Source organism: Neoarius graeffei, chromosome 27, assembly GCF_027579695.1.
Source record: "Neoarius graeffei isolate fNeoGra1 chromosome 27, fNeoGra1.pri, whole genome shotgun sequence".
NCBI lineage: Eukaryota > Metazoa > Chordata > Actinopteri > Siluriformes > Ariidae > Neoarius > Neoarius graeffei.
In genome coordinates this window covers 8,978,943-9,113,256 of record NC_083595.1, presented here as the reverse complement: position 1 = coordinate 9,113,256, position 134,314 = coordinate 8,978,943, and the positions used below count along the sequence as shown (strand labels likewise).

The 134,314-nt window shown below is 44.3% G+C and overlaps 2 protein-coding genes across 2 annotated transcripts; both read left to right on the top strand.

The window, feature by feature from the left end:
• The first annotated feature begins 12,993 nt into the window (after window positions 1–12,993).
• On the top strand, window positions 12,994–59,886 carry LOC132874798 (uncharacterized). The gene is made up of 22 exons (XM_060911199.1): window positions 12,994–13,199; window positions 13,961–14,296; window positions 14,413–14,637; window positions 25,264–25,605; window positions 25,678–25,896; window positions 26,003–26,272; window positions 28,678–28,768; window positions 28,895–28,931; window positions 30,675–30,752; window positions 30,857–30,934; window positions 34,886–34,896; window positions 35,933–36,105; window positions 36,617–36,952; window positions 37,063–37,287; window positions 53,582–53,923; window positions 53,996–54,214; window positions 54,321–54,590; window positions 54,974–55,064; window positions 55,191–55,227; window positions 57,171–57,248; window positions 57,345–57,422; window positions 58,301–59,886. The coding sequence occupies exons 1-22, from the start codon at window positions 13,154–13,156 to the stop codon at window positions 58,313–58,315; spliced, it is 3,597 nt and encodes a 1,198-aa protein (XP_060767182.1). The 5' UTR covers window positions 12,994–13,153; the 3' UTR covers window positions 58,316–59,886.
• Window positions 59,887–62,352: 2,466 nt separating this feature from the next.
• On the top strand, window positions 62,353–67,783 carry LOC132874887 (B-cell receptor CD22-like). The gene is made up of 10 exons (XM_060911365.1): window positions 62,353–62,579; window positions 63,091–63,426; window positions 63,543–63,767; window positions 64,390–64,731; window positions 64,804–65,022; window positions 65,129–65,398; window positions 65,492–65,582; window positions 65,681–65,735; window positions 65,826–66,019; window positions 66,160–67,783. The coding sequence occupies exons 1-10, from the start codon at window positions 62,534–62,536 to the stop codon at window positions 66,251–66,253; spliced, it is 1,872 nt and encodes a 623-aa protein (XP_060767348.1). The 5' UTR covers window positions 62,353–62,533; the 3' UTR covers window positions 66,254–67,783.
• The last annotated feature ends 66,531 nt before the right edge of the window (window positions 67,784–134,314 follow it).

Genomic DNA, 134,314 nt, shown 5'->3' with positions numbered 1-134,314 from the left:
GTTTTCTGCCTTTTGGCACCCTTCATCATGCCGTGTTGGGGTCCTGAACTAGGAGGCGCTGTCCCCGATATGCCTGTCAAACTTGCTGTGGGTAACCATAGCAACCAAGCTCGAGCTCACAACCTGTACAGTATGCGCAGTTGCAGCTATGTATGTACTGCTGTGCACCTCAATAAACCGAATGGTAATTAGTCTTTTGATTTTTCCGTGAGGTTTGCCTTATGCAAAGAAAGACAGCATAGACATTTTTTCCTCCCTATAAGTGGGGGAGACCGAACGAGGTGAATTTAAATCTGGGTGGGACGAATCCCCCCTGTCCCCCCCTCTATCTGCGCCCATGCCCTGAGGGGTAATTTTGCTTCATATTTGATTTTGTTTGTTTTTTTTGCCGCAGAGCTCTGCAACCACTTGACTGGACAGAGATGGGCATTGAGGGGTTGACAACAGACTGTCATTGCACTTTTCGGCCAAAGCATGTAGGGAGGCGCTGTTGTGCATTAGGGGGCCCCCCTTGGAACTAGGGTATTTCAACAAGTGTCATTAGGCGCTGCGCTGCCGCACTTAAAAAGTTGTCATTGCTATTGAATACATAACCAGTCGTTCGGCAGCGGGGGCCCTTCGAGGGCTGGGGCCCTAGGCAATTGCCAAGTCTGCCTACCTTGTTGCAGCGGGTCTGGTGGTTCTCCATTGTCCTCTGTAGGGAGAAGAGAGGCAGGATTCAGAACAGTACAATGTTTCACAATGATGTTAGGCATATCAAGTATGACAGTGTTATACTTCAACCATCTCTGTGCTGACAAATGTGATGTCTTTTTCTCCAACAGAAGCAGGGAGACAGCATGTGGGACCAAAAGGGTGAGGTTAGAATACCCCACAATATTTCTGGAGGCAGTTACCGCCTTTTCAGCTGCAGCAACTGCATGCAGGCAAACAGGAAGTCCAGCCGCCACTGGATCCAGCCTGCTGGAGAAGTAAGCTACAGGTCTCAATCTATCCCCGTGTTTCTGCAAAAGAACAGAGGTCATAAAACCCTTCTTTTCATCTACAGTTTGAACAAATGGTTTATTGGGGTCAGGCAGTCCCAGCGTGGGTGTGGTCTGCAGGGTGCCTTTTCGGGCCAGGAATGCTTCTTCAGCCTCTGGTGTCCATATGACAGGTGATGAAGCGGTGAGGGACGAACCGTGCACGAGCTCTCTCATTGGACTTTCCAGGATGGAATAATTCGGAATGAATGCTCTGCAATAGGAACACGTACCCAAAAATGACAAAACTTGTTTCACAGTGATCAGTTTGGGAATTTTCTGAATAGCTGAGACTCTGTCCGCAGACAGCATTTTCCCCTCCCCTGTGATATCATGCCCCAAGAAATGCACCTTCTGTTTTGCAAACTGTAATTTTGTGAGGCTAGCCTTATGACCTTCCTTAGCAAGGTGTCGCAGTAGCGTTACGGTGTCATCTTCACATTGAGCTTTAGTTGGGGCACAAATCATTAAATCATCAACATACTGCAGCAAAGCTGATCTTGGTGACAAAGTTAACAAAGCGAGGCTGTCTCTGAGGCACTGGTTGTATATGGTTGGGGACTCACAGTAACCCTGGCACAAACGAGTGAAAGTGTATGGACGACCATCATACATAAAGGCAAACCAATACTGGCTGTCTTTATGTAGAGGAATAGAAAAGAACGCATTTGCTAGGTCCACCACTGAAAACCACTTACTGTCAGCGGGCACCTGGCCCAAAATGGTGTATGGGTTAGGGACGTCAGGTGCGCGCGGAACAACCGCAGCATTGACTGCTTGCAGATCTTGGACAAACCTCCACTCATCGGGCTGGGACGGTTTTCTTGCCTTCTTAACTGGAAAAATAGGAGTGCGCACTGGAGAGTCCTGGCAAGGGACAATTACATCTGCCTTCAGCAATGAATCAAAGAGTGGTCTTATACCTGTGATTGCTTCTGGTTTGAGTGGGTACTGGGTCTGTTTAGGCCTGAAATCTAATTTGGGGGTGATCACCACTGGTTCAGCATTCTTTATTAGGCCTACATCATGTTTACCCTTCGCCCAAACGGAATTTGGAACTCCCGCCAATTTGGGGTGCACCTCTGCTGGAGTTCTGCCTATGGAAACAGAGACAAACAGACCACTATGGCCGGGGTCCCCAGGATCCCGGTCATCAGTGGCTAATATTACGCTGCGCTTAACATACACACACATAGCATGACTTTGTTTGGAGACCCCAAGCCTTTGGCAAAACACACAAGGGTCCTGTGTTTGGGACCATTCATTGCCATCGACTGCGCACTTCTTGACCCACTTCCCCACGTCTTTCCAATGGGCGGCTCGTGGCTTTGCTAATGAGACATGGGGTATAGAATTAACGATGTCAAAGAAATCATGCTGGCAGCAGCCAACCTCAGAGTCCTCTGACACGAGGCCGCGTATAACATGTTTGAGACCACCGCGATGAACATTGATGCAGTTGTTCGGACGAGTAAAATGGACCTGCACAGCGCAATAATGTTTAGACCAATATGTAGTTTTGAGGGTCAATCTTTCACGTGTGTGGGGGTCTGCAAACCAAGTCTTTTCAAACTCCACATCTTGCCCTTGGTGAACATGTGCTGTACAATGCAAATCTTCCTCTTTCATATAATCTGTGTCAACTGATGAGGTGTTCTAGTGTGCGAGCTGTACAAGGTGTTTTGGAGTTTGTGTGAGTTGATCTGAGGAGAGCTGCCAGACATACACATACAGAGGGCTTCCAAACCCATACTGCACACTGCACATTTCACTTACTTCAATAGTTGGTCCATCTGGAGTGGACGTGAGATTTACTCCTAATTTGCACATTAAATCACATGCTAACAAATTTACTGGACATGTATGTGAGATGAGAAATGAGTGGGATGTAACTATTCCTCCCTCGCTTTTACACGGGAGGTTGACTGAGAAAGTTTCAGTTACAGGTCGTCCTGAGATGCCCACTGTCTGAATAGAATTTGAGCTGAGCGGTGGGTCTACTGGAAGTACCCCATGTTGCATCACTGAGTGTCCTGCTCCAGAATCTACTAAAAAGGTTAACACATGCCCACACACAGTGAAGGGCATACAAGGGAGTTTAGAGAAGGGAGTAGTTGTGTATTTTAACAAACTTAATGCAACTTCAGGTGTATCTATTTGGACTGGTGTATTGGGTGTTTCTGTGTAGTCTTACTGTTGCATGCAGGTGCTGCTACTAATGTGTTTAACATTATGTGAATGCTCCTGTCTATGTGTATGTGTATCATCAGGTGTGTGTGTGTTACCTCCCTTGTTCTCTGTGTGGGGCCTGTTCCCGGAGTCCGCCCATCAGTCTGCTTTGCTGTACTCCTCATGGGGCTTCTGCCTGTTACTGTGGAGACAATCTCAAACCACGTGTCCCTTCTGATTGCAGTTGTAGCAGGTTGCACCTTTTATCCAGGACAGGTCACCCTAGGTCATCCTGCCTCGGCCCCTACCTTGACTTCTGCCTCTTCCTCCTTGTCCAGGCTGAACAGTCTGGAAAAGAGTGAGAGTGGCGGCGTGTAGGTCTTGGTCTCTTTGTGTTGACTTTGTCTTCTCCTTCTCTTTCAGCAGCTTTTCTGCATGCACAGCGTACTGCTCGATCTTGGTGAGGCTCAGGAGTGCCCTCCACTGCAGCCAGGGTCACGGGCCTGGTCAGGCCACTGTGTTTCTCGTGCGTGGTGGTGAGACGGGCAAGAAACGCTGACACACCTTCTCCATCTTCATTGCCAGCCGCACTCCAGTCTGGTGTAGTCATTCGCTGGTCAGCTTCCGGCCACTCTTTGGAAACTTTGTTCCAATCTATACCCATCTTGATCATGAGTAGGCGGCGAAGTTCATGGGTGGTTGGTCAGAATTCTCTGCAAAATATCCACAGCTCATTACCAAATCTCTTTCCTCCTACCTCTCTCACATTGGGAAGAGAAGCCATGCTTTCCTTCATGTCAGCTGTCGTCCAGGGTCTGTGGACTAAAAGTACGCTGTCAGCTCCAGCCACTTCCACCATTGGAAGATGAAGGACTTCAGACTTTAGGTTACGGCCTTGTGGACCCACTGGCGAGCATGTAGTCAGGTCCAGGAGGGTGTCTTTTCCATCGCCATATGCAAGACCCAATCTCATGTGTGATGGAGAAGCGAGGGGAGGCGCTGACGCTGGAGGCAGCTGGTAGGCTGGGAGAGATTCCAGAGGCTCAGTTTTTTTCTTTGTCTCGACTTCTCCCCCTTTCTGTGGGTGAAGCGCTTGTGGGAGTGATGCTCCGCCTTGCTGAGGAGGCAGTGTGTCGGGGTGGTGGGGCAGACTCCAAGTCAGGGTCCATCTGAAATTTCAAACACTGAGAAGAGGGTAAGAGCCCTGCCTGTCGTTTCTCTCTTTTGTACTCTCTCTTAAGTGTTTCTTCTTTCCATGCAGAAAACGCCCTCCAGTCCCCTAAAAACTTAACATTATCTGCAGACTCTTCTTTTTCCTTCCGTTTCAACTTTTCTTCTAACCGTTCTATCTGCCTGGGACTAAAACTGTCCTTCTTAGGGAATCCTAAGTCCTTTACCCATATGTCAAACTGTGCCAAATAATCCTCGCCATACGAGGTTTTCATAAACTGGATGTTTGGGCTGTCATAGGAACATCCAATTCTTATTATAGCACATGTAGCCTCACACTTACTTGTTTTTTCTTTTCTTTCCCTAACTTACTGTTCCTGTTCCGCATTGTACACTGTTATATCAATAGGTTATGACAACAATGGCTGAGTTTTTATTTGGATCACAAGAAGAACACGTTGGACTATGTCCAAAAATGCGACACAATAATCCTTTAGGTATGTTCTTATTAGTAAACAATTTATCTGACATTTGCCTTAAACTAAAGAAGGTATCATTTAGCACAACAACCTCAAAGACAACTCGCACATGTGTACAAAATCTGTTTCTCTGTTTCAGAATTTGGAGGAGGACAGTACTGTTAATTAATCAATATTTTGCGTGCACACCAGTGTGTCTTTGCGTTTTCGTGATCGAACCTCTCTATCCCGTTCCTCTGATGGGCCAGTTGTTCACACAGAACAAAGGGAGCAAGATTCAATTCCTACGAATCGCTGAACGTGAATCCATCGAAACATGCACCCGTACTTCCCCTCCTCAAGTAGGCGAGCGATTACCCAGTCATCACTTAGACGGATAATTCTCTTACACAACCCAATAAACTACTCGTGGTTTATTGTCTCAAAATTGTGTTTTATTCGTTGTCTGCAAACATATTGATGGTACCACAGCTTAGCAGTCCTCCTGGGCTCGGACAAACTTCTGTCCATCTCTTATATCAGTCTTCCTTGACTGGGATAATCTCTGTCCATCTCTTATATCATTCTTTAAATACTGGGACAATCTCTGTCAATTTCTTGTATCATTCTTTAAATACTGTTTCCACTAATTTCTTTACACAAGAATGCAAAGTTATCACTTACTGGTTCGGTGAGCCCTGATGGCCCAGTCTCTTGTCCGAGTTCTCAGCTCCGCACTGTAGCCTTGGGAGTGTTCTGTCATCCGAGGATCAGACGCATAGGGCCCACCCAGGGGATGCCAAATTGTAATGGAAACTTCTAATAAACACTTCAGAACACTTAGCAGTTGTCTTTTCAGTTATTTATTATAGTAGATCATATAAAAGATATATAAAATAGGAAAGGAAAGAGAAGAATAGAAGAAGACACCACTTCTGATGATGCCGAGAGTACACGCACTCTGAGTTGTGTTTTAGTGGCTGTTATCTATTATACTCTAAAGGCATTCGCTTACTGCTTGCATCTTCATGTGATTGGCTCAAGATTTTCTATGAAGCTTTGTTAAAGCGTGCACCTGGCGTGCTCTGGTATGTGCAGGCGGATGCATAGTTATGGAGAACTCAGGCACCCTGCTTATCACCAGCCATGGCCACAGAAAGGTGATTACAACATGGGAAAAACATCTTTCTCAGTACACTAGGCAACTTGAGCTCAACACACAAACACAGAGAATAGGAATGTTCATTCACTAAATTTCCCTCACACTGTACATCAGCCACAAGCTCTCCATGTGAGAGTCAAAGTACAGCACCATGGAAAAGGAGTGTCTGGCAATCAAGTGGGTGGTCCTCACTCTCTGGTACTACCTGCTTGGATGCCCATTCACCCTCTGTTCCAACCATGCCCCACTACAGTGGCTCCACTGCATGAAGGATGCCAATGTACGGATCACTTGTGTTGGTATCTGGCCCTTCAACCCTTTAAATTCGAGGTGGTCCACAGGCTGGGGATGCAGATGGTGGTGGCGGATTACCTCTCCTGCTGGGGGGGTCAGCTGCAGGCCAGGTGGCTCCCTGGCCTGAGTCGGGCGGGGGCATGGTCAAGAGTCAGCTGTGGATAGCGAGGAGTCAGGTTGAACCAGGAGAAGCAGAAGAAGAAACCTTTATTTGTCACATGCACACTTCAAGCACAGTGAGATTCAATCAATCAAAAAGAGGAAATGTATTCAATATTTTCACTCATCTGTGAAGGAGGGGCTTTAATTCTTCATGATGTAGTTATTTTATATGTAAATCAATTTTACAAAAGCATTTGAATTGTAATAAAAAAAAATTCCACAGTGGAAGCCAGATAAAACAAGATACTATCTTTATTCTTATTAAACATGACAAAGGAAACATTGAGTGTTAGGTAAATGCAAAAAAATAGTAAAATTAGAAAATAAATTTTTTGACCATAATGTCCTAAATGAGAGACCAGTTTCTGAGACAGACCGCTGGAGGGACTATGTCTCTCGGCTGGCCTGGGAACGCCTCGGTGTTCTTCCCGAGGAGCTGGCTGAGGTGTCTGGGGAAAGGGAAGTTTGGGCTTCCATGCTTAGACTGCTGCCTCCGCGACCCGGTCCCGGATAAGCGGAAGAAGACGAGACGAGATGTGTGTGTGTGTGTGTATATATATATATATCTATATATCTATCTATCTATCTATCTATCTATCTATCTATATATATATATTATAATATAAAAAATATAGTGTGTGTGTGTGTGTGTGTATATATATATATATATATATATATATATATATATATATATACACACAGTGGTGCTTGAAAGTTTGTGAACCCTTTAGAATTTTCTATATTTCTGCATAAATATGACCTAAAACAACATCAGATTTTCACACAAGTCCTAAAAGTAGATAAAGAGAACCCAGTTAAACAAATGAGACAAAAATATTATACTTGCTCATTTATTTATTGAGGAAAATGATCCAATATTACATATCTGTGAGTGGCAAAAGTATGTGAACCTTTGCTTTCAGTATCTGGTGTGACCCCTTTGTGCAGCAATAACTGCAAGAAAACGTTTCTGGTAACTGTTGATCAGTCCTGCACACTGGCTTGGAGGAATTTTAGCCCATTCCTCCGTACAGAACAGCTTCAACTCTGGATGTTGGTGGGTTTCCTCACATGAACTGCTCGCTTCAGGTCCTTCCACAACATTTCGACTGGATTAAGGTCAGGACTTTGACTTGGCCATTCCAAAACATTAACTTTATTCTTCTTTAACCATTCTTTGGTAGAACGACTTGGGTGCTTAAAAGGGATAAGGTTCATATGCTGGAATGCAGTGTTTTCCTTTATCCAAATATTACGCTTCTCATTTAAACCAAAAAGTTCTATTTTGGTCTCTTCCATCCACAAAACATTTTTTCCAATAGCCTTCTGGCTTGTCCCCATGATCTTTAGCAAACTGCAGATGAGCAGCAATGTTCTTTTTGGAGAGCAGTGGCTTTCTCCTTACAACCCTGCCATGCACACCATTGTTGTTCAGTGTTCTCCTGATGGTGGATTCATGAACATTAACATTAGCCAATGTGACTGAGGCCTTCAGATGCTCAGAAGTTACCCTGGGGTCCTTTGTGATCATGCCGACTATTACACACCTTGGTCTTGGAGTGATCCTTGTTGGTCGACCATTCCTGGGGAGGGTAACAATGGTCTTGAATTTCCTCCGTTTGAACACAATCTGTCTGTCTGTGGATTGGTGGAGTCCAAACTCTTTAGAGATGGTTTTGTAACCTTTTCCAGCCTGATGAGCATCAACAACGCTTTTTCTGAGGTCCTCAGAAATCTCCTTTGTTCGTGCCATGATGCACTTCCACAAACATGTGTTGTGAAGATCAGACTTTGATAGATCCCTGTTCTTTAAATAAAACAGGGTGCCCACTCACACCTGATTGTCATCCCATTGATTTGAAAACAGCTGACTCTAATTTCACCTTCAAATTAACTGCTAATCCTAGAGGTTTACATACAAAATTCTAAAAGGTTCACAAACTTTCAAGCACCACTGTATACATCTGTTATTGAGTAAATACTAAAGAAGTTTTCTGTTCATTTCTCTCAGCGTATTCCATTGCCTGGAGATGACACATACACAGAACTGAACTCCAAGACTGTGTCCCCAGATTGACACACTGGAAGTACGTCTACTGTGTGTGTGTGTGTGTGTGTGTGTGTGTGAGAGCGAGAGAGAGAGAGAGAGAGACCATGCACATATCATATTTAGTTCTCTAAACTCTTTATGTCCCCCCCAGAATGTTAAAAGCTCTGCCAGTGAGACTTACACAACCCTGAACCCTGCAACCATGTCCTCTGATTATGACACACTGACGGTAAGTGTGTTCCTGCTTCACCAGACTGAAATAAATAGTCACCGTCACATCTCTTTCATCAGAACAGCACATATTTTTAAAACTTATCTTGCCTTCCAGATTTTCTTTTCAGCAATGTAGTTTCGATGGATCCAGATGTTATGGATTTGTCATAATAGATAGCTGACGTTCAAATTTGTTTTATCTGTGGTGAAGTGTTTGAAAGTGCAATGCCTCCTGAGACTGTTAATCGGTGTACTGATTCATGAAAGTTAATTTTTTTTCTTACTTCAGTGATCATTGTGGGGCGGCATGGTGGTGTAATGGTTAGGACTGTGACCTCACAGCAAGAAGGTTCTGGGTTTGAACCCAGCGGCCGATGAGGGCCTTTCTGTGTGGAGTTTGCATGTTCTCCCTGTGTCTGCGTGGGTTTCCTCCCACAGTCCAAAGATATGCAGGTTAGGTTGATTGGTGACTTTAAATTGACCGTGAATGGTTGTTTGTGTCTCTGTGTGTATCAGCCCTGCGATGAGCTGGTGACTTTTCCAGGGTGTACCCTGCCTCTTGCCCATGGTCAGCTGGGATAGGCTCCAGCTTGCCCCCCGTGACCCTGCACGGGATAAGCGGTTACAGATAAAACAAACAATGATCATTCCTATATACAAGACTGTAATAAATTTAAGAATGTTTACTTCATTTATTTTGGTGCATTTCCCAGAAGTGACACATCCAGATATTTGAAATCTGTAACTTAGTCCAGTGATAGAAATTAAATAGACAGGAATTGTGCATTTGTGCAAAAAAAGTTTATTTATTCCAGTGTATAATTTTATAATGTGTGCTTTTATTTCAGGGTATGGCTACTTGACCCAGTGAGGAGAAGTTCTCCAGAACTGGGGAACGATGACTTACAGTAGATTTTGGTTAGTGATGGGTGTGGAACAATATATCATGGGATGATAAATCACGATACAAATTTGATGATGATTTCAAATTGATGAAATAAAAAATGAATCACGATTATCATCAGCCTGTGTCATCTCTTTGTTTTTCTGAGTTGTAATTGGACTATTTAGACAGCAGTGGGTCCAAGAATGTACAGTAGTGACAATACAGGTGACTTCACCATTGGTGGAAGCAGTGTTGTAGTCAAGTCACTAAACCCCGAGTCCAGTTTCGAGTCCCCAGTGTTCAAGTCCAAGTCATTAAAAAATTTTTGAGTCCGAGTCGAGTCCGCTATTGAGCCAAGTCGAGTCCAAGAACAAGACTCCAACCGCACGATTTGATGGTGGCTGTTTTTGCGCCATTAACATTAGTTTGTTCCTGAACATGATGTATGAACAGGCAAATGTGAAACAGGTTGGGAGATGGACATAAGTGTAGAATGGTGCAAAAATGCACAAAAAAACAGATCTAAAAGGGAAAAGAGCTGTTGTGTGAATGACTGTACACATAGATATAAGAAATTGGAGCCCTCTTTTTCAGAATTTATTAAGAAAAGGAAAGTTTCAGTCAATTGGTTATTATATTTTATTCCAACCTTTACAAATATGGCAAAAGTAATTAGTGTTAGTTATTAAAAAAAGAAACAACAGTTTTTTATTTTATTTTAACAAAAGGAATATTAAAGTTGAGAAAGAATAAGAAAATAAATGTTGCAGTTAAACGCTTTTTGGGAAACATTTTTAATTGATTTTTTTTTTCAAAAATATCATGGGGAAATTGAATTGTGGGCCCAATATCATGAATTGAATCAAACTGGAAATTGGGTGAACCATGAGATGCCTAGTGAGTGACTTTTTATATTCAGCATCATAAACAGCACAGGAAGGATGCTCAGGGTACGAGCTTTAGGATTAGAGTTGAGGATTCGATTTCAAACAGCATTCCAACATCACGGGCGGCACGGTGGTGTAGTGGTTAGCGCTGTCGCCTCACAGCAAGAAGGTCCGGGTTCGAGCCCCGTGGCCGGCGAGGGCCTTTCTGTGTGGAGTTTGCATGTTCTCCCCGTGTCCGCGTGGGTTTCCTCCGGGTGCTCCGGTTTCCCCCACAGTCCAAAGACATGCAGGTTAGGTTAACTGGTGACTCTAAATTGACCGTAGGTGTGAATGGTTGTCTGTGTCTATGTGTCAGCCCTGTGATGACCTGGCGACTTGTCCAGGGTGTACCCCGCCTTTCGCCCGTAGTCAGCTGGGATAGGCTCCAGCTCGCCTGCGACTCTGTAGAACAGGATAAAGTGGCTACAGATAATGAGATGAGATGAGATTACGACATCACAACAAACTAATTTCTGTCTTCAGTGACATTCGGTTGTTATTCAAGCAGCTGCTTAAGTTTCTCGGTTGTCTTTTTGCACATTTAACACACACCCACACACACACACACATATAACAAGCGTAGTGGCCTGGGATAATCCTTTACATTTTCTCCGATATCTTGCTCTCCAGCTTTTTCTCATCATCATCTCTTCACTTGCTCGAAATCTGTTCATGACATCAGTTGATAATCGCTTTTCTAATGTTGGTGACTTGTTTTTCAAAAAATTATCACTTTATTTGCTTTTGTCTGATCTTATTTGTTATTTTCATGTATTGTAAAAAGCTGGTTGATGATGATAATGATGATGATGACTGATAATGTAGGAAGGAATACCAACCTCCATCAAGATGAATTCTGCTGTTGGGTCCGTTACTGTACAATGTTCAAAATGTTTGTGTGCAAGAATAAAATTGATCTTTTTAAATTTTCAGACCATCTTCAAACAGTCGGACAAACTTCTTTCCATAATATAGAGAACAATCCTGGTCATTTGAAAAGTGAAAATAAAATGAAGGCGAAATACAAAATAAATAATAAATGTTAAAATAATAAATGTTGCTGGGGGGTTTGGTATTGGGGTTGTCACAGTCAGTGAGGAAAAATAAGGGACATTTTATGGCTATTAATTTGGACGATTTTAACTTGCAACTATTTCTAGAATGTAAACTACAATTTTTATGAATCACAGAATAAATCTATCTAATAATCTTAAACCTTCAGTCCAACCCCAACCCTTGACCTAGTTATACAGCCTAATATAATATTTCGCCTGATGCTAGCTAGCTTGACAGTGCCCTCGTACTCATTCTCCTTTGACCCTCATTATTTTATGCGGATTTTTTTGGTTCATGATTTTGAGGAAAACCCTCATCATTCAATCAGATAATGAAAAAGAACAGCACATAACATAAAAATGTGTTAAACATCATGCCATTTCCTCATCGGGGAAGTCTGAGGTAAAAGGTACTGACTGATTCCCATGTTGTTCTTCTGCTGCTCGGACGTTATCATCACCTGCTGTGTGCTCCATGATAAACTGTACAGTTTGAGTTATTCTCTGTCCCATAACACTGATTCTGATCGTTTCCTCGATTTCTTGTGAAACTGGTTTGATTTTCTTCACCATGATGTTATTCTCACCACAATGAAGACTTGGTGGAAGTATGAAACTGTGTGGGGGAGAAATCTGGGACAATTGATGTCCTTTATCAACTCAACAATAGATGCAGGGTTTGATTTTTCAATACAGGACCATTCCATTTTATAAGGGAAGGGCAGTAGCCTTATTAGGAATGTTATTCCAGCTGGTTATGAAAGTGTTGCTAGGTGGTTGCTATGCTGTCCTGGTTGGTCGTTTGGGTGTTGCTCGGTGTTGCTATGATATTCCACTGGGTTGCTATCATGTTTCTTGTTGGCTGCCATGATATTCCAGGTGGTTGTTATGGTGTTCTCAGTGGTTGCTGAGCTCATCAAGTTGGTTGCTGAGGTGTTACTCAGTGGTTGCTAAGGTACTCCAGTGGTTATGATATTGCAGGTGCTTTCTATGGTCTTGCCCAGTGGTTGCTATGTGAACCTAGTTGGTTGCTAGGGTGTTGCTTGGTGGTTCCCGTGATATTTCAGATTTTTCAGCCTTAATTCAGATCTTTCCCAATAGTACAAGTGCATGATTCATATAGTTTAATTACTGTATAACTTTATGGCTCAACATCAAAACTTATGACCCGTGAAAATGGAAGAAATTTTGGGAGAGAATAAGAAGAAGAACAGTACGAGTTCTAGAGACGCCTTTTTTATAGCACGAAAGAAAAGAGAACAGAGTAAGAAAGGCCACACTTGTATGTGTTCTCATGAAAAGAGACGGAATGGACAAAGATAAAAATAGAGACATGTGACAACACAGTACTGTTGTAAGTGCATTACACATCTGTGTTTCCACTGCAAGTGTCATGACGAAATTCATCAGTGAATATAAGTGCAGTACGAGTGAAGGAGCAACAGGCTGATTAAAGCAGGAAATATTCACTAAAAAGTCAAATCGATTCATTTTATATTTCTCAGGATTTTTTGGGTCTAAATTCTGCACGTGGTGGATCTTCAAGTCTCAGGTGTCTGAAGGTTGATGCCACTGTGTTTGACAGAATGTGGAGAAATACTACAGTAGCAGCAATGCTCATGTTACTGACAGGTAAACTTTTCAAATATTTCAGCTCTTTCTGCTGTCTTTACACTACAAAAAATGATATCTTAGCAAGTGAAAATATCTTGAAAATAGTTGAAATGATCTAGCATTTCCTATTAGAAGAAGACAAGACACCAATTCTGAGAGTATTAAACCTAGTTCTAGATTGCAACCAACTTATTCTAAGATGTCTTATCAAGTAAAAATATCTGTCCATGCAGCAAGATAATTTCACTAGTATTAAGTAATTTTCTCCTCAAATTCAGGTTTCAATTTTTTGCAGTGTATGTGCTGCTGTGTTGTGACTGTAACAGTTCAGAAAGGCTCTCGGCATGTCTGTGTGTTTTTAATGACCTGGACAAGATTTGAGTGCAGACAGGAAAAGCAAAGCGTTCAAGCAACAAAAAATGAATTATTGTAAATTCTATCGAAATATAAAATAGAATTTTTTCCATGATCAAATCATTATATTATGTTATGAATGTATTACATAATACATTAAGGTCCTGCACCTTTCTTTTCCTGTGTGAGTTTATTTGTGCTGTTAATTCTATAAATCCGGATGAAGTTGAACAGTTTCAAATTGAATTCTATCTTTATTCGTTTTCACTCTCGTCCTTGCCTCACTCGCTGTGTGTGACTGAGAGCAGCAGGAGTTAAAACTGTTCTTACACTCTTGCTGGTTAGTGCACAAGTCATTGGTCACTACTGAGGGTTTCACTCATTTTATTTTGTTGTTCTGGTGTGTGTGTGTGTGTTCGTTCCAGGAATTCAAGCACAGCCCAGTATAACTTTCTCCTCTCAGATTCTCTGTGCTGTTACTGAATCTACAGTAAAAATCCCCTGTACATTTACAACACCTGGTTACTCCAATGTCACACAGACAGAGTGGTATCGGGTCCAGAGCTCTGAAGGAGAAACTCAAGACCTGAGGAAAGACCCACAATACTCAGGACGAGTGTCTGTAAGCTCCTGGTGGTCTTCCTCTGAGCTAACAGTGAGGAACGTGAGAGTGAGTGACTCTGGAGTTTATAACTTCAGATTTAAAACACGGAGCAGTGACTGGATATCAGCCTCATCTGGAGTTCTTCTGACTGTTACAGGTCAGGAACCCCCCCCCCCCCCCCCCCACACACACACACTTTCCTGTATAATAAGTACCGTAGTATGTATTACTTACTGAATTATTTACACAGTTTTGGTTTATAATTGTGTGTAGATCTGCAGGTGAAGGTGGATCCTGACACTGTAGGACAGAGACAAGTGAAAGTGACCTGTAGCTCCACCTGCAGCCTCAACACATACGGATTTTACTGGTACAAGAATAACAGATATCTCTTGGCTACCAGTGAGGCCTCCATTGTGCTTGACTCAAGCAATCAATATCATGAAGGCAGCTACTCCTGTAAGGTGGATGAGAGTAACCACCGCTCTCCTCCAGTGTGTAAGTGTCAGAGTCGGTCTGTACCTCAGGATCAAACTGTAACCAGTAACTCATACTGGTATCATTGAAACATCAGACTTTGCTTTTATCATTGTTTCTGAAATGATGACTGAATTTTAAAAAAAGGTTTCTAAGTCACTGATGGTGTGAGATATCATTTTAATACTTGCAATGATTATTTAGTAAATTATGTAATTATAGATCAGTTAAAAATCCAGCCACTGGGGGTGCATAAGTGTACTCTTGGTGCCGGTCCCAAGCCCAGATAAATTGGAGAGGGTTGTGTCAGGAAGGGCATCCGACGTAAAACTGTGCCAAATCTAACATGCGGAATGAAAAGAGAAATACCATACCGGATTGGTCGGGGCCCGGGTTAACAACGACCACCTCCAGTACTGTTGGTCAACAGGGTGCCGGTGGAAAGTGTGCTACTGTTGCACCCAAACGGAGAAGGAGAAAGAGAAAGAGAGGGGGGAGGCATGTTAGGAGAGAGCGTGAAAGATGGAAGGGAAGGAGCTTAGAATTCAGGGTAGGAACACTGAATGTGGGGACATTGGCAGAGCGAGAGAGTTGGACATTTTGTGTGTGCAGGAGACGAGGTGGAAAGGAAGCAAGACCAAGAACATTGGAGATGGCTGCAAGTTGTTTTATTATGGAGTCGATGGAAAAAGAAATGGTGTTGGTATTGTTTTGAGGGGAGAGTTGGTCAACAGTGTGATTGATGTGAAGAGGGTGTCAGATAGAGTGATAGGCATGAAGTTGGAGATTCGAGGAGTAGTAATCAATGTTGTGTGTACGTACGCCCCACAGGTTGGATATGAGAATGAAGAGAAAGAGTCTTTCTGGGAAAAGATGGATGAAGTGGTAGAAAGTATACCGAGGGAGGAGCGCGTGCTGATAGGAGCAGATTTCAATGGACGTGTTGGTGAGGGAAACAGAGGAGATGAGGACGTGATGGGCAGATATGGTGTAAGAGAGAGAAATGTGGAAGGGCAAATGGTGGTTGATTTTTTTTTTAAAGAGGATGAATTTGGCAATAGTCAATACATACTTCGAGAAGTAAGAGCAGCACAGGGTGACGTTTAAGAGTGGAGGCAGATCTACACAGGTGGACTACATACTCTGCAGAAGGGGTAACCTGAAGGATATTGGAGACTGTAAAGTGATGGCAGGGGAGAGTGTAGCTAGACAACATCGAGTGGTTGTGTGCAGGATGAGCTTGAAAGTGAAAAAGAGGAAGCGTGAAATAGTGGAGCCGAAGATTAAGTGGTAGAAACTAAAAGAGGTTGAACATCAGAAGGAGTTTAGGGAAGAAATGAGAGAAGCATTGAGTGGTCATGGAAGTCTGCCAGAAGATTGGAATACTACTGCTGTACTAGTAAGAGAGGCAGCAAGGAAGGTGCTAGGGTGGTCATCGGGAAGGAGGAAGGAAGACAAGGAGACATGGTGGTGGAACAAAGAAGTGCAGGAAATTATAAAAGAGAAGAGGCTAGCAAAGAAGAATTGGGACGATCAGAGAGACGAGGAAAGCAGGCGGTTATACAGAGAGACGAGACAGAAGGCAAAAAGAGCGGTAGCGAAGGTGAAAGCAGATGCATACCAGGAGTTGTACGAAAGACTGGAGACCAAAGAAGGAGAGAAAGACCTGTACAGACTAGCTAGGCAGAGAAACAGGGAAGCGAGGGATGTACAGCAGGTAACCAAAGAGACAACCAAAGAGAGTGTATTAAGAAGGTGGAAAGAGTACAACCCCGATTCCAAAAAAGTTGGGACAAAGTACAAATTGTAAATAAAAACGGAATGCAATGATGAGGAAGTTTAAAAATTCCATTTTTTATTCAGAATAGAACATAGATGACATATCAAATGTTTAAACTGAGAAAATGTATCATTTAAAGAGAAAAATGAGGTGATTTTAAATTTCATGACAACAACACATCTCAAAAAAGTTGGGACAAGGCCATGTTTAATACCACTGTGAGACATCCCCTTTTCTCTTTACAACAGTCTGTAAACCTCTGGGGACCGAGGAGACAAGTTGCTCAAGTTTAGGGATAGGAATGTTAACCCATTCTTGTCTAATGTAGGATTCTAGGTGCTCAACTGTCTTAGGTCTTTTTTGTCGTATCTTCCGTTTTATGATGCACCAAATGTTTTCTATGGGTGAAAGGTCTGGACTGCAGGCTGGCCAGTTCAGTACCCGGACCCTTCTTCTACGCAGCCATGATGCTGTATATGGTGTGGCATTGTCATGTTGGAAAATGCAAGGTCTTCCCTGAAAGAGACGTCGTCTGGATGGGAGCATATGTTGCTCTAGAACCTGGATATACCTTTCAGCATTGATGGTGTCTTTCCAGATGTGTAAGCTGCCCATGCCACATGCACTAATGCAAGCCCATACCATCAGAGATGCAGGCTTCTGAACTGAGCACTGATAACAACTTGGGTCGTCCTTCTCCTCTTTAGTCCGAATGACACGGCGTCCCTGATTTCCATAAAGAACTTCAAATTTTGATTCGTCTGACCACAGAACAGTTTTCCACTTTGCCACAGTCCATTTTAAATGAGCCTTGGCCCAGAGAAGACGTCTGCGCTTCTGGATCATTTAGATACGGCTTCTTCTTTGAACTATAGCGTTTTAGCTGGCAACGACGGATGGCACGGTGAATTGTATTCACAGATAATGTTCTCTGGAAATATTCCTGAGCCCATTTTGTGATTTCCAATACAGAAGCATGCCTGTATGTGATGCAGTGCCGTCTAAGGGCCTGAAGATCACGGGCACCCAGTATGGTTTTCCGGCCTTGACCCTTGCGCACAGAGATTCTTCCAGATTCTCTGAATCTTTTGATGATATTATGCACTGTAGATGATGATATGTTCAAACTCTTTGCAATTTTACACTGTCGAACTCCTTTCTGATATTGCTCCACTATTTGTCAGCGCAGAATTAGGGGGATTGGTGATCCTCTTCCCATCTTTACTTCTGAGAGCCGCTGCCACTCCAAGATGCTCTTTTTATACCTAGTCATGTTAATGACCTATTGCCAGTTGACCTAATGAGTTGCAATTTGGTCCTCCAGCTGTTCCTTTTTGTACCTTTAACTTTTCCAGCCTCTTATTGCCCCATCCCAACTTTTTTGAGATGTGTTGCTGTCATGAAATTTCAAATGAGCCAATATTTGGCATGAAATTTCAAAATGTCTCACTTTCGACATTTGATATTGTAGCAAGTGTTCTAGGTGGGTGGAGCACAGAAGCACGGCAGGCCAGTACTGAGTTCTCAATAACTCTTTCATTGTCAGCTTTTCAGCTTCTATACATTTACTTATATACATATACACACACGCCACACGCGTGTTCTGGTCGGGAGAGAGCCCGCTCTGCTCTTGCTCTCCTCCTTAAATAGGGCGCGGTCACTGGGGAAGACACACAAACACAGGTTAATTCACATCAGGTGTAGTGATTCTGCTACTTACCTTCCCTGACTCCGCCCTCTGGTCACAGACCGACGCTTGACCATGCCCTCACTGCCACATACCCCCACCGCCCGACTCAGGCCGGGCAGGCATTCGGCCCGCAGCCGACTCCCCCCCTCCCTTGATGGGAGAGGAAGTCCGCCACAACCATCTGCGCCCCCGGCCTGTGGACCACCTTGAAGTTAAAGGGTTGGAGTGCCAGATGCCAACGGGTGATCCGCGTGTTGGCATCCTTCATGCAGTGGAGCCACTGGAGGGGCGCGTGGTCCGAACAGAGGGTGAAAGGGCATCCCAGCAGGTAGTAACGGAGGGTGAGGACCACCCACTTGATGGCCAGGCACTCCTTCTCTATGGTGCTGTAGCGCCCCTCATGTACTGACAGCTTTTGACTTATATACAACACTGGGCGATCCTCCCCCTCCACCTCCTGGGACAAAACAGCCCCCAGCCCTCTGTCCGATGCGTCCATCTGCAATATAAAAGGGAGAGAAAAGTCAGGGGAGTGTAACAGTGGCCCCCCACACAGTGCAGCCTTTACCTCAGAAAAAGCCTGCTGGCATTGCTCCGTTCACTGGACCGGATCTGGTGCCCCCTTTTTAGTGAGATCAGTCAGCGGGCTGGTGACGTCCGAATAATTAGGTATAAACCTGCGATAATAGCCAGCCAGCCCCAGGAACTGTCTCACCCCCTTTTTGGTCTTGGGCCTCGGGCAGGCCGTAATCGCTGCAGTCTTGTTAATTTGGGGACACACCTGCCCATTGCCCAAGTAGAAGCCCAGATACCGTACTTCCACCCACCCAATCGCACACTTCTTCGGGTTGGCTGTGAGACCCGCCCACCTCAGCGACCTAAGGACGGCCCTCAGGTGTTGTAGGTGCCGTGGCCAGTCATTACTATAAATAATGTCAAGGTACGTGGCAGCATAGGTGGTGTGGGGGCGGAGGACCCTATCCATCAGCCGCTGAAACGTGGCGGGCGCCCCAAACAGCCCAAAAGGAAGTGTGACGACCTGGTGTAAGCCGAACGGTATGGAAAAGGCCATTTTTTCTCGGGAAAATGGAGTCAAGGGGATCTGCCAATAACCCTTTGTCAAATCCAGTGTCGAGTAAAAGCGAGCCATGCCTAGTTGATCGAGCAATTCATCAATACGAGGCATTGGGTATGCATCGAATTTAGACACCGCGTTGACTTTTCTATAGCCCACACAGAACCGGACCAACCCGTCAGCCTTGGGTACCAAGACCACCGGACTGCTCCAGTCACTGTGGGACTCCTCGACAATGCCCATTTCGAGCATGGTCTCGAGTTCTTCCCGAACCACCTTTTTCTTGTGTTCGGGCAGTCTGTAAGGGCGGCTACGCACTACCACCCCCAGGGGCGTCTCAATGTGGTGTTCTATGAGGTGGGTGCAGCCGGGCAGGGGCGAGAACATGTCAGAAAATTCTGTTTGCAACCGGGCGACCTCTGCGAGCTGGGTCAGTGAGAGGTGAGCTCCACAGGGTACTGGAGCGGTGGGTGATGCCAATTTTCCCTTTTGAACCTCCGGCCCCAGCTCCGCCTTCTTAGGAACCACTGACACCAGTGCCACGGGGACCTCCTCGCGCCAACGTTTTAACAGATTGAAGTGGTATACCTGTAACGCCCCACCCCTGTCCATTCGCCTCACCTCATAGTCGACGTCCCCGACTCGCCATGTGACCTCAAAGGGTCCTTGCCACCTGGCGATTAATTTGGAGCTCGATGTGGGCAACAGTACGAGTACTTTATCTCCTGGTGCAAACTCCCTGAGGCACATACCCTTCTTGTACAGGCGGGTTTGTCGTTCTTGGTCCTGCCGCAAATTCTCCTGGGTTAGGTGGGCGAGTGTGTGGAGTTTTATGCGCAGGTCAATAACGTATTGGATTTCATTTTTACTTTGTGAAGGTCCCTCCTCCCAATTTTCCTGCAGCACATCGAGAATGCCGCGCAACTTACGCCCATATAACAATTCAAATGGGGAGAACACCGTGGAGGCTTGTAGGACCTCTCGCACTGAAAACAACAAGGGTTTAAGCCACTTATCCCAATTACGTGCGTCCTCGCTTATGAATTTTTTAATTACATTTTTGAGGGTGCGATTGAACCGTTCAACTAAACCATCCGTTTGTGGGTAATAAACGCTGGTGCGGATTGGCTTAATACCCAACAACCTATACAGTTCCTTTAGGGTACATGACATAAACGCTGTGCCTTGGTCAGTCAGAATCTCTTTTGGGATTTCAACTCGGGAGATAACGCAGAACAGCGCCTCCGCAATATGGCATGCTGAGATATTATGAAGAGGCACTGCTTCCGGGTATCGCGTTGCATAGTCCACTCAAACTAATATAACGCGTTACCCTCGTGTTGACCGATCTAATGGCCCGACGAGATCCATCCCAATTCTTTCGAACGGGGTCTCGATTAATGGGAGAGGGCGCAAAGGCGCTTTTGGAATGGCCACTGGATTTACTAACTGGCATTCGCGGCACGCCGTACACCACCTACGGACATCGCCGCGAATCCCTGGCCAATAGAACCGGGCCATTATTTGGGCTAGTGTTTTATCCTTCCCTAAGTGTCCAGCCATGGGATTAAAGTGAGCCGCCTGGAATACCAATTCCCGGCGGCTCTTTGGAATCAAAAGCTGTGTAATTTGCTCTTTAGTTTGAGTGACTGCGTCACACGGTATAATCTATCCTTCATAATCGCGAAGTAGGGGAAGGACGGGGTGGCATTTGGCTGGAGCATTTGACCATCGATTACTCTCACTTGGTCAAATGCATGCCGCAGAGTCTCGTCTCGCGACTGCTCTAATGGAAAATCCGCGAGGGATTCCCCGAGAGAGAGAGGAGGAGCCGGCAGCTCCTCCCTCTGATGCGGAGCTGACGTAGACGGCTCTGTGACAGCTGCTCCCACCAAAGCCACACCAGGACCTCCCCTTATTAAACTACGGCAGGACCCACTCTTCACGAGATGACTCATTAAATCCCGAAATCCCAGCCAATCAGTCCCCAAAATTATACAGTGGGTGAGGCGAGGATTAACTGCCGCCTTTACTCTAAATTTCTCCCCTCGAAACAGAATGTGAACTGACACTAAAGGGTAGCTGTGAACATCCCCATGCACACACAACACCTTCACCAATTGTGCTCCCCCAATGCCTCGTTTTGCACCAGGCTTTGGTGGATTGAGGTCTGATTACAGCCGGAATCCACCAAAGCCTGATACGTATCCCCTTGGATACTCACCGGTATGCGATACGCTCCGGCCCGATCGAGGGCGGCTCCTGGCGCGTCGGGGATCAGGACCACCGCGCCCACCTCCATCGCTGAGCACTGATGCTGGAGGTGCCCCGGCTCCCCGCAGCGCCAGGACACCGGCCCGGGCTCCCTCTCTGCACCGGTGTTCCGGATATCACTCACCTGAGGGGGGGAAGACACAGACATGGAAGTAGGGGAAGATAGGACACTGCGGGTGCGGGGAGCCGGCCCCCGCCTCCGCGGTGGGGGAATGGGGCGAGGGAGAGGAACAGAAGGAGAGAGAGAGAGAGAGGGGAGAGGAGAAGGGGAGACACACTGTCCTGCCGTTGGAACGGCCGCCATATGGTCCTCCGCCAGCTCAATGGCCTGATCCTGCGACGCCGGGCGATGGCACTGGACCCACTCCGCGGTTCCCTCTGGAAGTCGAGCGACGAACTGCTCCAGCACCACCAGATTGATGATCTCCTCAGCGTCGCGGTTGTCGGCCCTCAGCCACCGGCGGCAGGCATCCCGGAGTTGCTGGCCAAACATGAACAGCCGGTCGGCTGCGGCCGACCTCCTCCAGGCGCAGTGCGCGGAAGCGCTGCCCCTGCTGCTCCGGAGTGCGACCCACGCGCTGGAAGACGGCCCTGCAGAGGTCCACATAGACCAGCCAGCTGTCGGCGGGGAGCTGTAGTGCGGCCAGCTGCACCTCGCCCGTGAGGAGGGGGAGGAGGCGCGCCACACGCTGTTCCACCGGCCAACCCCACGCCTCTGCTGCCTGCTCAAAGAGAACAAGGAAGGCCTCAGGGTCGTTGTGCGGGCCCATCTTTGTCAGGATGAGGTGGGAAGGGCCTGCGGCGGTGGAGGTGGTGGACCCCGCCGACACGAGTAGGTGCCGGAACACCCGGCGATCTTCCTGCTGCGCTAGCACCAGGGCCTCGAACCTTCACTCCTGTTCTTCCCGGAAGGCGACCAGCGCCTGGTGCTGGCTCTGTTGGGCCGTGGCGAGGGCATGGACCAGGTCCTTGAAGGGGGAGGACTCCATGGGGCTGTTCTCTCCTGCGGTCCTCCCAGGTTTTGGCACCACTGTAGCAAGTGTTCTAGGTGGGTGGAGCACAGAAGCACGGCAGGCCAGTACTGAGTTCTCAATAACTCTTTTATTGTCAGCTTTTCAGCTTCTATACTTTTACTTATACACACACGCCACACACACGTGTTCTGGTCGGGAGAGAGCCCGCTCTGCTCTCGCTCTGCTCTCGCTCTCCTCAAATAGGGCGCGGTCACTGGGGAAGACACACAAACACAGGTTAATTCACATCAGGTGTAGTGATTCTGCTACTTACCTTCCCTGACTCCACCCTCCGGTCACAGACCGCCACTTGACCACGCCCCCACTGCCACAGATATGTTCTCTATGTTCTATTGTCAATACAATATCAGTTTTTGAGATTTGTAAATTATTGCATTCCGTTTTTATTTACAATTTGTACTTTGTCCCAACTTTTTTGGAATCGGAGTTGTACTTTGAGGATTTATTAAATGAGGAGAATCCAAGAGAGAAAAGGTCAGATTCATTGGAGACAGCAAATCAGGAAGCAGAGTTGGTTAGTAAGGATGAGGTGAGGGCAGCCATGAAAAGAATGAAGACTGGGAAAGCAGTCGGACCAGATGGTATCCCAATTGAGGCTTGGAGATGTTTGGGTGAGACGGCTGTGGAGTTCCTAACGAGATTGTTTAATAAGATCCTAGAGAATGAGAAAATGTCAAATGAATGGAGAGTGTGCTAGTCCCAATATACAAGAATAAGGGAGATGTACAGAGCTGCAGTAATTACAGAGGAATAAAACTGATGAGCCACACCATGAAGCTATGGGAAAGGGTATTGAAGGAGAGATTGAGAAGAGAGGTAGCAATCTGTGAACAGCAGTACGGGTTTATGCCAAGGAAGAGCACGTCGGATGCAATTTTTGCTTTAAGAATGTTAATGGAGAAGTACAGAGAAGACCAGAGAAAGCTACATTGTGTGTTTGTGGACCTGGAGAAGGCATACGATAGAGTGCCGATAGTGGAGTTATGGTATTGTATGAGAAAGAGTGGAGTGAATGAGAAGTATATTAGAGTGGTGCAAGACTTGTATGAGAACAGTGAAACAGCAGTGAGGTGTGCAGTTGGAACGACTGAATGGTTCAAGGTGAAGGTGGGACTCCATCAAGGATCTGCTTTGAGTCCTTTCTTGTTTGCCATAGTGGATGGATAGCTTGATGGACGAAGTGAGGCAAGAGTCACCATGGAACATGATGTTTGCGGATGATATTGTGATATGTGGTGAAAGTAGAAAGGAGGTTGAGTTGGGTTTGGAGAGATGGAGGTATGCATTGGAACGAAGAGGAATGAAGGTGAGCAGTAGCAAAACAGAATAAATGTGCATCGATGAGAATGGGGATGAGAGTGTAGTGAAGATGCAAGGAGTAGACATAAAGAAAGTTGGTGAATTCAAGTACCTGGGGTCAACTGTGCAGGAAAATGGGGGCTGCGATAGTGAGGTGAGAAAAAGAGTGCAGGCAGGGTGGAGCAGTTGGAGAAGGATTTTGGGAGTCATTTGTGATAGGAAAGTCCCAGCAAAAGTGAAAGGTAAGATGTATAAGACAGTAGTGAGACCAGCTGTGATGTATGGATTGGAGACCGTACCCTTAAAGAAGAGACAGGAGGCAAAGTTGGAGGTGGCGGAGTTGAGGATGTTAAGGTTTGCGATGGGAGTGACAAGATTGGACAGGATAAGGAACGAGCACATCAGAGGGACAGCACATGTGGAGAGCTTGGGAATTAAGCTAAGAGAGATGAGACTGAGATGGTACGGGCACATCCTGAGAAGAGATGCAGAGCATGTTGGAAGGAGAATGTTGAGGATGGAGCTGCCAGGCAAACGAAAACGAGGAAGGCCAAAGAGGAGATGCATGGATGTGGTGCGAGAGGACATGAAAGTGGCAGGTGTGGTAGAGAAGGATGTGGAAGACAGGGAGCAATGGAGATGAAAGATCTGCTGTGGCAACCCCTAATCGGGAGCAGCCAAAAGAAGAAGAAGAAGATAGATCAGTTAAAAAAATGTTGGTGCCATTTATCTGCAGAACAAACTATACTTCACAATTCCACCTCACATTATTTGGCTTTGTTTTCATTGACACAGAGAATAAGCATTTCTGAGCTACTAAATGTTTCTGAAGACAGAAAATATGCCGTTCTGACTTGTAAATCTCTGAAAAGCTCTGCTGATAAAATTGGTCCTGTTGCTGTTTGTTTTATTTTTCCATGGGAGGGATAAATGCAAATCTGTGTTTAGATCATCTCATTATCTGTAGCCGCTTTATCCTGTTCTACAGGGTCGCAGGCAAGCTGGAGCCTATCCCAGCTGACTACAGGCGAAAGGCGGGGTACACCCTGGACAAGTCGCCAGGTCATCACAGGGCTGACACATAGACACAGACAACCATTCACACTCACATTCACACCTATGGTCAATTTAGAGTCACCAGTTAACCTAACCTGCATGTCTTTGTACTGTGGGGGAAACCGGAGCACCCGGAGGAAACCCACGCGGACATGGGGAGAACATGCAAACTCCACACAGAAAGGCCCTCGCCGGCCACGGGGCTCGAACCCAGGACCTTCTTGCTGTGAGGCGACAGTGCTAACCACTACACCACCGTGCCGCCCGTGTTTAGATCAGTTAATAGAACTGTATTAATCCAGATTTGCTTTCATTTAATTATATATTTTAGTGCTTTACAGAGCAACTCACATTTCACATGAATTTCAGCCTCAAAAGTCTAAATGGAGCTCTCCTTATTCAAGTTCTTCCTTCCTGTGTGTACCTCTGTGTGTTTCAGGTGTACTGGGTAAAGAGTGTTGGGGTGTGACTTACACTCCTGAACATGTTTGTGCTCTGAAAGGCACATCGATTGATGTCTCCTGCTCTTATAAACTCCCTGCAGGCCACAGAGTGATTAAATCAGTGTGGTTTATTAAAGAGCAGGCCGATGGTGAGGCTGTGGATGTGAGAGAGGATGAGGAGTATCGGGGCCGAGTGCAGTACACACACAGCTCCCAGAATAACTGTAGTCTGAGAATCACTAACCTGAGAGAGAGAGACGCTCAAACATTCAGATTCAGATTCTACACTGATGGGGGAAAATTCACCGGCCAACCTGGAGTTTCTCTGTCTGTCACAGGTAATGTTACACAGTTATACATTTACTGAATTAAATTTAGATGAAAATCATCAACCAGTTTATTGTTTGCAGATCTGAAGGTTGCAGTATCAGCCACGAGTGACCAGGACATAAAGCTGAGCTGTTCCACCACCTGCACTCTGTCTAACAACCTCACTTACATCTGGTACAAGAACAGACAGCGTGTGTCTGAGTGTAAATCTGCCTCCTGCTCTGTAGCTGCAGTCAGTGGTGTGGTCAGTTACAGCTGTGCTGTTGAAGGCCATGACAGTCTCCTCTCTCCTCCAGTGTGTGAGTGTGGATTTTACTCTCCTCAATAGAGTACACCGACTAGATCTTGATCAAATTCTCATCCTGAACACACACCAGCTGATTCATGCGTTTTATTTCTAATCAGATTCTCCGAAAAACACCAGAGCAATGGATCTTTCCTTTGGAGACACAGTGGATGAGGATTCAGTGACACTGAGCTGTAGCAGTGATGCAAACCCTTCTGTTCTCAACTACTCCTGGTTTAAGCAGAGAGCAGCTGGTGATACACTGTTAACAACAGGCCAGAATTACAGCATCAGCAAGATCAGCTCCCAGGACAGAGGACTGTACTACTGCACTGCTCACAATCAGCTGGGGCTCGACAACTCTACACCAATACACCTGGATGTGTTGGGTAAGTGTTGAGCTTTTAAAATAGCTATTTAATCAGGATATTTCATTCATCAAAAAGATATTTTTCTATTTTACATTAAATTACCTGCATAAGGTAATGATGGATCTTGTTTTCCACAAAGGGAACATGATGTAACTGATTATCCCACAGCACTGCTGAATTCTCTTCATTCATTTTCTCTCACAGCATCTCTGTCAGTAGTTCTGGCTGCTCAACAAATCACAGATTTATATTAATGCACTCGCATCACTCAGTCGCTACCGAGTTAGTGATACCACCCTGAAGCTGATTATTTTCATACAACAGCATGTCCCCAAGTGTTTTATACGGGGCGCCGCTAGGGGGGGAAAGTTAGGACGATTCTAAGGGCCTGGCACTGACAGGGGGGCCCTGTGAGGGATATTAATATTATTTTAATAGTATTGCCTTGTGTAAGTTTTTGAAATAAAATATTTCATTTCATCTGTTAAAATATGCAAATTATACATTGTTATGATTTGCTATAACCTTTTTTTTGAATTATTTATGATATTGTCATTTCACCCCGCCACCCTTTTTACTAATGGTACAGTGTGATTCTGGGAGCGGGATTAGCGCAGTTAAGAGCAGCTGTCAGTTTCTCTCTGCGTGCAACAGAGGTGAACATTCTAGAAGTTGCTAAGCAGGAGCAGGTGTGATAAATTATGAAGTCCGGATATCACACTGTGTGTGGAAAAAAAAAATCACCTTTTTTCATAGGTATCTTTATTGTATAATTAAGTCTAGATGTTTTGCCATTGTTCGTGTGTGGATTTGTTGATATTGTTAAGTATTTAACTTTAATATTTTGCACATTAGCTGTGGTCATAGATATCATTGCTATTGTTCATGTGTGGATTTATTGATACTATTGCTAGGTATTTAACTTGAATATTTGAACATTTGCTGTGTTTTCTAATAAATGTGTGATGCCTAAAAGAAACCAAAAACACTTAGTGGATTTCTTGCAGTGCACTCTGTAATTGTATCAAAAAACTAGTGTAGTTATTCATCAAGGCATACATTTGGGCCCAATCCCAATTCTAATTTCTACCCCTCCCCCTCTGCCTTCCCCTTGGCCCTTCCCCTTGAAACTGAGCTACAAGGGATAGGGCTTGAAATTCAACCCTTACGTATTGGGATAGCCCTTCAACGATCGCATACGTCATCGCGTACCTCCGTCAGCGTTTACGTTAGCAAAACGCGACCAAATGCGTCATTGGCTGCGACCAGCCGCTACAGTCAGAGCCAGAACCAGAAATCTCTGCTGGCAGGGTGTGATTTGTTAACTAACACCACTGAATGGGATATCTTTGGCGCTTCGTGCACCACATCCGACAGAATGAGGTGTCAGAACACTCATGTAAACAATAAAAGCGAGAATAACAGAACAAAACGTACGCAGTAAAGCAACCGAAAACAATACTCACTCCCAAAGCTTTTTAGCAGCAGCTTGGATTTCAGAAATCGCTGCTCATTCTCAGCTCGAAAGCGAATCAAGCGGTGTGTTTCCTCTGGATAACAACTTAAAACACGTAAATAATGGAGAAAATACATTTATGACAATCTTTCGCCGCGGGAACCGCCATCTTTCTGAAATCCGCATGAAATCTCGCTGAAATCCGCATGGCATTGTGGGAAATCACTCAAACCCCTTCGTTCAGAGTCAGCTCCAGGAAAATCTCCGTTTGGAGGGGTACAGAAGCCCTACCCCTCCGCGTTAACTGGGATTGGGATACCCCTACCCCTTAACGTGAACGCGCAAAATGGAGGGGAAGGGCCAAGGGGTTGGTCCAAGGGGTGAAATGGGATTCGGCCTTGATCACATACAATAAGTCAATAAATGGAGGAAACAAAGGAATACATTTTGTAATCCTAATTATTGATGATGTTTGCTGGAGGGCTCTGGAGTATCCATAATGTGCATACAGAATGTTATAAATCCATACTGATACAGTGATGCATGCAGTTTCTCTCAACACAAACATTTGGATTGAATGAACTCCATAAGCTACTGAGTGGCCTAATAATAGTTGCTCATAAAAGAAAAAAAATTTATATATATCTTCCATATATATCATGGAATGTTCATTTTCAGGCAACAGTCTATTCAGTCTAATTCTGACAGTTCTGCATTTAAAATGTTCATATACCAAATAATTGTATCACCTAAACTTGCTAGGTAGCTGATCACACGCGTAGTAAAGTAAAAGTGCCAGCCAAAAACAGACTTCAAATTCAGTTGCTTGAGCTTGAAAATTTTACTGGGGGGGGCCTAAATTGTAATCTTTCATAGGGCCCAAGATTTCTAGCGGCGCCCCTGGTTTTATAAGTAGTAAAACCTTCATGCTGGTGTTTACTGATGTGCTGCATGTTCTTTATCTCAGCTGATGTGTGGAAGTTGCATGCTGTATGGGGAGCGGCTGCACTCGTTCCTGCTCTCCTTCTTTCTCTTCTTACTGCCGTTCTGTGCATCAAGTGAGTGACTGAATTCTTTCATCGTGACCATTAATCTGTACCATGAACTTAATCCAGTCTAAAGCATTAGCTGAATGATGCAGGAACAGTTTAATAGCCATGTTTTTGTGTCATTTGTGTGAACAGGAGGAAGAGACAAGCAGAAAGAGACACAGATGTTCAGGTACTGAGAGAATTTTTCACTTGACTGCTTTATCTTCATCAAGTACAACATATAGTTCCTACAGTGGTGCTTGAAAGTTTGTGAGCCCTTTAGAATTTATGTTTCTGCATAAATATGACCTAAAACATCATCAGATTTTCATACAAATCCTAAAAGTAGATAAAGAGAACCCAGTTAAACAAATGAGACAAAAATATTATACTGGGTCATTTATTTATTGAGGAAAATGATCCAATATTACAGATCTGTGAGTGGCAAAAGTATGTGAACTTTTGCTTTCAGTATCTGGTGGGACCCCCTTGTGCAGCAATAACTGCAAATAAACGTTTGCGGTAACTGTTGATCAGTCCTGCACACCGGCTTGGAGGAATTTTAGCCCGTTCCTCCGTACAGAACAGCTTCAACTCTGGGATGTTGGTGGATTTTCTTATATGAACTGCTTGCTTCAGGTCCTTCCACAAAATTTCAATTGGATTAAGGTCAGGACTTTGACTTGGCCATTCCAAAACATTAAACTTTATTCTTTTTTTTACCATTCTTTGGTAGAACAACTTGTGTGCTTAGGGTTGTTGTCTTGCTGCATGACCCTCCTTCTCTTGAGATTCAGTTCATGGACAGATGTCCTGACATTTTCCTTTAGAATTCACTGGTGTAATTCAGAATTCATTGTCCCATCAATGATGGTAAGCCGTCCTGGCCCAGATGCAGCAAAACAGGCCCAAACCATGATACTATGACCACCACCATGTTTTACAGAAGGGATAAGGTTCATATGCTGGAATGCAGTGTTTTTCTTTCTCCAAACATAACGCTTCTCATTTAAACCAAAAAGTTCTATTTTGGTCTCATCCATCCACAAAACAATTTTCCAAAAGTCTTCTGGCTTGTCCACGTGATCTTCTGCGAACTTAAGATGAGCAGCAATGTTCTTTTTGGAGAGCAGCGGCTTTCTCCTTGCAACCCTGCCATGCACACCATTGTTGATCAGTGTTCTCCTGATGGTGAACTCATGAACATGAACATTAACCAGTGTGAGAGAGGCCTTCAGTTGCTTAGATGTTACCCTGGGGTCCTTTGTGACCTCGCCGACTATTACACGCCTTGCTCTTGGAGTGATCTTTGTTGGTCAACCACTCCTGGGGAGGGTAACAATGGTCTTGAATTTCCTCCATTTGTACACAATCTGTCTGACTGTGGATTGGTGGAGTCCAAACTCTTTATAGATGGTTTTGTAACCTTTTCCAGCCTCATGATCATCAATAACGCTTTTTCTGAGGTCCTCAGAAATCTCCTTTGTTTGTGCCATGATCCACTTCCACAAACATGTTGTGAAGATCAGACTTTGATAGATCCCTGTTCTTTAAATAAAACAGGGTGCCCACTCACACCTGATTGTCATCCCATTGATTGAAAACACCTGACTCTAATTTCATCTTCAAATTAACTGCTAATCCTAGAGGTTCACATACTTTTGCCACTCACAGATATGTAATATTGGATCATTTTTCTCAATAAATAAATGAGCAAGTATGATACTTTTGTCGAATTTGTTTAACTGGGTTCTCTTTATCTACTTTTAGGACTTGTGTGAAAATCTGATGATGTTTTGGGTCATATTTATGCAGAATTATAGAAAATTCTAAAGGGTTCATAAACTTTCAAACACCACTGTATACATCTGTTATTGAAGAAGATTTCTGTTCAAGATTTCTGTTAAAGAAGATTTCTGTTCATTTCTCTCAGCGTATTCCATTGCCTGGAGATGACATGTACATAGAAATGAACTCCAGGACTGTGTCCCCAGATTATGACACACTGGAAGTACGTATACTGTGTGTGTGTGTGTGTGTGTGTGTGTGTACGTGTGTGAGTGAGACCATGCACATCCCATATTTAGTTCTCTAAACTGTTCATTTCCCCCCCAGAATGTTAAAAGTTTTGACAGTGAGACTTACACAACCCTGAACCCTGCAACCATGTCCTCTGATTATGACACGCTGACGGTAAGTGTGTTCCTGCTTCACCAGACTGAAATAAATGGTCACTGTCACCTCTCTTTCATCAGAACAGCACATCTCATCTCATTATCTCTAACCACTTTATCCTGTTCTACAGGGTCGCAGGCAAGCTGGAGCCTATCCCAGCTGACTATGGGCGAAAGGCGGGGTACACCCTGGACAAGTCGCCAGGTCATCACAGGGCTGACACATAGACACACAACCATTCACACTCACATTCAGACCTATGGTCAAGTTAGAGTCACCAGTTAACCTAACCTGCATGTCTTTGGACTGTGGGGGAAACTGGAGCACCTGTAAGAAACCCACGCGGACACGGGGAGAACATGCAAACTCCACACAGAAAAGCCCTTGTCAGCCACGGGGCTCGAACCCGGACCTTCTTGTTGTGAGGCGACAGCGCTAACCACTACACCACCGTGCCGCCCAGAACAGCACATATTTTTATAATTTATCTTGCCTTCCAGATTTTATTTTTAGCCTTGTAGTTTCGATGGATCCAGATGTTATGGATTTGTCACAATAGATGGCTGATGTTCAAATTTGTTCCATATCTGTGGTGAAGTGTTTGAAAGTGTAATGCCTCCTGAGACTGTTAATTGGTGAACTGATTCATGACAGTTAAAATGATTTTTTTTCTTACTCCAGTGATCATTCCTATGTACAAGACTGTAATAAATGTAAGAATGTTTGTTTATTTCATTTATTTTGATGCATTTTCGAGAAGTAACACATCCAGATATTTGAAATCTGTGATTTCGTCCTCTGATAGAAATTCAATCGACAGGAAGTGTGTGTTTTGTGCAAAAGAGTGTTTGTTTATTCCAGTGTATAATTTTATAATGTGTGTGCTTTTATTTCAGGGTATAGCTACCTGACTCAGTGAGGAGAAGTTCTCCAGAACTGGGGAATGATGACTAACAGTAGATTTTGGTTAGTGATGGGTGTGGAACGATATATCATGGGACGATAAATCACGATAGAAATTTGATGATGATTTCAAATTGATGAAATAAAAAATGAAGCACTATTATCATCAGCCTGCGTAATCTCTTAGTTTTTCCGAACTGTAATTGCACTATTTAGACAGCAGTGGGTCCAAGAATGTACAGTAGTGACAATACAGGTGACTTCACTATCGGTGGAAGCAGTGTTGTTGTTGAGTCACTAAACCTAGAGTCCGAGTCCAGTTTCGAGTCCCCAGTTTTCAAGTCCAAGTCATGAAAAAATTTTTAGTCCGAGAACAAGACTCCAACCGCACCGTTTGATGGTGGCTGTTTTAGCGCCATTAGCATTAGTTTGTTCCTGAACGTGATGTATGAACAGGCAAATGTGAAACAGGTTGGGAGATGGACATAAGTGTAGAAGGTGTGTTTATTAATACAAGTGAAGACCGGTAAACAATCCAGAATGGCAGGCAAAATCGTAAAACAGGGAAACGGGCAAGAGGACGAGCGAGGCACAAACAGGCTATCGTAGACTCGGCAGAATCAAAGACGAGAAACAGGAAATCAGGGATCAGGAACCCAAACAAGGAAATAAGGCTCGGTAACATGTCAGCAATGCAACTCAATACTTCGCAAAGTAAGTGCATTTTCACTATTTTTATATAGGCGCGCTAATTGCGCCCTAATCCCGTGTAGGTGCAAGTCATTTATGGCGCATGCACGAGAGTCCACTTGACGCGCGTGCTATCCGAAGCGTGCCTGAAAGTCTATCTGATGCACGTGCCAAGGCACGCAGGTGTGACAGTCTTGCATGAAATTAGTACAAAAATTAATATAGATATAAATATCTTATGCCAAATTATTATGGCATGTTACAAAAAATAAAGAAAAAAAAATTCGAGTCCTCGTCTCCAATTTACGAGTCCGAATGCAGTTAATACATGAGTCCGAGTCACCGGTGCTCAAGTCCAAGTTGAGTCACAAGTTCTTAAAATTAGGGCACGAGTCAGACTTGAATTTCTCAGTTGTCTTTTTGCATATTTAATGTGTTATACATACACACACTCACTCTCTCTCACACTCACTCTCACACACACACACACACACACACACACACACACACACACACACACACACACACTTAGATTATCTGTATAATATATATAAACAAGTGTAGTGGCCTGGGATTATCCTTCACATTTACTCCGATATCTCGCGCTCCAGCTTTTTCTCATCATTGTCTCTTCATTTGCTTGATCTCTGTTCACACTGACATCAGTTGATAATCACTTTGTTAATCACTTGTTTAACAAATTATCACTTTATCTGCTATTCTCTAATCCTATGTGTTTTTTTTCATATGTTGTAAAAAGCTGTTTGATGATGATGATGAGAACCGATAATGTAGGAAAGAAAACCAACCTCCATCAAGATGAATTCCACTGTTGGATCTGTTACTGTACAAAGTTCAAAATTTTTCTATGTGCAAGAATAAAATTGAGCTTCTGAGCTTTTATATTGTGTGATATATATATATTTTTTTTAATGTATCGACCATCTTCAAACAGTAATTCAAACCTTTTTACATGATATAGAGAACAATCCTGGTCATTTAAAAAGTGAAAAATAAAATGAAGTAGAAATACAAAATAAAAATAAATAAATGAATAATAAAAAAAGCAGCTCAGCTTCTTGTGGGACAATGTCAGAATTTCATGATTCAGCAGTCTGGGGGGAAAAAAAATCCCTCAAACCTAACTGGTCAAAGCGCACCACCTTTTGAAGAAACAGAGACGAATTTATAATGGATGAAACATGAGAGAGAAAAAAACTGGAATCAGGACACAAAACCTCTTCAACTTGGTTTTAAAAAGAAACTAGAAGACTCAAGTTTGTAAATGAACATTGAAGTTGGCTTGACACAGCTCGCGAAACAATATCAGAGGTGTTCATGACGGTGTTGCGAGAAAGTTGCGATGGTATTCCAGGTGGTTCCTTGGGTGGTGGTGGTGGGGTTGGTATTGGGGTTGCCACAGTCAATGAGGGAAAATAAGGGGCATCCATCCATCTGTCCATCCATTATCTGGAAACGCTTATCCTGTGGAGGGTTGTGAGCAAGCTGGAGCCTATCCCAGCTGACTATGGGCGAGAGGCAGGGTACACCCTGGACAAGTCACCAGATCATCACAGGGCTGACACAGAGACAAACAGCCATTCACACTCACATTCACACCTACAGTCAATTTAGAGTCACCAATGAGCCGAACCTGCATGTCTTTGGGCTGTGGAGGAAACTGGAGCACCCGGAGGAAACCCACGCAGACACGGGGAGAACATGCAAACTCCACACAGAAAGACCTCTGTCGGCCGCTGTGCTTGAACCCAGAACCTTCTTGCTGTAAGGTGACAGTGCTAACCACTACACCAGGGGTCTTCAATCCTATCCACAAAGGGCCAGTGTGGCTGCAGGCTTTCATTCCAACCAAGCAGGAGCTACACCTGATTTCACTTGTTTAATCATTTCACCCTCGTCTCCAGTCAACAATCAAGTGAGCCTCCAATTTGGCTGTAATGAAAGCCTGCAGCTACACCGGCCCTTTGCGGATAGGATTGAAGACCCCTGCACTACACCATTGTGCCACAAAATAAGGGACATTTTATGGCTATTTATTCGGATAATTTTACCTTGCAACTATTTCTCGAATGTAAACTACAATATTTATGAATTACAGAATAAATCTATCTAATAATCTTAAACCTTCAGTCCAACCCCAACCCCTGACCTAGTTATACAGCCTAATATAATATTTTGCCTGATGCTAGCTAGCTTGACAGTGCCCTCGTACTTGTTCTCCTTCGACCCTCATTATTTTATGGGGATTTTTTTGGTTCATGATTTTGAGGAAAACCCTCATCATTCAATCAGATAATGAAAAAGAACAGCACATAACATAATGTATTAAACATCATCATGCCATTTCCTCATCAGGGAAGTCTGAGGTAAAAGGTACTGACTGATTCCCATGTTGTTCTTCCGCTGCTCGGATGTTATCATCACCTGCTGCGTGCTCCATGGTAAACTGTACAGTTTGAGTTATTCTCTGTCCCATAACACTGATTCTGATCTTTTCCTCGATTTCTTGTGAAACTGTTTTGATTTTCTTCACCATGATGATGATCTCACCACGATGAAGAATTGGTGGATGTATGAAACTGTGTGGAGGAGAAATCTGGGACAATTGACGTCCTTTATCAACTCAACAATGGATGCTGGGTTTTATTTTTCAATATAGCACCATTCTGTATTATAAGTGAAGGGTGGCAGCCTTATTAGGAATGTTATTCTAGCTGGTTATTAGGGTGTTGCTAGGTGGTTGCTATGCTGTCCCGGTTGGTTGTTTGGGTGTTGCTCGGTGGTTGCTATGATATTCCATTGGGTTGCTATCACATTTCTTGTTGGTTGCCATGATATTCCAGGTGGTTGTTATGGTGTTCTGAGTGGTTGCTGAGCTCAAGTTGGTTGCTGAGGTGTTACTCAATGCTTGCTAACGTACTCCAGTGGTTATGATATTGCAGGTCTTGCCCAGTGGTTGCTATGTGAACCTAGTTGGTTGCTAGGGTGTTGCTCAATGGTTCTCATGATATTTCAGATTTTCCAGCCTTTCAGGTCTTTCCCAATAGTACACGTGCACGATTCATATAGTTTAATTACTGTATAACTTTATGGGTCTACATCAAAAATTATGACTCGTGAAAATGGAAGAAATTTTGGGGGAGAATAAGAACAGTACGAGTTCTAGAGACGCCTTTTTTATAGCACGAAAGAAAGAACAGAGTAAGAAAGGGGCGTTAGCCACACTTGTGTGTTCTCCTGTTTAAGAGAAGGAAGACACAAAGATAAAATCAAGAAGTGTAACAACACAGTACTGTTGTAAGTGCATTACACATCTTCCGTGTTTCCACTGCTAGTGTCATGACGAAACTCATCAGTGACAAGTGCAGTACGAGTGAAGGAGCAACAGGCTGATTAAAGCAGGAAATATTCACTAAAAAGTCAAATCGATTCATTTTATATTTCTCAGGATTTTTTGGGGCTAAATTCTGCACGTGGTGGATCTTCAAGTCTCAGGTGTCTGAAGGTTGATGCCACTGTGTTTGACAGAATGTGGAGAAATACTACAGTAGCAGCAATGCTCATGTTACTGACAGGTAAACTTTTCAAATATTTCAGCTCTTTCTGCTGTCTTTTGACTGTAACAGTTCAGAAAGGCTCTCGGCATGTCTGTGTGTTTTTAATGACCTGGACAAGATTTGAGTGCAGACAGGAAAAGCAAAGCGTTCAAGCAACAAAAAATGAATTATTGTAAATTCTATCGAAATATAAAATAGATTTTTTTCCGTGATCAAATCATTATATTATGCTATGAATGTATTACATAATACATTAAGGTCCTGCACCTTTCTTTTCCTGTGTGAGTTTATTTGTGCTGTTAATTCTATAAATCCGGATGAAGTTGATGAACAGTTTCAAATTGAATTCTATCTTTATTCGTTTTCACTCTCGTCCTTGCCTCACTCGCTGTGTGTGACTGAGAGCAGCAGGAGTTAAAACCGTTCTTACACTCTTGCTGGTTAGTGCACAAGTCATTGGTCACTACTGAGGGTTTCACTCATTTTATTTTGTTGTTCTGGTGTGTGTGTGTGTGTGTGTTCGTTCCAGGAATTCAAGCACAGCCCAGTATATCTTTCTCCTCTCAGAGTCTCTGTGCTGTTACTGAATCTACAGTAAAAATCCCCTGTACATTTACAACACCTGGTTACTCTAGTGTCACACAGACAGAGTGGTATCGGGTCCAGAGCTCTGAAGGAGAAGCACAAGACCTGAGGAAAGACCCACAATACTCAGGACGAGTGTCTGTAAGCTCCTGGTGGTCTTCCTCTGAGCTGACAGTGAGCAACGTGAGAGTGAGTGACACTGGAGTTTATAACTTCAGATTTAAAACACGGAGCAGTGACTGGATATCAGCCTCATCTGGAGTTCTTCTGACTGTTACAGGTCAGAACACCCCCCCCCCCCCCCCCACACACACACACTTTCCTGTATAATGAGTAGTATGTATTACTTACTGAATTATTTACACAGTTTTGGTTTATAATTGTGTGTAGATCTGCAGGTGAAGGTGGATCCTGACACTGTAGGACAGAGACAAGTGAAAGTGACCTGTAACTCCACCTGCAGCCTCAACACATACAGATTTTACTGGTACAAGAATAACGGATATCTCTTGGCTACCAGTGAGGCCTTCATTGGGCTTGACTCAAGCAATCAATATCATGAAGGCAGCTACTCCTGTAAGGTGGATGAGAGTAACCACCGCTCTCCTCCAGTGTGTAAGTGTCAGAGTCGGTCTGTCCCTCAGGATCAAACTGTAACCAGTAACTCATACTGGTATCATTGAAACATCAGACTTTGCTTTTATCATTGTTTCTGAAATGATGACTGAATTTTAAAAAAAGGTTTCTAAGTCACTGATGGTGTGAGATATCATTTTAATACTTTCAATAATTATTTAGTAAATTATGTAATTATAGATCAGTTAAAAATCCAGCCACTGGGGGTGCATAAGTGTACTCTTGGTGCCGGTCCCAAGCCCAGATAAATTGGAGAGGGTTGCGTCAGGAACCGTATCCAATGTAAAACTGTGCCAAATCTAACATGCGGAATGAAAAGAGAAATACCATACCAGATCGGTTGGGGCCCGGGTTAACAACGACCACCTGTTGGTCTACTGTTGGTCAACAGGGTGCCGGTGGAAAGTGTGCTACTGTTGCACCAAAACGGAGAAGGAGAAAGAGAATGGGGAGGCGTGTTAGGAGAAAGCATGGAAGATGGAAGGGAAAGAGCTTAGAATTCAGGGTAGGAACACTGAATGTGGGGACATTGATTGGCAGAGCGAGAGAGTTAGCAGGTATGATGGAAAAAAGGAAGTTGGACATTTTGTGTGTGCAGGAGACGAGGTGGAAAGGAAGCAAGGCCAAGAACATTGGAGACGGCTGCAAGTTGTTTTATTATGGAGTCGATGGAAAAAGAAATGGTGTTGGTATTGTTTTGAGGGGAGAGTTGGTCAACAGTGTGATTGATGTGAAGAGGGTGTCAGATAGAGTGATAGGCATGAAGTTGGAGATTCGAGGAGTAGTAATCAATGTTGTGTGTGCATACGCCCCACAGTTTGAATGTGAGAATGAAGAGAAAGAGTCTTTCTGGGAAAAGATGGATGAAGTGGTAGAAAGTATACCGAGGGAGGAGCGCGTGGTGATAGGAGCAGATTTCAATGGAGGTGTTGGTGAGGGAAACAGAGGAGATGAGGACGTGATGGGCAGATAATGGTGTAAGAGAGAGAAATGTGGAAGGGCAAATGGTGGTTGATTTTTTTTTTAAAGAGGATGAATTTGGCAATAGTCAATACATACTTCGAGAAGTAAGAGCAGCACAGGGTGACGTTTAAGAGTGGAGGAAGATCTACACAGGTGGACTACTGTACATACTCTGCAGAAGGGGTAACCTGAAGGAGATTGGAGACTGTAAAGTGATGGCAGGGGAGAGTGTAGCTAGACAACATCGAGTGGTTGTGTGCAGGATGAGCTTGAAAGTGAAAAAGAGGAAGCGTGAAATAGTGGAGTGAAGATTAAGTGGTAGAAACTAAAAGAGGTTGAACATCAGAAGGAGTTTAGGGAAGAAATGAGAGAAGCATTGAGTGGTCATGGAAGTCTGCCAGAAGATTGGAATACTACTGCTGTACTAGTAAGAGAGGCAGCAAGGAAGGTGCTAGGGTGGTCATCGGGAAGGAGGAAGGAAGACAAGGAGACATGGTGGTGGAACAAAGAAGTGCAGGAAATTATAAAAGAGAAGAGGCTAGCAAAGAAGAATTGGGACGATCAGAGAGATGAGGAAAGCAGGCGGTTATACAGAGAGATGAGACAGAAGGCAAAAAGAGCGGTAGCGAAGGTGAAAGCAGATGCATACCAGGAGTTGTACGAAAGACTGGAGACCAAAGAAGGAGAGAAAGACCTGTACAGACTAGCTAGGCAGAGAAACAGGGAAGCGAGGGATGTACAGCAGGTAAGAGTGATGAAAGATGGAAATGTGCTGACAACCAAAGAGAGTGTATTAAGAAGGTGGAAAGAGTACAACCCCGATTCCAAAAAAGTTGGGACAAAGTACAAATTGTAAATAAAAACGGAATGCAATGATGTGGAAGTTTCAAAATTCCATTTTTTATTCAGAATAGAACATAGATGACATATCAAATGTTTAAACTGAGAAAATGTATCATTTAAAGAGAAAAATGAGGTGATTTTAAATTTCATGACAACAACACATCTCAAAAAAGTTGGGACAAGGCCATGTTTAATACCACTGTGAGACATCCCCTTTTCTCTTTACAACAGTCTGTAAACCTCTGGGGACTGAGGAGACAAGTTGCTCAAGTTTAGGGATAGGAATGTTAACCCATTCTTGTCTAATGTAGGATTCTAGTTGCTCAACTGTCTTAGGTCTTTTTTGTCGTATCTTCCGTTTTATGATGCACCAAATGTTTTCTATGGGTGAAAGATCTGGACTGTAGGCTGGCCAGTTCAGTACCCGGACCCTTCTTCTACGCAGCCATGATGCTGTAATTGATGCAGTATGTGGTGTGGCATTGTCATGTTGGAAAATGCAAGGTCTTCCCTGAAAGAGACTTCGTCTGGATGGGAGCATATGTTGCTCTAGAACCTGGATATACCTTTCAGCATTGATGGTGTCTTTCCAGATGTGTAAGCTGCCCATGCCACATGCACTAATGCATACCTGTCAACCCTCCCGTTTTTCCCGGGAAATCCCTTATCTCATCTCATCTCGTTATCTCTAGCCGCTTTATCCTGTTCTACAGGGTCGCAGGCAAGCTGGAGCCTATCCCAGCTGACTATGGGCAAAAGGCGGGGTACACCCTGGACAAGTCGCCAGGTCATCACAGGGCTGACACATAGACACAGACAACCATTCACACTCACATTCGCACCTACGGTCAATTTAGAGTCACCAGTTAACCTAACCTGCATGTCTTTGGACTGTGGGGGAAACCGGAGCACCCGGAGGAAACCCACGCGGACACGGGGAGAACATGCAAACTCTGCACAGAAAGGCCCTCGCCGGCCACGGAGCTCGAACCCGGACCTTCTTGCTGTGAGGCGACAGCACTAACCACTACACCACCGTGCCGCCCGGAAATCCCTTATTTTGACTTATTTCCCGCTGTCTTCCCGTTTTTTTATTTTCCCGAAAATATCCCGTATTTTCACATTATATAAAAGTCCCGTATTTTCACAATATAAAAAAGTCGGTAGGTCCAGAATTCATGACGCGCCTCTGACAGGAGTTTACAGCAGGAAGTCGGGCCATGAATTCACGTCCCCGCCCTCTCCAGTACAGCAGGTGGCAGTCTAGTAATTACACATTGATTTTAATTGCATGTCTGTGAAGAAGACTGTCAGAACCATATCGCTAGTCTGATCAAGGTCACTGCTCGGAACTTCTCACAAAACTAAAAGATGGTCGTAATTCTTTCCTCAGGCAGGGCTTGAAGTGGGCCGGAACGCACCGGAACTGCGTTCCTGCACTTCTTTATTTTCACCGGAGTGGCAGCGCAGTTGTGTGCGAAGTTTCCCCATTTGTTTGTCTGGCACTGCCTCAACCTCTGGCACTGCCTCAACCACAGGCTTGAATTAGCAGTTGGGGATGTTTTAAAGCAGATCAATGGCATGAACAACTTTAAGATCTTCTTCAACAAGCTGTACAGCCTTTATCACACTTCGCCAAAAAATCAGCGCGAGCTGAGCAGCTGTGCACAGCGCGTTGAGCAGCGCCTTTCCGTGCGCTGGGTCGCATCCAGTGAGCGCACCGTGAGAGCGGTTTGGTGATTAGTGAACTTAGTTAAACTCAAAGGTGTTTATGTATGTGATTAGTAAACTTAAAGGTGTTAAACCTTATTTTGCTTTTCTTGTAGTGCACTAATTACTCATTTTTTATTTTTGAAACTTAAAGTAATGTTGTGATGACTTGTTTTTATTAGTTTAAACTTAAAATGATGCAATGTTTTTCTGTTGTTCTTAAGGTTATCAACCTATTCAAGCCCTAATCAACCCCTTCATCACCTTTGAACTTCAATAAAAAAAAAAAAGGGGAAAAACTGAGTGTTCCTTGTGTGACCAAAGCTCTTTTGAAGTTGGGGCACAAAACTGGGGAAAATCATACACAACTTGACAATATGGTTGTGGTTCTTAGTTCTGATTTGTTTTTACTCCAGCTGTCTACAAACTATGACACTTCGTTCAAAAATAATATCTCAGAGAGTCATTGTGAAAATACATCTGTTCAAACAACAAATACTGTAGCACAACAACAGATGAAAAGAGTAGATCATTGTCCTTATGAGCCAAGTTTTGCAAAATGCGTGAAGGCAATACAAAAACTGTGAAGTTTTCAATTTAAAAAAATTGAACTTGATTTGAACTTATTTGAATGACCGGGATGGCATTGTCAGAAAATCAGGGTCCTGCACTTCTTTTTTTTCCACTTCAAGCACTGTCCTCAGGGAGCGAGTTTCAGTAGACGGCGAGACTAGAGACATGAATAAAGAAAGGAGCGAGGCAAAACCAAAAAAGGTGTATTGCTGCTACTTGCCCAAATGGCAGGACGAATTTAATTTTGTGAAGAAAAGTCAGTTCGATTACCAACTTTCCGAAATTTTCCCTTATTTTGAGTTAAAAATCTGGGAAATATCCCTTTTTTTCAAACCTCAATGTTGACAGGTATGCACTAATGCAACCCCATACCATTAGAGATGCAGGCTTCTGAACTGAGCGCTGATAACAACTTGGGTCATCCTTCTCCTCTTTAGTCCGAATGACACGGCGTCCCTGATTTCCATAAAGAACTTCAAATTTTGATTCGTCTGACCACAGAACAGTTTTCCACTTTGCCACAGTCCATTTTAAATGAGCCTTGGCCCAGAGAAGACGTCTGCGCTTCTGGATCATTTAGATATGGCTTCTTCTTTGAACTATAGAGTTTTAGCTGGCAACGGCGGATGGCACGGTGAATTGTATTCACAGATAATGTTCTCTGGAAATATTCCTGAGCCCATTTTGTGATTTCCAATACAGAAGCATGCCTGTATGTGATGCAGTGCCGTCTAAGGGCCCGAAGATCACGGGCACCCAGTATGGTTTTCCGGCCTTGACCCTTGCGCACAGAGATTCTTCCAGATTCTCTGAATCTTTTGATGATATTATGCACTGTAGATGATGATATGTTCAAACTCTTTGCAATTTTACACTGTCAAACTCATTTCTGATATTGCTCCACTATTTGTCAGCGCAGAATTAGGGGGATTGGTGATCCTCTTCCCATCTTTACTTCTGAGAGCCGCTGCCACTCCAAGATGCCCTTTTTATACCCAGTCATGTTAATGACCTATTGCCAATTGACCTAATGAGTTGCAATTTGGTCCTCCAGCTGTTCCTTTTTTGTACCTTTAACTTTTCCAGCCTCTTATTGCCCCTGTCCCAACTTTTTTGAGATGTGTTGCTGTCATGAAATTTCAAATGAGCCAATATTTGGCATGAAATTTCAAAATGTCTCACTTTCGACATTTGATATTGTAGCAAGTGTTCTAGGTGGGTGGAGCACAGAAGCACGGCAGGCCAGTACTGAGTTCTCAATAACTCTTTCATTGTCAGCTTTTCAGCTTCTATACATTTACTTATATACATATACACACACGCCACATGCGTGTTCTGGTCGGGAGAGAGCCCGCTCTCCTCTTGCTCTCCTCCTTAAATAGGGCACGGTCACTGGAGAAGACACACAAACACAGGTTAATTCACATCAGGTGTAGTGATTCTGCTACTTACCTTCCCTGACTCCGCCCTCTGGTCACAGACCGACGCTTGACCATGCCCCCACTGCAACATACCCCCACCGCCCGACTCAGGCCGGGCAGCCATTCGGCCCGCAGCCAACTCCCCCCCTCCCTTGATGGGAGAGGAAGTCCGCAACAACCATCTGTGCCCCCGGCCTGTGGACCACCTTGAAGTTAAAGGGTTGGAGTGCCAGATGCCAACGGGTGATCTGCGTGTTGGCATCCTTCATGCAGTGGAGCCACTGGAGGGGCGCGTGGTCCGAACAGAGGGTGAAAGGGCGTCCCAGCAGGTAGTAACGGAGGGTGAGGACCACCCACTTGATGGCCAGGCACTCCTTCTCTATGGTGCTGTAGCGCCCCTCATGCACTGACAGCTTTTGACTTATATACAGCACTGGGCGATCCTCTCCCTCCACCTCCTGGGACAAAACAGCCCCCAGCCCTCTGTCCGATGCGTCCGTCTGCAATATAAAAGGGAGAGAAAAGTCAGGGGAGTGTAACAGTGGCCCCCCACACAGTGCAGCCTTTACCTCAGAAAAAGCCCGCTGGCATTGCTCCGTTCACTGGATCGGATCTGGTGCCCCCTTTTTAGTGAGATCAGTCAGCGGGCTGGTGACGTCCGAATAATTAGGTATAAACCTGCGATAATAGCCAGCCAGCCCCAGGAACTGTCTCACCCCCTTTTTGGTCTTGGGCCTCGGGCAGGCCGTAATCGCTGCAGTCTTGTTAATTTGGGGACACACCTGCCCATTGCCCAAGTAGAAGCCCAGATACCGTACTTCCACCCGCCCAATCGCACACTTCTTCGGGTTGGCTGTGAGACCCGCCCACCTCAGCGACCTAAGGACGGCCCTCAGGTGTTGTAGGTGCCGCGGCCAGTCATTACTATAAATAATGTCAAGGTACGTGGCAGCATAGGTGGTGTGGGGGCGGAGGACCCTATCCATCAGCCGCTGAAACGTGGCGGGCGCCCCAAACAGCCCAAAAGGAAGTGTGACAACCTGGTGTAAGCCGAACGGTGTGGAAAAGGCCATTTTTTCTCGGGAAAATGGAGTCAAGGGGATCTGCCAATAACCCTTTGTCAAATCCAGTGTCGAGTAAAAGCGAGCCATGCCTAGTCGATCGAGCAATTCATCAATACGAGGCATTGGGTACGCATCGAATTTAGACACCGTGCTGACTTTTCTATAGCCCACACAGAACCGGACCAACCCATCAGCCTTGGGTACCAAGACCACCGGACTGCTCCAGTCACTGTGGGACTCCTCGACAATGCCCATTTTGAGCATGGTCTCGAATTCTTCCCGAACCACCTTTTTCTTGTGTTCGGGCAGTCTGTAAGGGCGGCTACGCACTACCACCCCCAGGGGCGTCTCAATGTGGTGTTCTATGAGGTGGGTGCAGCCGGGCAGGGGCGAGAACACGTCAGAAAATTCTGTTTGCAACCGGGCGACCTCCGCGAGCTGGGTCGGTGATAGGTGAGCTCCACAGGGTACTGGAGCGGTGGGTGATGCCAATTTTCCCTTTTGAACCTCCGGCCCCAGCTCCACCTTCTTAGGAACCACTGACACCAGCGCCACGGGGACCTCCTCGCTCCAACGTTTTAACAGATTGAAGTGTAACCTGTAACGCCCCACCCCTGTCCATTCGCCTCACCTCATGCCGTCCCCGACTCGCCATGTGACCTCAAAGGGTCCTTGCCACCTGGCGATTAATTTGGAGCTCGATGTGGGCAACAGTACGAGTACTTTATCTCCTGGTGCGAACTCCCTGAGGCGCGTACCCTTCTTGTACAGGCGGGTTTGTCGATTTTGGGCCTGCCGCAAATTCTCCTGGGTTAGGTGGGCGAGTGTGTGGAGTTTTGTGCGCAGGTCAATAACGTATTGGATTTCATTTTTACTTTGTGAAGGTCCCTCCTCCCAATTTTCCTGCAGCACATCGAGAATGCCGCGCAGCTTACGCCCATATAACAATTCAAACGGGGAGAACACCGTGGAGGCTTGTAGGACCTCTCGCACTGAAAACAACAAGGGTTCGAGCCACTTATCCCAATTACGTGCGTCCTCGCTTACGAATTTTTTAATTATATTTTTGAGGGTGCGATTGAACCGTTCAACTAAACCGTCCATTTGTGGGTGATAAACGCTGGTGCGGATTGGCTTAATACCCAACAACCTATACAGCTCCTTTAGGGTACATGACATAAACGTTGTGCCTTGGTCAGTCAGAATCTCTTTTGGGATTTCAACTCGGGAGATAACGCAGAACAGCGCCTCCGCAATATGGCATGCTGAGATATTGCAAAGAGGCACTGCTTCCGGGTATCGCTTTGCATAGTCCACTCGAACTAATATAACGTGTTACCCTTGTGTTGACCGATCTAATGGCCCGACGAGATCCATCCTAATTCTTTCGAACGGGGTCTCGATTAATGGGAGAGGGCGCAAAGGCGCTTTTGGAATGGCCACTGGATTTACTAACTGGCATTCGCGGCACGCCGTACACCACCTACGGACATCACCGCGAATCCCTGGCCAATAGAACCGGGCCATTATTCGGGCTAGTGTTTTATCCTTCCCTAAGTGTCCAGCCATGGGATTAAAGTGAGCCGCCTGGAATACCAATTCCCGGCGGCTCTTCGGAATCAAAAGCTGCGTAATTTGCTCTTTAGTTTGAGTGTCCTGCATCACTCAGTATAATCTATCCTTCATAATCGCGAAGTAGGGGAAGGATGGGGTGGCGTTTGGCTGGAGCATTTGACCATCGATTACTCTCACTTGGTCAAATGCATGCCGCAGAGTCTCGTCTCGCGACTGCTCTAATGGAAAATCCGTGAGGGATTCCCCGAGAGAGAGAGGAGGAGCCAGCGGCTCCTCCCTCTGACGCGGAGCTGACGTAGACGGCTCTGTGACAGCTGCTCCCACCAATGCCACACCAGGACCTCCCTGGCAGGACCCACTCTTCACGAGATGACTCATTAAATCCCGAAATCCCGGCCAATCAGTCCCCAAAATTATACAGTGGGTGAGGCGAGGATTAATCGCCGCCTTTACTCTAAATTTCTCCCCTCAAAACAGAATGTGAACTGACACTAAAGGGTAGCTGTGAACATCCCCATGCACACACAACACCTTCACCAATTGTGCTCCCCCAGTGCCTCGTTTTGCACCAGGCTTTGGTGGATTGAGGTCTGATTACAGCCGGAGTCCACCAAAGCCTGATACGTATCCCCTTGGATACTCACCGGTATGCGATATGCTCCGGCCCGATCGAGGGCGGCTCCTGGCGCGTCGGGGATCCGGACCACCGCGCCCACCTCCATCTCCGAGCACTGATGCTGGAGGTGCCCCGGCTCCCCGCAGCGCCAGGACACCGGCCCGGGCTCCCTCTCTGTACCGGTGTTCCGGATATCACTCACCTGAGGGGGGGAAGACACAGACATGGAAGTAGGGGAAGATAGGACACTGCGGGTGCGGGGAGCCGGCTGGGGTGGAGCCGGCCCCCGCCTCTGCGGTGGGGGAATGGGGCGAGGGAGAGGAACAGAAGGAGAGAGAGGGGAGAGGAGAAGGGGAGACACGCTGTCCTGCCGTTGGAACGGCCGCCATATGGTCCTCCGCCAGCTCAATGGCCTGATCCAGCGACGCCGGGCGATGGCACTGGACCCACTCCGCAGTTCCCTCTGGAAGTCGAGCGACGAACTGCTCCAGCGCCACCAGATCGATGATCTCCTCAGCATCACGGTTGTCGGCCCTCAGCCACCAGCGGCAGGCATCCCGGAGTTGCTGGCCAAACACGAACGGCCGGTCGGCCACGGCCGACCTCCAGGCGCAGCGTGCGGAAGCGCTGCTGCTGCTGCTCAGGAGTGCGACCCATGCGCTGGAGGACGGCCCTGCAGAGGTCCACATAGACCAGCCAGCTGTCGGCGGGGAGCTGTAGTGCAGCCAGCTGCACCTCGCCCGTGAGGAGGGGGAGGAGGCGCGCCGCGCGCTGTTCCACCGGCCAACCCCACGCCTCTGCTGCCTGCACAAAGAGAACGAGGAAGGCCTCGGGGTCGTTGTGTGGGCCCATCTTTGTCAGGGTGAGGTGGGAAGGGCCCGCAGCGGTGGAGGTGGTGGACCCCGCCGACACGAGTAGGTGCCGGAATGCCCGGCGATCTTCCTGCTGCGCCAGCACCAGGGCCTCGAACCTTCACTCCTGTTCTTCCCGGAGGGCGACCAGCGCCTGGTGCTGGCTCTGTTGGGCCGTGGCGAGGGCATGGACCAGGTCCTTGAAGGGGGAGGACTCCATGAGGCTGTTCTCTCCTGCGCTCCTCCCGGGTTTCGGCACCACTGTAGCAAGTGTTCTAGGTGGGTGGAGCACAGAAGCACGGCAGGCCAGTACTGAGTTCTCAATAACTCTTTTATTGTCAGCTTTTCAGCTTCTATACGTTTACTTATACACACACGCCACACACATGTGTTCTGGTCAGGAGAGAGCCCGCTCTGCTCTCGCTCTCCTCCTTAAATAGGGCGCGGTCACTGGGGAAGACACACAAACACAGGTTAATTCACATCAGGTGTAGTGATTCTGCTACTTACCTTCCCTGACTCCACCCTTCGGTCACAGACCGCCACTTGACCACGCCCCCACTGCCACAGGTACTATGTTCTATTGTGAATACAATATCAGTTTTTGAGATTTGTAAATTATTGCATTCCGTTTTTATTTACAATTTGTACTTTGTCCCAACTTTTTTGGAATCGGGGTTGTACTTTGAGGATTTATTAAATGAGGAGAATCCAAGAGAGAAAAGGTCAGATTCATTGGAGACAGCAAATCATGAAGCATAGTTGGTTAGTAAGGATGAGGTGAGGGCAGCCATGAAAAGAATGAAGACTGGGAAAGCAGTCGGACCAGATGGTATCCCAATTGAGGCTTGGAGATGTTTGGGTGAGACGGCTGTGGAGTTCCTAACGAGATTGTTTAATAAGATCCTAGAGAATGAGAAAATGCCAAATGAATGGAGAGTGTGCTAGTCCCAATATACAAGAATAAGGGAGATGTACAGAGCTGCAGTAATTACAGAGGAATAAAACTGATGAGCCACACCATGAAGCTATGGGAAAGGGTATTGAAGGCGAGATTGAGAAGAGAGGTAACAATCTGTGAACAGCAGTACGGGTTTATGCCATGAAAGAGCACGTCGGATGCAATTTTTGCTTTAAGAATGTTAATGGAGAAGTACAGAGAAGACCAGAGAAAGCTACATTGTGTGTTTGTAGACCTGGAGAAGGCATACGATAGAGTGCCGATAGTGGAGTTATGGTATTGTATGAGAAAGAGTGGAGTGAATGAGAAGTATATTAGAGTGGTGCAAGACTTGTATGAGAACAGTGAAACAGCAGTGAGGTGTGCAGTTGGAACGACTGAATGGTTCAAGGTGAAGGTGGGACTCCATCAAGGATCTGCTTTGAGTCCTTTCTTGTTTGCCATAGTGGATGGATAGCTTGATGGACGAAGTGAGGCAAGAGTCACCATGGAACATGATGTTTGCGGATGATATTGTGATATGTGGTGAAAGTAGAAAGGAGGTTGAGTTGGGTTTGGAGAGATGGAGGTATGCATTGGAACGAAGAGGAATGAAGGTGAGCAGTAGCAAAACAGAATAAATGTGCATCGATGAGAATGGGCATGAGAGTGTAGTGAAGATGCAAGGAGTAGAGATAAAGAAAGTTGGTGAATTCAAGTACCTGGGGTCAACTGTGCAGGAAAATGGGGGCTGCGATAGTGAGGTGAGAAAAAGAGTGCAGGCAGGGTGGAGCAGTTGGAGAAGGATTTCGGGAGTCATTTGTGATAGGAAAGTCCCAGCAAAAGTGAAAGGTAAGATGTATAAGACAGTAGTGAGACCAGCTGTGATGTATGGATTGGAGACCGTACCCTTAAAGAAGAGACGGGAGGCAAAGTTGGAGGTGGCGGAGTTGAGGATGTTAAGGTTTGCGATGGGAGTGACAGCACATGTGGAGAGCTTGGGAATTAAGCTAAGAGAGATGAGACTGAGATGGTACGGGCACATCCTGAGAAGAGATGCAGAGCATGTTGGAAGGAGAATGTTGAGGATGGAGCTGCCAGGCAAACGAAAACGAGGAAGGCCAAAGAGGAGATGCATGGATGTGGTGCGAGAGGACATGAAAGTGGCAGGTGTGGTAGAGAAGGATGTGGAAGACAGGGAGCAATGGAGATGAAAGATCTGCTGTGGCGACCCCTAATCGGGAGCAGCCAAAAGAAGAAGAAGAAGAAGAAGATAGATCAGTTAAAAAAATGTTGGTGCTGTTTATCTGCAGAACAAACTATACTTCACAATAAATATATTACGTTCATTATGTCTTCTTCTTTAAATCAAAATAATTAGTTTTCTTTTGTTTCAGACATGTAAAAGCTTTTTACCTTTACCTGACATGTTTCGACGGTGTAACTTCCGTCTTCATCAGAGGGTCACCCGGATGTTGGTGTGTGACGTGCCTTTATAATCAGCTGATGTTACGGAGGTGTGACCTCCCTGTCAATATTGACAGGTCGGTCACACCTCCCGCTGTCAGTGTTGCCCCCTCAGGACGGCGCTCCAGGTGTGGGAGAGCATGTATGCCCCCTCATCCCTGTTTATTGTTCTTGGGCTATGCTTTCTGATTTCTATTGACTCCTTGATCCAACGGTGGTATCTGTTGTTCTCTTGCTGTATGATCTGAGCATTGTCCCAATCCATTATATGATTTTCCCTTCTGCAGTGGTCCGTTATTGCTGATTTCAGGTTCTCTTGCATAGCTTTTTCTTTTATTGCTCTTGTTTGTCTCTGTTCTGTTTCTTTTTCACATTCCTTTTTATGTTCCTTTTTCCGTGTACTAAAACTCCTTCCTGTCTCCCCAATGTAGGTTTTATTGCATGACAGGCATGGTATTTCATATATGACATTATATTTATTGTGTTGGTTGATTTTGTCCTTAGGGTGAACTAGTAGCTGTCGTAGTTTGGTGTGTGGTTTCACGGGTGTTTGTATGTTGTTTTTTTTCATGGCTCTTTGGATTTGTTCTGTAACTCCTCTGACATACGGTAGAGTCACTACTGCTTTACTTTCCTGTTTTTGGGTTGTCTGTTTTCTTCCTTTTTTCTGTGTCTTTTCTTTTGTTTTCACTTGTTGTGCGCCTTTGTGTATGGCCCATGGTGGATATTGACATGTGATCAGAGCTTGCCGTATGTGTTGTTCTTCTGTTGCGCGTTCTGTGGGGTCGGTTATGATTGATGCACTTTTGTAGAGTGTTTTGACAACTGACAGTTTGTGTGCGATGGGGTGTTCAGATGTCCAGAGCAGATATTGATCAGTGTGTGTCGGTTTTCTGTAGATTGTTATTTTGATGTCTCCGTCGTCTGTATGATGAATTTTTATGTCCAAAAATGCTATTGATTTTTCTGTTTCCTCTTCGTGCGTGAATTTTATGTTGCTGGTGTCGTCTATAGAGTTGAGGTGATCTGTCAATTGTTGGGTGCGTCCGATTTTCGCTTTCTCCAGGATGTCATCTACATACCTCCTCCATAATGTGGGCCTGCATTCTTCTGGGGCAGATGTAATAGCCTCTCTTTCAAGGTGTTCCATGAAGAAGCCGCACATTATGGCGGAGAGTGGGTCCCCCATCGCAAACCCCTCTTTCTGCCTGTATATTGTTCCGCGGAACTGGAAGTATGTGGATGTGGCAATGAAATTGAGCAGCTGACTGATGTCTTCTACTGATAACTGTGTGCGTTTCTTGAGAGTCTTGTCTGTCTTGAGGCACTGTCGTACGATTCTCAGTGTAGCTTCCACCAGTGTTTTTGTGAATAGGGAGACAACGTCGTGTGATATTAATATTTCATTCTTTTCCACTTTTATTTTACTGAGTTGTTCTGCTAGTTGTTTTGAATTCTTGCAGTGTTGTTCTGTTTGGCCCAGTAGTGGTTTGATTATCTCCGCAAGCACTTTAGACAGGTTGTAAGTGACTGATCCGATGCTGTCCACAATCGGACGTTATGGTGCTCCTGGTTTATGTATTTTTGGTGTGCCATAGATCCGGGGGGTTATGCTGGCTGTGGGTATTAAATTGTTGCATGTCTGTTTTTCAATTTTGTTGGCTTCCAATAAAGGCTTCAGTAAATCTTTTAGTTTTTTCTTCTTGTCCTCTGTGGGGTCTTTCTTGAGGATCTCATATGTGGTGGTGTCTGCCAACATACTGTTCATTTGGTTTTCATATTGTGCTGTATCCATTATGACTATTGTTCTGCCTTTGTCTGCGGGTAATATTATGATGTTTTTATTCTTGGCCAAACTTCTTATTGCTCTTGCTTTGATATGTTGCTTGGTGGTAGTTTTGCGGATTTCAGTATTCCTGCTATTTTATTACGTAATTCTGCTTTGTGTCCCTGATCCTGTATTCTTTCGCATGCCAGCTCCGTTGCTAGGATGAAATCCTCGTGTGGGATCTTGTGCGGTGTGACGGCATAATTAAGTCCTCGCGTCAGGATGCTGCGCTCTGCTTCAGTCAGTTTATGAGTTGATATATTGTGTATCCATTTCTTATTTGTCGTGATGTTGTTCTGCTCCTGTTGTCTTTTCTTGGTGATTAATCTTTCCAGTTTTCCGATGTGCCGAGTCTTCGTTTTTGTGAATTCCTTTTCGTGTATTTCGTGCAGGTGTTCTTGTATCAGTGTGTCCATTTCTTTGGTGAGGGGGAAAAGTTGTTTCCACTGTTTCAATTGTTGTTCTAACTCCGCGCTGATGTTTTTTATTTTGTTCGTTGTGCATCGTATCCTTTCTTTGATTAGTATCTTTTTCGCTCTGTCCACGGCCTTCTTTGCGTTTTTGGTTGGAATAGGAGTCTTGATGTTTAAACTTGCCGGCGTGATTCCTTCATCTCGGCATCGCAGGTTGAATTTTAAATGATTTCTTTGGCGTGCCCGTTTCTTCGTCAGTTGTTCTAGGCAGCGAAACTCTTTTATGCATTCTTTTCCATAACTTTCATTTAATAAATATATTACGTTCATTATGTCTTCTTCTTTAAATCAAAATAATTAGTTTTCTTTTGTTTCAGACATGTAAAAGCTTTTTACCTTTACCTGACATGTTTCGACGGTGTAACTTCCGTCTTCATCAGAGGGTCACCCGGATGTTGGTGTGTGACGTGCTTTTATAATCAGCTGATGTTACGGAGGTGTGACCTCCCTGTCAATATTGACAGGTCGGTCACACCTCCCGCTGTGGGTCACCCTTTCCGCTGCACGAAGAGGAAACAGAAAAATCAATAGCATTTTTGGACATAAAAATTCATCATACAAACGACGGAGACATCAAAATAACAATCTACAGAAAACCGACACACACTGATCAATATCTGCTCTGGACGTCTGAACACCCCATCGCACACAAACTGTCAGTTGTCAGAACACTCTACGAACGTGCATCAATCATAACCGACCCCACAGAACGCGCAACAGAAGAACAACACATACGGCAAGCTCTGATCACATGTCAATATCCACCATGGGCCATACACAAAGGCGCACAACAAGTGAAAACAAAAGAAAAGACACAGAAAAAAGGAAGAAAACAGACAACCCAAAAACAGGAAAGTAAAGCAGTAGTGACTCTACCGTATGTCAGAGGAGTTACAGAACAAATCCAAAGAGCTATGAAAAAACACAACAAACAAACACCCGTGAAACCACACACCAAACTACGACAGCTACTAGTTCACCCTAAGGACAAAATCAACCAACACAATAAATATAATGTCATATATAAAATACCATGCCTGTCATGCAATAAAACCTACATTGGGGAGACAGGAAGGAGTTTTAGTACACGGAAAAAGGAACATAAAAAGGAATGTGAAAAAGAAACAGAACAGAGACAAACAAGAGCAATAAAAGAAAAAGCTATGCAAGAGAACCTGAAATCAGCAATAACGGACCACTGCAGAAGGGAAAATCATATAATGGATTGGGACAATGCTCAGATCATACAGCAAGAGAACAACAGATACCACCGTTGGATCAAGGAGTCAATAGAAATCAGAAAGCGTAGCCCAAGAACAATAAACAGGGATGAGGGGGCATACATGCTCTCCCACACCTGGAGCGCCGTCCTGAGGGGGCAACACTGACAGCGGGAGGTGTGACCGACCTGTCAATATTGACAGGGAGGTCACACCTCCGTAACATCAGCTGATTATAAAGGCACGTCACACACCAACATCCGGGTGACCCTCTGATGAAGACGGAAGTTACACCGTCGAAACATGTCAGGTAAAGGTAAAAAGCTTTTACATGTCTGAAACAAAACTAATTATTTTGATATACTTCACAATTCCACCTCACATTATTTGGCTTTGTTTTCATTGACACAGAGAATAAGCATTTTTGAGCTACTAAATGTTTCTGAACGCAGAAAACATGCCATTCTGACTCGTAAATCTCTGAAAAGCTCTGCTGATAAAATTGGTCCTGTTGCTGTTTGTTTTATTTTTCCATGGGAGGGAAAAATGCAAATCTGTGTTTAGATCAGTTAATAGAACTGTATTAATCCAGATTTGCTTTCATTTAATTATATATTTTAGTGCTTTACAGAGCAACTCACATTTCACATGAATTTCAGCCTCAAAAGTCTAAATGGAGCTCTCCTTATTCGAGTTCTTCCTTCCTGTGTGTACCTCTGTGTGTTTCAGGTGTACTGGGTAAAGAGTGTTGGGGTGTGACTTACACTCCTGAACATGTTTGTGCTCTGAAAGGCACATCGATTGATGTCTCCTGCTCTTATAAACTCCCTGCAGGCCACAGAGTGATTAAATCAGTGTGGTTTATTAAAGAGCAGGCCGATGGTGAGGCTGTGGATGTGAGAGAGGATGAGGAGTATCGGGGCCGAGTGCAGTACACACACAGCTCCCAGAATAACTGGAGTCTGAGAATCACTAACCTGAGAGAGAGAGATGCTCAAACATACAGATTCAGATTCTACACTGACGGGGGAAAATTCACCGGCCAACCTGGAGTTTCTCTGTCTGTCACAGGTAATGTTACACAGTTATACATTTACTGAATTAAATTTAGATGAAAATCATCAACCAGTTTATTGTTTGCAGATCTGAAGGTTACAGTATCAGCCGCGAGTGACCAGGACATAAAGCTGACCTGTTCCACCACCTGCACTCTGTCTAACAACCTCACTTACATCTGGTACAAGAACAGACGGCGTGTGTCTGAGTGTAAATCTGCCTCCTGCTCTGTAGCTGCAGTCAGTGGTGCGGTCAGTTACAGCTGTGCTGTTGAAGGCCATGACAGTCTCCTCTCTCCTCCAGTGTGTGAGTATGGATTTTACTCTCCTCAATAGAGTACACCGACTAGATCTTGATCAAATTCTCATCCTGAACACACACCAGCTGATTCATGCGTTTTATTTCTAATCAGATTCTCCGAAAAACACCAGAGCAATGGATCTTTCCTTTGGAGACACAGTGGATGAGGATTCAGTGACACTGAGCTGTAGCAGTGATGCAAACCCTTCTGTTCTCAACTACTCCTGGTTTAAGCGGAGAGCAGCTGGTGATACACTGTTAACAACAGGCCAGAATTACAGCATCAGCAACATCAGCTCCCAGGACAGAGGACTGTACTACTGCACTGCTCACAATCAGCTGGGGCTCGACAACTCTACACCAATACACCTGGATGTGTTGGGTAAGTGTTGAGCTTTTAAAATAACTATTTAATCAGGATATTTCATTCATCAAAAACATGTTTTTCTATTTTACATTAAATTACCTGCATAAGGTAATGATGGATCTTGTTTTCCACAAAGGGAACATGATATCACTGATTATCCCACAGCACTGCTGAATTCTCTTCATTCATTTTCTCTCACAGCAGCTCTGTCAGTAGTTCTGGCTGCTCAACAAATCACAGATTTATATTAATGCACTCGCATCACTCGGTCGCTACCGAGTTAGTGATACCACCCTGAAGCTGATTATTTTCATACAACAGCATGTCCCCAAGTGTTTTATAAGTAGTAAAACCTTCATGCTGGTGTTTACTGATGTGCTGCATGTTCTTTATCTCAGCTGATGTGTGGAAGCTGCATGCTGTATGGGGAGCGGCTGCACTCGTTCCTGCTCTCCTTCTTTCTCTTCTTACTGCCGTTCTGTGCATCAAGTGAGTGACTGAATTCTTTCATCGTGACCATTAATCTGTACCATGAACTTAATCCAGTCTAAAGCATTAGCTGAATGATGCACGAACAGTTTAATAGCCATGTTTTTGTGTCATTTGTGTGAACAGGAGGAAGAGACAAGCAGAAAGAGACACAGATATTCAGGTACTGAGAGAATTTTTCACTTGACTGCTTTATCTTCATCAAGTACAACATATAGTTCCTACAGTGGTGCTTGAAAGTTTGTGAGCCCTTTAGAATTTATGTTTCTGCATAAATATGACCTAAAACATCATCAGATTTTCATACAAATCCTAAAAGTAGATAAAGAGAACCCAGTTAAACAAATGAGACAAAAATATTATACTTGGTCATTTATTTATTGAGGAAAATGATCCAATATTACAGAACTGTGAGTGGCAAAAGTATGTGAACTTTTGCTTTCAGTATCTGGTGGGACCCCCTTGTGCAGCAATAACTGCAAATAAACGTTTGCGGTAACTGTTGATCAGTCCTGCACACCGGCTTGGAGGAATTTTAGCCCGTTCCTCCGTACAGAACAGCTTCAACTCTGGGATGTTGGTGGATTTTCTTATATGAACTGCTTGCTTCAGGTCCTTCCACAAAATTTCAATTGGATTAAGGTCAGGACTTTGACTTGGCCATTCCAAAACATTAAACTTTATTCTTTTTTTTACCATTCTTTGGTAGAACAACTTGTGTGCTTAGGGTTGTTGTCTTGCTGCATGACCCTCCTTCTCTTGAGATTCAGTTCATGGACAGATGTCCTGACATTTTCCTTTAGAATTCACTGGTGTAATTCAGAATTCATTGTCCCATCAATGATGGTAAGCCGTCCTGGCCCAGATGCAGCAAAACAGGCCCAAACCATGATACTATACCCACCACCATGTTTTACAGAAGGGATAAGGTTCATATGCTGGAATGCAGTGTTTTTCTTTCTCCAAACATAACGCTTCTCATTTAAACCAAAAAGTTCTATTTTGGTCTCATCCATCCACAAAACAATTTTCCAAAAGTCTTCTGGCTTGTCCACGTGATCTTCTGCGAACTTAAGATGAGCAGCAATGGGGGCGTCGTGGCTCAGGTGGTTAAGGCGCCATACCATGAATGCGGGCGACCCGGGTTCGATTCCGGCCCGAGGTCATTTCCCGATCCCTTCCCGTCTCTCTCCCGCTCATTTCCTGTCTCTACACTGTCCTATCCAATAAAGGTGCAAAAAGCCCAAAAAAATATCTTTAAAAAAAAAAAAAAAAGATGAGCAGCAATGTTCTTTTTGGAGAGCAGCGGCTTTCTCCTTGCAACCCTGCCATGCACACCATTGTTGATCAGTGTTCTCCTGATGGTGAACTCATGAACATGAACATTAACCAGTGTGAGAGAGGCCTTCAGTTGCTTAGATGTTACCCTGGGGTCCTTTGTGACCTCGCCGACTATTACACGCCTTGCTCTTGGAGTGATCTTTGTTGGTCAACCACTCCTGGGGAGGGTAACAATGGTCTTGAATTTCCTCCATTTGTACACAATCTGTCTGACTGTGGATTGGTGGAGTCCAAACTCTTTATAGATGGTTTTGTAACCTTTTCCAGCCTCATGATCATCAATAACGCTTTTTCTGAGGTCCTCAGAAATCTCCTTTGTTTGTGCCATGATCCACTTCCACAAACATGTTGTGAAGATCAGACTTTGATAGATCCCTGTTCTTTAAATAAAACAGGGTGCCCACTCACACCTGATTGTCATCCCATTGATTGAAAACACCTGACTCTAATTTCATCTTCAAATTAACTGCTAATCCTAGAGGTTCACATACTTTTGCCACTCACAGATATGTAATATTGGATCATTTTTCTCAATAAATAAATGAGCAAGTATGATACTTTTGTCGAATTTGTTTAACTGGGTTCTCTTTATCTACTTTTAGGACTTGTGTGAAAATCTGATGATGTTTTGGGTCATATTTATGCAGAATTATAGAAAATTCTAAAGGGTTCATAAACTTTCAAACACCACTGTATACATCTATTATTGAAGAAGATTTCTGTTCAAGATTTCTGTTAAAGAAGATTTCTGTTCATTTCTCTCAGCGTATTCCATTGCCTGGAGATGACATGTACATAGAAATGAACTCCAGGACTGTGTCCCCAGATTATGACACACTGGAAGTACGTATACTGTGTGTGTGTGTGTGTGTGTACGTGTGTGAGTGAGACCATGCACATCCCATATTTAGTTCTCTAAACTGTTCATTTCCCCCCCAGAATGTTAAAAGTTTTGACAGTGAGACTTACACAACCCTGAACCCTGCAACCATGTCCTCTGATTATGACACGCTGACGGTAAGTGTGTTCCTGCTTCACCAGACTGAAATAAATGGTCACTGTCACCTCTCTTTCATCAGAACAGCACATCTCATCTCATTATCTCTAACCACTTTATCCTGTTCTACAGGGTCGCAGGCAAGCTGGAGCCTATCCCAGCTGACTATGGGCGAAAGGCGGGGTACACCCTGGACAAGTCGCCAGGTCATCACAGGGCTGACACATAGATACACAACCATTCACACTCACATTCAGACCTATGGTCAAGTTAGAGTCACCAGTTAACCTAACCTGCATGTCTTTGGACTGTGGGGGAAACTGGAGCACCTGTAAGAAACCCATGCGGACACGGGGAGAACATGCAAACTCCACACAGAAAAGCCCTTGTCAGCCACGGGGCTCGAACCCGGACCTTCTTGTTGTGAGGCGACAGCGCTAACCACTACACCACCGTGCCGCCCAGAACAGCACATATTTTTATAATTTATCTTGCCTTCCAGATTTTATTTTTAGCCTTGTAGTTTCGATGGATCCAGATGTTATGGATTTGTCACAATAGATGGCTGATGTTCAAATTTGTTCCATATCTGTGGTGAAGTGTTTGAAAGTGTAATGCCTCCTGAGACTGTTAATTGGTGAACTGATTCATGACAGTTAAAATGATTTTTTTTCTTACTCCAGTGATCATTCCTATGTACAAGACTGTAATAAATGTAAGAATGTTTGTTTATTTCATTTATTTTGATGCATTTTCGAGAAGTAACACATCCAGATATTTGAAATCTGTGATTTCGTCCTCTGATAGAAATTCAATCGACAGGAAGTGTGTGTTTTGTGCAAAAGAGTGTTTGTTTATTCCAGTGTATAATTTTATAATGTGTGTGCTTTTATTTCAGGGTATAGCTACCTGACTCAGTGAGGAGAAGTTCTCCAGAACTGGGGAATGATGACTAACAGTAGATTTTGGTTAGTGATGGGTGTGGAACGATATATCATGGGACGATAAATCACGATAGAAATTTGATGATGATTTCAAATTGATGAAATAAAAAATGAAGCACTATTATCATCAGCCTGCGTAATCTCTTAGTTTTTCCGAACTGTAATTGCACTATTTAGACAGCAGTGGGTCCAAGAATGTACAGTAGTGACAATACAGGTGACTTCACTATCGGTGGAAGCAGTGTTGTTGTTGAGTCACTAAACCTAGAGTCCGAGTCCAGTTTCGAGTCCCCAGTTTTCAAGTCCAAGTCATGAAAAAATTTTTAGTCCGAGAACAAGACTCCAACCGCACCGTTTGATGGTGGCTGTTTTAGCGCCATTAGCATTAGTTTGTTCCTGAACGTGATGTATGAACAGGCAAATGTGAAACAGGTTGGGAGATGGACATAAGTGTAGAAGGTGTGTTTATTAATACAAGTGAAGACCGGTAAACAATCCAGAATGGCAGGCAAAATCGTAAAACAGGGAAACGGGCAAGAGGACGAGCGAGGCACAAACAGGCTATCGTAGACTCGGCAGAATCAAAGACGAGAAACAGGAAATCAGGGATCAGGAACCCAAACAAGGAAATAAGGCTCGGTAACATGTCAGCAATGCAACTCAATACTTCGCAAAGTAAGTGCATTTTCACTATTTTTATATAGGCGCGCTAATTGCGCCCTAATCCCGTGTAGGTGCAAGTCATTTATGGCGCATGCACGAGAGTCCACTTGACGCGCGTGCTATCCGAAGCGTGCCTGAAAGTCTATCTGATGCACGTGCCAAGGCACGCAGGTGTGACAGTCTTGCATGAAATTAGTACAAAAATTAATATAGATATAAATATCTTATGCCAAATTATTATGGCATGTTACAAAAAATAAAGAAAAAAAAATTCGAGTCCTCGTCTCCAATTTACGAGTCCGAATGCAGTTAATACATGAGTCCGAGTCACCGGTGCTCAAGTCCAAGTTGAGTCACAAGTTCTTAAAATTAGGGCACGAGTCAGACTTGAATTTCTCAGTTGTCTTTTTGCATATTTAATGTGTTATACATACACACACTCACTCTCTCTCACACTCACTCTCTCTCACACACACACACACACACACACACACACACACACTTAGATTATATGTATAATATATATAAACAAGTGTAGTGGCCTGGGATTATCCTTCACATTTACTCCGATATCTCGCGCTCCAGCTTTTTCTCATCATTGTCTCTTCATTTGCTTGATCTCTGTTCACACTGACATCAGTTGATAATCACTTTGTTAATCACTTGTTTAACAAATTATCACTTTATCTGCTATTCTCTAATCCTATGTGTTTTTTTTCATATGTTGTAAAAAGCTGTTTGATGATGATGATGAGAACCGATAATGTAGGAAAGAAAACCAACCTCCATCAAGATGAATTCCACTGTTGGATCTGTTACTGTACAAAGTTCAAAATTTTTCTATGTGCAAGAATAAAATTGAGCTTCTGAGCTTTTATATTGTGTGATATATATATATTTTTTTTAATGTATCGACCATCTTCAAACAGTAATTCAAACCTTTTTACATGATATAGAGAACAATCCTGGTCATTTAAAAAGTGAAAAATAAAATGAAGTAGAAATACAAAATAAAAATAAATAAATGAATAATAAAAAAAGCAGCTCAGCTTCTTGTGGGACAATGTCAGAATTTCATGATTCAGCAGTCTGGGGGGAAAAAAAATCCCTCAAACCTAACTGGTCAAAGCGCACCACCTTTTGAAGAAACAGAGACGAATTTATAATGGATGAAACATGAGAGAGAAAAAAACTGGAATCAGGACACAAAACCTCTTCAACTTGGTTTTAAAAAGAAACTAGAAGACTCAAGTTTGTAAATGAACATTGATGTTGGCTTGACACAGCTCGCGAAACAATATCAGAGGTGTTCATGACGGTGTTGCGAGAAAGTTGCGATGGTATTCCAGGTGGTTCCTTGGGTGGTGGTGGTGGGGTTGGTATTGGGGTTGCCACAGTCAATGAGGGAAAATAAGGGGCATCCATCCATCTGTCCATCCATTATCTGGAAACGCTTATCCTGTGGAGGGTTGTGAGCAAGCTGGAGCCTATCCCAGCTGACTATGGGCGAGAGGCAGGGTACACCCTGGACAAGTCACCAGATCATCACAGGGCTGACACAGAGACAAACAGCCATTCACACTCACATTCACACCTACAGTCAATTTAGAGTCACCAATGAGCCGAACCTGCATGTCTTTGGGCTGTGGAGGAAACTGGAGCACCCGGAGGAAACCCACGCAGACACGGGGAGAACATGCAAACTCCACACAGAAAGACCTCTGTCGGCCGCTGTGCTTGAACCCAGAACCTTCTTGCTGTAAGGTGACAGTGCTAACCACTACACCAGGGGTCTTCAATCCTATCCACAAAGGGCCAGTGTGGCTGCAGGCTTTCATTCCAACCAAGCAGGAGCTACACCTGATTTCACTTGTTTAATCATTTCACCCTCGTCTCCAGTCAACAATCAAGTGAGCCTCCAATTTGGCTGTAATGAAAGCCTGCAGCTACACCGGCCCTTTGCGGATAGGATTGAAGACCCCTGCACTACACCATTGTGCCACAAAATAAGGGACATTTTATGGCTATTTATTCGGATAATTTTACCTTGCAACTATTTCTCGAATGTAAACTACAATATTTATGAATTACAGAATAAATCTATCTAATAATCTTAAACCTTCAGTCCAACCCCAACCCCTGACCTAGTTATACAGCCTAATATAATATTTTGCCTGATGCTAGCTAGCTTGACAGTGCCCTCGTACTTGTTCTCCTTCGACCCTCATTATTTTATGGGGATTTTTTTGGTTCATGATTTTGAGGAAAACCCTCATCATTCAATCAGATAATGAAAAAGAACAGCACATAACATAATGTATTAAACATCATCATGCCATTTCCTCATCGGGGAAGTCTGAGGTAAAAGGTACTGACTGATTCCCATGTTGTTCTTCCGCTGCTCGGATGTTATCATCACCTGCTGCGTGCTCCATGGTAAACTGTACAGTTTGAGTTATTCTCTGTCCCATAACACTGATTCTGATCTTTTCCTCGATTTCTTGTGAAACTGTTTTGATTTTCTTCACCATGATGATGATCTCACCACGATGAAGAATTGGTGGATGTATGAAACTGTGTGGAGGAGAAATCTGGGACAATTGACGTCCTTTATCAACTCAACAATGGATGCTGGGTTTTATTTTTCAATATAGCACCATTCTGTATTATAAGTGAAGGGTGGCAGCCTTATTAGGAATGTTATTCTAGCTGGTTATTAGGGTGTTGCTAGGTGGTTGCTATGCTGTCCCGGTTGGTTGTTTGGGTGTTGCTCGGTGGTTGCTATGATATTCCATTGGGTTGCTATCACATTTCTTGTTGGTTGCCATGATATTCCAGGTGGTTGTTATGGTGTTCTGAGTGGTTGCTGAGCTCAAGTTGGTTGCTGAGGTGTTACTCAATGCTTGCTAACGTACTCCAGTGGTTATGATATTGCAGGTCTTGCCCAGTGGTTGCTATGTGAACCTAGTTGGTTGCTAGGGTGTTGCTCAATGGTTCTCATGATATTTCAGATTTTCCAGCCTTTCAGGTCTTTCCCAATAGTACACGTGCACGATTCATATAGTTTAATTACTGTATAACTTTATGGGTCTACATCAAAAATTATGACTCGTGAAAATGGAAGAAATTTTGGGGGAGAATAAGAACAGTACGAGTTCTAGAGACGCCTTTTTTATAGCACGAAAGAAAGAACAGAGTAAGAAAGGGGCGTTAGCCACACTTGTGTGTTCTCCTGTTTAAGAGAAGGAAGACACAAAGATAAAATCAAGAAGTGTAACAACACAGTACTGTTGTAAGTGCATTACACATCTTCCGTGTTTCCACTGCTAGTGTCATGACGAAACTCATCAGTGACAAGTGCAGTACGAGTGAAGGAGCAACAGGCTGATTAAAGCAGGAAATATTCACTAAAAAGTCAAATCGATTCATTTTATATTTCTCAGGATTTTTTGGGTCTAAATTCTGCACGTGGTGGATCTTCAAGTCTCAGGTGTCTGAAGGTTGATGCCACTGTGTTTGACAGAATGTGGAGAAATACTACAGTAGCAGCAATGCTCATGTTACTGACAGGTAAACTTTTCAAATATTTCAGCTCTTTCTGCTGTCTTTTGACTGTAACAGTTCAGAAAGGCTCTCGGCATGTCTGTGTGTTTTTAATGACCTGGACAAGATTTGAGTGCAGACAGGAAAAGCAAAGCGTTCAAGCAACAAAAAATGAATTATTGTAAATTCTATCGAAATATAAAATAGATTTTTTTCCGTGATCAAATCATTATATTATGCTATGAATGTATTACATAATACATTAAGGTCCTGCACCTTTCTTTTCCTGTGTGAGTTTATTTGTGCTGTTAATTCTATAAATCCGGATGAAGTTGATGAACAGTTTCAAATTGAATTCTATCTTTATTCGTTTTCACTCTCGTCCTTGCCTCACTCGCTGTGTGTGACTGAGAGCAGCAGGAGTTAAAACCGTTCTTACACTCTTGCTGGTTAGTGCACAAGTCATTGGTCACTACTGAGGGTTTCACTCATTTTATTTTGTTGTTCTGGTGTGTGTGTGTGTGTGTGTTCGTTCCAGGAATTCAAGCACAGCCCAGTATATCTTTCTCCTCTCAGAGTCTCTGTGCTGTTACTGAATCTACAGTAAAAATCCCCTGTACATTTACAACACCTGGTTACTCTAGTGTCACACAGACAGAGTGGTATCGGGTCCAGAGCTCTGAAGGAGAAGCACAAGACCTGAGGAAAGACCCACAATACTCAGGACGAGTGTCTGTAAGCTCCTGGTGGTCTTCCTCTGAGCTGACAGTGAGCAACGTGAGAGTGAGTGACACTGGAGTTTATAACTTCAGATTTAAAACACGGAGCAGTGACTGGATATCAGCCTCATCTGGAGTTCTTCTGACTGTTACAGGTCAGAACACCCCCCCCCCCCCCCCCACACACACACACACACACTTTCCTGTATAATGAGTAGTATGTATTACTTACTGAATTATTTACACAGTTTTGGTTTATAATTGTGTGTAGATCTGCAGGTGAAGGTGGATCCTGACACTGTAGGACAGAGACAAGTGAAAGTGACCTGTAACTCCACCTGCAGCCTCAACACATACAGATTTTACTGGTACAAGAATAACAGATATCTCTTGGCTACCAGTGAGGCTTTCATTGGGCTTGACTCAAGCAATCAATATCATGAAGGCAGCTACTCCTGTGAGGTGGATGAGAGTAACCACCGCTCTCCTCCAGTGTGTAAGTGTCAGAGTCGGTCTGTCCCTCAGGATCAAACTCATACTCAACCAGTAACTCATACTGGTATCATTGAAACATCAGACTTTGCTTTTATCATTGTTTCTGAAATGATGACTGAATTTAAAAAAAAAAGGTTTCTAAGTCACTGATGGTGTGAGATATCATTTTAATACTTTCAATAATTATTTAGTAAATTATGTAATTATAGATCAGTTAAAAAAAATGTTGGTGCTGTTTATCTGTGGAACAAACTATACTTCACAATTCCACCTCACATTATTTGGCTTTGTTTTCATCGACACAGAGAATAAGCATTTCTGAGCTACTAAATGTTTCTGAACGCAGAAAATATGGCGTTCTGACTCGTAAATCTCTGAAAAGCTCTGCTGATAAAATTGGTCCTGTTGCTGTTTGTTTTATTTTGCCATGGGACAGAGAAATGCAAATCTATGTTTAGATCAGTTAATAGAATCGTTTTAATCCAGATTTGCTTTCGTTTAATTATATATTTTAGTGCTTTACAGAGCAACTCGCATTTCACATGAATTTCAGCTTCAAAAGTCTAAATGGAGCTCTCCTTATTCGAGTTCTTCCTTCCTGTGTGTACCTCTGTGTGTTTCAGGTGTACTGGGTAAAAAGTGTTGGGGTGTGACTTACACGCCTGAACATGTTTGTGCTCTGAAAGACACATCGATTGATGTCTCCTGCTCTTATAAACTCCCTGCAGGCCACAGAGTGATTAAATCAGTGTGGTTTATTAGAAAGCAGGCTGATGGTGAGGCTGTGGATGTGAGAGAGGATGAGGAGTATCAGGGCCGAGTGCAGTACACACACAGCTCCCAGAATAACTGTAGTCTGAGAATCACTAACCTGACGGAGAGAGACGCTCAAACATTCAGATTCAGATTCTACACTGACGGGGAAAAATTCACCGGCCAACCTGGAGTTTCTCTGTCTGTCACAGGTAATGTTACACAGTTATACATTTACTGAATTAAATTTAGATGAAAATCATCAACCAGTTTATTGTTTGCAGATCTGAAGGTTGCAGTATCAGCCGCGAGTGACCAGGACATAAGGCTGAGCTGTTCTACCACCTGCACTCTGTCTAACAACCCCACTTACATCTGGTACAAGAACGGACAGCGTGTGTCTGAGTGTAAATCTGCCTCCTGCTCTGTAGCTGCAGTCAGTGGTGTGGTCAGTTACAGCTGTGCTGTTGAAGGCCATGACAGTCTCCTCTCTCCCCCAGTGTGTGAGTGTGGATTTTACTCTCCTCAATAGAGTACACCGACTAGATCTTGATCAAATTCTCATCCTGAACACACACCAGCTGATTCATGCGTTTTATTTCTAATCAGATTCCCCCCAAAACACCAGAGCAATGGATCTTTCTTCTGGAGACACAGTGAAGGGGGATTCAGTGACTCTGAGCTGTAGCAGTGATGCAAACCCATCTGTTCTCACCTACTCCTGGTTTAAGCGGAGACCAGCTGGTGATACACTGTTAGCAACAGGCCAGAATTACAGCATCAGCAACATCAGCTCCCACGACAGAGGACTGTACTACTGCACTACTTACAACAAGCTGGGACATGACAACTCTACACCAATATACCTGAATGTGTTGGGTAAGTGCAGTGTAAAACTTTTATGCAGCTGTTTTAAGCAGACTAACAAACAACAACAATAATTCTTATCTTGCTTATGATATATTTTTTAAGGGCCAGAGCACAACACAGAGTACCTGTTCATCATAGTCGGACTTCTTGTCTTTTTGGCAGTAACACTCCTCTCAGGAGCTCTGTGGATGTGGTATGAAAAATGTGAACATACCAAATGTTTCACACGTGATTTTACAATTAAACATACTCATTTACAATAACAATGAACATGTGCTTGCTGTTTCTCAGGAAGAGGAAACTGAGCTCAGTTCATGGTGACAGCAGCAGTAGTGAGAGTGGACCGGTGAGTGTGGTTGAAGGATGTTGAAAGGACTGTTTGATCATGTGACATGTTCAAATATGACGTTTATCCTGTGCTTGTTTGCAACCTCAGTCTGCTGCTGTGTACGAAACTGTCCCAGCCTTGAACCACAGAGACAGTGTTGCCTCAGATGATCAGGACAACATTCACTATGCCAGTGTTGTTTTCAAAAACTTCTACATACCGGAAGAGTCTCTATCACCCAGACTTTCTCCAGACACCACAGAGGAAGAGGATGTTCAGTATGCTACTGTGAACATTAACAGGTACACTGCTGCCATCCAGTGAGCAACTTAACGAATACTAATTTTGGTGCTGAATCTACTTTATTAAGTTCAAGTGACTGATTAGAAATGTAAGACCTGACACAATTCTAGTCTTCAGATCACCTCTTTTTGTTCCATAGGCTTGTGACAGATGACGCAGCTGAAGATTCATCTCCGATCTACAGCCAGGTCCAGAAACTCCCTAGAAAAGAAAATGAGCTAAGGGAGACATGATTGTTCTGTTCTGTACTGAACAGGAGAAGAGGGACAGCTTTGGAATTTTATCAGAGTAGCAGTATTAATGACTGTATGCTGTATTACCTTAAAAATTGTGTGTGCAAGTCAGAATTTTTAAGAGGAATTTTGATTAAGGGTTAATTTTTTTTACATAGTTTTTTTAATTCAATTATCTTTTTAACCCGTTTTTGATTTATGTCACAGAGGCAGATGAGAACACAGGTGCAGGTAAAATAAAGCTTTATTGAAGCTTTCAGACAAATCCAAAACAAAAATTCAGAATTCAACAAAAGGCAAAAATTCAGAATCAGGAAACAGACAATGGTCAGGTGATGTGCAAACAACATAAGGCAAGTCAGAGATGATTTAAAAAAAAAAAAAAGGAACCAGAACAGGGATCAAAACCACACCATCTAAGCTTGGTATTGCCAGGTATGGAACACTGAGCCTATATTTCCCAAAGATGGTGCAAACTATGAGTCCTTAAATATTGTGAGCAGTGTTGTGTGATTGAGTCCAGGTGTGTGCAATTAGTATGAAAGTGAACATGAATGTGAGAGAGTCTGTGGTTTGGGGGACTGTACTTCTCAGCTGCCATGTTTGTAGGCCGCATTATGTCCTAGCAGTTGTAGTTTGATGCTGAATCTGGCATTTACATGACCGAACCTTTCTCAGAAGCACTCCCTCTGGGAATGAGGTTTCTTCTTGGCCTCCCCCTAGGCCATGGACCTAGGTGATTTGGGTGACTTGCCTGAAACTCTTGGTCAGGGATCAAGTGCATTATGAACTAGGATCCCAGCATCTTTCCTCTGGTTCATAGCTCTCCCACTTGATAAGGTACTGAAGCTTACTCTGTCTACGCCATGAGTCAAGGATTTATTTGATGGTGTAAGCTGGTTAGCCTTTGATGTCTAGGAGTGCTGGGGATGGAGAGGAAATGACTATTTTCAGATAGGACACATGAACAGATGGGGCTTGGTGGCTGTGACCTACTAAATCCAACTTATAAGTTACATCATTTATGCATTGCAGGACTTTGAAAGAGCCAAAATAGTGGTGTAACAACTTTCTGCATCCCTCAGTGGCCAGAATGTCCCTGGAAGAGAGCTATACCCAATCTCCTGGTTCATCGTTGAGGGTCTCTTCCCTGTGTATATCTGCACATTTATTGGTTATCTGGGCAGTGTGCTCTAGGTGTTGGTGGGCTTATTCCCACCTCTGTTCTCTGTTGGAACCATCTGTCTACAATGGGTGACTCTATGGGGTTGGCGATCCATGGGAACAGAGGTGGCTGGTACCCCAGGACATAGTGAAAGTGTGTTAGCTTGGTTGCAGAATGCCAGAGGGAATTTTGGATATACTCACTCTAGAGGGCGGCACGGTGGTGTAGTGGTTAGCGCTGTCGCCTCACAGCAAGAAGGTCCTGGGTTCGTGCCCCAGGGCCGGCGAGGGCCTTTCTGTGTGGAGTTTGCATGTTCTCCCCGTGTCCGCGTGGGTTTCCTCCGGGTGCTCCGGTTTCCCCCACAGTCCAAAGACATGCAGGTTAGGTTAACTGGTGACTCTAAATTGACCGTAGGTGTGAATGTGAGTGTGAATGGTTGTCTGTGTCTATGTGTCAGCCCTGTGATGACCTGGTGACTTGTCCAGGGTGTACCCCGCCTTTCGCCCGTAGTCAGCTGGGATAGGCTCCAGCTTACCTGCGACCCTGTAGAAGGATAAAGCGGCTAGAGATAATGAGATGAGATGAGATGAGACTCACTCTAGAGGAGGAATTGTGCCCACTCCTCCTGGTTGTTGGTGCAGACGGTTTGCAGGAAATGCCCAATTTTTTTTAATTTGCCCTTTCCACTTGGCCATTTGCTTGAAGATGGTAACCAGATGGCAGGCTCAAGGAGATGCAAAGATTTTCCCTGAAGCCTCCCCAGTTTCAAGACATGAATTGGACATCCCAGCCACTCACTATGTCTTCTGGAATAACAAAATACCTAAACATATGATTGAAAACTAATTCAGCTACTTCAAAGGCTGATGATAGGTTGGGTCGAATTATCAGATGCAATGATTTTGAAAATTTATCTTTGATTACCATGGTGACTATTTTGCTCTGTGACAAAGTAAGATGTGTGATAAAGTCAAGGGACCAAGGTCTTTGAGCCATTTACAGCTGAATGTGCAAGGTATGTTGACTTGGGCACATACTGAGCAGAAGCAGGCAAATCTGTGGATATCTTGAAACATTTGTGGCCGCCAGCATTTACTTTGCAGGAGTTGATGTGTTTTGTGGTGCAGCATGGTGGTGCAGTGGTTAGCACTGTTGCCTCACAGCAAGAAGGTTCTAAGTTTGAGCCCAGTGGCTGGCAGTGACCTTTCTGTATGGAGTTTGCATGTTCTCCCCGTGTCTGCATGGGTTTCCTCTGGGTGCTCCGGGTTCCCCATAGTCCAAAGACATGCAGTTAGGTTAACTGACTTCTCTAAATTGTCCATACGGTAGGTGTGAATGTGTGTGAATGGTTGTTTCCAAAGCCTGGAAATGAGAGGGTTGGAGTAGGAAGGGCATCTGGTGGAAAACAATGCTCCAATTAATATGACATAGATCAGTAAGGTCCACATGGCAGTGACCCCACACATTTAAGTGGGACAAGCTGGAAGAAGTGAGTTGATGTATTCTGTGAGTGCTGGGGTGACCTATGGCAGGTGAGGTGTGAGCCCATGTTTTGTCTCTGACAGCTTGTCTCTGAGGAGAGAGGGCACTGGGAACTTTGTGGGGACTCTCATTTCTGGAACATTCTCTATCTCTCTGTCAATGTCCCAGGTGAAGGCTCCTATGAAACATGATTTGGGCAAGATGCATTCTTTTGAGTGTTCATGACAGGGAGCTGGGTATATCTGGGAAAGTTAGTCCACTTGGACCCTGGGCAATATGAGAAGGTAAAATCAAATTGTGCAAAAAAAAAAAAAACAGTGCCCAGTGTTCCTGACCAGAGTTCAGTGTCTTAGCTGTCTGCATGTGCAGGTTCTTATCATCAGTATAAACCATGAATGGGTGGTGGGACCCCTCTAGCCAGTTATGCCACTCCTCCAAATCCAGTTTTACTGTGAGGAGTTTTACCTTTTACCAATGTAATAGATTTTCTCAGCAGGGAACAACTTCTTAGAAAAGAAGGTGATGAGATGGACCTTGGGCTTTTCTTCTAACTGCTGGGAGAGAACGGCTTTGACACTGGTTTCAGAAGCATGAACCTCCATGATGAATGGTTTGGAGGGGTCGAGGTGGTTTCATTATGGGTACTGTGGTGAAAGCTTCCTTGAGATGAGCGAGATCTTGATCTGCTGAGGGGTTCCACTGCAGCCAGATGGCTCATTTTTTTGAGTAGAGCAGTAAGTGGAGAGATTATGATGCTGAAGCCCTGAATGAAATGTCAATATAAATTCACAAAGTCCAGGAAATGCTGCAATTCCTTGACTGTGGTGGGTACTGGCCAGTTAATAACTGCTGTCATCATTTCCTGGTCCATGATTATTACCTCTGGTTTGATGATTTACCCCAGGAAAGCCATTTTGTTTTCATGAAATTCACGTTTCTCCTTTAACGTAGTGTTGGTTTTTGAGTACCCAGGACAGTACCTTTTCCATGTGCTGGATACTTGTGGTATTGTTGAGAGTATAGATCAAGATGTCATCAAGGTAAGCAATGATGAACTTTCCCAACATATCTTGAAAGATGATATTAATGAGTCATTAGAATACTGCTGGTGCTGAGGATAGCCCATACAGCATTACACAGTACTCAAAGTGGCCAGAGATGGTGCTAAAATTGTCTTCCACTTGTCCGCTTTGTGGATGCACACAAGGTTATAGGTGCTTTGAAGGTCGAGTTCAGTGACAATCTCGGCCTCTACTTGTTCCAGAGTTGCATGGACCAGAGGCAAGTGATACTTGTCAGTCACTTGTTTCAGACTGTGATGGTCAATGCATGGCCATAGTTCACCCCCATTTTTCTCCATGAACAAAAACTTGGCAAAAGCTGAAGAGGTTGAGGGGCATACCCCTTTTGAGGGCCTCCTCAATATTTTCATCCATGGGCAGTGTTTCCTTGGCTGATTGGGGGTAAATTTGCAAGGGGGTGTGCTTCCTTCTAACAATTCAATGGCCCAGTCATAGGCGTAGTGTGGTGGAAGCCCACTGGCTTTAGTTTTGCTAAACAACTCCCTGAATTCTTGGCACTCATGGGGGATTTCAATTTGAACTTAACTTTCAAACTTTCTTAACTTTCTTAACTTCTATGGAGTCAATGGCCATAATGATGGAAGGGGTGAGGAGACACTTAACATGGCAGTGTGCTGACCCATGCTTGATCTCTCCCTCCTTCCAGGAGATCTGAAGGTCATGAGTTTGCATCCAAGGGAATCCCAAAACTACTGGGAGCTTTGTCATGACAGTGTCAAGTAGAGAGATATACTCTTGGTGCATGGTGCTGACAGTGGAGGGTGATGGGTTCAGTGCAGTGAGTGATTACCCCCTTGCCTATGGGTCCTCCATCCAGTGCTTGAACCCTCAAGGGGTGTTGCAGTGGTTGTAAATGCAGGTGGAGCTTCTCAGCAAGAGTGTGGTTCATGAAGTTCTCAGCGGAGTCGATCAGCACTACAGTGGAAGACGTCATTCCTGAGTGTGCAATCTGAGTGTTCCGTAGCCTATGCTAGTGCCTTGTGGGTAAGCAGATCAATGAATTGGGCTAATTGAATACAGTCTGAGAATCCCTTTTGACCAGTGAAGTAGAGAGAACTTTGCAGCCAATTGGATTTCTAGCATACTTATTGGGGCAAGTGATGAGCGAAGGCTCTGAGAAAGATGTTGCCACTGGTGGAAATGATGTAGCTGGAGTAGAGGCTTGGAGCTTGCTGTTCTCTGATGAAATGACCTTGCACTGCTAAAGCCTGGTGCCATCCATGTGATGACAATGTAATCTGTCACACAGGCAGCTGAGGATCTAGGTGAAATAAAGCTTTATTAAAACTTTCAGACAAATCCAAAATGACAGACAAAATTTCAGAATCAGGAAATGGGCAATGGTCAGACAATGTACAAACAACATAAATAAGACAAGGCACAGATTAAAAAAAAAAATGGAACCAGAACAGGGATCAAAACCAGAAAAACAATGAACAAGATATAAAAACTTGATATGGAACAGTGTGTGTACTTTCACGGTTTGCCTCATCTTTGGAGTCCTTAATTGCTGTGAGCAGTGCTGTGATTAAGTCCAGGTGTGTGCAATTATTATGAGGGTGAATGTGAACTTGAGTGTCTGGGAGTTGTAGTTAGTTGCTGATTCAGGCACTGACATAACAGTTTATTCCTTTAGTTGTACATTTATTTAAATGCTAATCAATTTATAGTGCTTTTTTATGTTTACTGTTTTATATATGCTTTCTTTAAATATTCTGTTTTTCAGCAAAAAATATTTTTATTAAAATTACATTATTTACCATTCGATCTGTGTCAGATTGCTGGTCATATACGCAACTAACTGTAATGAATTAATCCAGTCAAACATCTTGTAAATAACTTATATTTCCCATTATCTAGAAGTGGACTTGCTGCCTAACCAATTATGTTAGCTAGGTTAGCTGCAATCAATGCTTGTCTAACCTTGTATTAGCAAAGAAAACATGCTAATTTAGTTAAATATATGAGTCAATACTGGAGTGAGGCTGAGACCAAGGCAAAAGACCGTGCCAGATGGAGGGATCTTGTGGAGACCTTATGCTCCAGTGGGAGTGAAGAGGATAAGTAAAATAAGTACGAGTCAATATTAGTGAATTAATGAAACTGACCTCAACATGCTTTTTCAAATTAGATGGGCTTCATGCCTTCTAGGTGTCTCACCTGCACTTGTTGGTACGTGCAACAGATGGATTCTCGGGTGCATTCTGGACAGCGTGTGCTCACACCTGCATGGGATTAAAGAGCAATTAGCATGCCTATATAAGGACTTTGAAAGCACTCTCAGTTTGGGAAATATTGCGTTGTTGACACATTACTGAGCAGCGGTTGTATATTGTTTTCCTGGTTTCCTGATCCCTAATTCCTGTCCCTAGTCTGTGATTGTGCTTTTGCCTGTGATACTCCCTTAGTGCTTGACCTGACCAATTGCTTGTTACACTATTTACAATTTTGCCTGCTGTTTTTTTTATTGTTAGCCTGTTTGCACTTTCCTTTATTTAATAAACACCTTCTGCACATACATCCATCTCCTACTGTCCCTAATAGAATACTTCACCCTGCTGATAGAATACTTCACCAAAACATGGATGTAGCAGAAGTCAACCAGCCTGCTCCTCAATGCAATATCTGGGTTTCCATGCCTTAACCCCAACTGTGTTTTTCCAGCAGCATCTTGGAATAGACAACCCAGCACCCTACAATAGAGAGGAATATCACCCCACGGGGTTCACATTACAATGCACTTTCTTTTATGCTGACCCAGAAGAGACCAAGCTTCCAGAACCTGTCTGGGTCAAATGCATGATTATCCTGGCTCATGGGACTAGCATGCTGAAGGGCTGATTACCTCATGAGAGTGGAACATCCATGCCTCTGGAGCTCACAGGCTTTTCATGTCATGCTCTGGTACCTCTGTGAGGCTTTGGAGAGGGAGGACCCTCATGAAAATTTTTTTTGGATGGGGGCTACTATGTCAGAGGCTGACACAGCAGCAGCAGAGGAGGTCATTACCCCAGAGCTCCTCCCAAAGGCTGATGCATTGGCAGCAGAGGAGGCCATCGCTCCAGAGCCAGTCCCACAGCCAGTACCAGAGCCAGCACTCAAGCAAGCACAAGAGGTAGTGTAAACATCAGTGCAAGAGCCAGTCACAGAGCCTGCAGCAGAACCAGAGCCAATGCCAGAGCAGGAGCCAGCACCTGAGTCAGAGCCAGTACCAGAGCCAGTTCCAGAACCAGCTCCAGAGGCCAATGGGGTGGCCTCTGTCCCAGACTTCTATGAAGACATCATCGTCCCGCTGCCGCCCGGCTATGAAGACGTCATTCTGCCACTGGGTCTTGAGGATATTGCCTCCAGGCTCCAACCAGGATAAGAGCAGTGCTCAAATGGAGTCTATGAACAGTCAGGAGCCCAAGTCTGGTTCGGAGCCCAAGTCCAAGTCCTGTCTGGAGCTCAAGCCTATGTCCAGTCCAAAGCCCAAGTCCTGTCCAGATCCTGAGCCCGGGATCAACCCCATGTCCAGTCTAGAATCCAAGCCCAGTCCAGAGCCCGAGCCCACATCTAGTCCGGAGTCCAGGTCCTGTCCAGAGCCGGAGCCCAAGCCCCTACCTCAGCCAAGAATCCAGTGCCACATCAGCACAGAGTGGAGTGCCAATGACACAGCGTGCAGCATCAGGCCCTCATCCCTAGGGCCAGAGAGGATGGATTTAAACTCCTGGAGGGAGCTCTTTAAGGGGTTCTGTCACACTTGCATGCACTGGTGTGCACAACAGACAGACTCTCGGGCACACTCCAGACAGTGCATGCTCTGAACGGACTCTTGCATGCGCGCCATTAACGACTCACACCTGCATGGGATTAAGATGCAATCAGCATGCCTATATAAAGACTTTGAAAGCACTCTCAGTTTGCGAAGTATTTAATTGTTGACACATTACCAAGCCATGGTTGTGTATTATTTTCCTGGTATCCTGATACCTGATTCCTGTCCCTCGTCTGTGATTCTGCTTTTGCCTGTGATACTCTATTAGTGCCTCGCCTGACCAATTGCTTGTCGCACTGTTTACGATTTTGCCTGCCATTTTGGATTGTTTGCCTGTTTGCACTTTCCTTTATTTAATAAACACCTTCTGCACATACATCCATCTCCTACCATCCCTGATAGAATACTTCACCCGGCTGACACTAGGAAGGTAAAGGAAATGCTTCATTTTTTTTCAAGTCTTTGCTTACTCCTGCATAATGAAATATCTTACTGAGACTGGCCCAGAAGTGCTCATCCTCAATTTCTGTACTGTAGTCCAGTGGATTATCCATATTCAGATACACACAGGGATATCTATAGCCTGACTACACTGCATAGCATGATAAGGTCAAAGTAGATGATGAACTAGTACAATTCTTGATAGTTTTTGCTAAACTGGAATGATTCCTTCTTCCTGCAATGTTAAAGGAACCTTTATGCAGAACCTTTATTTTTAAATAAATTTCTGAGTGGATAGTATCTCCATCCTTGACCCTTGTATGCTGCATAAATGGGAATTTAAAAAAATATATTTTTGAGAGTTAAAATCGACCACAAAGTTGGCATTTGAGCTGCCCCACTGAGCTAGCCATCCCTGAGTGTGTGACATCAACGCGGTCACCGGTTTTAAGGCCGAGGCCTTTTACAGCTATAGAACAAAGTCATATAATTAAAAAAATTATGGTGAAAGTAAGAAATACCGTTATCGACTTGCTCAACTAAGGTTGATTTGACTTCATTGATTGTAGGTTGACTCTCATTTAAACAGGGTAGGTGTTATAACTTATGCAATGTACATGCATGCATTTTCACTGATAAAATGTAAAAGGCTAATTAAATAATCAGATGAACTGAGACAATCACATTCTGAAGCAAATTAAATAATCTTATACTGGTAACTTAAACACACAGTACAAGTAATGTATTAATCTAAATGCAGGTAAACAACGTGGTGGTGTTTTTTTTATCCAAATGAGAGTCAGAGCTTACCTGTCTGCGTTCTCACTTCTTGAAGGCCGATCTTGTGGCCGATTGTTTTGAAACAATCTGACTTTCAGTTGTTCGTTCAGTTCTCCATTCATTCGCTTCTTCCACATAAGGGCGAGATGGCAGCAATATCCAGTTTAGAAATAAGGTGGCTGGTCCGCTCATTCTCCATCCTCTCCATACGGAGTACTCTGCCATTACTGCTCGGCTCAGGCAATTACTAAAACCTGAGATGGAACAGGATGTCACTGGTTTTAGCAACAACTGTGGGGAGGTCACTGCCTGAGTGATATGTCACGTCCTGTTCCGTCCTGGGTTTTACCAACAACCCTCGGCTCACTCCGGTAGAACTGAGGCAACTAAACTCACTTTCCTTTTAAAAATAAATAAAATAAATACTTTCATTTTCTTGTAGTTTTATTTTATTGTTGATACTGCACCCTCTTTCAATATGGGCTTATAGCCAATGCTCCTCAACAGATCAGAGGTTTCGTACGAGTCTTCAGTAAAATGTGCAGAGCAGAGGAGAGACCACTTCATAGGCCTCCAATGTGCCTGTGAACTCGCAAAACACATCCAAATCTTTGCAGTTTGAAAATTCTTGGGCCATGAATGCAATGTAAATCCACCTTCTGTCATGTTGTTGCACCTGCCAAAAACACATCTACCTGGCATGGTGATAAATTACCGTAGCTCAAAATGGAGGATCGGAGTTGCAGTCAGCTCTGTTTTAGTATAGTGGAAATGGTGATGAGACCGATAGACTTCCTGCTGTAATGGTCATTCACTCAGATCACTTCCGATATGAATCACTTTAATCGTAAAAATTACTATATTCAGGGGCGTAGCTGGGGGGGTCCTGGGGTGCCCGTGCCCCCCCCGTCGGACCATACATCTTTTTCAGTCGCAGCATATGAATATTAGAAAGGCACCCACTGTAATTTTTCTAACCTTTTTTTTTAACCAGATTGTCACCTCAGCCTCAGTAGGGTTTCTATAACCTTGTATGGACTTCCTGTGGCTTGGGCACGAAAACCCAGTTTGTCAGTGTGTGTGCGGGAGAGGCGGATGTAAGTGCAGATATGTTAAATAATACACAGTGCGATATGAGCATAAAGTGCATGAAACGCACACAACAGGCAAACGGTCTGAAACAGCAGGCAAAGTCGTAATCGAGGAAACAGGCAGGCGGTCAATCGAGGCGTGGACAGAATATCAGAGGCAAAACTATACAAGATCAAGGGACGAGAAACAGGAGTCGAAAAACCAGGAGGTCAACAAGAACAGGGACAGGAAACAAGGCTTAGTAAGGCACACTAGATGTGGCGTAATACTTTGCATCATGCTTGTATGGGCGCAGTCCTTAAATAGCCCAAACATAGTTCATTGATTAAAGACAGGTGTTCTTTGTTAATGGCGCGTGTGCCGGAGCTCGTTAGGCGCACGTGCAGAGGCGCCCTTTCAGGTGCATGGGCCAAGGAGCGCAGGACTGACACAGTTCTGCGCAAGCGCAACACGATCGCACTAGAAAGCATGGTCAAGCTGCCAGTGTAGCTGCAGTCTCTTTAGTTGTGAATTACGAGTATTTCCTCTTGTGTTAATAATTCGCCATGTCAAAACAAGCTGAACTTTCCTCCTTCTTTCGACGTGAAGAGAGGTAAGCAATTTATTATACATTTTTTTCCATCAAAGTTGCATTTTGTGCCTTCGAAGCTAAGTTTTAGTGTGCCGTTTCTAGAATACAACATCAAGGAAATGTGGATGAAACAGCAATAATGGAAGAGCCGGTTTCTAAGCTACCTAAAACTAGCAATGGTAATTATTTTTTGTTACATAATGTACTCAGGCTGCCAGTCAGTGTGTGACCCCCCCCCCCCCCCCCCTTGAAAAATCCTAGCTATGCCCCTGATATTAGATTTATTGTTAACGCTTAAAACTATTCATATGCCATTCTTGAGGTCTCAAGGCATTTATAAACGAAAGTGAGGCTCTGTGTATATACTTTAAATGGAAATGCAGGCCTTATAACTTTGAAATTGATGACTCTTAATTTTGGCAGCATTAATATTTTGTGGTTTTAAGTGCCCCTGTGTCACCTTCGAAGGCACTCATACGGTCACAACACCGTGGGTGGAGTGTTTGTTGGTTTGCGTACACTCTTCAGTTATATTCCGTATACATTATTATTAGGATTCTAATTAAGTGTTCTGATTTGATTTGATAAATTATCCCAGTCCACTGTGGCATTCTCAATTCTGATTGGTCAGATGTTGATTCAATAGTTTCAGCTGTAGCTCAACGAACAGTTTATATGAATGTGCTTGTTCATGCACTGTCACTTTACAGCAAGAAGGTTCTGGGTTCAAACCTCCCAACTACTGGGGTCATTTCTGTGTGGAGTTTGCATGTACTCCCCATGCCTCTGTGGGTTTCCTCTGGGTGCTCTGGTTTCCTCCCACAGTTCAAAGACATACAGATTAGGTAAAATACCCAGCCACTGGGGTTGCACAAGCCTGTGCATACTTAGTGCTGGTCCCAAGCCCAGACAGACTGGGGAGAGTTGCATCAGGAAGGGAATCCGGTGTAAAATCTATGCCAAGTCAAATATGTGAATCATAAATTGGATGATCCACTGCAGCAACTTTAGGAGCAGCCAAAAGAAGACAACAATGATTCATGCGTTTGTTCTAATATGTTATTCTTTCGATGGTAAAAACCTAAAAAAGATAGTAATAAATCAATAGTAATAAGTGAATTTATCAATCAGATGGTAAAAAGAATGGTCAAAAGGATATGCTCCTATACCTTATTAATTTACATTTAACTGAGCTCTTGTTGGGCGGCACAGTGGTGTAGTAGTTAGCACTGTCGTCTCACAGCAATGTAGCGCCCCTTTGCTGTTCTGGGATAGGTGAGTCACCAAAGTCAAAGAGTCGAGGGTCAATTTTTTTTTCATTTCCTCAGTCTTTGTCTTGGGCGGTAAGGCAAACATCACAGGATCTGCAGTGCATAAGTTTCCCATCACTGTCCCGACTGGAAGGACTGTTTCTCGTACTGACTCATTGCGCACCAACACAGGGAAGTGGTTCACATCCACCTCTGAGCTTGGCACTACCATGGCCTGCAGCAGCACACCAGCAGGAAGCGGTGTCGTGGGCGAAGAATCCACCATCAGCACATATTTGTCCAACGGTTTCTCTAATGTCACTTGACATACAGCACGACGGTCACCCCGAGCAGGTAAGGTCAGTGGGCCAGGGCCCATCCACTTCACACATCCGATGTCTTCTTCACCCTCACAGGCTACTGGGACCTTACTGTAGACTTGTTTGGCAGCTTTGATTCCCAACGTCTGAGCGATATCTACTCCGGATGTCTTTTTGCAAGTAGTGGCCAGATGCTTGAAAAGATTGGCATTGGTGCCCAGGATAACTGGAATCTGGTCTGGAGTTCTGGGGCCAGGACAGATTAACGCTAAGACAGACAGGGATTCTTTGGAACCAGTGACGCTTTCTGGGAACTCAAGATCTACGACAACATAGCCGAGGTAAGGATAGCTAGTGTCACTCAAGCCCCAGATGGCTAGGCCAGATACAGGATGGATAGGGACATCTGACAAATGTTGCTTGTACAACCCCGATTCCAAAAAAGTTGGGACAAAGTACAAATTGTAAATAAAAACGGAATGTAATGATGTGGAAGTTTCAAAATTCCATATTTTATTCAGAATAGAACATAGATGACATATCAAATGTTTAAACTGAGAAAATGTATCATTTAAAGAGAAAAATTAGGTGATTTTAAATTTTATGACAACAACACATCTCAAAAAAGTTGGGACAAGGCCATGTTTACCACTGTGAGACATCCCCTTTTCTCTTTACAACAGTCTGTAAATGTCTGGGGACTGAGGAGACAAGTTGCTCAAGTTTAGGGATAGGAATGTTAACCCATTCTTGTCTAATGTAGGATTCTAGTTGCTCAACTGTCTTAGGTCTTTTTTGTCGTATCTTCCGTTTTATGATGTGCCAAATGTTTTCTATGGGTGAAAGATCTGGATTGCAGCCTGGCCAGTTCAGTACCCGGACCCTTCTTCTACGCAGCCATGATGCTGTAATTGATGCAGTATGTGGTTTGGCATTGTCATGTTGGAAAATGCAAGGTCTTCCCTGAAAGAGACGTCGTCTTGATGGGAGCATATGTTGCTCTAGAACCTGGATATACCTTTCAGCATTGATGGTGTCTTTCCAGATGTGTAAGCTGCCCATGCCACATGCACTAATGCCGCTTTTCCACTACAAACGCGGCTGAGCCGTGCCGTGCTGAGTCGAGCTGAGTCGGGCTGAGCGGGGCTGTTGGAGTTGCATTTCGACTACAACTGCGCTGAACCGTGCTGGCTGGAAGTGGGTGGACACATTGGGTGGAGTTAGCGAAAGTGGGTGGACGTCACGTGATGTCGTTAAGCAGCGCAAACAGTGACATCAGTGACAGTGGCGGAACAAGTCAGAGCCAGGCCGGGGGCGGGGCAAATGACCGGGCCCTTTATTAAAGCTTATCATAACATCATTTTAGGCTACAAAATGTCCGCAACTGCGGTGTTTACCAATTTCAACACTACCGGGTGCAACTATGTTATTTAGTACATCAAGTCCTTCAAACGAACATGTAACTCAGAAACAAAAAACATTAGGATACTGTACATGGCTCATAATAAAACATCAATAGCCTATACTGTGCACATTATTTGAAGGGCATACGAATGAGCGCTCAGAGGTTGCAACGGTGACAGGAAGAGTCAGAAATAAAAGGAGGGCGGTGCAAACCTCACTGAATGCACTGTGTTTACCAATTTCAACACTACGGGGTGCAACTATGTTATTTTGTACATTAAGTCCTTCAAACGAACATGTAACTCAGAAACAAAAAAACATTAGGTGACATACTGTACATGGCTCATAATAAAACATCAATAGCCTACTGCGCGCATTATTTGAAGGGCATATGACGAGCCTTGCGCTCCGCGAACTCGTCCACAATGCTCTGTATGTCACTGATTCAGTGAGCTTTTAAGCGGTAGTCTCACGACCCGAATAGTAAACAATAAACATGGAGGACATGGAGTCGTTAGTGTTGCTGGTCTTGGTGCTGTGGCTTGTTGTCACCGACAACGCAGACAGATACTGCAAGAGTGTATAGATGAGGCGAGGTGCATAAGGCTTCAGAAATTCTCGTAATTCGTAATTCTTCTTCTTCCGGGTTTACAGTGTTTACAGATCCCAGCGCGCTCGCGGGGCGTGTGTGGGTATGTGAGGACACTCCTCCTCACCAATCAGTGCATAGGGGAGTGTCTGCTCACGCCCCCAACCTCACTCGGCACGGCTTGGCTCGCTTCAGCCCCACTCCAAAACGGTGCGAGTTTTAGGGGCTAAGCAGGGCTGAAGCGAGCCGAGTCGTGCTGGTTTTTGGTAGTCGAAACGCGAGCCGTGTCGGGCTGAAGTGAGCTGAAGCGAGCTGAAAAAGGGTAGTGGAAAAGGGCCATATTGCAACCCCATACCATCAGAGATGCAGGCTTCTGAACTGAGCGCTGATAACAACTTGGGTCGTCCTTCTCCTCTTTAGTCCGAATGACACGGCGTCCCTGATTTCCATAAAGAACTTCAAATTTTGATTCGTCTGACCACAGAACAGTTTTCCACTTTGCCACAGTCCATTTTAAATGAGCCTTGGCCCAGAGAAGACGTCTGCGCTTCTGGATCATGTTTAGATACGGCTTCTTCTTTGAACTATAGAGATTTAGCTGGCAACGGCGGATGGCATGGTGAATTGTGTTCACAGATAATATTCTCTGGAAATATTCCTGAGCCCATTTTGTGATTTCCAATACAGAAGCATGCCTGTATGTGATGCAGTGCCGTCTAAGGGCCCGAAGATCACGGGCACCCAGTATGGTTTTCCGGCCTTGACCCTTACGCACAGAGATTCTTCCAGATTCTCTGAATCTTTTGATGATATTATACACTGTAGATGATGATAGGTTCAAACTCTTTGCAATTTTACACTGTCGAACTCCTTTCTGATATTGCTCCACTATTTATTGGCGCAGAATTAGGGGGATTGGTGATCCTCTTCCCATCTTTACTTCTGAGAGCCGCTGCCACTCCAAGATGCCCTTTTTATACCCAGTCATGTTAATGACCTATTGCCAATTGACCTAATGAGTTGCAATTTGGTCCTCCAGCTGTTCCTTTTTTGTACCTTTAACTTTTCCAGCCTCTTATTGCCCCTGTCCCAACTTTTTTGAGATGTGTTGCTGTCATGAAATTTCAAATGAGCCAATATTTGGCATGAAATTTCAAAATGTCTCACTTTCGACAATTGATATGTTGTCTATGTTCTATTGTGAATACAATATCAGTTTTTGAGATTTGTAAATTATTGCATTCCATTTTTATTTACAATCTGTACTTTGTCCCAACTTTTTTGGAATTGGGGTTGTCCCATTTCTCAAAGATAATCGTTACTTGTGATCCACTGTCTAGTACCGCATCACACAGCTGGCCATTCACTCTCAAGTGCACAACTGAGGGGGGACCTATCAGCCCTTTAGGAAAGTTCCTGCCTCCTACTGGAGTCACTTCACTTCTCTTGACTGAGCAGACAGTGTCAGGACTTTTGCTTTCTTGGTTTGGTGTCTGTACCTCTTTTGCTCTCTTAAGAGACTGAATGAGCGTTTGAATGACTTTGCTCTGGTTTTCAGCATTCTGACACTTTGTGGCAAAGTGACCATTTTCACCACACCTGTAGCAAATGCTGTCATCAGATCCCCTAAGCTTGTTTGGCCTTTGGTGGTTTTGAGCAGGTCTGGATGTCTCTACTCTTAGAGCACTGGCCGGCGCATCAGAGACTTTGGTCACTTTGGATGACATTTTCTTTTGCAACCTTTGGACTTGTTTCTTCAGTGCAGCTACCTCTGCATTTTCACAACTTTCAGCCACAGGGCCCTGGACAACTGAACCAGGCCCTCTATCCCCATCCATTTCTTCGAAAGACTTTGTGTTCATTGAAGCAAACAATGATTTCATCTCTTTGACAGCTGCTTTTAAGGACTGTATCTCAGTCAGTTGGCTGTCTACATCCTTGTGAGCATGAATTTTATGGACAGACCCGCTAAGCTTGACTCTAGCAGCTGCATATTCCTCTTTAGCTCGGATTTCCCCCAGCAGCTCTAAGAATTTTGGAGGACTCTGCTTTCTCTCCCTTAACTTAAGCTGAACCAGCATGAGATCTGAGTGTATGGCACCCCGAAGTATCTGCTCTACTCGGGCAGTGTCGGTACGACTGGCAGGAATACCACCTTTACTGACAACCTTGGTAAGTGACTGTTCTAGTTGCCTCAGGAAATCAGAAAGCTTTTCTTTCTTTTGCTGCAGGAGCCTAAACTCAAAATAGAGATCTTCCCTGGACTCAGCGGTACAGAAAGTACTCTCTATAGCATCCAAGCATTTAGAAGGGGTAATGTCGGCCTCTGCTGTTCGTATCACTTTTACTACAGCTAAAGCAGCTCCTCTAAGACACTCCATGATGCGTCTGCGTTTTTCTTTGTCTGAGCAGTCGCTCTCTTCAACCATCAAACGGACCTGTTCAAGCCAATGCTCCAACACCTCTTCTCCAACAGGTGTTGGTAGTGTGCCAGAGAACATCTGTAGGCAACGATAGCTACTGTTCTCCCCTGACAGTTTCCCTATTTTTGACAATACATCACCAACAGCCAAAATGATGGATTCAGCAGAGCTATTGGATGCTGAGGCATCAATCAGGACCTGCAGTGGATTCTGTGAATCTTCATCAGAAGCTGAACGCTTAGAAGCAATGATGATCGGCCAACTGATGTCGGTAGTGAGGTGTTTCACTTCAGACAGAACCCTGGTCAGGTCAATCCTCTCTCTGCATTCACACAGTGCTGTGACATGATCCAGTTTTCTGTTGAACATTCTGCCTCGTACTCTCACCCTTCCTAGGATTTTCACAGTTTCCAGCGTTTGTTCAATCTGGTCCACTTCTGTGCCTTTGGGAATGAGCGCCAGTAACATGTGGTCTTCTGTGAGGGACTCACCTTCACACCACTCTCGGAGCTCTGCTACCAACTCCGACTGCACAGTCTGAACTTCCATTGTCATTACTTTTAATAGCAACTTGAATTATAACTCTTAAAATTAGAGCTAATTTTTCACCTAGTTGTCCTTTAATCTTTCAATTTAAGATTTACTTGTATTTTAACCTCCTAGGGCTTAGCGGTTACATGCGTGGACAGCACTTTTTAGAAATTCGGAACAAGAATCCATATATGTGGACATACTTTTTCTCTAAAAGTACATCTTATCAAAAGATGATGCTTAGTTTTTATTCTAATCAGGTTCTAATAAGCCCAAATAGCAAAGAGAAATAAAAAATGCATGTAAAAAAACAGCTTGGGCCTTAGGAGGTTAATCTTATTACAGTTGTACTTACTTATCCTTTAATCTTGTAACTAAATGACTAGTTAGAAGTTGTTTAATTATTCTAATAAAATTCACTTAGTTGCCTTTTAAACTTGTGATTTAGCACTAATAAGACAAAATAAAACAATAAATTTAACTTAAAATCCCAGCGGTGCCTCCATTTTATGTAGCGCCCCTTTGCTGTTCTGGGCAAATAATAGGGGTGGCTAACCTGAATTCTTTAAATAAAGTGTTATCTCTAACTATAAGTGTGTATGTTTACTTTGTCTTTCACTAAATACAATAATAACTAAGCAGCAAAAATATTATTACTCAAAGACTGTTACTCTTACTTATATCTTGCTTTAAACCTAAATTACTGTAATTCAGTCACTCGATGTAAGCTTTCTAAATAACTGTTACCTTACTACCTATTAGCTAAAGCCTTGAAATCTAATAAACCATGGCAATGCAATTATCAATTTAAATGTTTACTTAGAAAAAAATATATTTACATCTGTACACATTTAGATAAATAAAACAGTTTTCAGTTCAAATACTTCAAAATAAAAATACCCCAAAAACATTGGTCATTGACCACTAAACCAAATAGTTCACAGTTACACAGTAGGTAATCATAGTAGTAACAGTAAATTACCTTAGTAGTAACAGTAAATTACCTTAGTAGTAACAGTAAATTACCTTAGTAGTAACAATAAATTACCTCAGTAGTAACCTTCACAGTAGAATCCTATAGCCGGCAAATGTAACTAAATAATACCTTGGGTACCCAATGAGTTTGCGAGTGATTTGGTGCAGGCCTGACACGAAGCTCGGGATCGTAGAAGCCACAAACACAAAGGCTACTTTGCGCCAGTGCACAGAGAACAAAAAATACCTGCTAGCAACAATGGCTGCCGCCCTGGCCGCGAGCGCACCGAGTTAATGGAAAAGAGAGACGTCGTCTTCGCCAGACATCTCGTGAGCTGCTGAGTTGTCCGCTGGATTCCTCTGTCCCTTCGTCTTCGTGTGTTTTGCTGGGCAGTCCGAACGATGTGTGAAGGCATCCGAGCAGGATACCTCGAGCAAAGTCCACGACTAATACGCTAGCTCTAGCCGAGTTAGCTTCCTGGTGCAATTCGAGGTTTCAGTCCAAATTCTCAAATTAACTTAACACAGCTACACTACTGTACAATGCTTCCGAAAGAGTCACTAGTTGTTCGTCTATCAACATTCATAAACAGCAATGCTTCACGGAGTGTTTTACCCTTGTAAAATATAGCTGTGTCATGGAGCTCAGTTAAACATGTCTTCTCCCCTTCCGTCCGTCTTTTTTTTTTTCGTTTCAGCACGTTACCCCCACTTCCTTCTGACACATGACCTTACACTCACTTCTCATTGGCTAAGACAATAAACGAAATGCAAACTTTATCTTTGAATTTCTTCTGATACAGTATTCAAAATAAAAGATTCTTAATACATTCTCAGTATCATGAACTTATTCATAAAGAAAACAAAATACATTTTACATCATGTAAATACACTACCGTTCAAAAGTTTGGGGTCACCCAGACAATGTTGTGATTTCCATGAAAAGTCGCACTTTTATTTACCACCATAAGTTGTAAAATGAATAGAAAATATAGTCAAGACATTTTTCTGGCCATTTTGAGCATTTAATCGACCCCACAAATGTGATGCTCCAGAAACTCAATCTGCTCAAAGGAAGGTCAGTTTTATAGCTTCTCTAAAGAGCTAAACTGTTTTCAGCTGTGCTAACATGATTGTACAAGGGTTTTCTAATCATCCATTAGCCTTCTGAGGCAATGAGCAAACACATTGTACCATTAGAACACTGGAGTGATAGTTGCTGGAAATGGGCCTCTATACACCTATGGAGATATTGCACCAAAAACCAGACATTTGCAGCTAGAATAGTCATTTACCACATTAGCAATGTATAGAGTGTATTTCTGATTAGTTTAAAGTGATCTTCGTTGAAAAGAACAGTGCTTTTCTTTCAAAAATAAGGACATTTCAAAGTGACCCCAAACTTTTGAACGGTAGTGTAACTCAATACATGAAATTAACCCCTGAAACTATTCTTTTTACACAATATGCAATATCAAACATATGCAGTTTTTAACCTTTTAAATTCTATTTATTCTATTGATGAACTTATTCTCTTTACATTCTATTTATACTATTTATTAATTCCTATTTATTATTCCCTGAACTTAGGCCTAATTTTCCATAGGGCTACAGCAAGAAGGTTCTGGGTTCGAGCTCAGTGACCAATGGGGGCCTTTCTGTGTGGAGTTTGCATGTTCTCCCCGTGTCTGCATGGATTTGCTCCAGTCTTCCCCACAGACCAAAGAGATGCAGATTAGGTTAATTGGTGGCTCTAAATTGACCATAGGTGTGAGTATGAATTGTTATTTGTCTCCATGTGTCAGCCCTCTGATAATCTGGTGACTTGTCCAGGGTGTACCTTGCCTCTCACCCATAGTCAGCTGGGATAAGTTCCAGCTTGCCTGTGACCCTGCACAGGATAAGCAGTTACAGATAATGGATGGATGAGCTCTTGTCCATTACATAATACAACATAGGCAAGGCTCATGTTGGCTTATCTGAACAAAATACAGCTATAATTTTATTTTTTGTTAAATTAATTATTTCTATCCACTGTATCTATAGAACAAGAAACTACACTAAGATACCGTTTAAAAAAAAAAGGAAAAAAAAGCTGTTTCCTCCAAACTCCTTTAGAATGGAAATCTGTGGGCAGCTGTTTAACTCTGTCAATAAACATTTATTATTAATGAAACACTTTGCTGAACTCCTTAGTTCAAGTTTTTTGTACATAAATGTAGCTGAAAATATATAATCTACAGTGGCTAATTCAAAGAGTTAATTTTCCTTATGCTGATATCTGCACTTTTTTTTCCACCCAGAAATGAGCTTTTAAAATGTTATATCACTACATCTTAAGATGGTGTGGCCATACCTGGGAATGAAATGATTTACAACCCTGGCCAGAAGAGACCAGCTGCAGCACCCTCGTTGTGCCCAAATTGTTCATTGCATACATATTTGAACTTTTCTGGACATGTGCATTAATCTGAAAGATTAACCATTTCTATTAAAAACATTTGACACATCAAGAGGTGGGACGGCACGGTGGTGTAGTGGTTAGTGCTGTCGCCTCACAGCAAGAAGGTCCGGGTTCGAGCCCCGTGGCCGGCGAGGGCCTTTCTGTGTGGAGTTTGCATGTTCTCCCTGTGTCCGCGTGGGTTTCCTCCGGGTGCTCCGGTTTCCCCCACAGTCCAAAGACATGCAGGTTAGGTTAACTGGTGACTCTAAATTGACCGTAGGTGTGAGTGTGAATGGTTGTCTGTGTCTATGTGTCAGCCCTGTGATGACCTGGCGACTTGTCCAGGGTGTACCCCGCCTTTTGCCCGTAGTCGGCTGGGATAGGCTCCAGCTTGCCTGCGACCCTGTAGAACAGGATAAAGCGGCTAGAGATAATGAGATGAGATGAGACATCAAGAGGTTTCCTAAGGAAAGACTAGTTTAACCATGCTAACCTATGAGCCAACCATATAGAAACCTTGATGATAGTATTTCAGTATGAAAGCCCCTTTATTCGAGAATTGATGTTTTTCTCCTGGGCTCCTCCTACAGTTGTGGAGCATAATTCACTTTTACACTACTGTCATAAATACAAGTTGCGCTTTGAGTCCCCATGGACAGCTGGACACATGCATTTGTTGACAAGCTGAAAGATACAGCATTGTCCTCTGTCAGAATAGTATTCTGTGGACACTGTAGAGAAATATTACAGGATTTTGGACAAATGACTGCATAGTTTTGTGTATTGTGGCATTAGAAATGAACACTTGCATAACAAAATGAATAACAAACAAAATGACAAACAAAATTTTTACCTTTGTTGAAATACCATGTGTAGAGGTCAGAGCAGGTGGGTGGAGCACACAAGTATGGCAGGCCAGAACTGAGTTCCAAAAACACTCTTTATTTGCACTTTACAGTCACAAAACATACACTCTCCCAGCCACATGCCTATATACACACACACACACACACACACACACACATACACACACATCAGTCATCTGGTTCAGGATAGAGCCCGCTCTGCTCTCCCTCTCTTCCTTAAATAGGGCATTGTCACTGGCGAAGACACACAAACAGGTTAATTCACCTCAGGTGTAGTGATTCTGCCGCTTACCTTCCCTGACTCCGCCCTCCGGTCACAGACCGACGCTTGACCACGCCTCCACTGCCACATACCCCCACCGCCCAACTCAGGCTGGGCAGGCATCCGGCCCGCAGCCGACTCCCCCCCCTTGACGGGAGAGGAAGTCCGCCACGACCATCTGCGCCCCCGGCCTGTGGACCACCTTGAAGTTAAAGGATTGGAGTGACAGATACCAACGGGTGATCTGCGTGTTGGCATCCTTCATGCGGTGGAGCCATTGGAGGGGCGTGTGGTCCGAACAGAGGGTGAAAGGGCGTCCCAGCAGGTAGTAACGGAGGGCGAGGACCGCCCACTTGATGGCCAGGCACTCCTTCTCTATGGTGCTGTAGTGCCCCTCACGCACTGACAGCTTACGACTGATGTGCAGCACTGGGTGATCCTCCCCCTCCCCCTCCTGGGACAAAACAGCCCCCAGCCCTCTGTCCGACGCGTCCGTCTGCAATATAAAAGGTAGAGAAAAGTCAGGGGAGTGTAACAGTGCCCCCCCCCACACAGTGCAGCCTTTACCTCAGAAAAAGCCCGCTGGCATTGCTCCGTCCACTGGACTGGATCTGGTGCCCCCTTTTTAGTGAGGTCAGTCAGCGGGCTGGTGATGTCCGAATAATTAGGTATAAACCTACGATAATAGCCAGCCAGCCAGCCCCAGAAACTGTCTCACCCCCTTTTAGGTCTTGGGCCTCGGGCAGGCCGCAATCACTGCCGTCTTGTTAATTTGGGGACGCACCTGCCCATTGCCCAAGTGGAAGCCCAGATACTGTACTTCCACCCGCCCAATCGCACACTTCTTCGGGTTGGCTGTGAGACTCGCCCGCCTCAGCGACCTAAGGACGGCCCTCAGGTGTTGTAGGTGCCGCGGCCAGCCATTACTATAAATAATGATGTTGTCAAGGTACGCGGCCACATAGGTGGCATGGGGGTGTAGGACCCTATCCATCAGCCGCTGAAACGTAGCGGGCGCCCCAAACAGCCCAAAAGGAAGTGTAACAAACTGGTGTAAGCCGAACGGTGTGGAAAAGGCCGTTTTTTCTCGGGATAATGGAGTCAAGGGGATCTGCCAATAACCCTTCGTCAAATCCAGTGTCGAGTAAAAGCGAGCCGTGCCTAGTCGATCGAGCAACTCATCAATACGAGGCATTGGGTATGCATCAAATTTAGACACCGCGTTGACTTTTCTATAGTCCACACAGAACCGGACCGACCCGTCGGCCTTGGGTACCAAGACCACCGGGCTGCTCCAGTCGCTGTGGGACTCCTCGACGATGCCCATTTCGAGCATGGCCTCGAGTTCTTCCCGAACCACTTTTTTCTTGTGTTCGGGTAGCCTGTAAGGGCGGCTATGCACTACCACCCCCGGGGCGTCTCAATGTGGTGCTCTATGAGGTTGGTGCAGCCTGGCAGGGGCGAGAACACGTCCGAAAATTCGGTCTGCAACTGGGCAACCTCCTTGAGTTGGGTCGGGGAGAGGTGGTCTCCACAGGGGACCGGAGAGGTATGCGATGCCAATGCTCCCTTTTGAACTTCCGGCCCCAGCTCCGCCTTCTCCGGAACCACCGACACCAACGCCACAGGGACCTCCTCGTTCCAGAGTTTGAGCAGATTGAGGTGGTAAATCTGTAGCGCCCCACCCCTGTCCATTCGCCTCACCTCGTAGTCGACATCCCCGACTCGCCGTGTGACCTCAAAGGGTCCTTGCCACTTGGCGACCAATTTGGAGCTCGATGTGGGCAACAGTATGAGTACTTTATCTCCCGGTGTGAACTCCCTAAGGCGTGTACCCTTGTCGTACAGGTGGGTTTGTCGTTCTTGGGCCTGCCGCAAATTCTCCTGGGTTAGGTGTGTGAGTGTGTGGAGTTTTACACGCAGGTCCATAACGTACTGAATTTCGTTTTTACTTAGTGAAGGCCCCTCCTCCCAATTTTCTCGCAGCATGTCTAAAATGCCGCGCAGCTTACTCCCATATAACAATTCGAACGGGGAGAACCCCATGGAGGCTTGTGGGACTTCTCGCACTGAAAACAACAAGGGTTCGAGCCATTTATCCCAATTACGTGCGTCCTCACTTACGAATTTCCTAATTATATTTTTGAGGGTGTGATTGAATCGTTCGACTAAACCGTCCGTTTGTGGGTGATACACGCTGGTGCGGATCGGCTTAATACTTAATAACCCATAAAGTTCTTTCAGTGTTCGTGACGTAAACGCGGTGCCTTGGTCAGTCAGAATCTCTTTCGGGATTCCAACTCGGGAGATAACGTGGAACAGCGCCTCCACAATACTGCGTGCTGAGATATTGCGAAGAGGCACTGCTTCCGGGTATCGCATTGCATAGTCCACCAGAACTACTATAAAGCAGTACCCTCGTGCTGACCGATCTAATGGCCCGACGAGATCCATCCCAATTCTTTCGAACGGGGTCTCGATTAATGGGAGAGGGCGCAAAGGTGCTTTTGGGATGGCCGCTGGATTTACTAACTGGCATTTGTGGCACGCCGTACACCACTTACGGACATCGCCGCAAATCCCTGGCCAATAGAACCGGGCCATTATTTGGGCTAGTGTTTTATTCTGCCCTAAGTGTCCAGCCATGGGATTAAAGTGAGCCGCCTGGAATACCAATTCCTGGCGGCTTTTCGGAATCAAAAGCTGCATGACTTGCTCTTTAGTCTGAGTATCCTGCGTCACTTGGTATAATCTATCCTTCATAATCGTGAAGTAGGGGAAGGACGGGGTGGCGTTTGGCTTAAGCATTTGACCATTGATTACTCTCACTTGGTCAAACGCATGCTGCAGAGTCTCGTCTTGCGACTGCTCTAAAGGGAAATCCATGAGGGATTCCCCAATAGAGAGAGGAGGAGCCGACGGCTCCTCACTCTGATGCGGAGCTGACGTAGATGGCTCTGTGACAGCTGCTCCTGCCAACGCGACACTGGGACCTCCCCTTAAACGACGGCAGGACCCACTCTTCACTAAATGACTCATTAATTCCCCAAATCCCGGCCAATCCGTACCCAAAATTATAGAGTGGGTAAGGCGAGGATTAACTGCTGCCTTTACTATAAATTTTTCCCCTCTGAAAAAAATGTGGACTGACACTAAAGGGTAGCTGTGAACACCCCCGTGCACACACAACACCTTCACCAATTGTGCTCCCCCAATGCCTCGTCTTGCACCAGGCTTTGGTGAATTGAGGTCTGATTAAAGCCAGAATCCACCAATGCCTGATATGTATCCCCTTGGATACTCACCGGTATGCGATATGCTCCGGCCCGATCGAGGGCGGCTCCTGGCGCATCGGGGATCCAGACCACCGCGCCCACTTCCATCACCGAGCACTGCTGTTGGAGGTGGCCCGGCTCCCCGCAGCGCCAGCAAACCGGCCCGGGCTTCCTCTCTGCACCGGTACTCTGGGGCTCACTCACCTGAGGGGGGGTAGAGACAGACACGGAAGCGGGAAACAGGAGGACACCGTGGGTGCGGCGGACCGGCTGTGAGGGAGGAACCTCCCTCCGCGGTGGGGGAACAGGGTGAAGACGAGACACAGAAGGGGAGGGACAGAGAGAGAGAGAGAAGAGAGAAGCAAAGAGGGGATCTGTGATCCTGCCATGGGAACAGCCGCCAAATGATCCTCTGCCAACTCGATGGCCTGATCCAGCGATGCCGGGCGATGGCACTTGACCCACTCCGCCGTTTCTGTGGGAAGTTGCGCGATGAACTGCTCCAGCACCACCAGGTCGACGACTCCTTCGGTGTCGCCGTTGTTGGCCCTCAGCCACTGCCTGCAGGCATCCCGGAGTTGCTGGCCAAACGCGAATGGGCGGCCGAACTCCTCTAGGCGCAGAGCGTGGAAGCACTGACGATGTTGTTCGGGGATGTGCCCCACACGCTGGAGGACGGCCCAGCGCAGGTCCACGTAGACCAGCCGGCTGTCGGCGGGGAGCTGTAGCACGGCCAGCTGTGCCTCGCCCATTAGCAGGGGGAGGAGGCATGCCGCGCGCTGTTCCACCGGCCACCCCGATGCCTCTGCTGTTTGTTCAGATAGCGTGAGGAAGGCCTCGGGGTCGTCGTGTGGGCCCATTTTCATTAGGGTGAGGTGGAGTGGGCCCGCAGCGGTGGAGGTGGTGGACCCCGCCGACGCGAGGAGGTGCCGGAACGCCTGTCGATCTTCCTGTTGCGCCAGCACCACCGGGGCGTGGCCACGGGGGGGCTGGGGTGGGCACTGCCCCCCCCAGGGACAAGTCCTGCCCCCCTGAGAAATGCCCTGTCCATCCAAAGAAAACTGGCCAGAAAAAAGGCCACGATTTATGATCTCTGTTTGTGTCTTGTATTGGTAGAATAAATGCTGGTGTTGATTTAAAAACAGCATATATCTGCAAAGTTTATAGCTTTAATTATTTTTTGTTATCGTGTTTCCCCCCTCCGTAACCTTAAGGGGCAGAACAATCGTCAAAACTGCTTTCCAGTTGGTTCGTTTGAATAGGGGGCGTGTCAATCCTCCTCCATTCAACTAGCAAGCACAACGCTGTGCGGGAGTTTACTTTGCGCCCATACAGTTCCTATTTCGTTCTTCTCTGTCATCTTTTCACAAAGTAGTGGTAGTAGTTTTTGTTGAGTTGAGCTTGTTCGTTTCATTTACTTGTTGATTTGTGTAGATAAGTCAGCTAGTTACAGCAGTCTGCCTGTGCTAGCCTGCTATTATTAAGACTAGGAGACTGTGCTAGCTAGTTGAATTGCCAGCCTAGGCAGGCAGCCAGCCACTAAGCATAACCCACACAGACGTTATTAAAACATTTTATTAACTAGTATGTAACACCAAAAGACATGCATAGGTGGCTCATTTAAAAGCAGACCTCGTCCGCCCTGTCGCTGCGCAAGCTTCTGACTCCGCTGTTGAGCCCAGCACCGCTGCTGCCAACGCGGAGCAAAGCCCTTCACAGGATCTGAATAGGTCTGCGCCATCCTGCAGTTCTGTGGCCGCTTCAGGAACTCAAAACCCCTGCATTTCACAAAGTACGCAGTCCTCCCAAACCTCTGATGTGCACGTCCCTTCCGATTTAAATATGGATAGCCCATCCCAGCCTATTTTAACTAATTACCCCAAGCGCCCATTTGGACAAACCCTTCGGTGCTTTAGTGCAAGCTGGTATCATTCTCGACCGTGGCTCGAGTATTCCGTTATCCGCGATGCCAGCTTTTGCTTTGCCTGCTGCAAATTTAACATTTCACATTCGGACCGCGAGGATATATTTACCAAACGTGGCTTCACAAATTGGAAAAAAGCCCTTGAAAAAGACGCTGGCTTCCAAAAACATGCATCGAGTCTCCCGCACGTCAGATCAATGTCTGCGTGGCAGGAACACCAGTGTCGGGCAGAGACGGGTGAAAACATAGCTCACCTGCTGGGTCAAACGCAGATAGAAAAAAACAGGTACTATGTGAAGAGCATTGGGGAGGCCGTTCAGTTCCTGGCTGTCAATGAACTGGCTCTGCGTGGTCACAATCACGAGGGTGGGGAGGAGGGACTTTTCCTGAAGTTTTTTGAATATACAGTCAAAAAAGATGAGAAATTGGCAGAAATTGTAAAACATATCCCAGACAATGCAAAATACACATCAAACGTAATACAAAATGAAATAATTGAAACCCTCATCAAAATGGTGCTAAACAATATCCAAGCCAGATACGAGAAAGCAGACTCTCCTGGACTTTGCATTAAAAGTGATGGTACCAGAGATCGCTGTAACATAGAGAATTTGTCTTTAGTAATTAGATTTGTCCAAAACTCTGTCCCCAAGGAACACCTAATTGGATTAATTGAACTACATCAGCTTGATGCTGAGTACATTTCCGACCACATTCTTTCACATTTGACTGACCTGGGTTACAGACCAGACAATTTAGTGTGTCAGTGCTATGATGGTGCGTCTGTCATGTCTGGGGGAAGGGGTGGTGTCCAAGCTTTGTTGCAAAACAAAGTGGGGAAGTACATTCCATACGTGCACTGCTACAACCACCAGCTCCATTTGGCAGTGGTTCACGCAATGGAAGCAGAACCCCTGGCAAAGAAGTTCTTTGACTGGTCAAATTCTTTAAACACATTTTGTCACAGACATTATGTTGCACACACATACAACACACCTACACTGAAATGACTACTGGAAATACGGTGGACCAGTCATTATGAGGTCACGAAGTCCATTGTCACCAATGAGGACACAATCAGAGGGCTTCTCTCAGATGTAGCAGAGGATGACACTGCTCCTTTTGACATCAGCACAGAGGCATTGGGTCTTTCGACCCAATTAAAACGACAGTGTTTCTTTAACACAGGAAAGTTCCTCCTTCAGGTCCTTGGTGCACTGAAACCAGCTAATGCCATTCTGCAGGCCCAAGCAGTGGATATGTGCACTGCTGGGGAGGTGGTGACAGCTTCACTGGCTACTCTGAAGGAGATGAGGAGTGACTCATTCTGGCAGGAGCATTTCTCTCAGGGTAGAAGTAGGCCTACCAATTCGCCCCCACCTAAAAGAAAACGCAAAGTTAATTCACAGCTTGGTGATAGCATTGTCTTGTCAACACTTGGGCATTCTGATGACCAAATAGCTCCTAATCAAACTTTTAAAAGGGCCATGTTAAACATTCTTGACAGAGCTATTGTAGAGATGGAGACAAGATTCTCTCAGAGAAATGTTGAACTGATGAGGTCCACATCATTTCTCCTGCCAAAATCAAAGTCCTTTCTTGAGCCCTCTCTCCTGAAACCACTTCAGGTGCTTGCAGGCACAGAGCTTAACAGCATAAGCTTGCAAAATGAAATTTCTGTGGCAAAAGCAATGTTGCTCAATAAATTGTCAACTGATGCTAACCTCTCTGAAGCACGCAAATGCATTCAGCAGTACAAAGAGGCCTTCCCCATATTGCATTCAATATATGTCACAGCACTTGTCATTGGCGTGTCTTCAGCTGCATGCGAAAGCTCTTTCTCCACCTTGAACCGCATCCTCACTCCACTACGCAGAACAATGCTGCATTCAAGGAAGAAAAATTTAGTCATTCTGGCACATGAGAAGGAAATCACAGAAAATCTAGACATGAATGAATTTGTTTCAGAATTTGCTAAGTGTAACCGCAGACTTGTACTGTAGATAATGGTCCAGATCAAAGGTCAGCTATTCATGAAGACCAGTAGATGGTGCATCCCAACATTTTCAATGTCAACATTTAAATTTCCATTCAGCATAGCCAGGCTTTTCAAAAAAAGTTAGTTTAGTTTTTTTTTTCTACAAAAAAAACTTCATAAAAAAATTCCACACTGTTAACAAAATTGACGGTCATGATTTATGCTAATGTGACCATATTTTGATTACCGAGTTGAATTATTATTATTATTATTATTATTATTATTATTATTATTGGACTATTAGGCCTAGTAATTCTAGTAGTGGTTTTCCACCGATTTTTCAGGTATTGTTTTCTGCCCCCCCAGATGAGCTAACTGCCCACCCACACATGCCATTCTGGTCACACCTCTGCACCAGGGCCTCGAACCATTGTTCTTGCTCCTTTCGGAGGGCGAGCAGCGCCTGGTGCTGGCTCTGTTGGGCCGTGGTGAGGGCATGGATTAGGTCTGCGAAGGGGGAGGACTCCATGGGGCTGTTCTCCTCTGTGCTCGGCGTTCCAGGTTTCAGCACCACTGTAGAGGTCAGAGCAGGTGGGTGGAGCACAGAAGTATGGCAGGCCAGAACTGAGTTCCAAAAACTCTCTTTATTTGCACTTTACAGTCACAAAACATACACTCTCCCAGCCACATGCCTATACACACACACACACACACACACACACACACACACACACACACACACACACATCAGTCATCTGGTTCGGGAGAGAGCCCGCTCTGCTCTCCCTCTCTTCCTTAAATCAGGCGCAGTCACTGGGGAAGACACACAAACAGGTTAATTCACCTCAGGTGTAGTGATTCTGCCACTTACCTTCCCTGACTCCACCCTCCGGTCACAGGCCGACGCTTGACCACGCCCCCACTGCCACACCATGCTTGCATTTTCAGGCCAGTTCTGGAATGGAATACACCTTCAAGTGCTACTTGGATATGTCTTCAGTGATGAGCCCGAAGTATTAGGGTGTTTCAGGTTTTTAATCATCAGACACCCTTGCCCGGGTGACCCAGCTAGGGGGTGATCAACCCCTGACTTGTGTCTAAGTGGCATACTGCTCCAAGGATCCCCCTCTGGATCCATAGCCAATGTGAAGCCTTTTCAGTAGCCTCCAGGATGTTTTGGTGGCTCTTCTATGCTAGCAAATCCCTGGTACCCAACCTCAACTGTCTCACAGCTACAATTATTGCTCCTGCACTCTGTGACCAGCTGTAAATGTTTGACCCTTTTATGCTTATTGGCTTCTTCAATTCAGTCTTCTCAGGGGACAGTCAGTTTCAGTCTGACTACCTACTTCATTAACTCTCATATTAGCACCACATCTGGGTGGGGTGAAGTGGTCATGATGTTCTTTGGAAACTTGAGCTGCTTTCTAGGTTGAATTGTAGCTGCCAGTCTCGTGCCATGGTGAGAAGCCCTCCCAAGGAGTTGAACTGATATTGAACTTGCTACCCAGCTCTGATGAAGATGATGGGCTGTTTCAGAGCATGCTGATGCTTGCTATTCTGAATTGCCATACTGATGGTGTCTGCCAATGACCTTAGAAATTGGTCATGGCACCAGCACTATTGCCCTTCCCCAAACACCTCTGGGCTGCAGCTGAGGATGTGTTCCAAGGTGCCCCTCCTCTAATACAGTTAATCATCATCATCATCATCAGTTGAATTTATATAGTGCCTTTCTCATACCCAATGTCGCTTTACAATTAAGGGGAGAATAAATGGAGTTCTTGTCATTCCCCAGCAATGCAAATTGACTCAGCTTGGGAGAACATCATACACTGATTGGATGTGAAATTTGACATGCAATGGTCCAGCTCTCCAAAGGTCTGTTAAAATGATTTTGCATGGTTCAGCATGCTCCCATCTGGTCCAGGTTCCTCGCCTTTACATGCTGGCTATCTTGCTTCAGCGCTCTTCCTCCACCTCTGCTCATATCTCATCCTGAATCAGTTGATGCTTCTCCTTTCCATGAGCTTTGTTGTAGTGTAGTTTGGGAAAACTACACAGTCCTGCCCGCCCAAACACAACAGTGCCCACCAAGATGTTGTGGCTCAACCCTCCCTCCACTCTGTCAACAGCTCCCTGTTCCTGCTACTTCCTTCCAGTCTTGACAAGGATCCCAACGGAAGCGATTCTGACATCGGAGGAATCCTGATACATCGTAACCTCCCTGGCTCATGTAACTCTGAACTCCTCTGAAAGGGAGCTGAAGCTTGGTGGAATGTCCATAGAAGGCGATGCTGCTCAAGGACTGAAGGAGCTCCAACCATCTTTAGAGAAACAGGCTGGTCTTCTCCAGTGCCTCCACTATTGTCATGGGCACCTCATAAACTAGAAAGGGCCAGAGAAGCCTCAGCTGGACTCCATGTTAGTACATCCAGACTTTGAATTTTCCTGGGTGCCCTGACATTGATTTCAGCAAGCCATCCTGTCAGATTGTTCCTGGTCTGTTGCGGTGCAGCTGTATCCTTCAGAGAACTGTCAAAGATCTTGCCCCAGCTCTTGACTGGTTTTTCTGAAACTGATGGAACCTGGGTCCCTCCCAAAGTAAACCAGAACTTGTCTGCCACTTCCCTCTCTTTTAGCACCAGAAACCTGGATTTGGCTGGGCTAAAACTCATCCTTGCCCATGAGATGAGTCATTCCAGCCCTTGAAGAAACATCTGCAGCCAGGAACTGATGTTGCCATCACTGTCAGATCATCCATAAATGCTCTTATGGGAGTGTGGCAGCAGGGGTGTGGCCAAGCATCAGTTTGTGAATGGAGGGTGGGGTAAGGGAAGGTGAGTGGCAAAGTCAGTACACCTGTTGTCAATTAATGTTGTGTTTGTGTGTTTTGCAGTGAAGACAGAAGGTAGAAAAGGAGAGAGTGATGAGAGGCGAGTGCTCCCTATAAAAGCGTGTGTGTGTGTGTGTGTGTGTGTGTGTGTGTGCATACCAAATAAAGCTAAAAAGCAAAGTAAAGAAAATAAAGTTGTGTGAACATCATCTCCCATCTGCCGCACTTCAGTATTCCACCCATGTCAGGCAAATATGACAATGGTGCCAAAAGCTAGGATACTAAAGAGAACCACCGATGGAGTCCTCCCCATTTAAGGACTTGATCCCTCACTACCACCCAACAGAACCAGCACCAAGTGTTGATCGCCCTCCAGAAGGAGCAGGAATAACGGTTTGAAGCCTTGATGCTGGCTCAGCAGGAAGATCACCAGGCATTCCAGCACCTGCTCATGTCAGCGGAGTCCTCGACCACCACCACAACAGACCCTCCCCACATCACCCTTACCAAGATGGGGCCACATGACAATCCAGAAGCCTTCATCATGCTCTTTGAGCAAGCAGACAAAGCATGGGGGTGGCTGGTTGAGCAGCATGCAGTGCGCCTGCTACCATTACTGACTGGGGAGGCACAGCTCACTGCACAGCAGCTCCCCACCGACAGCCATCTCATCTATGAGGGCCTGAAGTGAGCCATCCTGCAGCGTGTCAGCCACTCCCCAGAACATCATTGCCAGCGCTTCCAGACACTGACTTTGGAGGAGGTTGGCTGGCCGTTTGCATTCAGCCAACAGCTCTGGGATGCCTGCTGGCAGTGGCTGAGGGTGGATGACAATGACGCCAAGGGGATCATTGACCTGGTGACACTGGAGCAGTTTGTGGTGCGGCTTCCGGAAGGAACAGCGGAGTGGGTCCAGTATCACCGCCCAGCATAGCTGGATCAAGCCATCAAGCTGGTGGTGGTTCCGGCTGCAGGCAGACATGTTGCCTTTTCTCTCTTTCTCTCCCCTTCTTGTCCCTGCCCTGTTCCCCCACCATGGAGGCGGGGGCTGGCTCCCCCAAGCCGGCCTGCCGCACATGTGGTGCCCTCCCTTTTGTCCCTTCTGTATCTGCATCTCCCCCCCTTCCCCCCCAGGTGAGTGATGCCAATAACACTGGTGCAGAGGTGACACCTGGGCTGGTGTGCTGGTGCTGCGGGGAGCCCAGGCATCTCCAGGGTCAGTGTTCCACGGTGATCCAGATTCCCAATGCGCCAGAGACTGCCCCTGATCAGGCCAGAGTGTATAGTATACCGGTGAGTGTCCAAGGGGACACGTATCACGTGTTGGTGGCTTCCAGCTGTAATCAAACCTTAATCCACCAAAGCATTGGGGAGAACACAAGTGGTGAAAGTTGTGTGTGTGCATGGGTATATTCACAATTATTCACTAGTGCCCGTCCAAATTCTATTTCGGGGAGAAAAGCATAGCAGTGGTTAACTCACGTCTTACCCACCTGCTGATCCTTGGGACTGATTGGCCGGAGTTTAGGAAATTAATGGCGCGTATAGTAGGGGGGGTGGGTCCTGTGATAATATGTCACAGGGGGATCCCAGTGTGGCATTGACTGGGGAAGCTGTCACATCGACCATCTGGCGGTGGGTCCAATGGCAGGCAGACATCTTGCCTCTTTTCTCTCTCAATCTCGTCCTGCTCCCTCTTCCCATTCCTTCCTGCTACTGCAGAAGTGGGGGCCAATTCCCCCGCAGCCAGCTCTCCGAGCTCATGGTTCCCATTCCACCTCTTCCCCTTATGCTTCTGTGTCTTCCCCTCAGGTGAGCGATCCTCACAGCAGCAGTGCAGAGGTGTGGCCTAGGCCAGTATGCTGGTATTGCAGAAAGCCTGAGCACTTCCAGGACCAGTGCCTTGCAATGGAGGTGGGGGCAGTGGTCCTGGTCCCTGATATGACAGAAACTGCCCCTGATTGAGCTGGAGCATATTGCACACCAGTGAGTATGCAAGGTGGGTACACATCATGCTTTGGTAGATTCAGGCTGCAATCGGACATCAATTCACCAAAGCATGGTTCAAGGCATTGGGTACAGCACGTCTGGTGAAAGTTCAGTGCATGCATGGGAACGATCATGAATACCTGCATGTACTGGCAAAAATCCAATTTCAGGGAACAAATTGTGTTGCAGCAGCTGCAGTGTTGAGGTGCCTCACCCACCCACTAATTCTGGGGATGGATTGGCTGGGATTTAAGAGCCTAATAGAGTGAGTGGTGGTGGGTGGGTCCTGCCCTAGTGCATCATGGTGGGATCCTGGTGTGATGATGTTGGGGAAGCTGTCCGAGAGCCATCTACATCAGCTCAATGTCATCACAACACAGAGAGCAGGGTGTGTGCTGGCCATCCCCATTCTCTTGGGGATAATGAATTTCCCTCTTGAGCAGGCAAGAAATTAATCTCTGCAGTACATATTTGACCAAGTGAGAGTAGTTGATGGTCAGAACATCTAGCTGAACATTGCACACTCCCACCCATACTTTTCTATAGTTAAAGATAGGCTGTATCAAGTGGTACAGGACACTCAAACTGGAGAGCAAGTAACACAATTATTGGGCCTCAAAAGCCACAGGGAGCTCCTTTTCCATGCGGCTCATTATAACCCAATGGCCGGTCACCTGGGGCAAGACAAAACACTAACCTGACTTATGGCCCAGTTCTACTGGCCACGGATTCAGGGGGTGTCTGCAGGTGGCTTGCGGCATGCCGCAAGTGCCAACTGTGAAATCAAAAAGCATCATTGTGCCCTTTTCACCTAATTGAGACTCCCTTTGAAAGAAATGGGAGGGATCTTTTTGGGCCATTAGATCGGACTGCATGAGGGCATCGCTTTATTTTAGTCCTGATGGGCTATGCAACGTGATACCTGGAAGCAGTACCGCTGCGTAACATTTCCACACACAGCATCACAGAGGGACTGTTTAAAGTTATCTCCCAAGTCGGGATTCCAAAATAAATCCTGACTGATCAGGGCACAACGATTGTCATGCACACTTTGAAAACTCTATGAGTTATTGGTGGTTAAATCAATCTGCACTAGTATTTATCATTTACAAACAGATGGCTTGGTCAAGTGATTTAACCAAACCCTTAAGAACTTATTTCATAAGTTTGTGCATGAAGACACTCAGAATTGGGATAAATAGCTCAAACCTCTGTTGTTTGTAGGATGAGAGGTCCAGCAAGCCTTCATGGAGTTTTCCCCATTCAAATTAGGCATAGTAAGCCTCGGGGTATCCTAGACGTCATCTGGGAAAATTGGGAGGAAGGGTCTTCTGACAGTAAAAATAAAATTCAGTATATTCTCAACCTGCATGCAAAATTCAACACACTCAGCCACCTCATCCAGGAGAATTTGAAGCAGGCACAAGAACATCAGTCCTGGCTGTACAACAGGGGTACCTGCCTTAGAGAAGTCACACCAGGAGATAAGTTTCTCGTATTATTGCTCATGTTGAGCTCTAAATTACATCCCAAGTGGCAAGGGCCTTTTGAGGTAATACACAGTCACATATAGTCGACGTTTTGAATGTTGACTATGACCTAAAGTAAACAGATAGAGGTGGGGCGTGGCAGATATATCGCCACAATCTGCTCAAACATTTTAATGAGTCGGACCCTGTGGCATTGGCAATGGTAGTTCTGGAGAAGGAGTAGCTGGGGCTGGAGGTAAAAACAAAATCTGCCACATGATTCACCCCGGTCCCCTGTGGAGACCACCTCTCGTTAGTCCAAATCACAGAAGATGCCAGATTGTAAATGGAGTTTTCCGACGTGTTCTCATCTCTTCCTGGTCACACCCACCTCAGAGAACACCACATTGAGGTGTCCTCAGGAATAGTGGTATGCAGCCACCCCTACTGCTTACCCAAACACAAAAAAATGATAGTTTGGGATTAACTCAAGGTCATGTGTAGAGAGAGGAAGTTAGTGGAGACATTAAAACGGAAGGCAGGGATTTGGAAATTGGCTCCTGTTTCTGTGGTGCAGTGACAAGGGGAGGGTGGGGGAGAAACCAGGGAAGGAAGGAAGGGAGGGAGGGAGAGAGAGAGAGAGAGAGAGAGAGAGAGCGAAGGGGTGGGGGGGCTTACCTATCCCTGGAAACACTGACATATGGTCTTCTGCCAGTCGAATCGCCTCTTTCAGTGACACCAGATGGTGGCACCGGATCCACTCTGCTGTACCTTCGGGCAGCTGAGCAATGAACTGCTCCAGCACCACTTGATAACTCATCCATGTCAAACTCCTCTGCCAGCAGCCACCTTTGACAGGCATCTTGGAGCTCTTGGGCAAAGACAAAATGGGCAGCCGAACTTGCTGAATGATGAGGATTTGCTATTGGGCTTGTGGGATGTCTCGCACTGCGAATAACAGGGGCTCGAGCCATTTCTCCCAGTTGCGTGCTTCCTCGCTTACAAATTTCCGAATTATGTTCTTGAGAGTGAGGTTGAACCGTTCGACTAAGCCATCTGTTTGTGGGTGATAAACGCTGGTGCGGATAGGCTTAATTCCCAGTAACCCATACAGTTCGCGCAGTGTGCGTGACATAAATGTAGTGCCTTGATCAGTCAGAATCTCTTTGGGGATTCCGACTTGGGAGATGACGCGGAAGAGCGCTTCTGCAATGCTACGTGCTGAGATATTGCGAAGAGGCACTGCTTCCGGATATCGCGTTGCATAGTCCACCAGAACTAAAATAAAGCCATATCCTCATGTTGACTGATCTAATGGCCCGATGAGATCCATCCCAATTCTTTCGAACGGGGTCTTGATTAATGGCAGAGGGCGCAAAGGTGCTTTTGGAATGGCCGCGGGATTTACTAACTGGCATTCGCGGCACGCTGTACACCACCTACGGACATTGCCGCGAATCCCTGGCCAATAGAACTGGGCCATGATTCGGGCTAGTGTTTTATCCTGCACCAAGTGTCTGGCCATGGGATTAAAGTGAGCCGCCTGGAATATAAATTCCCGGCGGCTCTTTGGGATTAAAAGCTGTGTTATCGGTTTCTTAGTCTGAGTGTCCTATGTCACTCGGTATAATCTATCCTTAATAATAGAAAAATAGGGGAAGGACGGGGTGGCGTTTGGCTGGAGCGTTTGACCATCAATTATTCTCACTTGGTCAAATGCATGCCGCAGAGTCTCGTCTCGCGACTGCTGTAATGGGAAATCCATGAGGGATTCCCCGAGAGAGGGAGGAGGAGCATGCTGCTCCTCACTCTGACGTGGTGATGATGTAGACGGCTCTGTGACAGCTGCTCCCACCAATACCACACCGGGACCTACCCCTGCTAAATTATGGCAGGCCCCACTCTTCACTAAATGTGACATTAATTCCCTAAATCCAGGCCAATCAGTCCCCAAAATTATCGAGTGGGTAAGGCGAGGATTAACCGCCACCTTTACTCTAAATTTCTCCCCTCGAAATAGAATGTGGACCGACACTAAAGGGTAGTTGTGAACATCCCCATGCACACACAACACCTTCACCAATTGTGCTCTCCCCAATGCCTCGTCTTGCACCAGGCTTTGGTGGATTGAGGTCTGATTACAGCCGGAGTCCACCAAAGCCTGATACGTATCCCCTTGGATACTCACCGGTATGCAATATGCTCCAGCCCGATCGAGGGCGGTCCCTAGCATGTTGGGGATCTGGACCACTGCGCCCACCTCCATTGCCAAGCACTGATGCTGGATGTGCCCTGGCTCCCCGCAGCGCCAGCAAACCGGCCCAGGCTCTCTCTCTGCACCGATGTTCCAGAGCTCACTCACCTGAGGGGGGGAAGACACAGACACAGAAGTAGGAAACAGTAGGGCACCGTGGGTGTGGCAGGCCAGCTGGGGTGGAGCCAGCCCCCGCCTCCACGGTGGGGGAATGGGGCGAGGACAAGGAACAGAAGGGGAGAGAGAGAGAGAAAAGAGGGGAGAAGAGGAGACACGCTATCCTGCCATATGGTCCTCCACCAGCATGATGGCCTGATCCAGTGACGCTGGGCGATGGCACTGGACCCACTCTGCTGTTCCTTCCGGAAGTTGGGCGATGAATTGCTCCAGCGCCACCAGATCGACAATTCCCTTGGCGTCGCGGTTATCGGCCCTCAGCCACCACTGGCAGGCGTCCTAGATTTGCTGGTGAAATGCGAATGGCTGGCCGACCTCCTTCAGGCGCAGCGCGCGGAAGTGCTGCCATTGCTGCTCCGGGGTGTGCCCCACACATTGGAGGACGGCTCTGCGGAGGTCGGCGTAGACCAGCCAGCTGTCGGCGGGGAGTTGTAGCGCTGCCAGCTGCGCCTCGCCCATTAGTAGGGGGAGGAGGTGCACCACGCGCTGTTCCACCGGCCAACCCCACGCCTCTGCTGCCTGCTCAAAAAGAGCAAAGAAGGCTTCAGGTGGTCCTGCGGACCCATCTTCGTTAGGGTGAGGTGGGGAGGGTCCGTGGCGGTGGTGGTGGACCCTGCCAATGCGAGGAGGTGCTGGAACGCCTGGTGATCTTCCTGCTGCGCCAGCACTAGGGCTTCAAACCGTTGTTCCTGCTCCTTCCGGAGGGTGACCAGCGCCTGGTGCTGGCTCTGTTGGGCCATGGCGAGGGCATGGATCAGGTCCTTGAAGGGGGAGGACTCCATGGGGCTGTTCTCTTCTGCACTCCCTTCCCGGGTTTCGGCACCACTGTAACGATTGTTGAAGGTGGATGGAGCACAGAAGAACGGCAAGCCAGATCTGAGTGTTACAAAAAACTTTATTTTAGCTTTTCAGCTTTCCCTTTCACACTCTCCCAGTCCGACACGCACGCACACAAGTGTCCAGGTTGGGGAGAGCTCCCGTTCTCTGCTCTCTCTCTCCTTTTAAAGGGCACGGCCACTGGGGGAGACACACAAACACAGGTTAATTCACGTCAGGTGCAGTGATTCTGCCACTTACCTTCCCTGACTCTGCCCTCCATTCACAGACTGATGCTTGACCACGCCCCCGCTGCCACAGTCTGCTTGTTCAAACATTTGCATTTCATTTGGAAATCAAGATCCATAGAGTCTGGAGGAAGAGTGGAGAGGCACAGAATCCAAGGTGTTTGAAGTCAAATGTGAAGCTTCCACAGTCTGTGATGATATGGAGTGCCATGTCATCTTGTTAGTCCACTGTGTTTTATCAAGTCCACTGAGCAACAGCCCTGTTCTTTCTCTCTTTCGCCCAGGTAAGACGCTTCTGAAGTTGTCTCTGGTTCGGGAGTGTCTTGATATTAGGAATGCAACAGTTGTAGCCCCTTTCCTGAAGACATCTGTGTGTGGTGGCTCTTGATGCACTGACACCAGCTTCAGTCCACTCCTTGTGAAGTTCTTCCCAGTTCTTGAATGGACTTTTCTTGACAATCCTCTCAATACTGCAGTCATCTCTGTTGCTTGTATACATTTTCCAGCCAGCCTTTTCAGCAGTGATGACCTGTAGCTTACTCTGCTTGTGGAGGGTGTCAATGATCATCTTCTGGACAATTGTCAAGTCAGCAGTCTTCCCCATGATTGTGTGTAGGATAGACAGTTCATTACCTTAGTGTAGTGAAAGAACCAGAAACACAGGAACCGTATGAAACAAAACAAAACAAAACATGGAGGTGTTTATGTGAAGAGCTTTTTGGAGACTCACTATGGATGACCCTACTGTTTGGGAAAACCAGAAGAGACAAGATCAGGAATGAAGTGATTAGAGAAATGGTTGGTGCCACAAACATCCAGAATTACATTGCACACCAACAGATCAAATGGTTTGGACACCTCACCAGAATGTAACCTACCCAACCAGCCCTGAGAGCCAACAACACCAGAGGGTCAGGCCAGAGAGCTAGAGGAAGACCACGCCGCCGCTGGATTGATGGTGTGACAGAGACTCTGCGCACCATTGGCCTGACACCCCAATAGGCGACATGTCTAGCACAAGACCGTCTACTCCATCTCCCCGCGACACCCCCATAGAGGTAGCAGCGGCTGGATAAAGTAAAAGTAAGTAAGTACTATGGATGACCGGCTCTTTGTAGTTGTACATCTGCACACCACCAGAAGGCAATTTGAGGCACATTTGTGGTTGGCTAGATGTAAAATGTGTAATTTGTAAGTTTGGAACAACAGAGGGCAGCAAACACCAAATGATCTCTCTCTCTCTCTCTCTCTCTCTCTCTCTCTCTCTCTCTCTCTCTCTCACACACATACACACACACACAGATAAACTTAAAGGGTATTAGCTGTACCTTTCCTTGTCACTGAAGTGGTCCCAATATCTTCTCCACCCTTAATATGTATAATTCACCTGCAAATGTAGATCGAGTTTACTTTTCACAATTCAAAATGCATAAGTGGACCATACTTATCTTTGAAAGTAAAGCTTGAAAGCTACACTCTATCTGTCTTTCTAAGTAAAAGCTGCATACTAAAGCTACAATCGGTGAACCCTTGGGAGTAGCACCCTAGAGGCAAGAAATGGTACAGTTTAGTACTGTATATGGAGTTTAGGGAGACCTTCACAGTTATTCATCTGAATCCAGATACATATGGCTTACTTTGCTCCCTAGTTTCACACTGTACACAATTCAAGAATCCAATAAGCGAGTCCACTAGGGGGCAGTGTCGCAAGAACCAAAGCAGAATTTACAGAAATGGGAACATGAAATACTGTAGAGCACCTCAGTTTGTTAAATTGAGTTGCTATGCTGTCTGCTATGTTTTCACTGGAGGTATGTTTGAAGAAAAAAAATGAAAGGAAAGTGTGTAATCCTGCACACTCAATAAATCGGCCATTATACATGCATACGTGCATGATGCCTTGACATGCTTGTACATCATAGAAGAATACACCAGCCCTCATATTTGCTTGGTGCAAGACACACCTTCAGGTCAAGCATCAGAGTGCAGCTTTAACAAAGGAAGAAAGTGCCAGAGTGCTGTGTATCCTCTCCAAAACGTCCGAGTATTGAAAAGGCCTCTGGCACTTTTATAGCCCTTTTTGTGACTCTGGGTGGTGACCAAGTACTCTTGCAATAGGAAGTGCACTTTGGCTTTCTTTTTGTGCACTCTGAGTGTGCATCAAGGAAGAGCTTCCTTTGATCAACAATATTACATTGACCTTCAAGCACGCCGCTACGCTGTTTTATATTCAATGCAATTTCCTGTGTTTATGCATATTGGCATTTTTTGGACTCCAGAGTGATTACGAGACTGGGCTCTGTGTGTGTGTGTGTGTGTGTGTGTGTGTGTGTGTGTGTGTGTGTGTGTGTGTGTGTGTGTCTGGTATGAATAGCACATAATGGTACAATGTATTTTTTCCTTTACATTTTATGACACCAAGTGATTTCATTTGATTGTTTGTAGCTTGCATCCGGTGCTTGCATGATCAGAAACGTCATGTTGAAAACATGTTGAACATTGCCAGTACAAATTCTTGACTTGTCTTATTTGTACTATAATTTCAGGATTGAATATAAACTGTATTAAGTTAGAAGCAGCGTAATTGTGTACTGTGTAACTGCAACCAAAAGTGATTCGACCAAGCATTGACCCCAGGGGGTGAATACTTATCCAAGGTAATGTCTAGATCCATATTAATTTAATCTTTTTGTCAATTTTTTTCAAATAGGATCTTTTTTTAAATTCCTTTGACTCCAAAAATTAAAAGGTTCAAATTATTAAAAAAAAACCCATTAGTTTAATTTTCAGTCCAAGTATTTAAAATGTTCATTTGTATTTAAATGTTTAATAAAATAAAACAAACAAACAAAAAAACCCTTTTTACTCAATAAGTGTGTCCAAATGTTTGACTGGTACTGTATGCAGTATATACATGTATAGCAGATCATATATTGTCAGGGTTTCCTGATGTGTACTGCTCATGCAGGAATGCTTTGTGGCCCAAAATGGTTGTAAAAATCATGGAGATAGCAATTAAAATAGGACAAAAACCTTGTAGAATACATGTGAATTATCTTGAGAAGTGAGCATGCTCAGTTGTTGAGTCCAATAATTATAATCAATGTATGTTGCATGGATCAAAACAAGAGTGCAGGCTTAATACAGCAGTCCATAATCAGAAACACACATTCACACAAAAGGACTAAAAGCAGAAAACATGGAAATAGAACACAAGACTTGAGCAGCATGGTAAGACTTCATGACCAGGAATGTAAACACCAGGGCAGAAATGACTGAATAGAATAGGTGCAACACGGAACAGGTGAACACATTAGGATACTCAACTACCGTATGTACAGTAGGTCAGGTACCACTTATGCGTGTCTGCTTTATGGTCCAATTTTATCCAGTGTGCTCTCACGGAAGGCGGTCACATTTCTCTGCTCTCCTCTCCCTTTTTTTCCTGCTTGTGCTCTTTGTTTCGTCTCATCTGCCTATACTTTTTTTTTGAGAGACTCTCTCCGCATTGAATTTCTAAACTAAAAAAGCATGGATTTGATAAACTGGTCTCCTAATGAAATTGGCACAGTTTCTGGGTTCGGGGGAACCCACCTGTCCTGCCGGAACGTCTGTGGAGGACATTGAAGATATCTACCTATTCGGAACCATGATTACCAGACTTTTGCTGATTGAATTAGGCATTGCCCTGGTATATCGAGGAAATCAGACAATGGTGACAGCTGTTCAAAGCCCCACAAAGCTGCCCGATATGATTGAAGCAGTGGGCAAAGCTGTCGGCACTCAGACTGTGGCAGAACTTGAACCACAACATGGTTGTCATCTTGGAGACACTTTCGGCTTTGCAAGGAATAAGTATTTCGGAGACCAAATGGAATTGAATTGAACAGAAATGGACAGATATGGACAAAATGGACAGATATGGATGAGTGGTGTGGACGTGTAAAGACTGTGTCTGTTCGAAAGACCAAACAATCTCTATCTTATCGATATTTGGCTCCCTCAACAGCACCGGCCTCGATCAAGGCCGTTGCTGGGGAAACATTTCCCCCAGAAGGTCACTGCTGGGAGACACTCTCGCATTCTTCACATTCCTTCCCCAATTTTCCGCGGTCGCCGTTTTTCACCCTCAGTGTGACAAGCGGGTGTGTGACCAGCGCCGTTTGCATGGCTGCAGGAGCGGACAGCTGCTTGCTTGCGCTGGGTTACCTCTACCTCCTCCCCTCTCCTCCTACCCCCTTACCCCTTCCCCCCACCCCTGATTGCCCCCTCCTTCCCCCCTTTCCCCCCCTCAAGTCCCATGTTTTAAAGTGTGCTTGTGTTATTGTGTGTTTGTGCGGAGGTTTTTAAATGCTCCCATACTGTACTCCTGATAGGAGCATAGTGGGGGGGGGGGTTCTTTTTTCCTCATCTTTCCTCATGTTACTACTGTGTTTCTTTTTCTTTTATCCCTGTCTTCCTGTCCTGTTCCCCCTCTGTAAGGACAGGTTGATGGTCAATTTCACTGGTAACAGTGATAATAAAGGGTTCATTCATTCATTCATTCATTCATTCATAAAACTCATGCTATGTCAATTAATACAGCAATCCATAATCAACACAGGAAAAACACGGAATTTGAACAAAAGAATTGGACAGTATGGTAAGACTTCGCAAACAGGAATTTAAGCAAACAACAGGGCAAAAGTAACCAAATGAATAAAGGTGTAACACAGAACAGGTGAACACATTAGAATCCTCAACTTAAGAAGGCAGGACCAACCCCAAAAAACATTCAAATGTCAAAACAAACAAAAGCAGACAAAAATAACCCAAAACACATGACAGGACCCTGAAAAAGTGTATCATTTTCTAGTTCTAAGTTTCCTTTATGGAACTGTTCAACTCTTGTATAATTTGGAAACATCATCAAACTGCTGCTTATTCCAAATTAAAACATTTAAACTCGGAAAAAAACCATGCTGAAGGGTAAGACTTGTCCTCCATTCATATGTTTTATCCCCTGCATTGTTTGTAGATCAGTTATTTTTGGCACAACAACTTTGTGTCTCATTTTACTGAAAGGGAAAAACCTTGCTGCCTCGTAGGATTTCCCATTGTTTTCCATAACAAACAATTTAAATAATTCAAAGCGTGTGTATTAGATCAGTGATGCAGGCTATCAGTGTGATCTAGGCCTGCATGTCTCCATCTCTCAGTGTGGTCCATTCTTAAGTGATGAAATGATTCTCGCCTCAGTGTTCCCAGGATCTATCACGGTCCCATCTGGGATAAAGAGCTTAATGAAGATGAATGAATGAAAGTTTAAGAGTGTTAATACAGGATGTTCAAAAACCTCTGAATAGCAGTGTATATATTTTATATGGCGTTCCATTCCACTACATCATCCATAAGACCCCCTAGTTGATGTAATTAACTTTGCAGCTTGGAACAACACCTTCTGACCAGTCAGATTTGAGAATCCAAATAGCTCTTGATACGATTAAATGTCTGAATTTTCATTTCTCTCTCAGCTATAAAGTTAATATATAAAGAGTTTGGAAGTTTGGCCCTCTGGTAGAAAAATGCTACTGCAGGCTACTGTACTCACATTGCATCTTTCTGCACTCAGAGGCTGTGCACCCTTATGTGACCTCATAGCAATGGTAACTAGGGTGCCATGACATGAGGTACGCTTGTAGTGCTTATTATTGATCAAGTATGGGAAGGTTTTGCTGCATTTTTGGATATGCAAATCGTTTTGAATGAAACAAAGACATCAGATTTTTTTTAATTTACCAAAAGTAATTCATAATCAGGGGAAAAAAACTAAAAATTTCTAAATGTAGAGGGGAAAAATGGGGGGGACGGGACATTCAGTGGGACTCAGTGTCGAAAGAAGAGGTCAAAAACCCTGTGGTATGCTCACTTCATTTCAACAAAGGTAAGAATAAAAAATATATACATATATATATATATATTTCACAATTGCAGTGTGGCACTCATTCTTATCCAGTGAAGTGAACATGAGCATCAACACAGCGGCTCTGCAGAGTCTAACCTTCACCAGGACTTAAAAAGTGCATTTACGTTCAGGGATCCTTCAGAGCACATTGTGCATGCGCTACTCAAATCATCATCAGGTGTTTCCCATAATGACTGGGTCCCAAGCGCGCACACAACACACTCCGAAGGATCCCTGAATGTAAATGTACTTTACGTCTTGAAGGTTAGACTCTGCAGAGCTGCTGTGTTGAGGATCATGTTCACGTCACTCAGTACGTTTACATGCACATCCAAATCGAGCTGCTGTCGGTAATCGAGCAAAGGGTCCCAGCAGGGGTGCCAGAGAAATCCAATCCTACATGCACACAAGGAAATTGAGCTATTGTGTGAGGTACATTGTGCACCCGAGCCACAGGTGGTGCTACACACCCCATCGTGTTGGTACACTTCCGGTTGTCATCATGAAGAAGAGCTATTCAAGAGTATAAACAAAGTTATCAGTTCCGTGTTCTCCATTGCGCGTTTTTCTCCTGTCCATGAATTTTAATATATTCAACTCCTTAAGCTGAATGAGCATGAACTCTGTCTCCTCATTGCTCCAGAAGTGCACATTTCTGCTTGCCATTTTCTCTTCTTCGTTTGTTCCTCCTGACCATAGTCCTGACCTCTTCTGCTGCTTGCTACTACTGTTGTCATGCCGACCGAGGCTGTCGTGTTTCCCGATTGTGGCCTCATCACTCGTCACTTCCGGAAGGGGCAGTGCTGAAGTAAGTAGCTCGACTACGTAGCTCGATAGGGTATACATGCACTAAGTAGCTCGGCAAAAATCGCATAATCTAGGTCGTGTAGCTCGATTACGAGAAATCAAGTTCGGTTCAATTTCAGCCTAGCTAAGGTGTATCTATGGCATTTAGAACTTCGATTTCAGTTGAGCAATGGCAGAAATTTGATTTTCTCTATGTGCATGTAAACGCACTCACTGTATAAGAATGAGCACCATGCTGCAGTTGTGAAATAATTAAAAAAAAAATTCTTACCTTGATTGAAATGAAGTGAGTAGACCATCAGGTTTTTGACTTCCCTGTTCGACACCAAGTCCCACTGAATACCCCCCCCCCCATTTTTCCCTTCTATGTTTAGAAATTTCTCTAGTTTTCCCCTGATGAATTATTCTTGGCAAATTAAAAAAAAAATCTGATGTCTTTGTTTTGTTCAAAATGATTTGTACATCCAAAAATGCAGCAAAACCTTCTCTTACTGATCAATAACAACTAACTCATTTGAATGAAACACTGAAGCATGCCCCTTGTCATGGCGGCATACTTACTGTTGCTATGAGGTCACGTGATGGTGCAAAGCCTCTACAGGATGCTGAAATATTAATTAGTGTATCAGGACATAAGATAAATATTCACACCTCATAAGAAGGTCTTCTCATTGACTTATCAGTTTTACACTCGTGTCATGGGAGTGAAAACCTTATCGGTGTCCCAGGTGAAAGCGTGATGAAGCAGGATGTGGATGAGCTGGTGTATGGTGGAATGTACATTTGGAAAGTCCTGCCACTTCGAGATCTGACTTTTACAGGATTTCCAGGGTGACTCCTTACAGCTCAGGAATGTATGATAGAATAATTTCCTCTATGGACTCAAGAATGATTTTTGTTGAGGAAAAAAAAAAAGATCTACACATTGTAGCTTTGGCAAAACAGTGGTGTAGTGGTTAGCACTGCCGCCTCACAGTAAGAAGGTTCCGGGTTCGAACCTCATGGCCAATGGGGGCCTTTCTGTGTGAAGTTTGCATGTTTGCTCTGGGTGCTCTGGTTTCCCCCACAGTCCAAAGACATGCAGATTAGGTAAAACACCCAGCCACTGGGCTTGTTGTACAAGCTAGTGTATACTTAGCGCCGGTCCCAAGGCCGGATAGATTAAGGAGGGTTAATCTGTGGTTGGTAGAAGAGAGCAACTGGACTTGCTTGAAGACTCCCAAAAACATTTTGCCTTTCATCCGAAAGGCTTCCCCAGTTCTGTCTGACCAATAGGGAGTATCAAGTATTCATCCTCTCATGGATCATCATAGAATCCGAATCAGAACGCCGATGGCTGCATTGTAGGCAGCCGACAAAAGATGCCACAGACACCCACCTCCGTCCAGCGATGGTTGCTCCAGGTCGACAAAAATGAACGATCCTCTCTGGCCAAGATGTCCGCCAGCCCTCCGGAAGTCCCCTCACACTCCCGCACCAGTCGAAGGGATCCCACCCCAAAGTGCGTAGAAACACATCTGCGAAGAATCTCAGTCATCCAGGTACATAGTAATCTGTGGTTGGTAGAAGAGAGCAACTGGACTTGCTTGAAGGGAGTCTTCAAGCAAGTCCAGTTGCTCTCTTCTACCAACCACAGATTACTATGTACCTGGATGACTGAGATTCTTCGCAGATGTATTGGGGAGGGTTGCGTCAGGAAGGGCATCCAGTGTAAAAACCTATGCCAAATCAAATATGTGGAACAGATCCGCTGTGGCAACCCCTAACGGGAGCAGCCAAAAGAAGATCTACAGTACATGTTGTAGCTCAGAGTAGCTCAAAGTTTTTCCAGCCAGTCTTTTATATATTTTATAGATGTAAATTCAGCTTAAATATTCTTGTCTAATCATCAAACTTAAACAAAGAACTCATGCATTTATTTCAAATAAATGTTTCATCTCCTCCACTTTGTACTCACACTCCTATCTGCACGCACACATTATCAGGAGTGTCTTAATGTTTTGTGTGTCCCCATCCAAAAATTTGTTTCCAAAAACATTTGTGACCTTTTCTTCTTTATTATCTTTACCCCCTGCAGAGTGAGTTTTTATTTACCGTCCTGTAAGCCTCATGCCGTGGAGAAAAAGAAACATCAGCTCGTGTGTCCGAGTTTTTTGGGGTTTTATTTGTAGTGTGAGAACCTGAAATATTTGCTGATGAAATGAGATTTTCATACACAGTTGGAGAGAGATAAAGGCAAGAATTCATGTGGATTCCCATAATCCCCTGCAAATGTACGACAGTTATAACATTGTGAAATAGCTGGATGTTCGGATAAACCTGTGCTTTGCAGCTACGCTCCTGTCAGAGCTGCTGTTATAGAAAATGAAGATCCTCAGTGAAGCGCTTGTCATATTACTCAGAATGCTAAGCTCGTAGCTTTAGCTATAAATATTACTTGTATTTCATAATTCAGATACATTTAAAACATAATGTGAAGTTTACAATATGTTTTGCTTCAGAATTATGATGGATGGCCCAGGTCAGTATAACCTGCCAAAGCAATACATCTATAACTAATTAGCACCCAGAACAGGATGGCGATAGCGAGGGCAGCTGCTCCACCCGGGCCTGACTAAATCGGAAACAGGCTCGGCATGGCGCTAAAGAGGAAATGTATGAATAACAAAGAGAGGAATGTGTTCACGCTAGGCTGCTCCTTGCAGTATTGGTCATTACTGAGCACAGGTGGGAGAGTGAGGAATGGATGGAAAAGCAGTCACTATGTCTGAATCACTGGCGCTAACGCTAACAAAACAATAGCCTAATAACGGACTCACTGGTGCCTTGAAGGCTGCATGTCCCAGTAGACTGTGTCCTACAATGGCTCGTCAGGCGCCAGTTGGCGAAAATACGGGAGAGGTCTTTACTTAGATCAATGACACAAAATAGTTTAATAGCACTAAAATGGCGCCAGAAAACTTTTCAGAATCAAGTATGTCCTGTGAAAGATCCAATTTGGAGCCAGTAAAGGTTTTTGTTTTGTTTTGTTTTCCTTGGAACTGAAATTATTTTCAGCTCAGATCTCAGAGTTAATTTAATAAATAAGTATCTTTAATAGATTTTAATGTTCAAATTGCACGTCTAATCAATGTTTTTTTTCATCCAGACACCCTGTAGGCCAATTGGTCTGTCAGTTGCCAGCCTCTTTCAAGGCTGTCTGTGTCTATCGAGAGCACACTTAACCTACCGCTGGCTTGCTAGGCCTGTCACAGCTTTCACAACCATTCACACCTATGGTCAATTTAGAGCTACCAGTTAGCCTAACCTGCATTTCTTTGGGGGAAGCCAGAGCATCCGGAGGAAACCCACACAGACATGGGGGAGAATATACAAACTCCTCACAGAAAGGCCCCCGTCAGCCTCTGGGCTTGAACCCAGAACCTTGTTGCTGTGAGGCAACAGTGCTAACCACTACGCCACCGTGCTGCTGTCTAATCAATGACAAATTTAAATTTACTTCTCAAAAAACTTGATTTCTTAATTATGCCTGAAACTTAAAAAAATTAATTGTAATAGTTGCAGAGTCTGTTGTTGTTATTGACACTTTTGTGGAGTACTTTTGAGTGAATTGTATATGAAAATGTGTCTCTACATTAACCGCTATCACCCTGTCTAGTAGTAAAAAGGGTAGATGTAGGTTTTACTAGCTTTAGTTTGCTGAAATATTTAAATAATATTGGGTGGCTTTGGGGCGGCACGGTGGTGTAGTGGTTAGCGCTGTCGCCTCACAGCAAGAAGGTCCTGGGTTCGAGCTCCGGGGCCGGCGAGGGCCTTTCTGTGCGGAGTTTGCATGTTCTCCCCGTGTCCGCGTGGGTTTCCTCTGGGTGCTCCGGTTTCCCCCACAGTCCAAAGACATGCAGGTTAGGTTAACTGGTGACTCTAAATTGACCGTAGGTGTGAATGTGAGTGTGAATGGTTGTCTGTGTCTATGTGTCAGCCCTGTGATGACCTGGCGACTTGTCCAGGGTGTACCCCGCCTTTCGCCCGTAGTCAGCTGGGATAGGCTCCAGCTTGCCTGCGACCCTGTAGAAGGATAAAGCGGCTAGAGATAATGTGTGTGTGTGTGGGTGGCTTTGATTGGTATATCAGATATATTCCATTCAGCTAGCATGATATTGAACGAGTCGAAGATAAGAAGGTGAATGGAATATATCTGATATACCATGAAAAAACAAGCCATTATTGTTATTATAACTGCACATTTGATGGAACAATTATAGATTTTACAAAAAATTAAGAACGGGGGGGTAACTTACCAATATTGAATGCTGATCGAATGTAATTCAATGTTCTGTCAATCCAATGTACATGTACAAAGTCAAAGTTCTAACAATAAACATGGTATAAGTCCAAAAAGCCTGAACAAGAACCCAACTTATATACAACCTATATACAGGTTGACAGGTCAAGTTCAAAGTGACTTTTGGTTGAAGTTAATTGTTACATTGCAGTTGTTCAAAACAAAAGGGCTTTGCTGAGTGAAGTCCACGAGTGAAGTCCTCTTGTAAAAGTCTCTGTCACTTTTCCTCACCTCCAAGTAGGACTTTATATTTCCACTATTGCTCTCTCTTCCAGTTTTTCGATGTCCATTGGTATGTTTTTCCTCTTGTAAATATACGTGAAGAATATCCAGTGTATATTTGGTAGCCTTTCAGATGTTCAGTACATTTGTCTCTTCAAGTCTTTGGCTTTTAACGAAGCAAACCTCGTGGCCATGTTTGTGAACAAACTGTCAGTCACTTGCTAGTGTGGAAGTTTTACATCTCCAACGTGTCTCTAGTTTTTCCATATATTTAATGCGGAAGATTAAATGCGTGAAGAATATCCAGGAAAGTTTTGGTAGCCTTTCGGGTGTTTCGCGTGTCTTTCTCTTTAAATCTTCTGCTTTTAATGAAGCAAACCTTGTGGCCATTTATGTGAACAAACTGTCACAGTCACTTGCTAGCGCGTAAGTTTTACATCTCCGATGTGTCTCTTTTCCAAGTTTTTGATGTCCATTGGTATGTTTTTCTCTTGTAAATATGTGTAAAGCATATATAATGAAGCTTTGGTAGCCTTTCGGGTGTTCAGCGCATCTTTAGTTTCAGTTTATTTATTTAGTGCTTAAACCGAGCACTGAATTAACCCCATCTTCTCTCTCTCCCAGCCGACAAAGAAATGACTGTGCGCATGTGCAATAGAAAAGTTTTGTCATTGGATCTTTGCATGTGACATTGTGTTGTCTTGACAACGTGTAATATTATAACAATATTGCACGCTCATTCTCCATTGGGGAGAGTGGCGTGGAGGATACGCGATATAACAATATTGCATGACATCAGTAAACCCACTAGAAGGGAATAGAATGCATATTTTTATTCCATGGAAAAAGTGGCCCATATGTATAATAATTATTAATATTACTGTATATAATTTTATTGTATGTAGGTTTGATTACAAACATTCACACAATTTCAATTCCAGGTAGCTACAAGGCTAATTCTGCTAGCATGTAATGGAAGCTTATAACTTCAAGCAAACTGCACATCTAAATCATCACACGTTCAGTTCCAAAAATATTTGTCAGTTACATCATTAGGATATCAACATTTTATAAAATAGCAGTATACGTCTTTAGAACAGACATCGGACAGCATAGCTAACCAAGTTACACTGTCATTATGTGGCCACAATGTTTATTAAGGTTATGTCATAACATAACTATTTATGTTGTGACAACTAAAATAGAAAGATGTGGTAACAAGATAACTTGCGAATCAGTACGAGTGTAGTTGTGGCAACGTAACACCACAACAGTGTGAATCGGTTCTAGTTACGTCACAATGACAGCAATGTTACTTCACAACTTTGTCAATCGTTACTACTCATGTTGTGGCAATGTAGCTAATACAGTTTTAACTTGTATAGCTAGTAAGCATTAAGTAACCTCAATTTTGACTTTTGTGTATTAAACTACACTGATGTATGATGTTGAGAAATGTAATTGCTTGGTGCATTGAAAGGAAGTACAGATGGTCACTCATGATAAAAAAAAAAAAATCAGCTCCAAAATCTCTTAAAACCTTTAATTTCTTTGCACTTTAAACACATTACTCAACCATCTACTTTCTTATCACAAACCAGCTGCTGTACAAGAAACTAAACAAGAAATGACGACTGATCTGTTTACATGGCACAGATAATACGAACTCCGTACACGCTGTTACAATGTTGTTGTTGTTTTTTTTTTAACTTAAACATCGTTGAGGCGCTTAAAAGCAACAATGTTCCCGCAATCAGATTTATTGGCCTGAACTTATCGTATTTTTACAGCCCTCAATTTCCTTCTGGCTGACCTTCTGTTAAAAAAAGGCAGATATTCTTTGCCTGGCTACACATAACACACCTGAAATCACAAGAAAAATAATGTGCAGCATGTTTCTTTTGCCAAAGACTCATGCAATCACAATTAGTAGCCTGGGAACATGAGAAAGTAGACCTCGAAATGAAATCAAAACTTGAATAAAAAAAAAGGGCCTCATTTATCAAACGGAACTTATTCCCAAATCATTTGTACACAAGAAATGTGGTACTCATGAGAGTCCTGTTAAAAAAAAAAAATCATATTCGACGAGAACACCTGAGTCAGGTCAAATCATTTTCTTTTCACCTTACCAAATGCACGCCTAATTCATGTTTTCTGTAATTTCTCCAGATTTGAGCCTTTTTCGGCTCTTGTACTGCTAAATAATATACTTTTTTAAATATAAATGTGAATCAAAATCATTTCCACTTCTACCTATGATTTCTAAATTAATTCTCGTTACATGCTTTCAGCTCACTGTGAGCTTTACCTTATATGGAGTTTTGTTGGCACCACTATATGCAAACGAGCTGCATAGTAAACGCACTTTAAGAGGCTGTCCACACGGCAACGGATTCAGGTGAATCTGATAAAATTGTTTATCGTTTCAGCCTGGCGTCCACACGGCACCGGCGTTTTGGGTACCCCAAAACGAGAACGGGTTCCAGAGTGGAAAAATCTGGCAACGGCGCCATTGCGAAGTCGTCTGGATGAGTAGAACGGATTTGTTTACGATGATGTCACAACCACATGACTAGAACAAGCAGCACTCTCGCTGTTTTGTATGAACCACTGCATTGCATTCACTTTTGTATGCAGCTTTTCTTTTAAATAAACAAGTAACTGAACCATTTCTTGAATTTCTTTTTTTATTGGATAAGACTGCTTTTCAAAATGTTCACACACAATATAAAAAGTTATATAAATTATATAAAAATGCTTTTCAAAATGTTCACACACAATAAGAAAATTAAGTTATATAAAACTATGCACACTAATAAAACTAATTTGTACACACAGAAAGCACGATTTCCTCGCGTAGTCGCAGCCATCTTCTTCTTGTTGTTGTGTGCTTGTTCCTGTGAGTGCTTCACGGCAGGTAGAAGAAGGGGTTTATGCGCATGCGTCCTACTTCTTCTATTGTTCTGGTGTCTCCGATGGGACCGTCTTACAGCGCACGTAGAGGTGTGGCATGTGTATTGCATCGTTTTCAGCAAGCGTTGCGTTGCCATATGTATTTGATATTTTACTGATCCGTTGCCCATGTGGACACGATATTTTTTTTAATAAAATCTCGTTGCCGTTGTCGTGTGGATGTAGCCTAAGCCTTACAGGTGATTAGCCTTCATCAACATATGCAGATGAGTATGAAAAGTTTATAAAAATGAAGCCTGGTGTTATTTCGAAATGTATAATTTTGTTCAAATGATCATGCAATACTGTTATTGAATTTTGCACCAGCTAGCTAGGAAGGTGATCGAAGAGAATCGAAAGAGCTTTGCTTCATCAACAACAACTCCAACAAAAAAAAAGGAGAAATAACACGAATAGATCAGGGGCTTGAAAAAAATACACCTGTGGTTTAAAAGAAGAAGAAGGAAACGTATCGCATGTTGTAAGTATAAATGTAAATTGTATGCATTTAAATATTTTGTATCTTTAAAACAAAACCACTATGTGAATGGTGAACATTGTCTTTAGGCCTTTTTGTGCAATTTCACCATTTCAACATTATTACATAAAGTGTTTTAAAAATGTGTTTTGTAAAACACCGTTCACACTTATACCGATTATTGTTTAAAAAAAATTTAAAACTGCGTTTTTGGTTACTGAAAACAAAGGTTTTCAAAACTAACCTTCAAGGTGGAGAAATTTGAAATTTCTTTAGCTTTTGCATGCAGATGGGGAATAAAAACACTGAAAACAGCTATATTTCATGGCTGATAAATTATGTAGCTGGTGCATAAGCTATGAGGCATGTTGTAGTTCAAAGTCCCTTCCCACGCCATGTGGCGTATAGGGTGGTGCCGATCTCCATAGCCCTCGGCCTTTCACCTATTACATAGCTAGGGTTACAGTGGGGGGCTAGTCCTCTGGTAACCATGAGAGTTTGACTCCCCACTCACATCTATATTGCAGTGTGCCTTGCCAGATGGTACCATTTTTATGATAGTTTTTGGTATGACCTGACCATTAATAGAACTCGTGATCTCCTGATCGCGAGACGGACACGCTAGGCCAACTTGTGGTTGTGTTGTAGTTAAGACCACCTAAACCAAGACCAAGTCATGACCAAACCGAAAGTGTTTCAAGACCAAGACTTTGTCAGGTTGAGATCAAGTCAAGACCAAGTCAAGACCAGGACCAGACCAGTGTGTGTGAAGGGGGATGGGGGAAGGGTGACAAAAGGAAGAAAATTTTCAAATTAGCAATGAGTCACATTATTGGTCACATTTGAAGCAAGAAGTTTTACATCCAATTACCGTAGAGTAACAATGTTAAACATTAAATCAGACAATGCACAGGCAATTTAGTGAAATCTCCACAGTTGTGGTCTTGACCGGTCTTGAAATAAAATCCTGAGTCCTCTGTCGGAGGCTGAGACAAGACAGAGTAAAAATGTGGTCGATTCCAAGACGAGACCAAGACCTTCAAAAAGTGGTCTGGAGACCGGTCTCAAACCCAAGACTGGTCTCAAGTACTACAACACTAGCTATGAGAGCTGATATTGTAAATATTTTGTGTGATAATTAACAACAAAATGATTTTTGTGCTCCTGTTAGGCTATAGCTAAAGATAGAAATTTCAAATATTCTATGAACTCGACAACCAAGTTTTACTTTCAGAAAAGCTTCTGAAAATGCTCAGATAAGTGTTAAATCTAGAGCTGTTGGTTCTTTGGTTGTGCCTCTGGGGAACCATTAATGATTCCATGGATGTGGCCCGAGAAGAAAAGGTTTTGTCATGGTTCTTTGGTCATTTCCCTTTTCTTAAATGGCAGCTGCACTTTTAAGAACTTTTCCTACACTTTACGAGCCAATGTGAATCTTGTTCGATAAGCTCTTGGAGCACTGAGGCATTGAGTCAATGCCTACAAACCTCAGGAGCAGAATTTAATTTAATGCATTAAATTTGCTGGGCTGTGTTGGGGTTTCTGAATCTGATTGCTCCATGTGTACATGGTGACTGACATAATTTGTTATTTTACTCCACTCACGAGTTAGCAACGCTGATATGACAGTATGCTTTTTGGAGGAAATTGGGCTATAAATCTCCAAGGAAATCATTTCAAACACTGAGTGTGTTTCTGCTCACTGTACCGTTGTCACTCGGCTGACGTAGGTGAGACATATTTTTAAGTCGGCCAGGAATGAAAGATTTAATGAAACACTCCTCTGGAGTGGGAATAAAAGTCTTAGCTCTGATCAGGAGCCGATTTTCAAAGTGGACTATTCCCTGGATGCTGTATTTCAGACCAGTCATGAGGGTCTGGTGGGCCAATAAAGCCATTCTCCATGGTGGTTCAAGGTGTTTTGCTTCAGCTGATCAGTCTTGAGAGCAAACTGGACAACTTGACTTGAACAATCCAACTGATTCAAACACATCCAGTAAGTTCAGACCTGTTGCTAGGTTCACAGTTTGCACCGTTTTGTGCAGTTTTTGTGATGTTCCTCGCCCAGAAATTTTTTCAAAGCCTGATTTACAGTGGTGCTTGAAAGTTTGTGAACCCTTTAGAATTTTCTATATTTCTGCATAAATATGACCTAAAACGACATCAGATTTTCACACAAGTCCTAAAAGTAGATAAAGAGAACCCAGTTAACCCTTTGGTGACTGACCCCTTGAAAATCGTTCCTCCAGGAACGATGACGTTTCAGTTGTCAAGACAACGGAAAAACTAAAATACAAAACAGAAAGATACGTCACAATGCTCTTGTGCACAAAACAAAATGCTCTTGTATTTTAGTTTTTCCGTTGTCTTGACAACTGAAACATCATCGTTCCTGGAGGAACGATTTTCAAGGGGTCAGTCACCAAAGGGTTAAACAAATGAGACAAAAATATTATACTTGGTCATTTATTTATTGAGGAAAATGATCCAATATTACATCTTTGTGAGTGGCAAAAGTATGTGAACCTCTAGGATTAGCAGTTAATTTGAAGGTGAAATTAAAGTCAGGTGTTTTCAATCAATGGGACGACAATCAGGTGTGAGTGGGCACCCTCTTTTATGTAAGGAACAGGGATCTATCAAAGTCTGATCTTCACAACACATGTCTGTGGAAGTGTATCATGGCACGAACAAAGGAGATTTCTGAGGACCTCAGAAAAAGCGTTGTTGATGCTCATCAGGCTGGAAAAGGTTACAAAACCATCTCTAAAGAGTTTGGACTCCACCAATCCACAGTCAGACAGATTGTGTACAAATGGAGAAAATTCAAGCCCATTGTTACCCTCCCCAGGAGTGGTCGACCAACAAAGATCACCCCAAGAGCAAGGTGTGTAATCATCGGCGAGGTCACAAAGGACCCCTGGGCTACTTCTAAGCAACTGAAGGCCTCTCTCACATTGGCTAATGTTAATGTTCATGAGTCCACCATCAGGAGAACACTGAACAACAATGGTGTGCATGGCAGGGTTGCAAGGAGAAAGCCACTGCTCTCCAAAAAGAACATTGCTGCACGTTTGCAGTTTGCTAAAGATCACGTGGACAAGCCAGAAGGCTATTGGAAAATGTTTTGTGGACGGATGAGACCAAAATAGAACTTTTTGGTTTAAATGAGAAGCGTTATGTTTGGAGAAAGGAAAACACTGCATTCCAGCATAAGAACCTTATCCCATCTGTGAAACATGGTGGTGGTAGTATCATGGTTTGGGCCTGTTTTGCTGCATCTGGGCCAGGACGGCTTGCCATCATTGATGGAACAATGAATTCTGAATTATACCAGTGAATTCTAAAGGAAAATGTCAGGACATCTGTCCATGAACTGAGTTTCAAGATAAGCCGGGTCATGCAGCAAGACAACAATCCTAAGCACACAGGTCATTCTACCAAAGAATGGTTAAAGAAGAATAAAGTAAATGTTTTGGAATGGCCAAGTCAAAGTCCTGACCTTAATCCAATCGAAATGTTGTGGAAGGACCTGAAGCGAGCAGTTCATGTGAGAAAACCCACCAACATCCCAGAGTTGAAGCTGTTCTGTACGGAGGAACGGGCTAAAATTCCTCCAAGCCGGTGTGCAGGACTGATCAACAGTTACCGCAAACGTTTAGTTGCAGTTATTGCTGCACAAGGGGGTCACAGTAGATACCGAAAGCAAAGGTTCACATACTTTTGCCACTCACAGATATGTAATATTGGATCATTTTCCTCAATAAATAAATGACCAAGTATAATATTTTTGTCTCATTTGTTTAACTGGGTTCTCTTTATCTACTTTTAGGACTTGTGTGAAAATCTGATGACGTTTTAGGTCATATTTATGCAGAAATATAGAAAATTCTAAAGGGTTCACAAACTTTCAAGCACCACTGTACATCCTACTGCTCCTTGCAGAGATAGTATGGTAATGGAGCGGGGTGTGGCTTATTAACTGGATTTGTATCTGGGTCTGAGGAACTTTGAACTGATTTGCTGTTCATGATTATTCCTTCTTGTTTGGAACCAAATTGTCTCGCCTGTGAACTTTGAGCCCTAGAATTTTTCTATGTTGTTCTCCAGGGCATTCCTTTACACTAAGGAATCAGAATACTGTTTGTGCATTGTGGAAAATTTTATCTTCTTTTGAGCTGGATTTAACCTTTTCGTCCTTATATGGATGATTGAGTGTCCTGCATACATTTTATGGGACACACAGAGCCCTCTCTCGGAGTGTCATGACACAAGGCCATAAATACACTCCTGTTCGATACACACTGGGAAACTCCACAACACTTTATTTGGAAGCTTGAGAATGTGATTCTTTATATTCTGAGACTCGTGTGCATGGGTTTTCACATTATAATTTTTAATAATAGAAATGAGGAATGTTAAAAAGATCCATATTCTCATGCAGTACGCATTTTTTCATTTTCTCATTCGATATTTTCGGATGAACGGTAAACCACAGCCCCGTGAGAAGTAATGCATGTTTAATGGAAATGTATTAAAATAGCAGCTACAAAGTGAGCAAGCTATGTGATGTCCTAGCATGCGCACTCTCACAACACACATTACCTGTATGTCCGATTTCATGCTTCAGTGATTCATAATTTTTTTTCTTTCTCTATGAATCCTGTTCTAGAAGTGTAAATGAGAGAAAATGTAGCTCTTTGAAAACACTGCTGTATGATTGTCACTTGATTCCACAATTCTATCCATCCATTATCCATTACCGCTTATCCTGTGCAGGGTCGCAGGCAAGCCGGAGCCTATCCCAGCTGACTATGGGTGAGAGGTGGGGTACACCCTGGACAAGTCACCAGATCATTGCAGGGCTGAGACACAGACAACCATTCACACCTACAGTCAATTTAGAACCACCAATTAACTTAACCTGCATGTCTTTGGACTGTGGGGGAAACCGGAGTACCCGGAGGAAACCTGGGGAGAACATGCAAACTCCACAAAGAAAGGCCCCCGTTGGCCACTGGGCTCGAACCCAGAACTTTCTTGCTGTGAGGCGACAGTGCTAATCACTACACCACCATGCCACCCCATTCCACAATTCCAAGATGACAAAACATATAGTGAAGTTTCTCTATTAGGTATTTTAATATCTTATAGCACAGAAGTAATTTTGTGGCATATAAGAAAGCATGTTTTATGTTCATCTTCTCATCTCATTATCTCTAGCCGCTTATCCTTCTACAGGGTCACAGGCAAGCTGGAGCCTATCCCAGCTGACTACGGGCGAAAGGTGGGGTACACCCTGGACAAGTCGCCAGGTCATCACAGGGCTGACACATAGACACAGACAACCATTCACACTCACGGTCAATTTAGAGTCACCAGTTAACCTAACCTGCATGTCTTTGGACTGTGGGGGAAACCGGAGCACCCGGAGGAAACCCATGTGGACACGGGGAGAACATGCAAACTCCACACAGAAAGGCCCTCATTGGCCACAGGGCTTGAACCCGGACCTTCTTGCTGTGAGGCGACAGCGCTAACCACTACACCACCATGCTGCCCATGTTCATCTTGTCAAAATAAATGAAAATGACTGAAATTAATAACTGAAAGATGATGGCTTAGGGCAACCAGTAATGTTGTAGTACTTGAGACTGGTCTCAAGACCACTTTTTGAAGGTCTTGGTCTCGTCTCGGAATCAACCGCATTTTTACTCGGTCTTATCTCGGTTTTGGACAATGAGGACTCTGGATTTTATTTCAGAACCATAACTGTGAGGAATTCACTGAATTGTATCTGCATTGTCTGATTTGTTTGTTAACGTTGTTAATATAACTGGATGTAAAATTTCCTGCTTCAAATGCGACCAATAACGTGGTTCATTGCTAATTTGAAAATTTTCTTCCTGTTAACGGCTGTCACCCCTCCCTGCCCCCCTTCACGCACACTGCTCTAGTTCTGGTCTTGACTTGGTTTCACCCTGCCTTGGTCTCAACCCCTCAAAGTCTTCGTGTTGTTTTGGTGTCAATGCGCTTTGGTCTTGGTTTAGGTGGTCTTGATTACAACACTAGCAACCAGTGTTCTGTTTTGGGGGTTTCATTGTAGATGTGGGGCTTTGGAAACTGACAGAAGTTTTGCATTTTCCATTTGAGCCCAAACTGTCATTTTCCTGATTAGCCTGTTTAACGAAAGTCAGCTTTCTTTCAGCTGTCACAGCTTAATACCTGGCAAGAATCACACAGCTGTACATAAAGTGTAAAACAGACCCCTGTCCTTTTGCCAAACCCACGTAACATGTTCCAGGAAGTTGATTTGGCTTGGCAGCTTTCGTTTCGATAATCTACCCTCTGTGAGGCAAGGAGACTGTTGGCTTCCAGCAGGTCATGTACCAAGGTTGCCAGACAGTGGCAAAGACATAACTGTAGATGAAATTGGGTCACCAACAAGTGACCTTTCACCCCATGGATTACAACATCACAAGAGAGAACTCTTGACCCTTAGCCACTTCATCAAGAAGGAATACATCTTTAAGAATGGAAGAATGTACAACTGTGGTTCTGAGGGATTTCTGTGGAAATGGTTTTAGAGCAGTTGTTTCGTAGATGTAGGCAATTTTCTTTTAAATGTGAACAGATTGGCCACTTTATTGCTGATTTGGATGTTTATTGACATGAAAGTTGAACTGAAATCTGGTGTACTTCTGGATATGCAACCCTCCCAAACCTTGGGGTGGTAGGTAACATGGAATATGTATGAAGAATCAATCTTAGTTTCAGAGTTCCAGTCTCGTCTCGTCTCGTCTTCTTCCGCTTTATCCAGGACCGGGTCGTGGAGGCAGCAGTCTAAGCAGGGAAGCCCAAACTTCCCTTTCCCCAGACACCTCGGCCAGCTCCTCGGGAAGAACACCGAGGCGTTCCCAGGCCAGCCGAGAGACATAGAGTTCCAGTCCAATAATGTTAATAAGCATTCTGTTTTTCTATCGGTGTCATTATTCTGCAGGACAGTGAACGTGACATTGGGGCAGATCCAACACCCTTTGTCGCCAGTCAGCTGTGTCCTCAGAGAATCTTATATCTTTAGACCGGAGCCTGTCTCAGTAGGGGGTTCAGACGCAACACATCCAGTCTGGGACTGAAAATACCTCACAGACACAGAATGCTAGAGGAGCGACCACTAAGTTCCTGCCCTTAACCCCTACCCCTGTTCCCTTGTCCCCTTGCTCTCACTCCTCTGCTCTGTGTCTGCCAGGCGATTTGTGATTTGCGATTTGCGCTGCTTTGTTCAGCGAATTCAGGGGCTTTCCCACTGCTCTGACTCCTGCTGCTAATCTGCAATCAGCAATACACCCTCTCACAATGGAGCCAGCTACTGAAATCCCCCTTAACACACTTTCCCTCTCTCACCTTGGCCTTGTACATGTGCACAGTATCACTTCAGTAGGTGTGTCTTGGTGCGCATGAGCCCCCTGAGGATTCCTAAGCTGCACCGTACAATGCCAGTAATATTTGTTGTGTATGCAGCGCATGTACAGTACAATCAAACAACCCTATTGTGTTTGACACTTAAATAGCTTCCGAAAATACAACGGGATTGGAAATAGAACAGAGTTATAGCCCAGGAATGTGTGGTGAGTGGGAGAATAATGGACACACACCCCAATGAGAGACACACATGTATTTGCTGATGTAGAACAGATGAATGTTCTGTAAGTGGTTATACTGACATGATAAAATTCATTATTGGTGAGTTTACTTCATTCCTGATGGAGTTTGTTTGTGTGGATTTTAATAATGCATATGTGAGTTATTTGTGTGTGTGTGTGTGTGTGTGTGTGTGTGCGCGCACGCTGGTGTTCCTGTGTTATTGTGTATTCTTGCCTCCTGCTGTCACCGTTCTACTGTCGCCATTGTTTTCATAGCAGCCTTGTTACTGGCACATACACTCATTCACAAAGTACAGTTAGTGCAACACAAACATTGTGTATCTTATTGTGTCTCTTTTCCCAAAACAAAGTCTGAATGATCAGAGTGTCTCAGGACACAGAGGCCTTTCCCTGATAAACACGGCACAGGTAAACACTGCCCTGTCCCAGTCTAGGTAAACACACAACTTCCCAGCTCGACTTACACTCGAGATGAGAGATAACACACACACACACACACACACACACACACACACACACACACACACACACAGGTATGAGGGAGTACTAAAAATAACACTGACTGTATCTCAATCCTACTGACTCAGTTTGCATATCTTCTATACACTTCTCTATAATGAAGACTTTCCCATGGTGGAAAAACCTACAGACCATTAAAACACACTGACATTGGAGACTCCTTCCAGAATTGTTAAAGAAGTGTTTCCTGATGTCCAGTTCAGACAGCAGGCTGCAACTAGTTTTCAACTACTTGCGTCTACCTGCGATAACAAAATTGCAGGTAGACGCAAGACTGGTCTTGCATCGACACATGACGACGCAGATAATAGCAGGGTGTTGCAGAGGCTCTTTAGTAGAGGCAGGTTGATGCAAGTGGATCATGATCTGTTCACATTTCAGCTGCGATTTGCTTCCGATCGGTGCAAATAGCAGGTTGATGCATGTAGAGACAGGTGGTCGTGCAACATTTGAGCGACCAATCACAGGTTGAAGCAGGTAGTGGCAGCTAGACGCAGGCTGATGCAGGGGAAGACAAGTCTTTAGAGATGGCTGCGATGCATCTCAGGCAGACACAGACTGCGCCTGCAAATAGTTTACAACAAACTGCAAGCAGTCGTATGGCCTTATATTTTTTTAAAGGTTTTCTGTGCACTGCGTCAACCTGCATCGGCTTCCGACTGGTTGAGTCAGCTTAAAAACTCTGCTTCTTGCGATATGTCTGACCACAATGAAGGATTTGACGCAAAACACCTGCATCCACATGTGTCTTTCTGCCGTCTGACCTGAGCATTACAGAAAACTTCACCATGTCAAAGATTCCCTCCAGGTCACTCTCTCTGTCCCTCTGAGTTACATGTCAATCCTGAGCCCGAGATGCTGACTGCTTCTGCTCCTCGGACCTACTTGATCCATCCTGGTGCCCTACGTCTGGCTGGAGTCTCATCACATTGATCCTGTAGAGGACGGCCCCATATGGATAGTCGAAAGTCGCACTTGGAGGACGCTCTGGACACTTACAGGAATGCTTTTATGGCTGAGGACTACAGTTGCTAACTTGAGGACTGCAGTTGTCATGAACAGTTTTGCACTCAAGTTTCCATCAATGAACAGTTTATAACATCAACAAAACAGACCCTGTTAAAACTATAATGAATTTCCTGGTTACACAGTTATACTTTGTGACCTTATAGGACACTGTTATAGAAGTGAGTTGTTTATCATCACATTGATTGTTATCACCCAAATGAGGATGGGTTCCCTTTTGAGTCTGGTTCCTCTCGAGGTTTCTTCCTCATGTCGTCTGAGGGAGTTTTTCCTCGCCACTGTTGCCACAGGCTTGCTCATTGGGGATAGATTAGGGATAAAATTAGCTCATGTTTGAAGTCTTTAATTTTCTGTAAAGCTGCTTTGAGACAATGTCTATTGTTAAAAGCGCGATAAAAATAGACTTGACTTGGTTTATTTTTATAATAACATGTTCTTAATTTGCTTATTGATAGGTGAGTAAACCGTGAAAGGGCACCTCCAAAGCAGGACACGTGCTAAATGTGCTTCCAGTAATGCACCTCAGCCATCATAGCGCTTCAGCTACCATAGCCGGCTAATTGAGGTTCACCTTTGTGAGTCTCCTTCTTATGTAAACATACACAACATCAGGAGCAAACATAGGGTAGGATAGGAATGTTGGTCCAAACGAACTGGATATTTTTGTGTAAATTCTCAATAGTTCATATCCAGCTTGATATCCAACTCTATATGTCAGGGGTCACCAAACTACAGCCCGCGGGCCAGATCCAGCCTGCCACCCCCCCTTTGACCGGCCCCCCAGCCCCTCTGCCCCCCATCACTTGAACCGGCCCTATGAGGCAATCCCCAAAAGTGGTCATGGCCTATTTTTTTTAAATTGCTTTTTGGCAAATAATAACATGTCTGCATCTTGTATTTTGTTGATTTTATCAATTAAAATTGATATTTAGTTATAAAATGAACTATTCATATTTTCCGAATTTTCGTCATATGCTCGCGATCAAGCAGTGACAGGCAGCGCATGCGCAGAGAACTGTCAGTGTTCAGGACAGCAAAATGGCTAGCGGTCAGCGAAAAGCTGACAGAGAGTGCAGAGTTTTTAAAGAACAGTGGACCACCGATTATTTTTTCGTTCAGTGTAAGGACCGTGCAGTTTATCTTGTATGTAAAGAAAGTGTGCCGGTTTTCAAAGAATATAATCTGCGTCGTCACTACGAAACCCGCCACAAAGAGTATGCTAGTTTGCGAGGGCAAACAAGAGAAGACAGGATTCGGAGGATGAAATGCGGACTGGCTGCACAACAGAATGTATTCCTTCACCAAACCCAGATCAACCAGGCTGCTGTCTGAGCTCGCTATAAGGTAGCTCACCTACTAGCTACCCATGGAAAGCCGTTTACTGATGGGGACTTTGTTAAAGTATGCATGCTTGCTGTGGCCGAGGAGGCGTGTCCCGACAAGAAGGATGCGCTCAATGCGGTGAGTCTCTCCGCACCTACTATGACCAGGCGAACCGAAGATTTGGGGGACAACGTGTATGACCAGCTGAATGAGAGAACGTCAGAATTCGAGTTTTTTGCTTTGGCCATGGATGAGAGCAATGACGTGCAGGACACAGCATAACTGCTGTGATCTATTGATCTATTGCTCATATTATTATAATTTCACTGTTTTTTAAAATGTATTTATTTTATAGGCCTATTTATTTGACCTTTATTAAGTGCTGCACACAATTATTATTTATATTATTAATAATATCAACAGGCCTACCTACAATTTATAATTTTCCACTCACCTTTGCCAGTGTCAATCACCTCAAATAGGCAGATGTTTCTTACCTTGACAGCTTTGATATTATTTTTATTAGAAAATAAATAAATGGAATATCAGTGGTATTTCAAATTAAAACAAAGTGTGAAGACTCGATTACTACTTTTGCAAACCACTAGTAAAGATAAACAAATATGTGCCAGGAATCAAGTGTTGATATAGTAGTATGGATATAGTAGTGGGGATGGCTGTGCCAGGCTAGTAATCTCTACTACACAATGAGGCCTGCTGGTGGTCATATTTGTCTGGGTCATACAATTCTATGTGATATAGCTGACCCGACCCCGGCCCCCATCACAGTCAGGAACGACAATGTGGCCCCCAGAGAAAAAAGTTTGGTGACCCCTGCTATATGTAATATGTATTGCCTTGGTTAATATTCTGTCATGTACTTGGCTACTTTCATGCTTTACTTTCACCCCTACAGAGTACACTTCTCCCTTTCTTCCTGTTTGAAAGAGCTAAGAGCCAGATCTTATTCTGTATTAGTTTTGGCAAATTGGTTGAAGTGTGTTGAATAGTTGACTACGGCACAGTGTTGATCCATCTGCTTCATCATGAATGATATTCGTTCCCTCTCTCTTTCTCTCTCTCTCTTGCTGGTGTAAGCAATCTGTTGGGTTCAATATAGGATTACTGTTTCAGCATTCATCATTGATTGGGTTTTGGGTCCCTGGATTTTGTCTTCTATTAAAAAAAAAAAATACAAATCTAGCCTCCTAGTATAATGTGTTACACTATTGCTGATTATACACTTCATTTATATTGTTAATGTTATTCTGTATAATGTACGTCCAGATGTGGCATTTTGTTTGAAATGTGCAAGATTTTAAAAAGTCGCCTCTTTTTTTTTTTTCAACAGAAATTTAATACTAAAAGCTAAAAACACTCTGAGCCAAAGCATACAATTTAATACTCACACTGTGATGGAAGGAAAACTGAGATATTACCTTGTAGTGTTCACATATTTTGAATTTGAACTTCAAATATGCATCTTTCCATCCAACTTTACCGTCTGTCACTCACTCCAGCTTTCCATCTCTCCCCTGTTTCTCCTTTACGCCCTTTGACCCCTGGTTTGCTCCACAGAGTTTATTTGTACAGCTGCAAGTGAATTTAACGGTGCGTCCATACACACAGTGGAAAAATCCGGTGCTGGTCTTTCCTGGTCTTCCTTTTCTTATCGTTTTTGACTTTTTTAAATGCAGCTAAATTTCCAAAAACATATCAAATTTTCAATGTAAATTAGTTCAAAAATGACTTTCCTCTCTGAGAATACACTCCTACTCTGTCTTTCAAGTCAAAGCTGAAAAATTTGCTTTCGCACAATATTACGTCTCGCTTGACATCAGGGTTCGTTTTTGTTCCCCGTGTTGTTTTGTGCTAGACATTATAAAAAGTGGCACATCATATAAATGAAAAATAAATAAAAATCCATCATTCAAATAAATAAACTGAATTAAAAATAAATAGCCTTGTAAAAACAATAGTAAATTTAAGACTTGTTTAAAGAAACATTTAAAGAAAATCATGGTTATGTACAGTAATACCAGGCCATTTTAGGTCATGTTTTGATTTAATATTTACTGTATCTTTCCAAAAGGGCAAAATATTCACTGCTGTTAAATAAATACATTAAAAAAAAGTTCCAGTTCTTCTTAACCCATTTTTACCTTTTGTAAATATGGTAATACTTATGTGTTAGGACTTTAAATATGTGGTTTTGTATATTATGCTGTGAAATAAACATGTTTTTTTTTTCGCGGTCCAGTTTCCATCAAATCCTGCGCTCTGATTGGCTGCTGAGCAGGTCCGTATCCTACGGTACGGACTCCAGTTACGGACCCCGGATACAGACCTCTGGTGAGTCGCTCGTTCACAACAACAACAAACATGGTAGCAATTTTTGTCAACATTTATTTTCGCATTTCTCAGGAGAATAGCATTAATTTTACAGCATGGATAGCGATAACGACAGTGTTCACAGCAAAAGCGAGTTTTACTACCCTGAGAAAGAAGAAATAAAAGAAAACATTTCAGGAGAAAGCTAAAAACCTGTAACTGTTGCTAACGCAGAGCAAAAACATGGCTGAGTCCTGAATGACTCAATTTTGTATAAATAAAGGACTACATAGGCAGCAAAATGTAGTTTTTTTTTCCCTGCCATGGAAGTGCACTTGGATACCGAGGAGGAAGCAATTTGCATTACAGCTGTGAATGAGGATTCAAAATGGCGGCTCGGCTCGGTTTTCCCTTTCGGGTGCTCTCGTTTTCTGTTAGAATTTGGTAAAGAAAAAAATAAATATATTATTTACCAGCTTAAGGTCGGTCTGTATGGTGAAATATCGTGACCTTGGCCTTGAATACTGACCTCAGTCACGGTATTTCACAATACGGACCTCCCAGCTGGTAAATAACATATATATGGGCCACACGGTGGTGTAGTGGTTAGCGCTGTCGCCTCACAGCAAGAAGGTCCAGGTTCGAGCCCCGTGGCCGGCGAGGGCCTTTCTGTGTGGAGTTTGCATGTTCTCCCCGTGTCCTCGTGGGTTTCCTCCAGGTGCTCCGGTTTCCCCCACAGTCCAAAGACATGCAGGTTAGGTTAACTGGTGACTCTAAATTGACCGTAGGTGTGAATGTGAGTGTGAATGGTTGTCTGTGTCTATGTGTCAGCCCTGTGATGACCTGGCAACTTGTCCAGGGTGTACCCCGCCTTTCGCCTGTAGTCAGCTGGGATAGGCTCCAGCTTGCCTGCGACCCTGTAGAACAGGACAAAGCGGCTAGAGATAATGGGATGAGATATATATATTAATATGCAATAAATAATCATTTAGAATTAAATTCGCAGTGAAATTAACTGCCATATTAGTTTTCGAAAACTGATGAAATGTTTGATTCAGATCCTATTGTATGTTGGATTTGTCGAAAGTCTTTCATTGGTTCAGAGATGAGTGTCTAGTGTTTTGGATTAACAGCTCGTGTTCTGTTAAAATTTGCAAAAACAACAAGATTTCAGTATCACTGACTTCTGAATCTCCGCATTCATCCGAACAAGCATCCAAATCTGGCAAACACCCACCTGACCGACGCATGGAAGTAGCAGAATAAATAAATTCCCTGCTTCACCACCTGCAGTTTGGAGAGGAATCAAAGTCTTTTATTTCCTCTTTTCTTATTTTTTTTCACCCAGAACCCAGCAGCAAGCCAAACAGTCCACTTCATCTCTCAAACGACTTCCTTCTAAAGCTAAAGTTCAACTTAGCTTGAACAAATTGGTAATAACTTCATCATTTTAGTTGCATTGGATATGGCCTGTCTTGTTTATATAGTTGTGTAGCTTAAATCTGATCCTGCGCAACTGGAGCGGCCGAAAAGGGCCCTTGTGGCTGTAGCAGGATCAGTGATGTATGTGAACCATATGGGGTTGTAATGAAATGGAACTACGCAGAGGGACATAACAGCAGAGCGCAGCAGAAACACTTGCTCCTTAACCTTGTTTCTGGACTCGGTGGACTTTTCATCCCCCACCCCACTCCTCATTGTCCTTCTCTCTGAGTGCATGTTGGCAGCATGTTGGATATTGCGCTCCTGAACAAACAGGCATTCATCACACCGTATTCCGTCACCGATTCGGCCGTGTTGGATCAGGTACATCTTAGACGTCTAGTGCAGGTGAAAATAAGCAGATCATGTCGGTTTTATTGCAGTCAAGTATCTGGGATTTAATACTCTGTTTGTGTAGCACTTGCACAAATTTTGCCCTCAGGCAGTGATTTTAAACAAATACCCACCTGTTATATGTGCATGAGTCAAATTTCTAAGTCATTTCTATCTAAGAACCAAATGATATGAAAAGTCGCAAACAGTTAAAAAAGTGAGGCAACTATTTTATA

Bases quoted from the DNA above. Each gene is read 5' to 3' on its own strand.
- LOC132874798 (XM_060911199.1), top strand. From the start codon at position 13,154: ATGTGGAGAAATACTACAGTAGCAGCAATGCTCATGTTACTGACAG. The intron at 14,297-14,412 runs GTCAGGAACCCC...AATTGTGTGTAG, and splicing joins AGTTCTTCTGACTGTTACAG to ATCTGCAGGTGAAGGTGGAT. The intron at 54,591-54,973 runs GTAAGTGTTGAG...TCTTTATCTCAG, and splicing joins AATACACCTGGATGTGTTGG to CTGATGTGTGGAAGCTGCAT.
- LOC132874887 (XM_060911365.1), top strand. From the start codon at position 62,534: ATGTGGAGAAATACTACAGTAGCAGCAATGCTCATGTTACTGACAG. The intron at 64,732-64,803 runs GTAATGTTACAC...TATTGTTTGCAG, and splicing joins AGTTTCTCTGTCTGTCACAG to ATCTGAAGGTTGCAGTATCA. The intron at 65,399-65,491 runs GTAAGTGCAGTG...ATATTTTTTAAG, and splicing joins AATATACCTGAATGTGTTGG to GGCCAGAGCACAACACAGAG.